At 37.7% G+C, this 144,179-nt stretch overlaps 2 protein-coding genes across 7 annotated transcripts; one reads left to right on the plus strand and one right to left on the minus strand.

Annotated features, from left to right (window-relative positions):
- On the minus strand, positions 2,819-20,078 carry ATG12 (autophagy related 12). The gene is given in 4 exon segments (NM_001190282.1): positions 2,819-2,970; positions 3,896-3,958; positions 10,054-10,190; positions 19,711-20,078. Coding segments are annotated over 4 exon segments (423 nt in total). The 5' UTR covers positions 19,874-20,078; the 3' UTR covers positions 2,819-2,910.
- On the plus strand, positions 19,915-94,324 carry AP3S1 (adaptor related protein complex 3 sigma 1 subunit). 6 transcript variants are annotated; one of them, XM_021084657.1, is made up of 7 exons: positions 20,231-20,430; positions 45,948-46,039; positions 49,603-49,714; positions 67,891-67,962; positions 84,360-84,467; positions 87,768-87,808; positions 93,605-94,324. In XM_021084657.1, the coding sequence occupies exons 1-6, from the start codon at positions 20,362-20,364 to the stop codon at positions 87,801-87,803; spliced, it is 489 nt and encodes a 162-aa protein (XP_020940316.1). In that variant the 5' UTR covers positions 20,231-20,361; the 3' UTR covers positions 87,804-87,808; positions 93,605-94,324. The 6 variants fall into 6 exon arrangements, with proteins under 6 accessions (XP_020940313.1, XP_020940316.1, XP_020940311.1 ...); XM_021084652.1 differs by lacking the exon at positions 87,768-87,808 and adding an exon at positions 91,889-92,033 and having other exon boundaries at positions 20,240-20,430; XM_021084658.1 differs by lacking the exon at positions 93,605-94,324 and adding an exon at positions 92,301-93,595 and having other exon boundaries at positions 20,240-20,430.

Raw genomic sequence — 144,179 nt, forward strand, 5'->3', positions numbered from 1 at the left:
CTTCATAAACTTAACATATAATAAATTACTGATTATATATGTATAAGGAAATGTACTAAGTGTTATATGTGTGGGTACCATATAAAAAAACACCAAAAAAAGTCCTATTTTCAGGGATATTATAATGATGAAAGGGTGCTGAACAAGGCTGTTATTAAGTGCATAACCGCTGTAACAGTGGTAGTCTGCTGTGTTCTTATGAGGGAGAGAGTTATATCTTCTCCTTGAGAGATTCAGGTAAGCTTTAAGGAAGTCAAAATATGCATTAGGAACAGAGGTAGGAGTTGAAGGGGTGGAGGTATAAGTATATTTTCAGCATGAGCATGTAGGAAACATAAAAAAACACAAGGCATAATCAGGGAATAGTGAATAATCCAGTGTGGGTTGAACAATTTTGAAGGAAAAAGATATTTGTAAGCTAAAGCTATTCAACTGGTTTCTGAATACTTTCCTTCCACTATGTGGTCTGTAGCTGAATTCTTTAGTGCCTTACCAAGTATATTATAATCCTTGGAAAATGAAGCAGAAGCTGCACAAGATTTTCATTTTCATACCCCTGAAAACTGCACTTTCCCCCTTTGGGTTACACACAACTAAATTGTCTGACTAATGCTATATAAGCTAAAGGTAGTCTGCACTTCTCTTTGTTTTCTAATCTTATCAGAGTAGATGATATTTAAGGTCCCTTCAGGCTTAAAACTTCTAGAAAATTACAGATTCCAGGAAGTATTCAATTGTATTTTGATTACAGATAAACATTCTTTGCTTGTCTTATAGCCTAAATATGGGGGAACTCATTGTCAAGTCCTTGGCATAGGTAGCTTCAAAGATGAAAGCACAATATTCTAACATTATACACACCCTATATAGCATGGGTCCTATTTGGGCAATTAAGATAAAACATGACATTACTGACACTGAATATAAACATGGAAAACTTAAAATATAACCTGAAGGTTTAGGGTTCCTTCCTCCCCCACTGCTCCAGCTCAATTACAACTAAGACAGTTTAAATCAGACATTTGCAAAAACATTCTGTGAATTGTGTTTTAGGTTCCTGCTACTCAATAACTTAATGGAGGCTCTAGGCTTACAAGTAAATGTTGCAAAGCTGACAGAGAAAAATTATTTCTTTGGGTAAAGATTAAGAAATAATATGAATACGGTTTGAAAGTACAAAGCCCTATATATTCTTAAAGGTTATGAGGGAAAAAAGCAAATATACATATTTAGCTAACCTCAGATTTAATAAATTAATAATTTAGATAAAAAAACAGTTGACACTAATTCAAACTCAAGTAGCTTTGACTGTTGAGGTATGTAAATATGCTATCATTTGAAACTTTAGCAGCAAACATATATATGCATAGGTTAAACACATTTTTGCTATTTGTTAAATATCTATGCATGTAGATAAATATACTCACATCCTTCAATAAACTGTAAACAGAGAACAGATCTTTCCCATACTCAACTTATTTGACCTGAAAATACTTTCCAGATTTCAATATATATACTAATTTCTTACCTAGTTTTACAAAGTTTACACAATTTAACCTGTATTATTTCAGGGCTAAATACTTGCGGTATTAATTTATTAAACAGAGACACAGGTATAAGGGGACTTAGGAATTCATTCTTGGGCAGAAAATGAGAATTGAACAGTGATTTCATCACCTTAAAATGAGTTGCTCCTTAGCACCCCCTAATGATAATGTATGGCAGATCATTAACTCTAAAGTACATTCTGGGACTTAACGGATATAAGTATAGTTCAAAGTCCTTTGACAAAATCATACCATTCTCATTACCTTTGAAAATAAACACTTAGAATTCTTGTACACATTAGATCTTATTTGAACTTTCCACTCAATTTATGGATTTTTTAAAATGTTGCATTACAAATATGATACAGAATGAAAAAAAAGTTAAACCTTACTTAAAGCAATTATTAGTTTAATAGCATCAGTAAAAATGGTACTTTCAATCATGGCATGAAATACACATAAAATCTAGCTACTTTCCAATTATTCCTTGGGCATTTTCAAGTTGAAAAATATATAAAACCGAGAGATGCTACCAAATTTACTCATAGAGTGCTTTTGACACTGCACAAGTAAGAGAGAGAATAACACAGTTATAATCCCTGGGACTCAACAATCATTAAATGAAAGGACTGAAAAGAGCTGGATGACTCATCTGCCCAGAATTTATAAAATTCCTTCTGTTTCCCACTAAAACAAACCTAAACCACATATTTTCTTTAAAGCAGTCTTCCACTGTGTCAGCATATGTACCCTCTTGACTAGGTGTTTGTTAGAAATTAGCAGGAACAGCTATTATCTTCTGGCAAAAATGTAAAACCAAACTGCCTAGCTCTTTCTGCCAGCTAGGTTGCCCTCTGCTGGCCTAAGTAAGGCAATAAAGCCAGCAATGTAGATAGAAAAGTAAATGTGAAAAGGGGTATCCCATACCTCAAATAAAATGAATTTCCCTGAATAAGTCCCCAAAGAAAACTTTAGTAAGTTGACTTTTATAGTGAAGGGAAAAAAAAATCAGCAGGAATACTAATTTTATGAGTAAACAATTTCAGTCATTTTGAGAAGTGGTAATAAAAGCAGCTTTACATAATCTTAGTCTCCTTTTTCAATACCTTGGAGGCAGCTCTGAAGCAATAGCTGTAGTAATGAGTATACTCTAATGTCAACCTTTTATGATGATTTGTGTAGTAACACAAATGACATTTTTGTAGGTTCATCTACTCTGTGGATTTTTAAAAATGTATAAACATGGGTCACAGCAGATACATGCTGAATAGATTACATCTATGTCTCTTGCCATGAGATCAAAACTGTTCAGAGCTGCTTCCTTTGTGTAGATTTAAGTTAGTGAGATCTGTTCCTCTGTAGTTCATCCCCAAGCCTGAGATTTGCAGTAATGCAGGACCAGTTTACCATCACTGCCAAAACACTACGAAAAGAAAAAAGGCAATATATTAAACTCAATTTTTGCTATTCTTAGATGCAAATAAGAAAAAAAAGTTACATGCATCATAAATATCCTCATACATGGACATGTAAGTTATCTATAAGGCTATTTATTTCAACAGATGCAAGCTGGCCACTGTACGCATAACAGTTATCATAAATGTTCAATAAAACTTGTCTCCACCTTAGACACGAATAGGCACACATATTTTAATCTTGTCCCTTCTCTGTATCTGACTATAATATACATACTATTTTCTAGTAGTAGAGTTTTAAGAATGCTGAATAAAGTCATTCTTATACAGTCTCCTTTTCAATTTCATGTAAGGAGATCTGGATTACTGATTACATTAAAAATGTAGAGACTAAATGCAGGTAAGAAAGGAGACCTTACTTTCTGGTCATATTTCACGGTCATCTTCTGTGTTATTCATTCCTTAATTCTTTAATTCCTGTATAATTAGTTGAGATCCAACTACATTCAAGGTGTTAGAGATATAACAGAGAACAAGAAATTAATCTCTTGATAATTAAGAATGGCTTATCATCTCTTAAAATGATGTGAATTAAGGATCATACTCTACACAGATGAGAATGTTTCATTAAGAATATAAAGCAGGAGTTCCTGCCGCGGCTCACTGGTTAACGAATCTGACTGGGGACCATGAGGTTGAGGGTTTGATCCCTGGCCTCACTCAGTGGGTTAAGGATCTGGCATTGCTGAGAGCTGTGGTATAGGTCGAAGACAAGGCTCGGATCCCGAGTTGCTGTGGCTGTGGTATAGGCCGGCAGCTACAGCTCTCATTAGACTCCTAGCCTGGGAACCTCCATATGCTGCAGGTGCAGCCCTAGAAAAAGACCAAAAAAAAAAAAAAAAAAAAAAAGAATATAAAGCAGTAATGTTTTACCTCATAGAGGGTTCCAACTTCCTGGTCTGGAGAGGGGGCAAAGGACTGATTCACATAAATAAACTACAAGAAAGAAAAAATTCATGGTGATTCATTTTTAATGGTATTCAGGTTAATCTGCATTTTTTTTTTTTTGGTTCCCAATCAGCCAGCTATTTCAAATTCTTTGTCTTCAGAATTGAAACTTTCCCTAAACTCCTTCTAATTCTTATAAATTAGTCAACTAACTAGATCTTTACATGAGCATGTCTTCTCCCTGAATGAATAAGATAATTTTTGCTTCAAAATTTTGTAGCTAAGAAACGTTCGCTTTTACAAATAGCTTTTAAAGGTTTATCCAATAAACATTATTAAAAATATTAATTTTCTCACTTACTCATAAAGACATAATTTCTTCTATCAAAATTCTACACACCAGCCCCAAGGCAAAAAATCTAATTAACTGAGATAGACAATGCATTTTTCTTAAGTAAATGACATCTATGGTTTGATTTTTTTTGACCATTTACTAACTTTGAAAACTTTGGAATGTATTAAACTTCAGGCTGAGTATGACCACTGTGAAGTTCCTTGCAGCAAAAGGAAATAGAAAAAATTGAAACCTAATGATCTTATAATCTGGTTCTTAATTTAAAGGGTCATTGTTCAATGTTTCAGTTTAGTACGTTTCTATTAAAACATTTTGAGTACATAAAAAATTCTTAAAGATATTGAAACAAAACATCAGAGTATCAAAGTGGCTTTTGATAGTTTTAAGAAAACAAAACATTAGTTTCCTTCTTAGAATTTGAAATTTCCTTCAAATCGTACTTTCAAGTATTTGTTCCTTTGCTTTGGTTTTCTTCAGGGACGCCTGTTATCTGTGTTTACTGTGGTATCTGTTCATATTCAATATTTGTCACTTTCTCTCAAATTCTTCTTACTTTGCATTTCTCCCCACCCTCCCACCCACCATCCCTGGGCCTAAGCAATCAAACGCTTCAGGTTAAATTTAAAACATTTTTGTAAATTAAAAAGTTTTGTACAATTTTTAAAGATGACTTTCCATTTACAGTTATATTACAAAATAGTGCTTATATTTGCCATGTTGTACAATACACCCTTGAGCCTATTTTATACACAACGGTCTGTACCCTCCCACTCACCTATCCCTATATGCCCCCTCAACACACTGGTAACCACTAGACTGTACCTGTAAGTCTGCTTTTTTGCTACATTCACTAGCCTGTTGTATTTTTTAGATTCCAAAAATAAGTGCTATCAGGCAGTATTTGTCTCTGTTTGACTCATTTCACTTAGCATGATGCCTCCTGAGTCCATCAATGTTGCTACAAGTGGCAAAATTTCCTTCTTTTTTTGTGGCTGAGTAGAATTCCATTGCATGTATATGTATGTGTTCTATTTATCTGCTGAGGGACACTTAGGATGCTTCCATATCTTGGCAGTTATAAATAATGCTATGAACATTAGGGAGCATGTATCTTTTCAAATTAGTGTTTTTGTTTTATTCGGATATATACCCAAGAGTGGAACTGCTGGGTCATATGGTAGTTCTATTTTTAGTTTTTTGAGAAACCTCCATACTGTTTTCCAGAGTGGCTGCACCAATTTACATCTCTACCAATAGTGTACAGGGATTCCCTTTTCTACACATCCTTGTCAGCATTTGTTATTTGTGGGGTTTTTTTTTGTTTGTTTGTTTTTGTTTTTTAGTCTTTTTAGGGCAGCACCACGAGGCATATCAAGGTTCCCAGGTTAGGGGTCAAATCAGAGCTGTAGCTGCTGGCCTATGCCACAGCCATAGCAACGCCAGATCTGAGCTGTGTCTGTGACCTACACCACAGCTCATGGCAACGCTGGATCCATAACCCACTGAGCAAGGCCAGGGATCGAACGTGAATCCGCATGGATACTAGTCAGATTAATTTCCACTAAGCCACGACTGGAACTCCTATTTTTTGATGATAGCCATTCTGACAGGTGTTAAGGCGCTATCTCATTTTGGTTTTGATCTGCATTTCCCTGATGATTAACAACACTGAGCATCTTTTCATGTGCCTGTTGGCCATCTGCATTTCCTCTTGGAAAAATGTCCTTCCAGTTCTTATGCCGATTTTTAAATTAGTTTTTGTATTTCATTGTATGAGCTATTTATATATGGTGGATGTTAATCCCTGCTGGTCATATCATTTGCAAATATATTTTCCCATTCAGTAGGTTTTTTTTTTTTTTTTTTTTTTCATTTTGTGGATAGTTTCCTTTGCTATGCATAAGTTTATATGTTTGATTAGGTCCCACTTGTTTATTTTTGCTTCTATTTCCTTTAGGAGACAGTTCTGAAAAAAAGATTACTGAAATTTACGTCAGAGTGTTCTGCCTATGTTTTCTCTTATGAGTTTTCTAGGATCTGGTCTTATGTTTAGGTTTTCATCCATTTTGAGTTTATTTTTACATATGGTTTAGAGAATGTCCTAATTTCATTTTTTTGCATGTAGCTATCCAGTTTTCCCAGCACTATTATTGAAAAGACTTTTTTTCTAATTATTCTTCCCTCCTTGTTGTAGATTAACTGATCACAGATGTATGGGTTTATTTCTGGACTCTATCCCGTTCCACTGAGTTATGTTAGTTTCTGCACTGGTACCACAGTGTTTTGATGACTATAGCTTTGTAACATAGCCTGAAATCAGGGAGTGTGATGTGATTCTTTCAGCTCTGTTCTTCTTTCTCAAGAAAGAAGACTGTTTTGTTTTTTGGGGTCTTTTCTGTTTCCAAACAAATGTAAAGAGTTTTTGTTCTAGTTCTGTGAAAAATGTCACTGGTAATTTAATAGGGATTGCAATGAATCTGAATGTTGTCTTGGTGGTATGACCATTTTAACAATATAGATAATTCCAATCCAAGATGATGGTAATCTTTCCATCTGTTTGTATCATCTTTCACTGTTATGTAGTTTTTGCAGTACAGGTCTTTTGCTTCCATAGGTAGCCTTATTCCTGGGTTTTTTTTTTTTTTTTTTTTTTCAAAAAAAAGTTCTTTTTTTCTTTCTCTAATTTTCTTCAGGCACTATCTGCTGTTTATTTGCTCTGACATTCCTTCTAGTTTAGTCTCCATTTCTGAAATAACTTTTTATTTATAATGTTTTTTCCTCAGCTCTGCCACTTCATTTGAGTTTATTACTGCTGGTTTGTTGTCTTTTATAATTTTCTTGCTGCTTTTGAAACTTGTTTTGATATAATGTTAGTTATTGAGCTGTCACACAAGCACATTTTTCTGACATGCTTTCATTGTCTTTACAGATGTTGTTTTCTTATATCATTGTGCAGGATTTGACCTTGATACTTCTCTGCTGCTTGCTTTTACATGAAATTAGTTTACTTCAGCTTTTAGAACGAGGTGGGTAAGTGCAGTTTTTCTAGCTCCACAAAGCTCCCTCCTCTTGTTTTTTTTTTTTTTTTTTTTTTTTTGGCATAGTGTCACACAATATGGAGGCCCGCTCTCTGAGTTTTCCAGGTTGTTTGCCTCCATTTTGATCTTGTCCTTCTCTTCCTTTCTCAAGTTTCTGCTCTGCTTAAATGTGTTTCCTTCACTTGTGGAAGTTCCTCCTCGGTGTGGGATCTTGTCTTGGAAGGGAGCCTTACTAAATCTATTTAGAGAGCTCTCAGGGGATAGACTGCTCCAGTCCCTTCAGTTCTCTTTACTGCAGATATAATGTAATCACCGCTATTGGAGAGAATCAAACCCTTTCAAATTTCAGCTACTTTCTGAAATTGGCTCACTGCACTTTCCACTGAATACCTCTTAGCTATTTTCAGATTCTCCCTTTCTCACTGCTGTCAGATGCTGATCCTACTCCTTGCTTCTTTCAGGAAATTTGTAGATAGCCCGCAGATCCATGTGATCCTCAACAACTTGCATCTTAGGTTCATGAGGATACTCTTGTCATCTAAGTTTTGTTATAAGCATAGTGATCATGGGTTTTTGGTCTGGCTATCTAGCTCTGTGTTTTTGTAGGAATCCATGCCTTCTGACAAAACTGCTATCATCCCAGTATCTCCAGCATGACTTTTCCTTTTGACACTTATTTTGTGAAAATAATGTAGGGTACAACTCTATGAAGCCAGAAGATAGGAGTTCTAGTTTAATCTAGAGAAGTGACAAAAAAACTCTACTTTTGTTTATGTTTCCTATTGCTTAAATGAGAAGGGATAATCAAATTCCCTACAAAGTTTAAGTTTATACTATATGAAACTGCAGTTTTTACAGGTTAAAATGATTGATTGATGGCTATTTTACGTGGCTCAACCTAATATATATTGACATCAATCAAGTTCTTTCAGATTACTGAATATAGGCAATACAAAATGTCAACATTCTAACATTAACATAAAACAGCATTGTTTCATCGTTTCTTCAACCTACAAATTTCTACAAGTAATGCATTTATTACTTGGAATTCCTCTGGTTTCATACTTCACTAACTCTTCACACTCTATTCTTAGTAGAGATAACTTCTATTCATTTCTCTTAAGTGTATGTCCTTATTCCAACTTTTCCATTTAGACTGGGATTCTAGGCAAGGTCCTCTACTCTTGAAGTTTTAGCTACTATATGAAAATGGATGACACTATAATCTGGTTTATCTCTGAAATTTAATTAAATTCTATATAGTACTCTGCTAAAATAGATGATTTTCTCACTCTGAGTGATAATAAACAAATATGCTCACCTGCAAAAGTCAAAAATCCCCAACACTTTCCCCTTACAACTTCCTTTGGAGGAATTCCTGGGTCTAGGCTATCCTTCCTTGCCTCAAATATCTCCTAGTGATTAATCTATCTTGCATTTAATTCTATACCTATGACACGACCCACTTGTGAAAGCTACATTGCAGCCAAAATCTTAGATCAGAGTAGCTTCTTTCTCTTCACTGACAAAAATAAATTCCAACACATCCCACCATAATAATTAGTTCATTCATTTTACCAGTTCTCATTCCTGTTTTCACAGGCAACTATATCTCTCCCCAATGCTTATACATAATTTTATTTAAAAAATACTGATTCTTCAATACCTATTCACTCATACAATATATGTGTTAACACTGACCAAGACTGTGATCTGAAGATAAAGGCATTTAATACATTAATATAACATGATAAAACATCAAATACACTTAAGACATTTAAACTTCTGTAGTCAATGCCAAGTTAAAAACAAGTGGCATTTAAAATTTTAATCCTTCCAACTTATCACGAAATGTTTAACATGTACTGTAGTATGAAGTAAGTACAAGTGACTCCTGAACAATGAGGTTGGGGAACCCACCCTCTGTACAGTTAAGAATCAAGGCAGATTAACCAAGTGAGCATCATGTAGTATAGTACTATTGTATGTATCTCTTGAAAAAAATCCATGTATAAGTGGACTGGCACAGTTCTAACTCATGTTGTTCAAGGGTTAACTATATAACTCTTAGTTTTTTCACAACACATGGCAAAGGTATATTGCTTACCTTGAGGAGAATGGAAAGGAAGCAGCATTGATACTAACAAATAAAGAAAACCCTAAAACTTTCAATACCAATATTTGATGATAAATCTTACTGCATGGGCATTTAGTGACTTTTTGAGGAAAACAACCAATACAACAGGTTAAAAAAAAAAATCCGTTCACACTGTAAAAGCAAATCTAAAATTCGTTTCATTTTAGGGTTCCCATAAAATCCTTCAATAAATCACAAAAATTCCCCTAATAAATAAAAGAACATTACTGAAGTAACATGTGACTTCATATGTATTTCTACATACAATAGTTACTCAATGTTGCCTAGGAACTACACTTCCCTCTCTGTAACCATGGGTTCTGCATCCTCCTTGAGATTCACCCAAATGTTATGGAAAATATTTGAGTAAAAATAAATTTCAGAAAGTTCCAAAAAGCAAATCTGTAATTTACATTGTATTAGGTATGCTAAGTGATCAAGACATGATTTAAAGTATATGAGAGGATGTGTACATATTATACGCAAATATGCCATTGTATATAAGGAAGCTGAGCATCTGCAGAGAATGGTCCCAGAATCAATCCCCCTCAGATACCGAGAGACAAATGCACTATTAGTTTTTGTAGGGAAATGATCACCATTGATTTCGTACCAACTGTTCTGAAGCCACGAGTTTAAGAAACTTTTTGATGAAGTCAATGAGTCCTTGGATGGTTCGGGTTCGCTCTACAGCCCATTTCTTTGTTTTCATTATAGGTGTGTCTCCCACAGCCTTTAGTAGGATGTCAACTGTAAAAGAGAAAAAAACAAAAAACAAAAAACAAACAGAAACAGTTGACGCTAGCCAAACAGGAGTTAGGGCATCAACCTCCATGCAGTTGAAAATCCAGCTATAAATTTGCAGTCAGGCCCCTGCACCTGCAGATTCAACCAATAATGGATTGTATAGTATTCTTGTATGAGTTTATTAAAAAAAAAAAAAAATCCACATGTAAGTTCAAACCCATATAGTTCAATGGTCAACTGTACTACAAGTACATTGAAATGTCTAAAAAGAATGCAATATAAAAAACTTCAGAAACTTAAACCTTCACTCAACATTTAGTTTACATCTTTATAATACTGGAGGTGTGGCCAAGATGAACACACGAGATATGAAAAGATTCACTTAGAAGGATCTCACTTTCATTGAAATATTTACTTTCTTTAAAAAAAAAACAAAATAAAACCTGGTAAACCTAAATATCCAACAAAGATTCTTAAAGGGAACAGGTTAAATAAAGGATATTATACTTTATGATAGAATTTATATATTGTAGTAAAGACAAAGAGCACACAAACTTCTTTGGTTCAAGATCCTGGCTCTGCATTTGCTAGGGATATACACATATATCTAGATAAGCTACTTAATCTCTCTGTGCCACAGTTTCTCCATATGTAAACTGAGAATAACAGTACCTACTTCATAAGTTTATTATAAAGATTAAGTGAAACATGTGTTAGATGTTTAGAATAGTGAGAGTTGCCATTTTGGCTCACAGTAACAAACCTGACTAGAATCCATGAGAATGTAGGTTCGATCCCTGGCCCTGCTCAATGGGTTAGGGATCTGGCATTGCTATGAGCTGTGGTGCAGGCAGATGGGGTTTGGACTGGAGTTGCTGTGGCTGTGGTGTAGGTCGGCAATGGTAGCTCCAATTTGGTCCCCTAGCCCGGGAACTTCCATTTGCTGTGAGTGAGCCCCCCCCCCCAAAGTGTTTATAATAGTACCAAATCACAACTCACTTATTAAAGCTTAAGACTTATAAGCTGCCACTAAAGGAATACATTATAAAAGCATACTTAACAGTACAAAAAAGTTATCAAAAGGTACTAAGTATAAAACAGTATATGATCTTAATTTCATCGAAAACATCACGAGCACCTAAGTACGGAATATACACCAAAATGCTTTTTCTCAGTAGGGACATTATAGGTGGTTATAATTTTATTTTACTTGTGTTTTTTGTAACTGCCACATTTTCTACAGTAAAATATAGTAAATAAAGGAAAACAACAAAAATCATTAAGAGAAAAATACAAGAACCAAAGGCCAGAAAGCTTTCAAAGAAATTAAAGGTTTCAATAATTCAAAATACAAAGATGCGAACACAAAGATTATGGTTTTATCTTCTGAAGTTACTTTGCTTAAAAAAGTTAAGTTTTAAACAAAGAATTAGGAAATATAAAGAACCACCAAACAGAATTAAAGAAAAATTGAAATAAAAAACACACTTGGAGTGCCCATGTGGCTCAGGGGGTTAAAAACTCAATGTTGTCTCTATGAGGATGTGAGTGTGCTCCTTGGCATTGTCCAGTGGGTTAAGGCTTCAGTGTTGCCACAAGCTAAGGTGTAGGTCGAAGATGCTGCTCCAGCCTGGTGTTGCCATGGCTATCTCTTAGGCCTCAGCTGGAGCTCTGATTTTACTCCTACTGGGAACTTCCAAATGCTGCAAGTCTGGTTGTTAAAAACAAAAAACAAAAACCCAACCAACCAACCAAAAGACACTAGAAGGAACCAAGAGTAGGCTAAATTCAGCAGAAGAACAGATCAGTGAAATGGAAGACAGAACAGTGGAAATCACTGCTGTCAAACATAAAAAGAAAAAAGAACGAAATGAACCAAGGACAGTTTAAGAGACCTCTGGAATAACACTAAGCACACTTAACATTCACATTACAGGGGTCCCAGAAAGAGAAGAAAGATAGAAAGGGCCTGAGAAGATATCTAAAGAAATAATAGCTGAAAACTTCCCTAACTTGAGTTTGGAAACAGTCACCCAAGTCCAGGAAGTGCAGGGAATTCCATACAGATTAACCCAGAGAGGAATACAAGACAGTATAATCAAAATAACAAAAATGAAAAATAAAGGGAGAATATTAAAAGCAACAAGGGAAAAGCAACAAATAACATGCAAAGGAACTCCCATAAAGCTGCAAACCAGAAGGGAGTGACACAATACACTTAAAGTAATGAGAGAGAAAAACCTATAACCAAGGATACAACAACTGGCAAGGCTCTTATTCAGATCTGATAGAGAACTCAAAATCTTTACAGATAAGCAAAAACTGAAAGATTTTAGCACCACCAAACCAGCTTTGCAACAAAGCTAAAGGAACTTCTCTAATCAGAAAAGGAAGAAAATTACAACATGGTGAAGTTCACTGGTAAAGTTAAACATAGAATAAAAGTAAGAAATTGCCCAAGCACAAAGCAAGTAGATGTTAAAAGAAAAAGTAGTAAAATCATTTCTATCAACAATAAGCAATGAAGGGATACAAAAACAATTAAATGTAAAATACAATTATCAAAAAGTAATCATGAGAGGAGGAGAGTACAAATGGAGGGTACTTAAAATGCATTTGAAATTAAGAGATCAGTAACTTAAAACAAGCATGTATATATAAGCACATACACTGCTATACACAAATCTCATGGTAAATGCCAAATAAAAATCTATAATAGACACATATGCACACATACACACAGAATCCAAACATGCTAAAGATAGTCAGCAAACCGTAAGAGAACAAAAAGGGGGGAAAGACCTACAAAGACAAATCCAAAACAGTTAAAACGGCAATACTGATAATTACCTTAAATGTAAACGGACTAAATGCTCCAACCAAAAGACACAGACTGAATGGATACAAAAATAGGACCTGTAGAGGAGTTCCCGTTGTGGCGCAGTGGTAACGAATCTGACTAGGAACCATGAGGTTGCGGGTTCAGTCCCTGCCCTTGCTCAGTGGGTTAAGGATCTGGCGTTGCTGTGAGCTGTGGTGTAGGTTGCAGACGTGGCTCGGATCCCGCGTTGCTGTGGCTCTGGCGTAGGCCGGTGGCTACAGCTCCGATTTGACCCCTAGCCTGGGAACCTCCATATGCCATGGGAGCATCCCTAGAAATGGCAAAACAAACAAACAAACAAACAAACCTGTATATATGGTGTCCACAAGAGACTCACTTCAGGTCTAAAGACTCAGAATGAAAATGAAAAGAAGGAAAAAGGTATTCCATACAAATGGAAATCAAAAGAAAGTTGGAGTAGCAATATTTAGACAAAATAAACTTTAAAATAAAGACTGCCACAAGAGATAAAGAAGGACACTATATAATGATAAGAAGATAAATCCAAGAAGATGACATGACAGTTACAAATATATATGCATCCAACATTGGAGTACACATACATATGTTCTTAACAGACTAACACATTAATAGTGGGGGACTTTAACATCCCACTTACATCAACGGACAGATCAGGCAGATGGAAAAAAGAACAATCTCAAATAACCTAATCTCCCAGCTCAAGCTACTAGACAAAGAACAAACAAAACCCAAAGTTAGCAGAAGGAAAGAAACCAAAAAGATCAGAGCAGAAATAAATGAAATAGAGACAAATAGAAAAGATCAATGAAACGAAAAGCTAGTTCTTTGAAAAAAATTAACAAAATCAATAAACCCTAAGCTAGACTCATTAAGAAAAAAAAAGAGAGGACTAAAATCAATAAAATCAGAAATGAGAAAAGAGAAGTTACAAATGATACAACAGAAATACAAAGGATCCTAAGAGCAACTATACGCCAATAAATTGGACAACCTGGACAAATTCTTAGGCGCATTCTCCCAAATCCAAACCAGAAAGAAACAGAAAATAAGAACAGACCAATTACCATTCTGAAGAAATTAGTAATTTTAAAAACTCCAACAAGCAAAAGTCCAGGACTAGATGGTTTCATTGGTGAATTTTATCAGAGAAGAGATAACTATCCTTATGAAACTATTCCAAAAAACTGCAGAGGAAGGAACACTTTCGAACTCATTCTATGAGTATCTTGACCCAGATACCAAAACCAAAGATTATCACAAAAAAAGAAAATTACAGGCCAGTATCATTGATGAACATAGATGCAAAAATACTCAATAAAATACTAGCAAACAAACTCCAACAATATATTAAAAGGCTCACAGGCCACAATTGAGTGGGATTTATCCCAGGGATGCAAGGATTTTCCAATATCTGCAATCAATGTATACACCACATTAACAAACTGAAGAATAAAAAAAAATCTGATTACCTCAACAGATGCAAAAAAAAAAAAAAAGCTTTTGATAAATTCAACATCTACTTATGATAAAAACTCTACAGAAAGTGGGCAGGAGTTCTCATCATGGCTCAGAGGGTTAAGAACCCAACACGGTATCCATGAGGATGTGGGGTTGATCCCTCATCTTGCTCAGTGGGTTAAGGATCTGGCATTGCCAAAAGCTGTGGCACAGGTCCCAGATGTGGCCTGGATCTGGTGTTGCTGTGCTTGTGGCCTAGCCCTCAGGTGAAACTCCAGTTCAACCCCTAGGTTAGGCATGTCTATATGCCACAGATGCAGCCGAAAAGAAAAAAAAAGAAAAGGGAAGAAGAGAAAAGAGGGCATAAAAGTAATACAGTCAACATAATAAAGGCCAAATATGACAAACCCAGTTAACATCATACTCAACAGTGAAAAGCTAAAAGTATTCTTCCTAAGATCAGGAACAAGACAAGGATGCCCATTTTCACTACTTTTACTCAACATAGTTTTGGAAGTCCTAGACACAGCAATGAGAGGAAAAAAAAGTAATAAAAGGAATCTAAATTGGAAAAGTAATAAAAGGAATCTAAATTGGAAAAGAAGTCTGTCATTGTTTGCAGATGACATGACGCTATACAGAGAAAATCCTAAAGATACTACCAGAACACCCCTAGAGCTCATCAATGGATTGAGAAAAGTTGCTGGATACAAAATATACAGAAAGCTGTTGCATTCTGACACACTAACAACAAAATATCAGAAAGTGTAATTTAGGAAACAATCCCATACCACTGCATGAAGAAGAATAAAATGCCTAGGAACAAACATACCTAAGGAGGAAAAGACCTGTACTCCAAAAACTGTAAGACACTGAAAGATGACACAAACGGAAAAATACACCATGATCTCAGATTGGAATAATCTATAATGTTAAAATGACCATACTACCAAGACAATCTTCAGATTCATTGCAATCCCTATTAAATTACCAGTAACAGGAGTTCCCTTTGTGGCTCAGCGGTTAACAAACCCAACTAGGACCCATGAGGATGTGGGTTCAATTCCTGGCCTTGCTCAGTGGGTTAAGGATCCGGTGTTGCCATGAGCTGTAGTGTAGGTTGCAGATGTGGTTTGGATCCTGTGTTGCTGTGCTGTGGTTGTGGCGTAGGCAGGCAGCTGTAGCTCTGATTGGACCCCTAGCCTGGGAACTTCCATATGCCTCAGGTGTGGCCCCCCCCCCCCCCAAAAATCACCAGTGATATTTTTCACAGAACTAGATCAAAATCTTTTTTACATTTGTATGGAAACAAAAGACCCCCAACAGCCAAAACACTCCTGGGACAGAAGAACAGCTGGAGGAATCACGCTCTCTCATTTCAGACTATACTACAAAGCTACAGTAATCAAAAATGGTATGGTACCAGCACAAAAACAAACACATAGATCAATGGAATAGGATAGAGTCCAAAAATAAACTTACACATCTATGGTCAATTAATCTATAACAAAGGAGGGAAGAATATACATTGGAGAAAAGACATTATTTTCAATAAACAGTGCTGGGAAAACTGGACAGCTACATGCTAAAGAATAAAATTACAACATTCTCTAACATCATACATAAAAATAAACTCAAAATGGATTAAAGATCTAAACATAAGACCAGATACTATAAAAACTCCTAGAGGAAAACACAGTCAGGACACTCTTTGACACAAACTGCAGCAGTATTTTTTCAGACCCATTGCCTAGAATAATGGAAATAAAAGCAAAAATAAACATGTGGGACCAAATTAAACTTAATAGCTTTTGCACAGCAAAGGAAATCAAACACAAAACAAAAAGAAAACCTATGGGAGTTCCCATTGTGGCTCAGCAGGTTAAAACATCAATATCATGTCCATGAGGATGCATGTGGGTTTGATCTCTGGCCTTGTTCAGTGGGTTAAGAATCTGGCGCTGCCACAAGCTGCAGTGTAGGTTGCAGATATGGCTCAGATCCACAGCGGCTGTGGCATAAGCCAGCAGCCACAGTTCTGATTCAAATCCTAGCCTGGGAACTTTCATATGCTGCTTGATGCAGCTGTAAAAACTTAAAAAAAAAAAAAAAAAAAAAGGACAATCTATGGAGTGGGAGAAAATATCTGCAAATGATGCTAATTACAAGAGGTTAATTTCCAAAATATAGAAACAGCTCAATTAAAAAAAAAATCTGATCAAAAAGAGGCAGAAGACCTAAATAGACATTTCTCCAAAGAAGACTGACAGAGGGCCAACAGGCACATGGAAAGATGATCAATATCACTAATTATGAGAGAAACGCCAGTCAAAACTACAATGAAGTATCACCTCAAATCTATCAGAATGACCATCATTAAAAAAAAAAAAAATCTACAAATAGGAAATCCTGTAGAAAGTATAGAGAAAAAGGAACCCTCTTACATTGTTGGTGGGAATATAAATTAGTGCAGCCATTATAGACAACAGTAGCATGGTTCTTTAAAAAACTAAAAACTGAGTTACTATATGATCCAGCAATCTCACTTCTGGGACAAAACTTTAATTTGAAGATACCTGCACCCCAATGTACTAGCAGCAGTGTTTACAATAGCTGAGGCATGGAAGCAACCTAAATGTCCACTGACAGATGAATGGATAAAGAAAATGTGGAGTGTGTGTATACACACACCACACACACACACACGTACACACACACTATACACACACATATATATTGGACAATTACTCAGCCATAAAAATGAATAAAATAATGACATCTAGCAACATGGATGGATCTGGAGATTATTCTATGAAGTGAACTAATACAAAGACAAACATATATTATTCAATGTGGAATTTTAAAAAAAGATACAATTAAACTTATTTACAAAACAACAGAACCACAAAGAAAACAAACTTACGGTCACTAAAGGAGACAGTGGGGAGGGGGAAGATAATTAGGAATTTGGGATTAACATATATACACTTCCAGTAAAGAACATGGGGAACTAAGTACCTTATAATACCTACAAAGAAAAAGAATCTGAAAAAGAATGTCTATCTATCTAAAACTGAAGCACTTTGTTGTATACTTGAAACACAATTCTGTAAATTAAATAATTAAAAAAAAAGATATCCACAATTAAAAGAAACACTGAAAGCAAAAGTGTTCTGCTGCCCTCTAAAGTCAATTCTATTCTATTACATCCTTCCTGTCCCATTCTTTGGTATTAAAAAATCAGGAACCAATGAGGTTACTGAGATCAATTTATTCAAGTTTACCCCTGGAATGAAGCACCTACAACACATAACATATAGTTATCTTCCTACTAAAGTTTATCTTCCTTCTTCCACTGAGTAATTCTACCCACAGTTACCTAAGGAAAAGAGAATAACTGGTAGAAAACTAAAGGGATTTTGGTTAATTCGCCTTCCATACCTTCCCCTCCCTGCTCCCTCAGTTCAGTGGGGCTATCAATTGTCAGCTGCAACTGGGCATTCCAAGAAACTTAAGCTGAAAATAATGAGGTGTACTACTGAAGCAAAGGGGGAGAGTTAAGATGTTTAGAGAATGAAAAATATTTATTATAACTCTATTTTTTAACTTCTAAAGGTTACTTATTGGTGTATCTCAACTGTAGCTACACATCAGACCCAAATGGGGGAACATTTACAAGAACACAGATGTCTACATCAATTAAATCAGAATCTTCTGGAGGTAGCACCTTGACACCGATATGTTCAAAAGCTCCCCCTGGTGATCCTAATGTGCCATCACAACCAGCAAACTTCCTCACCTTCACTAATCTGAAAATTAAACCAAAGGTAGAACATATGAAATATTTAAGGTTTCATCAGAAAAGGTCCTCAAAAAACGACAATAATTTCAGGGTAGAAATTCAACAACTACAAATAAGTTTTATATCACAGAGCCTAAATGCTCCCAGGAACTAGAAAATGAAAATTTGATTTTTAATTGATGGCTAAAAAACATAAATTGTGCAGACTTAAGGAAACATTATACATAACTCCAGGCCATATCTGGGAGGTGGGTCATTACTTTTAGCCACTGTTTTACACAAAAGCCTTCACGGTCAAGTACATAGTAAGCTGTTGACTAAGACTGCTAGATACTAAGACAAACCCTTTGAAAGTCTGTTCCTGCTTATAGTAAACTGATAGGAAAAAGGGGTAACCACAATCTATAAAATTAAGGGGATTCATTTAAAGAAAGATTCTAGCAGTTAGCCACATAACTAATCATAGGTTTCTATTTCTCTACTGGTGCATCATGTGGAAATAACTGAACAGATTTCCACCAAATGTAGAGGCAGTGTGATTTAAAAAGGGGACCGTGCTAGGAGAGACAATTATCCTCCCTAGCAGCAGAAAGTGAGGTTGGATGAAAGGGCATGGGATCACTAAGCACAACGTAGGATACCTACACTTTAATAAGACTCTGGTCTGAGAAAGCCTGTCTCATGGCCAGGGTCAACCTCTTTCAACAGGGGATGTTGATTTCCTGCTTTTCTCAGCAACTCTACAGAGTGTCCCATTTAGGAATTTCTGTATTTTACAATGGTGAACTAATTCTCAAGAAATAAAGGCTGAAGACAGCTAGTTCAAGCAATGAAATGATTCATTTACAAGCGTTCCAAAAAGGTGTTTTGCTTTGTTCTGTTTATTTAAAAGAGTGATGCCTATGCCTTTAATTCTCTCTTAGCATTCTTCATACTGGGTAAATCTCCCGTTTTTGGTCCAATTCACACTAACTGATTAAAACACAGCAACCTAATCGGAAGGTGTGGATTTTAATTGATTTACCACTGACCATCCCTATCACCTAAAATCATTACTCAAATTATTAGGTTCCTCATTAAGCATCTGGAACTACTGAGGTCCCAATGAGCGCCCACCTTCCGATAGCTCACGGTCTGCCCGATTCAAAGGAAGATGCGAGCACAGCATACTAAATGCTGTGGCACTCATGTGCGTCCAGAGATAGCTTCCTGAAAGGCACTCAAGGCAAACGTCTTAAAAGCCGAAAAGTATACTTCCTCTCTCCTGCTCAAAAACCTCGTCTTGAGCCGGCCCTGGTCTGGAACCCGCCCTCCTCTAATTTTCATTAGCTGCCATCCCTACTTGAACTGTAAGGAAGGCTTAAGCTTCTCTGCCCAAAGTGAAACTTCTCGAAAATTACTTTTTTTCTTGGTGTCACCGGCAGGTTCTTCTGTTCCGGGGGAAACTGAAGCGGAAGAAGGGGGTTCCGGAGTGGCAGTTTCTGGGGAGACCTCCGTAGGTCCATCGCCCTCAGCAGCAGTTGCGGGCGGGAGCTGCAGCGCAGACTCCGGCTCCTCTGCCATCTTGCACCGAGAGAGGTGAGGGCGGAAGTGGTCGCTCCGCGCGCGTCGTGGGCGGGCTTTGAGCTGGTGAGAGTCGCTAGGAAGGCGCCGGAGTAGGCGGGTATCCAACCTACTACGAAAGTCAGTATTGCAGCCTGGTCCCCTATGTCCAACCTGCTGCAGTCTTCTGACCGTTGATAACGCAACTGCTTCCCCCAAGACAACAAATCTCCGGAAATGTTCGGTGAGCAACGGCCCCACGAGCTGCCGAATGCGCAAGCGCCGCTTTGCTAGGCGCTCCGGCCTGAAGCTGTTTCCGCTTCCCTCCGCGCTGGCCCCGCCCAGGCCCCGCCCCACCCAAGCCCCGCCCCGCAGCCTGGAGGCGCGCGCGCGCGCGCGCGTGCGGGAGGGGGCGGGTGGGGAAGGATCGCCAGAGAGATCCGAGGCGAGCCTCGCGCGCCCGCCCCCGCCCTGGCCCCCAGCTCCCACCCGGTGGGCCCGGCTCAGCCATGATCAAGGCGATCCTCATCTTTAATAACCACGGGAAGCCGCGGCTCTCCAAGTTCTACCAGCCCTACGTGAGTACCCTGCCGCCGCCAACCCGGGCGAGGGGGAGTCGTTGGCTGCCGGCTGCGCCCTCAGGGCGACCCCCTCAGGCGCGCCGCGGCCCTGCTCGCGCCCTGGCCGTCTCGCGCTCGCGGCTGTCAGCCTCCGGGTGGGTGTGAGCGAGGTGCCCACTTCCCGCCGCGCTCCCTTCCTCCGACGTGGCTCTGTCCAGGCGGCTCCTCCGCCCGTCTGTGGGCTGGGTGGTTTCCTGGCTGAATGGGCGAGGCTCTGGAGACTTCCCGGTGCTGGGCCGAAGCCGGTCTGGCATCCGCAGCCCACCTGCGCCGCGAGCCCACCCGGCGCTCTCGCCTTTCCGCTGCCCGCGGCTTGTGTTAGCCGCCCAGGGAGACCGAGCGGGGCCGGTTGCCTCGCAGCCCCACCTCCCTGAGTTCCAGCCTTTCCTGGTGGACTTCTTTCTCTTTTCCTGTGGGCTCATGGGCTACTGCTTTTCGCCGTAATCCTCTCGTCGCGCAGGAACTTTGGCTTCCTGCGTTGGAGACCTGCACGCTCTGTATAGTCTCTCCTGTTAGGCTGCCATACGTGATACACTGCCCACTGTGGCTTTCAGGTGTCTCCTTTTAAAGGAAAAAGATAAGTGAGGACTTAACGTTTTCCTGTGGCTGTTCCCCTTGGTGGCTACAATTTATTTACTCTTGGAATAACTGGCGACCATTGTATTTGACCGATTAGAACTGTGATTCTATATCTCAAAGTTAGAATTTCAGCGGCTGGTTTGGCATTTGTCTACGTAAGGGAATTTTCCCTAATTTATAGCTTTTCTGCTACTTACGAGAAGTAGTAATATTAAACTCTTTTAAACGGGTACATACTGTTGAAAAATGCAGAAGGTTTCAAGGTGATGACGATAAGTTATCATTGGTTGAGGGAGGGTCATAGACAGGTGTGCGTATCTGAGGGCAAAATCCACCACGAGGTAAAACATGAAATTGGACTCTGTGGTAGGAATAATGTAGAGATATACCTATGTGTGGTGTTGGGGCATTTTGCTTAGAGCCAAAAATAAACTTTCAGTTAAATATTGAAATTGTGCCAAGGCTAACACTTTTATGCAGATAAATCCCAGATGGAAATCATTCCTGCCATTAAAAATTGAATGTGAAAATGTCACTTTGCCTAAAAACGATAATGCAGTCTGTGGAGGTGTTAGTTGAAGTGAGAAATCTTGAGCTCATTCCTCATTTCCTTAAGTAGTTTGCTTTTGCTGGCAATAAAGAATATTTTCCACTACTCTTGTTTGGTTTTAATTTAAACAATAAACATAATTTAAACAATAAAGCTCTAAAAAGTCCATATCATTCTTTAATCCAGGATACAATTCTAGTTGATTCTTGAGTGGAAAAAAATCCCCTTGAGTTTACATTGTTACCCGTTTGCTTAAAATATAGTACTAGCCTTTACTGAAGGAATCTTTTCTTTTAGCCATTTTGCCTCTGCCATCCATTTGCAGTGTAGAAGTGGTATGTTCCAGTAGTGAAGCAAGAAAATGTGTTTTTTTATATTTCTGCTTAATAATTAAGCAACATTCAAGGTAATAGGTTTCATGGCTATGCCATAATATCAATATAACTACTCCTGTTAGCATAGAATTTAACTTAACCACATGCAGAGAAATGTATTGAATTTGGAAATCCGGAAACACATCTTTCTCTTGGAACAGAAATATATTTTACCTTTACTCAGTAGGTAGCAGTGAAGGTTAATATGGGAAGAGACAATTCTTGCAGCAGTGGCAGCTCTGGTGTCATTTTTAGCCATTGCTAAATGAGAGTGTTACTGGGGGCAGAGAGCTGAGATGTAAAAAGGGGAATCTAGTGGTCACTAGATGTGTGGAAATGGGGATGCCAGGAACTGTAATTAGTCTTTTATAAATTGAGTTTTGCCAAGTTTATTTTTGTCATTCAGGAGTAATTTAAGATTATATATTTGCTTCCTCTGCTAGAGCATAACCTGTTTGAGGTCAGAAATTTTTTTCATTCCTTTATTCTATGAGTTAGTTTGCCAACAAATATTGATTTCAGGCCTACCATGTGTAGGCAGTATTTTAAAATTTGGAGATGAACAAATGGATAACTTGTGTTCTTTCAGCAGGGGGATAGGCAAAGCTAATAAGCAGAATATATGCCATGCCACATAATAATCAGTGCTGTGGGAAAAATTAAGCCAGAAAGGGTGATAGGGAATGCAAGAGTGACAACTTAAAATAGGATAATTAGGTAAGTTTTCACTGAGAAGGTGACTCTTGAGCAGAGACCTGAAGGACGTGGGAAAGGTTGCTTCCAAGTATCTGGTGGAAAATCATTCCAGGTAGAGGAAGCAGCAGATGCAAAGGCCCTGAGGAGGAAATGCCTGTTTGAAGAACCTGTACTATTGGAAGAACACCAAAAAGACTGGCATGGCAAGAACAGAATATGTAAGGAAAGGATAGTTGGAAATGAGGTGTGTATATATAAGGCATCAGAGTTTATTCTTCTCTCACTTGCCTGGGATGTCCTTCCCTTCCATTACCAAAAGACTAGATTCCAGGCTTAACTCAAACATCACTTAAGCATCCTCTGAAGCCTTTTATCTTGCATAAAAACTTCTCCTGGTTCTTAGGATTTTATTTTTTGTCTATATTATGGTATAATATTCTGTTTCATAGCCCATAATTCCTTGGGATATCCTTTAGATTCCTTAAAGGAAGGTATCAGGTTTGAGATATATTTGTGTTACTCCTTACAATCAACATTGAACCTCATATATAGAGAACTCCATAAGTCTTTGCTGAATGCATTTATCAGTAGCTTGAGATGGAGCTGGATTAGAAATGACTTCCTAAGATTCTTTCCAAGTCTTAAAATTTAGTTCTTTATTAACTAGAAGTTTTAAGAATCCATGTCTTTAGGAAAAAAGTAATGATGAGATAGCTATTAATGCAACTGTTTCTGTTTAAGTTGAAAGAAGTCTCGGAGTTCCCGTCCTGGCTCAGTGGTAACCAACTCAAGATCCATGAGGATGCAGGTTTGATCCCTGGCCTCATCAGTGGGTTAAGGATCCGGCATTGCCGCGAGCTGTGGTATTGGTTGCAGACAAGGCTTAGCTCCCTTGTGGCTGTAACTGTGGCTGTGGCATAGGCCAGCGGCTACAGCTCTGATTTGACCCCTAGCCTGAGAACTTTCATATGCCGGCAGGTGGAGCCCTAAAAAAAGCAAAGGGGAAGGAAAGAAGAAAGAGAAGTCTTTAAGAAGTGTGTATCTAGTAACATTGACAGTTTTGAGTTTGATTTATTAAGGGATATCTAGGGGTGTGGCTTTGGTACCAGTTCTATACTCTGATAGGATTCGAAGTTTTCAGTCCAGCAGTAATGATTTAACATGGAGGAGTTTGAAAACTGTATAACCATTTGCCAACCAGGTTCCTTAGTTTTACATTTCTCATTTATCCTCCCTCATTATAAAACAGTTTATATGTTCATCTTTATCCTTTAATTGTGCAGATATCCAGCCCCTGCTATAATAGGTTTTTAGATTTGATTTTGCTTCCAACTTGCTGTTATGAGTGGGACATAAGAAGTCATACCAGTTTTTCTAAACTGAAGTTTTTAGTTCATTCTGCTAGAGTCAGACATTAAGATTTCAAGGATGCATCCAGTTTTGTTTTTGCCTTCTATATCCTTGAGCTGTGACTGCAGAAGTTTAAATTTTTTGGGGGGGTTGTTCTTTAATTGATATTTAGTCACAGTGACTTGGCAACAATAAACTTTAGTCTTTTTAAATATTTGCCTAGCAATATTTGTTTATTGCTATGAACGACTAAAGAGATTTTTTTTTCTTTTTACAGCCACACTTGTGGCATATGAAAGTTACCCAGGCTACGGTTTGAATGGGACCTGCAGCTGCAGGCCTATGCCACTGCCATAGCCACAGCAGATCTGAGCCACATTTGTGACCTAAGCTGCAGCTTGTGGCAGTGACAGATCCTTAACTCACCGAGTGAGGCCAGGGATTGAACATGCGTCCTCACAGAGATAGTGTTAGGTTCTTAACTTGCTGAGCCTCAACAGGGGAACTCCTAATGAGATTTATATTTCATAAACCAGATATATTTTTACATAGCCATCAAGCAAGTTAAAAAAAACCCCCTTGGTTTCTGATTCCCGTGTTATTAATGCACCACAGCATATCCTTTGGTGAATTACTTTTAATAAAATAAAAATGTTTTTCTTTTGTATGAATTGTCTTAGTTGTTTCTATAGATAAATAAAAAGTTTTGTATGTATAAGCATGTGCACACACACCAGTTACAATAGAAAAGATTTCAGACTGTTACATACATGAATTATCTCTATATTCTTATAAACTGTATCTGATTATTAAGTTGTTTGTCAACCAAATGCAAGCCCCAGAAGGAACTCTCAGATTGCTCTTTACTTTTTTTTTTTAATTTGCATAAAAAAGATAAAATGTAAGTATGGATAACCTTTTTTTTTTTTTTTTTTTCCTTTTAAAAAAAATCCTCGGAGTTCCTATTGTGGCGCAGTGGTACATGAATCCAACTAGGAACAATGAGGTTGCAGGTTTGATCCCTGGCCTTGCTCAGTGAGTTAAGGATCTGGCATTGCTATGAGCTGTGGTATAGGTTGCAGATGCGGCTCGAATCCTGCGTGGCTGTTGCTCTAGCATAGGCTGGCGGCTATAGCTCCGATTAGACCCCTAGCCTGGGAACCTCCATACGCCGCGAGAGTGGCCCAGGAAATGGCAAAAAGACCAAAAAAAAAAAAAAAAAAAAAAAAAATCCTCAAGAAAGGTGCATCCCTGTTTACTGATGTCTTTTTTAGTGGCTATTAAGACTATGTGGCAGATGGGCTAGTTAAAACTTATATTTATGATCGAGATGTAGGCATCAGTGGATCTAAGTGTTAATTAAGGTATTAACACATAGTATTTGAGCTGTTTTGTTAATAAGATAATTCAGAATGATTTCCTTCCATATGAGATAGGATGCTTTTGGTTACATAAATTGGGTTTTATATAACCTGACTCAAATTTGCTTAAAAAGAACTTTGTTAGGATACATAATAGGAAGTGAAGACTAGTAGACAAACTCTGAAATCATTTGATTCAGCAAATCAGTGACTTAAACATAGCTCCAGTTTCTTTCTCCTTCTGTGTCTAGCTCTTAACAAAGTTGATGTCTAACGGCTGCTTTCCTCCTTGAGAAAGTTATAATCAATAAAATCCACAAGGAGTGTGATCTCTTCCTGTAATCCTAGAATATATCTTTCCCTTCATTCTGGTTAGTTCTGCCCAAGACCAATAACAGCTTATACTAGTTGAGATCCACACTTATAGCTGAGGATGAGGGTGGAAACATGAAGAAAATTGGTATTCTGTTGGAAAGGTGGAAGAGAGGAGTGGATGAGAGGAGTGGCACACAAGTATCTGTTATTCCCTCTTCATGGGCTCATGTTATTTCTTTTGAGTAGATATTTTTTCTTCTATGTAATTTTATTTTGTTTTTTTTGGCTGTGCCCACAGCATGCAGAAGTTCCCAGGTCAAGGATTGAACCCGTACCACAGTAGCCACTTGAGCCACTGCAGTGACAATACCAGATCTTTTACCCAATGCACCACAAGAGAATTCCCTGTGTAATTTTATTTATTTATTTATTTATTTTGCTTTTTAGGGCCACACCCGTGGCATATGGAGGTTCCCAGATTAGGGGTCTAATTGGAGCTGCAACTGCCAGCCTACACCACAACCTCAGCAATGTGGATCCAAGCCGCATCTGTGACCTGCACCACAGCTCATGGCAATGCTGGATCCTTAACCCACTGAGCGAGGCCAGGGACTGAACCCGCAACCTTAGAGCTCCTAGTCAGATTTCGTTTCCGCTGTGCCACAACGGGAACTCCTCTCTGTGTAATTTTAGATTGCTTCTAAGGATGTGACTATCAGGAATTGTTCTTGCTAATATGTGGTTCTGAACATGTGCCACAGAAGATCTTAGCTCAGGGTATTCTTTATATCAATGGTTCACTGAAAAACTCAGATTCTTATGGCACAGTTTTTATACATAGTATGCTTGAAGATTTGCTTTTAAAAAATTAAGATTAATAAGCCTGTTAAAATTGAATTGAAAAGAAATAAAATGTTCAAAGTCACAGTGATTTTTGGTTTTGGGGAAAAGGTTATAAATAAGACAATGATATAGGTCATTCCTTTGCCTTTGAAAACAGAAAAAAGCCTTTCATAGGGTGGCTGTAATATGTTTCTTTAGTAAAATTGATTGTTAAATTATTCTTTGTTTTTAATTTTAAAATAAGTTTCTTTATTGTGATTACATGGAAAATATTTAAACACAAGGTTCACTAAAGTCATCTTTGTTTCACCACCCACAGATGACTATTAATGTTTTATGTATTTCTTTTTTATTTTTCCTTAAGTTTTTGTTCTTCCAGAATGTCTCAATGAAGAGTATATACCTTTTAGATGTTAATAATACCAAGAATGCATTGAAGCTGTTGGTGGATTTATCAAACATTTGTGGCTTTAAGATAACTACATACGTTAATATCTGGCTGTTCTATTGTTAGATGTTTAAAAATACCATAATGTATGTTGATTGCACTCTAACAATATGCATATATCTTTTCTTTGCATATGTTTCCCCCCACACACCCCTAGTACAGAACTGAACTTATGTGAATAACCTGAATGTTATCAAGGTCCTTCTCATTTTTGACCTTGAAGTGAAATCTTTGCTAATTTTTGCTATAACGTCTGAGAATTCATTCTTTAGCACTTGGAGTTCTCTTTGTACTTTTTGGGTTATGTATCACTCCTGCTGCTAAGCCAAGGTGATTCTGAGTTGTAAACCGCCTAGAGGAGCCAGTCCTCTTCCAGCTGTTATATAAAACTCTCACATCGGGATAAATTACACATGTTCTTTCCTTACCCATTCGGCCTTGTCATCCTTCTCCTATCAAATCCTTTGAACTGCAATACAGATAAACAGCTTTCTTTATGGAAGGATCAGGCAATTCTCAAGAATATTGTGCTGTAGAAAGAGTAAAGACTAATATTCTAGCTACTAAGTTCTTAAGACTCCAAGGGGAGGTATATCTAGACTTAGTCCTTAGTTCTCTGCTAATAACCAAAAAGGAGTGGCCTCTTTGGATACTACCTGACCTGTTCATTGCACTTTCCTTTTTTCTTTCCCTGCCCACATTCCTTGAACAGATATTTTTTTGTTGTTTGTATGCCTCTGTTGTAAGCACTAGTAATATTGTAATGAGTAAGACTGATGTCCTTCTTGCTGCTATGAGTTAACATTCCAGTGATAGGAAGTAGGCAATAAACAAATTATGTAAAGTTGTGATTAATCTGTGGAGAAAAATGAAACAGTGTAGGGGGATAAAGAATGATAAGGGAAAAGCTAACTTAAATAAGATCATCAAGGAAAGCCTCTTTCAAGGCCTGGCATTTGAGAAGAGAACTGAATGAGGTGAGGCAGTGTTGGAGAACAGCTGAGGAAAGAATGTTTTGGGCAGAAAAAGATTCAGGATCCTTCAGATGGATCTGGAACTTGTGTTGAGGAATAGCAAGAAGGAAAGCGGAGTGATCACAGGAAAGAGTGGCAAGAGATGAAGTCAGGGAGAAAGGGACAGATCATGACTATATGCCAAGTCATACAGTCTCTTCAAATCTTTCAGTCTGATGACATCCTTAACATGCTGTCCACAAGAAGTGCTATTTCTCCCTGAATCCCGCTTGTATCTTGTACAGTTCACCAATGCCGCTGGCCTCTGCAGGGGAGGCAGTGTTGCTCTTCTCGGCTCAATTATTTCCGTCTCTTTCTGGTTTGGAGAGGTCGGATTCCTGTCCTAGTGAATGAAGGTAAGAGTGAGTCCTCAATTCTGTGCATCCTGAATATTAATGAGACCAGTGATATTGGTCCCAAAGCTGGTTTCATTTCCTAAGTAATCTGTGAACTAATACAGTTCAAAATGAGCAAAGTTTATGTGAAGCCCACTAGACCACCTCTATTTTTGTGCCAAAAAGCATCTACATCTTTCTGGTCTTGCCTGGAGCCTTGTAATTCAAGAATCACTAGCAGTCAGTCATTGTTCCCTTTGTTACCAAAAAGGAAAGAGTGCTTTATCAGTGTGTCAGACCCATTGAATTGTTTTGATTACTGTGCACTATTTTATTAAAGAGAAGATTGCTAGTTCATCCCACCACACATATATTTTGCTGTTTTCTCTCATTGATATATCTTATGGTGATTTTTATAAGATAATTGTTTTATGGTCATAAAATATATGTATCATGAAATTTACCATTGTAAGTATATAGCTCTGTGGCATTAAGTAAATTCATAGTGTTGTGTAACCATCACTATCATCCATCCTCAGAACGTTTTTTAGTCTTCCCCAGTTGAAACTTTGTATACAGTTAAACACCTAACTCTGACTCTCCCCTTCTTCCAGCCACTGGCAGTCACCATTCTACCTCATGCCTGTGAATTTGGCTGCTCTACGAATCTCACAAAAGAGGAATTGTACAATGTTTGTCCTTTTATGACTAGCTTATTTCACTTAGCATAATGTCTTCAAAGGTTCACCCATGTTGTAGCATGTGTCAAAATTTCCTTCCTTTTCAAGGGTGAATAATATTCCATTGCATGTAAGTGCCACTTATTGTTTATCCATGTTTATCCAAGTGTTAATGGACCCTTGGGTTGCTTCCCCTTTTTGGTGACTGTAATGCTGCTATGGACATAGGTTACTTTTCCCTGCTGACCAGTAATGTTGAGCATCTTTTCATTTGTTTACTAACCATTTGTGTATCTTCTTTGCAGAAATGTCTTTTTACGTCCTTTTCCCATTTTATAACCTGGCTATGTTTGTGGTGGTTGTTGCTGTTGAATTGTAGGAGTGATTTATACATTTATCAATCCCTTATCAGATATATGACTTGCAAATATTTTCTTCCAATCTTTGGGTTGCTTTTTCACCCAAGGAGTGGCATCCGCTTTCAAAGGATGGTATCCTTTGATAAATGAAATTTTTAAATTTTTGGTGAGATCCAGCTTATCTTTTTTTTTCTCCTGTGCTTTTGGTGTCCAGAAAATAATTTCACAATGACTACCTGATAATTTGTTGTTTAGTGTATCATAATTTATTTAACTAGTTTTTTGCTGCTGACTTTTATTTTGAATAGTTTTTCTTTTTTTTTTTTTTTTTTTTTTTTTTTTTTTTTTTTTGTCTTTTTAGGGCCACTTCCTCAGCATACGGAGGTTCCCAGACTAGGGGTCGAATCAGAGCTGTAGCTGCTGGCCTGTGCACAGCCACAGCAACTCGGGATCTGAGATGCATCTGCAACCTACACCACAGCTCACGGCAATGCCGGATCCTTAACCCACTAAGTGAGGCCAGGGATCAAACCTGTGGCCTCATGGATGCTGGTTGTTTCTGCTGAGCCCTGATGGGAACTCCATGAATAGTTTTTTTCTTTTTTGATGAAAATTGAATAAGACAATCATATAAAACCTGGCATTTAGTAAGGATTCAGTAATTGTTACCTAAATTGATAATAACAATTATTTTTATTCTTACTACTTTTTGCTACTTCCTACCCTTAGTTGGAAAATTATATAGCCAAGGGACTGTAAAACATTCAAGAGATTTTTTTCTCAGATACTCTTTCTGTTTCCTCAAAATGAATTGTCTCTTTGTAGGCCTTGTTTTGGAATGAACTTTCTTATTACAAGATACAAGGTACCACAAGATTCTTCCAGAGAAGAGTGTCACTGGGAGAAGTTTTAAGGAGATAATTAGCTATAAAACTTGCCCTGGCTTTTTTTTTTTTTTTTTTTTTTTTGAAGAATAACCCATCCTTTAAAAAAAATCTCTAAGAGATAATTCACAATTTACATACTTAATATAAAATTCACCCATTGAAAGTGTACAATTCAGTGATGTTTTCATGGTTGTGCAACTATCACCATACTCTTTATGTTTCGAACATTTTCATCAAACCAAATGAAACAGTCACTCCTCAGTCTCCACTTTACCCTACCAGCCCCTGGCAACCACTAATCAATTTTCTGTGTCTTTAGATTTGCCTATTTAGACATTTCTTGTAAGTGAAATTATGAATTGTATAGTCTTTTGTGACTGGCTTCTTTTCACTCAGCATGATGCTTTTAAGATTCACCCATGTTTTGGAGTTCCCTGGTGGTGCAGCTTGAGTTTCTGCTGTGGCACAGGTTTGATCCTTGGCCCCTAGAACTTCTGTATGTCATGGGTGTGGGCCAAAAAATAAATAAATAAATAAATAAATAAATAAAGAAGATTCACCCATGTTGTAGCATGTATCTATTGCATTCTTTTTTATGGCCAAATAACATTTCATTTTATACCTGAAATTATATACATATATCATTCTTGTTTATCCTTTTATCAATTGATGGATGTTTAAATTGTTTCTACTTTTTGGCTACTATGAACATTTTTGGCTACAGTGAACATTTGTGTACAAATTTTTCTGTGGACACGTTTTCAGATCTAGGAGTGGAATTGCTAGGTCGTATGGTAACTATGTTAATTGTTTAAAGAACTGCCACACATTGCTGAACAGTAGAAATTGACAGAATGTTTTAAATCACCTATATAGAAAAAATAAAAATTTTACAAAAAAAAAAAACCTGCGGAACTGTTTTCCAGATTGTCTGTTCCATCTTCCATTCCCATCAGCAATGTATGAAGGTTCTAATTTCTCCTTATTCTTGTTATTTTATTATATACCTTCCTGATTTTAGTCATCCTGGCTGATGTCAGATGGTATCTCATTGTGATTTTGACCTGTATTTTCCTAATAACAATCATAGTGAGTATCTTTTCATGTGCTTTTTGGCTATTTGTCTGTCTTTGGAGAAAAGTCTATTCAAATACTCTGCCCATTTTTGAGTTGGGTTATATGTCTTTTTGTTATTGAGTTTGTAAGATTTCTGTATACACTCAGATATGAGCCCCTTACAGATATGCAGTTTGTAAATATTTCTTACTGTTCTGTTGTTTTTACCTTCCTATTATACCATTTGCAGCACAAAGCTTTTTAAATTTTTTTTTTTTTTTTTTTGGGCCACATCCATGGCATGTGGGGGTTCCCAGGCTAGCGGCTGAATCAAAGTTGTAGCTGCTAGCCTGTGCCACAGCCACAGCAACGTGGGATCTGAGCCTTGTCTGCAACCTGCACCACAGCTCAGAGCTACGCCGGGTCCTAACCCACTGAGCAAGGCCGGGGATTGAACCTGCGTCCTCATAGATGCTAGTCAGATTCATTTCCACTGAGCCATGATGGGAACTCCCAAAGGTTTATAATTTTAATGTTCTCCAATTTATCTTTTTTTTCTTTGCTTGTGTTTTTGATGTCATATCTAAGAAAGCTTTGTCTAATCCAAGGTCATACAGAGTAGTACCTGTATTCCTTCCAAGAGTTTTTTAGTTTCCTTTCACTTAAGTCTGTCATCCATTTTGAGTTAGTTTTATGTATGGTGAGAGATAGGAATTAATGTCATTTTTTTTTGCATGTGGCTATTCAGTTTTTCTTATACCGTTTGTGGAAAAGACTATTCTTTTCCTATTGAATTAAGTGTCTTACTTCAACTGTCCTCCCCAGTTTTACTTTGTTTTTGGGTTCTCAGACCTTTCAGTTTTCACCACAGTGCATTCTCTCTCTTTAAATATTTCAAACTCAGTCTGTCACCTTCTCAGCTGTTTAGTTAAATAATAGGGCTTTTTTTTTTTTTTTTTTTTTTTTTTTTTTGCCACTGAAAGTGGGAAACATCTTAGTATGGTAGATGTTAGTTTTAAAGTATTAATAATAAAATGTAATTGTAATGTATACATGTAAGGATAACTTGGTCCCCTTGCTGTACAGTGGGAAAAAAAAAGTATTAATAATAGCTGACATTTATTGAGAACTTTCTTGTGCTAAGAAGTTTTAATACATTTTTTATACATTGTGAGGAAAAACACATTTTATGCATAGAATTCAAAGAAATTTATCTGAGCAAGTTTATTTCTGTTGCAGGTGCCCTATTCCCTCCTTGTTTGAATTCAAGGGTAGCCCCATCCTGACTGCTTCTGTATATATTTCAAGCTAAAGTGAAGCCTGCTTACCAGGTCTCTAGCCAGCCTTCCTACTTCCTTCTTGGGAGAGATCTGGCAGAAAAACACACTAACTGCATTTTCTTTGGTGAGACCTTTTCTTTTTCATGATTCCTAAATGTCGGAGTGCTTTGAGGCTTAGTTTTCAAAATTCTATTCCTTTTAGGAAAAAGACGTCTTCTTTCCTTTTTCAATTTAATCCAAAATGAAGTAATTATTATTCCTCATATATACTCTTTACTTCCTTGATTCCATGCTTTGGCCAGACTCTTCCTTTTGCCCCCAGTATCATGCAACTTCACATTTTCTCTTCTCTGCATTCATGAATTCTACTTATTCTTTAAGGCTCTGCCTAGGTATCTGTCACTTTTTTTGAAGATAATCTTGCTGCTGAAAAATCATGTGTTCGCCTTGACTTCCTTTTTTTTTTTTTTTTTTTTTTTTTGGCTGCACTCATGGCATGCAGAAGTTCCAGGATCAAACCCAGGCCACAGCAGTGACCTGAGCTACAACAGTTGATAATGCTGAATCCTTAACCCAGTGAGCCACCAGGGAACTTCCCCCCTTAACTTCTTGTAATTTGTCATTTATACTGTTCTTACATCAGGGTTGCCTTCTTTCGTTATAAAGACATTGATTTCTTTTCTGAATTATGAAAAAAAGTCAAGATATAGAACACAAAATAAAAATGTTAAATGGTTATATTCATTTTATTTCTTGCTTTAAGCTGTTTGAGAGAAGAATGTGTTTCTCTTTTATCTAGGTGTAATTCTTGGTATTCTAACATTCAGTGGAGTGAATTAATGCATTTTCAGAAAAAAATTCTTTGTGGGAGGGAGGAAAGAGGGTAACGACATAATTACTGTTTTATTAGAGAGCATTTTGGGTTTTAAAGTTGCCTTTTATGATATATGCATAGGAATAAGAAAGGAACACAGGAAAAGATGCAGTTTTATTAGTGGGATGCTGAATTTTTAAAATTTAGTTTTCAGTATGCACTAAGAAATATTTAAAGTACTAAATGTTGCTGCCTTTATGTAGCTCTGGTTTTCCTTAGATTGTTGTAATCTAGGAGTTGTGACCAATTGGAATGTTTGTATCTCTTTTTGATATCAGTTATGAAACTGTAGCATTAGGAAATCTGATCAGCCTGTAGCAAGCCCCAGGCTTCTTTATGAAAGCTGTTAAATTAAATTGCTTTTTAAAGAAAAGGAAATTGTCTTATGTCAGCAGAGACTCAATTTGTTTAATCTTAACTTAGACTTTCGTTTTTTTGAATAAAATTTCGAGGCATTCTTTCTAGTATTGATTTTCTTAGCTAAGTATCGATTGGCATTTTAAGAAAGATGATTCAAAGTAGCAGTGTTGAAGTTCATATGAGAAATACTTTTCACTGTTAAAATAGTGAAACATAATTAAGGTTTATCATATTTAACCTGTTACTTGTTTATAAACAATAATGTAATGCAAAAAGATAACTTGCCTTAAAAGAAATTCCTCTAAGACCTTTACACTATCAGAATTCTAGAGATGATGACAAGGCCTAGAGATAGATATTGTAAAGTAAGTCAGTATTAACCCATGCTTATTATGTGCCAGGTATTGTTTTGAAGAGCTTAATGTATTATTAACTGAATCCTCACAACAACTCTAAGGTAGATATTGTTATTTCTTTCTTGCTACAAATGAGGGAAACTCAGGCACAGAGAGGTTAAGTAACTTACTGAGAGTCACAACAGACCATATTCAGGAATAAACCCATATAGTCTGGTTGCAAATTTCATACTTTGCTCTCTTCTTTATTTTTAGTTTGCTAATCAAAGTTATATATAAGCATAAAGAATATAATGGTTCTATAAGGTTTATTATGAAAAATAGCATGCCTTTATTACCCCCTTTCCCTAAGTACTTTTAGCTGACAACTGACTGTTTATGTACGTCTCTAACATGCTTGTTTTATTGCCTGTTTTTTTATTTGTAGGCATTATCTATTGATTATCTATTCACTGCTGCTGAAAATGATTATTTAGCTCTTTTTCCACCTTCCCACCCAACACATGTATCTTTCCAGTCCCCTTGTAGTAGTTATTTCATAATTTTCATTAGGTCAGTATTTGGTGTTTACATTGTATTTACATTTTGGCGTTTATATATGCAAACACCAGCCTCAACTGAACCATATTGTAAACTGCTTAGTTTTTCTTTTCCTGATCATTTTCCTTGATGATAAAATCACCTTTTCCTTTGATCTTTTTTTTTTTTTTTATTATCACTAATTCATGTCTTTGTCAGTTGTTTCAGTCATATAAGTCTTCTATCAGTTTCATATTCCTAAAGAAATCCCTTCTGGGGTTGACTTTGACTAGGGCCACTCTGGAGCTGTTTTATGGCAGTCATACTAGGATCTTTGTTATCTTAGATAATCCTTTTGCCCGTTCTGTGTTGGATCTCCTATTTTTGATTTCTTAGTTTATTACTTACTGTGATGGAGGATATCCTCCAGTAACATCTTGAGCAAAGTCACGGGAGGTAGATTTTTTCATACCTTGCATGTCTGAAAAGAGTCTTTGTGGAGTTCTGTTGTGGCTAAGTGTTAATGAACCCAGCTAGTATCCATGAGCATGTGGGTTCAGTCCCTGGGCCTTGCTCAGTGGGTTAAGGATCTGGCATTGCTGTGAGCTGTGGTATAGGTCACAAAAAGAGTCTTCTTCACATTGCCTATAAAAATCTTGGTTGAAAATAACTTTTCCTTAGAACTTTGATGACATTTCTCTATTATCAGTTTCCAGTATTGTTATCAAAAAGCTTGAAGTAATTCTCTTCTTTGTGTACCTATTTCTATTGTTCAGAAAGTGTGTAAACTCCTGTTGGCAATTTCTCAAGTTTCAAGGGCCCTTGCTAAGAGTCTGTTTTGAAGGGCCCTTTAATTCTAGAAATTCTTGGCCTTTCTCCTTGAAAAATTTATCAGTTTTCTCTGTCCTCCCTTTGAATATCCTTTTATTCAGTATTCCTTTGGAGTATGTTCTGCTTTTATTATCTATTTCTATCTTTTTGCCCTTTGGCTTTTTTTTTTTTTTTTTTTAAAGATTTTCTCACTTTATTTTCCAGTCTTTTCCTTAGACCTTAAATTGTCTCTTCATATTTTTAGTTTACATGAAGTCTTTTTAAAAAGTTTCTGAATGTTACAATTTTATGGAATGCAGTTCTTGTTTCCTAGTTGAATTTTCTTCCCTCTCTGGTACTAATGATATATGTTTGAATTTTTTTTCTCCTTACTTGGTTTATTTCTTCTGAATTGCTTTTCCCTCATTTTTATACTAGTTTTTATGTTAGAGCTCTGCTATGTTAGAGCTCTACTAATCTTTGGTCAATTTCTCCTGTGTAAAGGTAGGATACCAAAAGCTATTTGGAAGCTCTGAATCCATGCCTAGAGGTTATCTATATGAGATGGTCAGGCCAGGCAGTTTAGGTGTTGTTAACAGTTTGATTGCTATAATAACAATCCCCCAGTCTTAGTGCCTTAACATAGTAAAAGTTTATTTCCCATTCACTTAAATTCTAGTATTGGTGTTCCTAATTGGCTAGAACCTTCTATGTGGACATTTATTTGTGATTCTTGAGATGGAATCAGAGGATCTCCTGAATCTAGTGGAAGATTGTGCAGGAATTTTTACGGGTGAGATGTGGATGGTATATTTTTAACCACTGGCTCACCTGGGAGGAAAGAGCTCTGATTCGTACTATTTGCTTCATTGGTTGTAAGTGCTCCTGTTATGACCAATTTCAGGCTTCTGACATGTCACTGAAAGCAGAATTGGGAAGAGATAGGCACAATTGGCTCTTAGTTGTGCCAGCTCTGTTTTACTACTGCGATTCCCACCACATTACACTGACCAGAACTGAGTTGTAGGGCACCCCCTAAATTCAAGGAAGAATGGAAAATAGTGTTGAATTGTGTGCTTGGGAAGTAGATTTTGATGAATAAATAACTGTTTTTGCTATAGTTGGTAACCCCAGTGTCATTACCTTTAGATCTAAAAGGTAGGGTTCCCAGAGAAGTTTGCTCCAGGCTCCAGGATGAAGGCCTGGCTGTAGGAATTCTGGGAACTGACTGAAGAGAAGAACTAGGGATTTCAGCATATGGCTTGTCATATTTTCTTAACCTTCCTGTTTTCAATATGGCTTTTTATCCACTTTTATTGCTGCGCTAACAAATGACCAGAAACTTAGTGACTTAGAAACAATACAAATTTACAGGCATACTCTGCTTTATTACACTTATCAGATACTGCCTTTTTTTACCAATTGAAGGTTTGTAGTAACTCTACCTTGAGCAAGTCTATTGGTGCCATTTTGTTCAACAGCATTAGCTCACTCATGCCTCTGTTTTCATATTTTGGTAATTCTCGAAATATTTCCAAATTTTTCATTATTATTTTCTTTCTTATAGTGATTTGTGATAGTTATAATTGATGTTACTCTTGTGATTGTTTTTGAGGTGCCATGGACCACACACACACACACACACACACACACACACACACACACACAAGACAGTGAACCAGTTGTGTGTGTTCTGTTTGGCCCACTGACCAGCCAGTCGGTTATGTCTCTCCTACTCTTTACGGGCCTCCCTATTTCTTGATACACAACAGTATTGTTACTTCTAAGTTGTTTAAGTGAAAAGAAGAGTCACTTATCTCTCACTTTAAATCAAAAGCTAGAAATGATGAAGGTTAATGAGGAAAGCATATTGAAAGCTGAGATAAGCTGAAAGCTTGGCTTTTTGTACGAAACAGTTAGCCAAGCTGTGAATGCAAAGAAAATGTTCTTGAAGGAAGTTGAATGTGCTATTGCAGTGAGCACACAAATGGAGGGAAGCAAAACAGCTTTGTTGCTGATGTGGAGGAAATTTAAGTGGTCTAAATAGAAGGTCAAACCAGCTACAACATTTCCTTAAGCCAAAGCCTAATTCAGAGCAAGGCCCTAACTCTTTAACTCTGTGAAGGCCAGCAGAGGTGAGGACTCTGCAAAAGAAAAGTTTGAAGTTAACAGAGGTTGATTCATGAGGTTTAAGGGAAGAAGCCATCTTAATAACATAAAAATGCAAGGTGAAGCAGTAAGTGCTGATGTAGAAATGTATTGAGTAATCCGGAAGATCTGGCTAAGGTAATGAATGAAGGTGACTATGCTGAACAACAAATTTTCAGTGTAGATATAACAAACTTCTCCTGAAAGAAGATGCCATCTAGGACATTTAGTAGGTGAAGAGAAGAAGCTAATGTCTGGCTTCAACAATTCAAAGAATAGGCTTTTTTTAGAGGCTAATGCAGCTGGTGACTTTCAGTTGAAGCCAATGCTCATTTACCATTCCAAAAATCTTAAAGCCCTTAAGAATGATGCTAATATTATACTAAAATTGTGCTATTGTGCTTGTACTCTATAAATGGAACAATAAAGCCAGACGACAGTGCATATATTTATAACCTGGTTTACTGAATTTTTTAGGCCCACTGTTTTTTTTTTTTTTTTTTTAATTTTATTTTCCCACTGTACAGCAAGGGGGTCAGGTTATCCTTACATGTATACATTGCAATTACAGTTTTTCCCCCACCATTTCTTCTGTTGCAACATGAGTATCTAGACATAGTTCTCAATGCTATTCAGCGGGATCTCCTTGTAAATCTATTCTAGGTTGTGACTGATAAGCCCAAGCTCCCGATCCCTCCCACTTCCTCCCCCTCCCATCAGGCAACCACAAGTCTCTTCTCCAAGTCCATGATTTTCTTTTCTGAGGAGATGTTCCTTTGTGCTGGATATTAGATTCCAGTTATAAGTGATATCATATGGTATTTGTCTTTGTCTTTCTGGCTCATTTCACTCAGGATGAGATTCTCTAGTTCCATCCATGTTGCTGCAAATGGCATTATGTCATCCTTTTTTATGGCTGAGTAGTATTCCATTGTGTATATATACCACCTCTTCCGAATCCAATCCTCTGTCGATGGACATTTGGATTGTTTCCATGTCCTGGCCATTGTGAATAGTGCTGCAGTGAACATGCGGGTGCACGTGTCTCTTTTAAGTAGAGCTTTGTCCGGATAGATGCCCAAGAGTGGGATTACAGGGTCATATGGAAGGTCTATGTATAGATTTCTAAGGTATCTCCAAACTGTTCTCCATAGTGGCTGCACCAGTTGACATTCCCACCAACAGTGCAGGAGGGTTCCCTTTTCTCCACAGCCCCTCCAGCACTTGTTATTTGTGGATTTATTAATGATGGCCATTCTGACTGGTGTGAGGTGGTATCTCATGGTAGTTTTGATTTGCATTTCTCTTATAATCAGCGATGTTGAGCATTTTTTCATGTGTTTGTTGGCCATCTGTATATCTTCTTTGGAGAAATGTCTATTCAGGTCTTTTGCCCATTTTTCCATTGATTGATTGGTTTTTTTGCTGTTGAGTTGTATAAGTTGCTTATATATTCTAGAGATTAAGCCCTTGTCAGTTGCATCATTTGAAACTATTTTCTCCCATTCCGTAAGTTGTCTTTTTGTTTTCTTTTGGGTTTCCTTTGCTGTGCAAAAGCTTTTCAGTTTGATGAGGTCCCATGGGTTTATTTTTGCTCTAATTTCTATTGCTTTGGGAGACTGCCCTGAGAAAATATTCATGATGTTGATGTCAGAGAGTGTTTTGCCTATGTTTTCTTCCAGGAGTTTGATGGTGTCCTGTCGTATATTTAAGTCTTTCAGCCATTTGGAGTTTATTTTTGTGCATGGTGTGAGGGTGTGTTCTAGTTTCATTGCTTTGCATACAGCTGTCCAGGTTTCCCAGCAATGCTTGCTGAATAGACTTTCCTTTTCCCATTTTATGCTCTTGCCTCCCTTGTCAAAGATTAATTGACCATAGGTGTCAGGGTTAATTTCCGGATTCTCTATTCTGTTCCATTGGTCTGTCTGTCTGTTTTGGTACCAGTACCACACTGTTTTGATGACTGTGGCTTTGTAGTATTTCTTGAAGTCTGGGAGAGTTATGCCTCCTGCTTGGTTTTTGTTTCTCAGGATTGCTTTGGTGATTCTTGGTCTTTTGTTGTTCCATATAAATGTTTGGATTGTTTGTTCTAGTTCTGTGAAAAATGTCATGGGTAATTTGATAGGGATTGCATTGAATCTGTAGATTGCTTTGGGTAGGATGGCCATTTTCACAATATTGATTTTTCCAATCCATGAACATGGAATATCTTTCCATTTCTTTACATCTTCTTTGATTTCTTTGATTAAGGTTTTATAGTTCTCGGCATATAGGTCCTTTACCTCTTTGGTCAGGTGTATTCCGAGGTATTTGATTTTGTGTGGTACAATTTTAAAAGGTATCGTATTTTTGTATTCCTTTTCTAATGTTTCATTGCTGGTATACAGAAATGCAACTGACTTCTGAATGTTAATCTTATATCCTGCCACTTTGCTGAATTTATTAATCAGTTCAAGGAGTTTTGGGGTTGAGTCCTTAGGGTTTTCTAGGTATAGAATCATGTCATCTGCATACAGGGACAGTTTGATCTCTTCTCTTCCTATATGGATGCCTTTGATTTCTTTTGTTTGTCTAATTGCTGTGGCTAAGACTTCCAAAACGATGTTGAAGAGCAGTGGTGAGAGTGGGCATCCCTGTCTTGTTCCAGATTTGAGTGAGAAGGCTTTCAGTTTTTCCCCATTGAGGATTATATTTGCTGTGGGTTTATCATAAATGTAGGCCCACTGTTAAGAGCTACTGCTGAAAGGAAAGGATTTCTTTCAAAATATTATTGCTCATTGACAATGCAACTAGTCACCCAAGAGCTGTGACAGAGATGTACAGTGAGAGTCATGTAATTTCCATGCTTGCTAACAATGTATCCATTCTGCAGCCCACAGATCAAGGAGTCATTTCGACTTTTAAGTCGTATTCTTTAAGAAGTACATTTTGTAAAGCTATAGCTGTCATAGATAGTGATTCCTCTGATGGTTCTGAGCAAAGTCAATTGAAAACATTTTAGGAAGGATTCACTGTTCTAGATGTCATTAAGAACATTTATGATTCATGGGAAGAGGTTATAATATCAGTATTCACAGGAGATGGAAGAAGTTGATCCTAACATTTGTGAATGACTTGGGGGAGAGGGATTCAAGATTTCAGTGAAGGAAGTAACTGAATTTGTGGTAGCAGTAGCAAGAGAACCATAAGTGGGAATAGAGTCTGAGGATGTGACTGAATTGCTGCAATCTCATGGTAAAACTTCAGTGAATGAGAAGTTGCTGTTTAAGGATGAACAAAGAAGTAGTTTCTTGAGATGTAACCTACTCCTGGTGAAGATGCTATGAAGATGGTTGTCATGACAACAAAGGATTTAGAATAATACATAAACTTAATTGCTAAAGCAGTTGCAAGGTTTGAGAGGACTGACTTGAATTTTGAAATAAGTTCTGTGGCTGAAATGCTATCAAGCAGCATTACGTGCTACAGAGAAATCATTTATAAAAGGAAGAGTCCATCGATGTGGCAAACTTCATCATTGTCTTATTCCAAGAAATTATCACAAAAACTTCAACCTTCAGCAGCCACCACCCTGATCAGTCAGAAGCCATTGAAGCGATACCTTCCACTAGTAAAAAGATTTTGACTCACAGAAGGCTCAGATGATGGTTAGCATTTTTTAGCAATAAAGTGTTTCTCAGTTAAGGTATGTCCATTTTTTTAGATATAATGCTGTTGCACACTTAGTAGACTACTGTATAGTGTAAACATAATTCATATACTCACTGGGAAGCCAGAAATTTCTTGTGACTCCCATTATTATGATATTTCCTTTATTGCGGTCTGCAATCAAACCTTCAATATTTCCAAGGTATGCCTTTATATACACCACATTTTCTTTTCTTTTTTTATTTTGTGGCCGCACCAGCATGTGGAAGTTCCCGGGCCAGGGATTGAATCCAAGGTACAGCTGTGATCACTGCTGCAGCTGTGGCAACACAGGATCCTTTAAACCACTGCACCAGGCGGAATCCAACCCATACCTCCGCAGCAACCCAAGCCACTGTGGGAGGATTCTTAACGCACTGCACCACAGCTTCACATTTTATTTTCCTTATCCATTCATCATCCACCAGTGGACACTTAAGTTGTTCCCATATATTGACTATTGTAAATAATGCCCTAATGAACATGGAGTGCTTGTATCTTGTCAAGTTAGTGTTTGCATTTTCTTCAGATAAAAACCTGAAAGTGGGAGTTCCCCAGAGGCCCAGTGGGTTAAGAATCTGACATTATCTCTCTTGTGGCACAGGTCATGGTTGTGGTGTGGGTTCATTCCCTGGCCTGGGAACTTGCACATGCTGTGGGTATGGCCAAAAGAAAAAACAAAAACAAAAACAAAAAAACACCTGAAAGTGGAATTGCTGGATCATGTGGTAGTTCTATTTTTAATTTTTTGAGGAACCTCCATACTGGTTTTCAAAAGCAGCTGCAGCAATTTACCTTCACTCCAAAGAATTCCCTTTCTTTGTTTCCTCACCAATGCTTGTAATTTTTTAGCATTTTTGATAATAACCATTATAACCAGTGTAAAATGATACTTGATTGTGGTTTTAATTTGCCTGACCCTGATGATTAGTGATATTGAGCACCTTTCCATGTATCTTTTGGTCATTTGTATGTCTTCTCTGGAAAAATGTTTATTTAGTTCTTTTGCCCTAGTTTTTTTTTTTTTTTTTTTTTTTTTTCTCTTTTAAGGTGCCACCCAGACCTTATGAAAGTTCCCAGGTTAGGGGTTAAGTCAGAGCTGCAGCTGCAGGCCTGCGCCATAGCCATAGCAACACCTGATCTGAGCTGCATCTGGAACCTATGCTGCAGCTTGCAGCGATGCCAGATCCTTAACCCACTGAGTGAGGCCAGGGATGGAATCCACATCCTCATGGACACTATGTCGGATTCTTAACCTGATAAGCCATAATGGGAACTCCTGCCCCAATTTTTTAAATTGGATTGTTTGGGGTTTGTTTCCTTTCCTCCCTCTCTCCCTTCCTTTCTTTACTGTGAAGTTATATGAATTTTTTATGTTTTGGATAATAACCACTTATCAGATATATGATTTGCAAACATTTTCTTCCATTCAGTAGGTTACCTGTTTATTTTATTCATAGTTTTCTTTGCAGAAATTTTTTATTTGAGGTATTCCAGGTTTTATATTTTGTCAAGTCATTTTTTTCTATTGGGATGTTTATCTTTTTCTTACTGGCATATAAGTGTTCTTTATGTATACTGGATACTCTTCCTTTGTTAGTTTTTATGTATTGCAGATATGTTCTTCATGTATATAGCTCTCTTAATTCTTTTTCTGGTGTCATTTATTAGAAGTTCTTACTTTCAATGTGATAAAATTTGCCAGCCTTTTTCTTTATGATTACCCTTATTTGTGTCTTGTTTAAAAGTCCAGTATTCTTACAATGTCATGAAGATGTTCTCCTGTATTATGTTTTTAAATTTTTGTAGCTTCACCATTGACATTCATTTCTAGTCGATCTGGGGTTGATTTTTGAGTATGAGAGCTAGAAGTTCATTGTATTAGAAAAAAACCCAAAAATTTTTATCCTAGCACTATTTCTGGAAATGCCCTTTATTCCCGCCAATTTGCAATGATTATTCTGTTTTAAATTAAAATTCTGTACTTATGTGTGAGTGTGTTACTGGTTCCATCAGTGTTTCCCTATTTCTCTACCAATATATTATCTTAATTACTATGGCTTTATATTAATCCTTATCTGGTGAGCAAGTCCTCTTATATTCTACTTGAGAGTGTCTTTTTATTCTAGTCCTCTGATCTAATATGTAAGTTTTAGAATCATAATGAGGTTTTCAAGTTTCTCCCCCATAACCTCCTTGGGATTTTTATTAGAATTACCTTATGTCTTTGGAACATTTTGGGGAGATTGAGCATCTCTATAATACTGAATCATTCAACCTATAAACATTGTACATTTTCCCATTTACTTAGGTCTTTTTAAATTTTTTCAGTAAACTTTTACATTTTCTCTTCCATTTTTTTTCATTTATTCCTATGCACTGCATGATTTTTGATGGTATTGTAAATGGTATCCTTTTAAAATTACATTTCATAACTCATACTTGCAGAAGTTTATAATTACAATAGAATTTTATGTAATGTCTGTGTTCTTATTAAAACTTTTTATTAATTATACTATCTGAGTAAATTATGTTAAATTTTCTATTTGGAAAATTTTTTCATCTGTGAATGACAGTTTTGTTTCTTCCTTTGATAACTAATTCTATGAAATTTGTTGAACATTTCCATGATTTTCTTCAGCTTTATTTTTATCACCTATGTGTCTGTCATTACATAATATTTAGTTCTGCATGTTTTTTTAATTTTATACTAATAGAATGATTACCTATCATTCTTATACTTGATTTTCTCCCCTGCTATAGCCTGAATTGTATACCCTCCAAATCCATATGTTGAATCCCCTAACCCTCTATTTGATGGTATTTGGCATTGGGACTTTGGAAGGTAATTTGATTTAGATGAGATCATGAAGGTAGGGCCCTTGTGATGTGGTTAGTGATCTTATAAGAAAAGATACCAGAGAGCCTGTTCTTGCTTCTGTCATTGGACATTGGACAATGAGAAGATGGTTGTTTTCAAGCCAAGAGAGAGTAGTCACCAGCAACCAACTATGTTGATACCTCTGTCTTAAACTTCTTGTCTCCGAAATTGTGAGAAAATACATTTCTTTTAGTTAAGCCATTAGTCTCTGGTATTTTTTACAGCAAATTGAGTTAAGGTGGTAACTCCTTTTTTCCACATTAAATTTTTTTTTTTCTTTTAGGGCCATACCTGTGACATATGGAAGCTCCTAGGCTAGGGATCAAATCGGAGCTCTAGCTGCCTACCTACACCACAGCCACAGCAACGCCAGATCCAAGGCTCATCTGCGACCTGTACCAGAGCTCATGGCAACACTGGATCCTTAACGCACTGATCAAGACCAGGGATCGAACCCGCATCCTCATGGATACTAGTCTGGCTCCTAACCTGCTGAGCTACAGCGGGAACTCATCCATATTTATATTTTTGAGAATCATTCATATTGATGGGTGTAATTTACATATGGGTAAATTAATAATTTTCACTTCTTGTATGATTCCATTTAATGATTTTACCATAATTGTGGTTTTTTGGACATTTGGGTTATTTTCAGCTCTTTTTTGTTGTTACGGTGCCTTTATGAACATTTGTCTTTGTGTTTGTTGGTGTACAGATTAGGAGTTTTATATATATATGTATATAGAGAGATTTGCCTACGTATATAGACTTGCCTATATATATAAATATATATGCTAATTTTCTATTGTTTTTGACTTTCAAAAATAGTGGTTTCATATGGTGTAGCATTGTACCAGGGAGTGGAAGTGCTAGATTTTAAAACTTTTTGCTCAAGTGATTATACCACTTACCTTCCCACTGGTAGGATGAGAATTTCCTTGTTTCCATATCTTTGTCAACATTTGATACTGTCAGAAGTTTACATTTTCATTAATACACATGTGGAGTTACCTCATTCTTTAATTTGTATTTCACTTCATTGATAGTATAAGGTTTAGCATCTTATCATTTGTTATAGACCATCGTGTTTTCTTTCCTGTGAAATTCTTGTTCACAATTTTGCCCAGTTTTCTATTGCAAAGTTTGAGAAGCTGACTCTTTTTATTGGGATATGAATTGTTTGGTAAGTTTAACAAATATTTATTGAGTCAATTCTTGGTTTTAGAATGTGCTTATATAAAGATGAGTAAGATGGATAGACTCAATCTGCATTTAGTTAAAATTACAAAATTGGAAGCTTGAAACTTCTGTACTTTCTTCCATTAAAGTATAGATTACCTGCATTAAATGTTTATAACTTTATCTCCCTATTTCATTTTACTCATTTGTAAAACGATGGGCTTTGGATAGTTAATATCTAGTGTCCCTTTTTATAGTATCTATAATTAATTTGTCATTTTTTTATTGGATTTTGAAGGTAAGAAATAAGTTTTGTAGTGGTAAGCTATAAAGTGCTAATTTTTTATTTCATTTTTGCTATTTGTTTTTAATAAAAAAAATTAGGCTTTGTTTCTGTTAAGATATGATAGGTTAGTTCTTCAGGGACCTCTCTCTTAGATGAATTTCACAGATGTTAAGTTTTATTTTTAAAATTGTTAAAATGCTGTTAAACCTAGAACTTTGATCCTAACATAGATGAATTATTCTTTCTCAGAGTGAAGATACACAACAGCAAATCATCAGGGAGACATTCCATTTGGTGTCTAAGAGGGATGAGAATGTTTGTAATTTCCTAGAAGGAGGATTGTAAGTAAACCATTTCCTGGACATTTCTAATCTTTGCCTATATGTTTAAAATATATACTGTTTGTTTGGTTTATTATAAAATCCTAAATTGATTAATTGGATCAGGTGAATTAAATGCCACTTATATTAAAGTCTAACTTAACTAATTTTTTGAAAATATGCAATCTTTTTTGCTCAAAAGTTTATAAATGCATTTCATATAAAGGTAATATATTCATATGGCAGAAATTCAAACATTACAGGGAAGTACAAAATATAAACTGAATCTTCCCCTCCAACTTCAGTTCTTCTTCCAGTTTTTTGGGTGTCTTTCTAGAAGATTAATTTTGCATTAACGTATAAAAGTATAACCTTAAAGTATTTTACTTACAGGATCACCATGTATGGTGGTTTTCGTGTTGCTTATTTGCACTTATATTTTGAAAAACTTTGCACATAAACACATCTAGAGCAGTCTTATTCTTTTTAATGACTGTGAAGTATTCCTTAGGGTGAATGGACCCGTTTGTAAAAGTTTATAGAGCATCCTTATTTTATTGTTATAAACAATTCTGAAAGTCTGCTTTTTAAATGTATGTGTTTATATAGATAAATTTGAATTCAGCTAATAGACTTTTCTGTTTTTAAAATGAATAACAATTGCTAATAATTAGTTCCAACTATTGTATTGTAATTCTTCAAATTTGTTTATTAATTAAAATACTGTTAAATTAATGGGTTTCATGAAAACAGTTTGTTCTCAAAGAGTTTCAAAAATGTTCCCTCCCCCCTTTTTTTTTTTGATTTTAGGGCTGCACTTGTGGCATATGGAGGTTCCCAGGTTAGGGGTCTAATCAGAGCTACAGCTGCTGGCGTACACCACAGCCACAGCAACGCCAGATCCGAGCTGCGTCTGCGACTTATACCACAGCTCACAGCATTGCCAGATCTTTAACCCACTGAGCGAGGCCAGGGATTGGACCTGCAACCTCATGGATCCTAGTCGGATTCGTTTCTGCTGCTCCTCGATAGGAACTCCCTCCCATTTTTATATGTTTAATTTCTTAACAAGATTATTTCCTTATTGACAGTTTAAAAACTAAACTTTAGTTGAACCTCATTTTGAATAATCACAGATTAGTCAGAGAAGTCCACACTTTTCTGTATTTTTAAAGTGTAAAAAGCATATTATGAAAAATAGTTTGGATAAGGGAGAATCCATTCTTACCTGATCATAAATTACTTTTTATCATGTATAAAGTTTAATTATATTTCTTAAAGGTTGCACTTAAACTTGCAAATACACACCTAATAGTTTTTGCTATTAACTCAAGGCCTCTAATTTAATGGGTGAGAGAAGTGTACCTGCTTTCTGTTTTTATATTTTAATTATGCTTTACTTACTCCTCTTAAACTTCTGTAGTTTAGTTGTGTTTGCCAATGCCATCATTTCCCTTCATCTCAGCCTCTTAATCTTCTAATCTCACAGGAAATGTATCACCCGGCACAGTGCACTGCATGTGGTAGACATGCAGGAGCTTGCTTGATCAAACCAGGGCACTGTTTGAACTGGAAGTTATGACTTGAATTTGTGATTATTTTTTTCTAGCCTCATAAAAGAAGAAAGCAAATATTGCATCAGAGATGAAGCTACATATCTGGTTTAGTCCTGGTTTTGTTCCTAACAAATTCTTTGTATCTCAGTTTTCTCCTCTTATGTTAAATAAGATATTTGGACTAAGAGGATTTCTTAAACTGTGGTTTTTATATCATGTATTGCATTCTATACACAAATTTGAATCAGTGTTGTACTATAGTATGAAGATGAAATTATAATAAAGCATGTACTTATATTAATATCATTGTTTTCTTTTAATAACTTTAATTGCCATTTTGAAACTTACAGTTTTCAAAAGTTTGCTCTCCTTTTGAAGCACAACCAAACAAAAATTAAGGTCATCACCAAATTGAAGATTCAGGATTAAGCAAAGCCTGCTGTTTGTGCTTTTTGTCCCTTTCAAGGAACAGTTGCAATGATAGTTTATAAATACAACTCGGAGAATCTTTAAAGTGCATACCTATTTTTAAATTGCCTATCTTTTCTAGCTAAGTAGGGGTTTTTAATTCTTGCCAAAGATCATTTTCACTTTTGCTATTAGAGGATATAATATATCCAAGTAACAAATATATGGCTATTTTCCTCTGTCTTGTTTGAATGTTCAGTTATCTTTGATTGCATTTAGCCTTCATTTTTTTTTTTTTTTTTTTTTTTTTGTCTTTTTAGGGCCCCACCCATAGCATATAGAAGTTCCCAGGCTGAGGTCAAATTGGAGCTACAGCTGCCGGCCACAGCCACAGCAACGCCAGATCCTTAACCCACTAAGAGAGGCCAGGGATGGTAACTGCATCTGCATCCTCATGGATATTAGTTGGGTTCCTTCCTGCTGAGCCATCATGGGAACTCCCATTTGTTTGTTTGTTGTTTATATTATGTGTGTATTAAAGGGTCTTTTGAGAAGGTAAACTAATTGCTGTAAACTTAACTAGGGATAGCTAAGCTATTTTTAGAAAAATAGAATATGTTTGGAATGGTTCCTAAATTATTAATTTTAAAACACTGAAATTCCAGTCAATATAAGTAAAAATATTTGGTGAATGAATTGAGTATCTTTTAGCTCAGTTTTCTTGCATTTATATTCCAAAACAAAATCTATTTTTGGAAATGATATTGATGATAAACCTTTCCAAAACTTAAGAAGAAATGTAATTTTTTTTCCTAGTTGATAGTCAGTCTTAAGCGGTGTAACTCGTGACCTTTGGAGTTAAATACATGCTTACAAATGCCCTATGATCTCATTTTTGCCCTATTCTCTTATCTGATCGCTTACTAATCTGTCATTGATCACAAGCCTTCTTTTTTTTCTTGAGTATATATGTTTCATTCTTTATGAAATGGCCTTTTTATTAGTTATTACCTTTCCTCGAAATGTTGTTCTCTAAATTTTTTCGTGACAGGTTCCTTATCATTAAAGCTCAGCCTGAATGTCAACTCTTTCAATACTCAATTGGAAGTACCAAATCCATCAATGTGGCATCATCTTATTTTGATTCTCTATACTTAGCCCCTTCCGCTCTGATCATTTTTCCTTGTTTGTTTATTGCTCCTTACCCACTCTCAGTGCATCAGCAGGGATTCCCGTCACGGCACAGTGGAAACGAATCTGACTAGCACCCAAGAGGATGTGGGTTCGATCCCTGACTTTGCTTAGTGGTCAGGGATCTGACTTTGCTGTAAGCTGTGGTGTAGGTCACAGATGTGGCTCGGATCCTGCGTTGCTATGGCTGTGGCGTAGGCTGGCAGCTATAGCTCCGATTCGCCCCCTAGCTTGGGATCTTCCATATGCTGTGGCATCTTTTAACTTGACTTCTCTGAAGAAAACAACCATCTGGTTCACTTGAATGCTATGTCATTAAATGTTACCTTTCATTTTTTAGAGGGTTTTAAATAAATGGTAATTTTGCTTTAGCTAATGATATGTTTTTCATTTTATTCGTATAACATTACATTTTTTTTTGTCATTTAGATTAATTGGAGGATCTGACAACAAACTGATTTATAGACATTATGCAACATTGTATTTTGTCTTCTGTGTGGATTCTTCAGAAAGTGAACTTGGCATTTTAGATCTAATTCAAGTAAGTTAACACTTGTGTCTTATTGTTTTAAACAACAATTTTGGCATTTGTATTTTTTAAAACTTCTTTGTTCTAAATTTTCTAAAATGATGTTTTTTGGATAATAAAAGTGTTCCATAGTACGTATTGGCTAGGTAAAGAGGGATAAGCAATGTAGAATCTTTGGGCTTAATCTGGTTAAGCTAGTTTCCAAATGCCCCTTTTTCCTCTTCATGAAGGTCATCACAGGATGCCCAACACTCATGGTTTTTTTTTTTTTTTTTTTTTTTTTACTGTATGTATCCAGATGTAACCCCCAAACCCACCCATTTTTATTTCCTGAAAATCTTTCATAATGTCTCTGAAACTCGTCAGCAAATTCCTCCTTATCTTCAACTTCTTCTATTAATATTACCTTTACATTTTTGTGCTATTTACATCTGGCTTCTCTGATGACATTATCTGCCATCTTCTCAAGTACTGGCAGTTTTCTCTCCTGCTTTCTTCATAGCATTAAACCTAGAGGGTGTTCTTGTTGCTTCTTACTGCTTTTTCCATTCCCTTTTCTTTTCTAAAACATCTTCAGACTTTATCTCATGTTATTAAACTATACCACCATCTACCCATCCAGTTGCAGTAGTCTCTCATTCCCACCCCTCATTCATTGGAGATTTTGTCAAAAACTTTCAATGATGAGAAGTTATGCTTTGCTTACAGGCAAACATGTTAACTAGCCTGGTTTCATGGATGCTGGCAGAAGATGGAAGATTTCTGGGACAGAAAAAAAGACTTCATTGCTAACAGCAAAGGCAGTAGCCAAAGGGACAGCATTTGCTAAACTGGTTATTCAAGTCCCATTTCCTTAAGTGTGACTTGATAAGGTACAAGTAGGGCCTGCATACATAGTGAATTGAATTATAAGAGAGAAACCCCAAGCTTAGGGAACTAGAATCTTTTCTAATGGACACTAAGCATGTTTACCCTTGTCCTGGAGGAAAAGAGTATCTTCCAAGAGTGTAGGTAAACCTGACTTTTGCTTTAGAAGGAGACATTATCTTTTCCAAAGCAATTGGCTATATAAACTTGCTTGAAAAGGTAATCCCGATAAAGGCACTCAATACCTCTGTTCATAAGATGTGCAGGAATGGAAGACCCATGGAGAATGGTCTCCTAACAGATTTTGGTTCTTATTTCAGTGACATTCATTCTGGTACCATTTGTGTTAACAATTCTTGATTATTTCAACATTCAGGTGGTAATTCATTCAATACACTGGTATCTTCAAAACCGTGATTCCTCTTCTCCAATGGATTTTGCCTATTACCTCACTTCTCTACTCATTTCTAGATAGTCTTTATTCAAACTACAATCCCTATATTACCTTAATTTCAGTTTCTGCTCTCTGCTGCCATCTCTTATGCTTTCATATCACAGTTTCTGTTATTCTAACAGTTCTTTGAGCCTATTGGGACCTTCAGGCTTTTTTTTTTTTTTTTGAGGACAAAAAATTTATTGAAAGTTTTCTAGCTATAGTTATACATTTTTAGTTGTTCAATCCATTCATTAATAAATAAATGGCAACTTTAGAAAAACAGACATGTTTATGTCCAAAATCCTATATTCCTGTTTTCCTTATATCTTTTCAGTGTCTCTTTGGGACCTTCATTCTTTTAAGTCTGTCATTTTTCACTGTCCCTGATCCTTCTAATGTCTTATTTTTCTTGCCCAGCTTAAATTCCATGGTCAGTCATGATGATCACAGGCTTGTATATACTCAGCTCTTTGTCTGTACCCACATGTTTGAACATACTCAGAGAAAAAAAGGATAACCATACATGGCTTGCCTCACTTTAAAGTCATGATCCCTAACCTCAGTGAGTCCTTAATGGACCCAGTAATCATACTATATTTCCCTAGTTATTTTATTCTCCCACACTCCTGGACAACTGCTGATCCATTTTCCTCCGTCCTCAAACCTGTAGCACTTACAGCACATAGCTTTCTGATATAGTAGACATTCAGAAGCAGTCAGAAGGGAACTTCTACAGACTGCATCTGTGTCCTTGTAATCTACTGTCTTCTATAAGAGATGAACTTTGTGCCTAGCTAAGACCAACTCACCCACTTATATGCTAGTTTCCTCCTTCTCATTGCTCTAGCATTTCTCCACTTCTGTATCATTTTTTCCCTCTTCTAGATCATTCCCACTAGCCTATAATATGTTCTTCCATCGCAAAAAAAAAAAAAAAAAAAAATCTTGTCTCTATTTCTTTTCCAGCCACTCTCTCATTTTTTTCCTTCCCTTTTTAGCAAAACCCTTTTAAAAAGTTGTCTGAATGCATTATCTTACATTTTTCTTCTCCCATTCTTTGTTGAACCTACTCCACTCAGGTTTTTCAACTCTACTGTTGCTGAATCTAGAGGTTCTCATCAGTCTTCTTTTATTTGATTAAGATTGTTTATTATTCTCCTTCCTCTTCATCAAGTATCTTCTTCACGTGGCTTCTTGGACACCTTACTTGCCTGGTTTGCATCCTACCCCTTTAGTTGCTTCATTTAGTTTCTTGGTCTCTGTTATGTCTTCTTCTTTGGCAAATCCTGTTGATCATACAGAATCTACTTAATAGTCACTGCACTGCCTCCATGTTAGTCCATGTTGCTGTTAGTTTTGCCTGGATTATTTCAGTAGTTTTCTGACTGGTCTTCCTACTTGCACTGTGTTTTGTCTTTTGTCTTTTTTCTCAGTAAAACAGCCAGAGTGATACTATTGAAATGTGTTACATTTTATACCTTTGCATTCTGAATGCATCCGTGTAAAAGCCAACTTCCTTATAAATGACCCATGAGGCCTCATGTGGTCTGACACTCCTCCCCATACCCTACGACCTAAGAATTTAAGCTGTCTTACTTCATTTTCTACCCCTTTCCCCTTTGTTCCACCCACACTGGCCTCCTTCGTCCTCAGATATAGCAGGCATGTTTTTACCTGGAGCCTTTATAATTGCTCATCTTTCTACCTAAATTATTTGCCCGTCATTGATTACGTTGATGTCATTGCTGATCTTAATGGTTATGATAGCATAGTTATTATATCTCAGAAGGGAGTTATATGGGGAGTTGTCAAAAAACATAGATCCCACACCATATCCATGTATTTGTGGAAAGTGGAAACTGTGTCTTGTGTTTTGTAGTTTTTTAGCAGTTACTCTTTGAAATGTTGGTAATTTATCTTGATATTAGATACAGAAAAAATAATTTCAGGAAAATTGTGTCATTTTCCCATTTCTAATGTAGGCTTAAGCTGTTTTTACAGGAAAATACTATTGATTTACCACATGTTGATCTATCATTTCACAAAAAAAGAAACTTTCTGTAATTTACCTTAAAGGGATGAATTCTCTCACTACCTGAACGTGTTGGAAATTCTGTAGTTGCTGTTTTCCCCTGTGGTTATCACAGATCATTAAATATTTAAGACAGAGTGCTAAATAGGCGTGAGTCAGTGACTTTAAAAACATTGGTTGAGTGAACAGAGATGGAAGGGAGTAGCTTATTGTTTCTGCTTCTGTTTTGTGAAATAGCTATTCAGAGCTTATTTAAAACCAATCTTCTTGCTTTGTCCATCCTGTAGTTTTGAGAAAAGCAAGTATAATGTAAGTAAAAGTGAAATATTATAAATCAAGAGAGTTTAGATCAAAACCTTGGTTTTGTATTTTCTTTAGAGAATGGATGAAGGAAATTTCATAAACATCAACAGGTAATGACTGAACATGTTTCATTTCTATTTTTAAATATTAAAAATGACACAATTCAAATGTTCATTGGAAACATAAATTTTTATGAAAAGATTTCCTGTTTCTAAGGTATGCATGCATTGTCCCAGATTTGACTTTTTATCGTGTACAAAATCTGAGAGGAGGCATTGTTAGTAAATTCCATGTGGGATTTATACCAGTATGCCACCAAGTTGAATAGTCAGCTTCTGTTTTCTTTTGTTTCTTTTAATTCTTTATTAGTTGGAAAAAAGGTGATTTTTTTTTCTGATGTATGCTATTATAGTGTGATTTTAACTGTAATGTAAGTCAATTTCAGAGTTGATAGCCTTTTTTGAAGTCCCTTCTGTTACAGCATATCTTCTTTGAGAGTGTTAAAATATTTACAGAATGAGAATAGAAGTACATTAAATATTAATGTTGACTGAGTTATTTATAAGCAGTCATATTGACCTCAATTAATTTAGTATATGCCATGCTGATACTGGAGGCATAAAATTTAGTTCACTAGATAATTCCAAATTTTGTAGTAGTTTTCTGTATCACATGTAGCAGTTATATCAGCATCAGCCTTGTTTGGTTATAGCTAGTAAAAAATTGAGAACTAACAGCTGAACTTTTTAGGTTTAGAAAGTTGTGTTTTGACCATGGTGTTAGAATATGTATAATAGCATTTGTCATTACTGTAGTACTGAGTGTTAGACTAGCTTTTGTGAAGTTTTATTTGTGGCCACTAATGATAATTTAGTATGATGTTGAACAAGTCATTTCATCTCTATAGACCTTGAATTTTTTCACCTGTTAACTGCCTATTTCATATTCTGCCTATAGACTTCATGAGTTGTTAGAAATAGCAGTGAATTAAAACAAGCTACTTGGTTAAAATCGTTTGGGCCCTTCTTTGTACTGGCTATATAATTTTGGGCAAGTTACTTAGTATCTTTTATCCTAATTTTTCTCATCTGTAAAATAGGGGTGCTAATAATAAAACCAATTCATAGAGTAGATGAAAGTATTGAAAAAAGATAGTGTATGTGAAGCCTGTCACTAAATGACTGACATGTAGTAGTTAGTGGTTTTTAGCTAACATTATCGTTAAAGTATTGCAGTAGCACACAAACTTAATTGGTTAAAGAAGTCCTTTTCTTTTTCTTTTTAATATTTACACGAATTTGTGAATATTTTTATCCTATATGTTCTTTGATGCCTTAAGAGGAATTCTGCATTGTAGATAGAATTATATCATAAGAATAGGCTTAACTGGGTAAACTTAGAAGCCAAGGATACTTAAGTGAAGATCCCCTGATCTTCCACTATCATATAGGCCAGTGGAGGACTCACCCCTCCCACCCCACATCATTGTTCTCTTTTATTGTAAGGGTAGGCTTCATTGAAAGCATCCTTGTCAGGGAGTTGCCATCGTGACTCAGCAGTAGTGAACCTGACTAGTATCCATGAGGACGCAGATACTAGCCTTGCTCAGTAGGTTAAGAATCCAGTGTTAGCATGAGCTGTGCTGTAGAGCAGAGACCTGGCTCGGATCCCCTGTTGTTGTGGCTGTGGTATAGGCCAGCAGCTGCAGCTCTGATTCAACCCCTATCCTGGGAACTTCCCTATGCCGTGGATTCAATCCCAGTCCACAGGTGCAGCCCTAAAAAGCAAAAGAGAGAGAGAAAGAAAGAAAAGCGTCCTTGTCAGTGAGGTGGAATATGCATTACTTAAGCCTTTAGCTGCTCACCTTTAGGTGCCACCTGTTTTAAAAAATTATCTGGGGAGGAGTTCCCATTGTGGCTCAGCAGTTAACTATCAGACTAGTATCCATGAGGATGTAGGTTCAATCCCTGGCCTTGCTCAGTGGGTCAAGGAACCAGTGTTGCCATGAGCTGTGATGTAGGTCACAGACTTGGCTCGGATCCTGCGATGCTGTGACTGTGGTGTAGACCAGCAGCTACAGTTCCGATTCAACCTCTAGCCTGGGAACTTCCATATGCCACGGGTGCAGCCCTAAAAAGCAAAAAAGCAAAAAAAAAAAAAAAAAAAAAAATGTCTGGGGAAACTGGCCAACCAAGTCTTGTGGGAAGTTACAGCTCTCCTGTTGGGGAATTAGATGGTATGTATAAACGCCTGGTCCTGTGGAGAGATGAGTGAGTTCTGGTGCAGTTCCTTATGCTGACAAAAGAGGGAACTCTGGCCCCATTGGCTTGTTTTCCAGGTTCATTTTAGGAAAATTCTGCTTGCTACATCATACTGTGTTACCAGAGGATTAAAATTTTCTTTTTTTTCCTTCTTTGTTTTTAATGGCTGCACCTGTGGACTGGGATTGACTGTGAGTTGCAGCTGTGACCTATGCGCAGCTGCTGCAGTGGCTGCATCCTTTAACCCACTGTGTGGGGCAGAAGATCAAACACCCACCTCCACAGAGAGACCCGAGCTGCTGCAGTCAGATACTTAACCCACTGCAACACAGCAGGAACTCCATAATTTTATTTCTAATAAGATTTGTTTCTTATATATATGTGGGAAACCAAAAAATAGTGCTGTGAGCCATTTGAATCAGACACTGGTAGAGCCATTCGGCATTCCTAAAATCCTTTTCCTATCTTATTTTCATTGTTGAAAGGTCTGACTTACAATGATTGGAAATATAATAATTCACTTTTCAGTTATTTACATTGCTGCTGCTTCACGATAAATGCAGGTATCAAATTTGATGATACTTAACATTCTAGTTTTCATGTTTTGTTAACATCTCAGCAGTCCTCTTGGGAGGCTATCAGATTGGTATTTAGAGTTCAATTTTATGGGTTTAATAGTGGCTTAGTCATCTAAAGTTCTGCAACTTTGAGCAAATTAGTTAGTCTTATTCATCTCCAGTTTTCTTGTCTGTATGTACTGATACTGAACCTTCCTTGTCAGCACTGTTTTAAGAATTGGGGCTAATCTACATAAAGCAGTCAGCAAGGGCCTAAAATAAAGCAGTGGACACGTTATTACTTACTTTTTAGTGGTGAGGGCAGTATTTTGGAACTCAAGTACTTAAGTCAGAATTTTGAAGCTGGAAGTAACTTAAATTTTTTTCCCTTTAAAAGTCGGTTTGAAAGAGAAAAACTCAGCTTGTGTTGGTATCTTTCTTTACGTGTAGAATAGTAGGCTTCATGGAGGGATTGGATATAAAGGAAAAGAGTGCCCTTTGAGATTGGTTTTTCATTTTTTTTCTTTAAAAATTTAAAACTTTTCATGTTGAAATTATTTCAGTCTTCAAAAGAGTGGCAAATATAATACAAAGAGTTTTTCTATACTGTATCCTTATCCAGATTCCTGCATTTAACATCTTCTGTAATCTCAAGTACATGATTAAAATAAGGAAATTTAGCAGTGGTGCAACGAATTAAGGGTCCAGGATTGTCAACGAGTTAAGGCTCTGTTTGCTGCTATGGTGCAGGTTCATACCTGGCCTGGAAACTTACGCAGACTGTAGGTGTGGCAAATAAGTAAATAAATAAAAATAAATTCAGGAAATTTATGTTGATGCAATACTAGTATCTAATGAGCACATCTTATTCATAGTTTGCCAGTTGTCCCATAATGTAATTTTTCTTGTTCAGAGTTCAGTTCAGGTCACACATTGCATGAGTTTTCTTGTCTTCTAAGTCTCCTTTACTCAGTAATAGTTCTTCATCTTGCCTTCATTCATTTCATGATGTTCCTACCTTGGTCTTTGAAGTGTAGTAGCCAGTTACGTTGTAGAATATTCCTCAGTTTGGATTTGTTTAATGTTTCTTACTGATTAAATTCAGGAATACCATAAGTGATGTTACGTCCTTCTCAATGCATTACATCAGGAGATACATGATGTCGTTTTCTCCCATTATTTCATGTTTATTCTCATCCCTTGGTTAATGAAGTGTCTGCCAGGTTTACTTACATGAGCTTCCATTTTCCCTTTCTGCTTAGAAATGTCTTATGGGGAATACTTGAGAGAGTATATAAATATTTTTTTTCTAACCATAATTTGGTCATTAGTTTTAGCGTCTTTTGATATGATTCCTGCCTAGAAGAATTATTATGGTGTTTGCCAAATGGTGGTTTTTCCATCATGATTTCTGTATTTATTAGTTGATATTCTCTAAGGAAAATCTAAGATTTTTATTCATTTTAATTTATTTTATTTCTTTTTTCTTTTTTGCTTTTTAGGCCACATCTGTGGCATAGGGAGGTTCCAAGTCTAGGGGTTGAATCAGAGTATAGCTGCTGGCCTACATTACAGCCACAGCAACACAGGATCGAGCTGTGTTTGCAGCCTACACCACAGCAACGCTGGACCCTTAATCCACTGAGTGAGAACAGGGATCAAATCCATATCCTCATGGATTCTAGTCAGGTTCATTACCACTGAGGAATGGTGGGACCTCCCTCATTTTATTTTATTTTAAGTCAGTGTTCAAAATAACACTTGTATGGCATTTTGAACAGAGAAGATTTTTCAAGGCCAAATATCATTTTAAAAATCAACTTTTGCTTGGAATTTTAAATGGCGTTCCAGCAATTGGTATCAATATGAGTTTTTTTAAAAGTCTTCTCAGAGTAGCTTTTGTACACTGAAAAATAATTCACAGGCTATTTTTATTTTAAAAGTTAATATTTGATATATTACCTTACAAATTTAAAACCCTACTTCTACCTTAGACTTTTAAATTCAACATGCAAATCATAATGTCACTTTATTTATTTATTTTGCTTTTTAGGGCCACACCCGAGTCATATGGAGGTTCCCAGGCTAGTCGAATGAGAGCTGTAGGCTTTGGCCTACGCCACAGCCACAGCAGTGCCAGATCCGAGCCACCTCTGCAACCTACACCACAGCCCACGGCAATGCCAGATCCTTAACCCACTCAGAGAGGCCAGGGATTGAGCCTGCAACCTCAGGGTTCCTAGTCGGATTTGTTTCCGCTGTGCCATGATGGGAACTCCCATAGCAAGTCACTTTAATGAGTAGGCTTCAATGTAATTAAATTTCCTATAGTATAAGCAGTCTTTGCACGATACTGTGTTAATGTGGGAGACAGAAAAAATTTTATTTGAGTATAGTTGACTTACAGAAAAATTTTGCTTTATGTAGTTCCCATCGTGTCACAGTGGAAACAAATCCGACTAGGAACCATGAGGTTGTGGGTTTGATTCCTGATCTCGCTCAGTGGGTTAAGGATCCAGCGTTGCCGTGAACTGTGGTGTAGGTCAGAGATGTGGCTAGGATCTGACGTTGCTGTGGCTGTGGTGTAGGCTGGCAGCTGTAGCTCTGATCGGACCCCTCGCCTGCAAACCTCCATGTGCCACAAGTGTGGCCCTAAAAAGAAAAAAACATTTGCTTTATATTTTTCTGTATTTTCCAAATTTTTTAAATCACTTCTTACTGCATTAAAAATAAAGGATTATTTTTGTTGGAGGGAGTATGCCTAGTGAATAAGGATGTAGCTCTGCAGTGAGACTTTCTGGATTTTAATCAGGACTCTTCTTACCTAACTGTGCTAAGAATTAAGTTTTTGCTTTAAATTACAGATGGTTGATAAAAAGTATCTGCCTGTGGGATTACTGTGAAGGATTAAATACAATAATCTATTTAAAGAACTTGGACAATAGCAATGTCATTATAAGTTGTACTCAGTAAATGCTAACTAATATCATTAGCCTTTAATTTTTTTAATTTTTAAAAATTTTTTTAAAATATAGAAATATATCACACAAAAAGAATCACTGATGTGAACTCTTAAGGAATCATTATCACATGAATATAGAACACAGTCCTTCATCGACTTAATTTTTTCATATTGAAGTCAGGAGTTTAATATGTCTTACGTAACAGGTACATGGTGTATATACACAATAGATGTCTGTATTTTACTGGTAGAATAATTGTCATCATTGTCATCAGTCGTCATTGGCACGTTAGTACCCAGGTCAGGTATCGTGGAAATCCAGTCCAGAATCCGGTCATATGCTGAATCAAGTGCTCTCTACACACCTTAAACATGCAATAGTTCATATTGGAGAGTATATCTCAGCTACATTCATAGCTGTTTAAAGGTATTGGTCTGATTTTAAGTTTAGTTTGTCCTCCCTAGCTCTGTTGGTACATACATTTTAGTGGTATTTTGATTTTTTAGTTGAGCTAGAATATCTTGCAGCTGACTAAAAAAATTTTTTTAGATCTCTTGGCATATGCTTAAATTTATGCCTCCTTTTCTTGGGCTTAAGGTTTTTCCTGTCTTATAACATGTCAGTTTAGTAGGGTTTTTTTTTGTCTTTTTTTTAGGGCCACACTTGCGATATATTGAAGTTCCCAGGCTAGGGGTTGAATCAGAGCAGCAGCTGCCAGCCTACGCCACAACCACAGCAATGCAGGATCCGAGCCACATCCACAACCTACACCACAGCTTGCAGCAATGTGGGATCCTTAACCCACTGAGTGAGGCCAGGGATCAAACACATATCCTCATGGATTCTAGTCAGGTTCTTAACTGCTGAGCCACAACAGGAACTCCCTTCCAGTTTAACATTTATGTGTTTTATTTGATATTTTAGATTAGGAACAGGAGGATCAATTCCTTCTGAAATTTAACGGAAGTCTCCATACCCAGAATATATTTTTTTTAACTCAGAAACTCTAAATGAGGGCCTGCCAAAGAAGTGGTATTGCTTGAGAATATTTTATATCTCCATCTGCCTATATTATTATAAATACTAGCTAATATCTATTGAGTACTTTTTTTTTGGTGAGATGCTATTCTAAACCCTTTATGTTTATTCATTTAATCACTAAAACAACTCTGTGGCATAGACAACATTATTATGACCAAATACGGCTTAGTGTTAAATAACTTGTCCTAGATTTCATAGAGGCTAAGCTGGAATTTTAATAGAGTACTAAGTATTTTTAAGTGCTAAGCCGCTTTGTACATGATTCTTGTTACCCTTTGTGGCCCAAGCATGTAGATTTGTAAATAAAGATAAAGGATGAACCTAGTGGATATTATGCTAAGTGAAATAAACCACTCAAAAAATGACAAATGCTATATGATTTCACTCATATGAAGTATATAAAGTAGTCAAAAATCATAGAAACGAAAAGTAGAAAGGTGGTTGCCAAGGTCTGGGCAAAGTGGGAAAGAGAAATTAATGTTTAATGGCATGGTTTCAGTTTTACAAGAGGAAAAAGTTCTAGAAATCTGTTGCTCAGCAGTGTACCTAACACTATTGAACTGTGTACATATAAATAGTTAAGATGGTTAATTTAATGTTAGTATTTACAACCACAATTAAAAATAAAGTTAAAAAATTAAAAAAAAGATAACAGGAGCACAAGGACGTTCTGTTTATAGAGGGCCGCAGGGAAAGGAGACTATATGGATATGGCATTTTTCTAAATATCTCTCTCTTTTTTTTTTCTTTTGCTTTTTAGGGCCATACCTGCAGCATATGGCAGTTCCCAGGATAGGGGTGGAATCGGAGCTACAGCTGCGGGCCACAGCCACAGCCAAAGCCACAACGGCACCAGATGTGAGCCATGTCTACAACCTACACTACAGCTCATGGCAATGCCGGATCTTAACCCATTGAGTGAGCCCAGGGATTGAGCCCACAACCTCATGGTTCCTAGTTGGATTTATCTCTGCTGCACCACAACAGGAACTCCTGAATATCTCTTTTATAGTTATTCTTGGGAAACATGTGATTATTAAAGTGAAGGAAAACTTGAAATATGATTCTTAGTAAATTAAAAATATTTTTTCTCCCACCACCATTTGAATTCCCAAAACCAGAGATTAAGGAGTAGCTACTTAGTAGATAACTTTATATGGAAATTGACTTTAAATTTTTATCATGTAAAAATCAAACACATGAGAGTGCCATTTATTTACCATGTCACTTGTAGTTTTTTGCTCTTTTTATTTTTCTCTTTGTGAAATAGAGTGCAGCAGCAACTTTATTATTTTTTGGTTGTTCTGGCTAGATCTCCCAAGGCCCATTATTTTTTTCTTGATTTCTTTACTTCAGTTTGTGGATTATTAGTTTTGTATTGGCCTTGTCCATGTAACAGATCAGCAGTGTATATCTTCCATGGGGCTCTAGGTTCTAATTACGTTAAGTAATTCTTGCTAACTCAGAAGAAAATAAATAGAGTGTTTTTTGAAGAGGGTTTTTAATTTTCCAACCAAAGTTAGCATTTGAATGTCTTAAATCTTAAGAATTCACCTAAGTTAAGGACATGTAGTTATAATGACATTTTGCTGTGGGGCACCTTTTTAAAAAGTATTTACATTTTTCATAGGTAGTATTGTTCTGGTTTAAATATTGAAAACTCTTTTTTCTTTCTAAGTTAGTAAGCAAATCCCAAAGCCTTGGCAACCTCTGTGTGTAGTTATCTTTCCTTTATATCAGTGTTTATTAGCCTAATTAGAAGTTTCTATTTGTTTTAATTTTATAATAATAGTATGTTTTGAATAGCCAGATAATCAGTACTTGATTCTGTTTAGTAGGTGTGTTTTGGACACTGTGTTGAGCGTTTAATTTAAATTATTTAAATCTTGAAGATAATTCAGGAAAGGAGATAGTTGTATAACTCTTTTATAGTTCTTATCTTTGGGGGAGTTAAGTGATGCTTCGGTTCGAATAGCTAGATAGTAGCTAAGTAGGAATTTGAAGCCCGTCTTTCAGGTATCCTTACCCCTTTGCCATACTGCCTCTATAGAGAGCTTATATTTTTGCACACCGTAGTTTACCAATGGCACATTCACTGCTACCAGTATATTTGTCCAGTATAGTCTGTGCATTCATTGGGTTCCACTGATCCTTCATAAGTAATACATAAGTGAAGGGAGCCATTTAGACAGCCTTTTCACCAAGGTTGTGGTCTTTTGATGTTTAAAAAAGAACGTCTACAGTTTATGGGTAATCAAACCAGTGGATTTGGGAAAAGCAAACATGAAAAAATCAAGGCATACTGGAAACTTTATTCTGATTAATAAGTTTAATAATGCTTTTAAATTAAGAAAGACCACCCCATACCACATATAAAAATTAATTCCAGAAAGATTTGGTCCAAACATGAAAAATAAAACAGTGACGTTTTTATTTTGTTCTGGAAGAATATCTTCCTCACCTTGCTAGAGGCAAAAATTTCTTAAGTTGGACACAAAAAAAGATTAACTATAAAGGGAAAAAATCTGATAAGTTGGACTATATTGAAATCAAAACATATGTTCTTCCAAGTACATTATTGGGAGAATGAAAAAAGATTAACTATAAAGGGAAAAAATCTGATAAGTTGAACTATATTGAAATCAAAACATGTTCTTCCAAGTCAAAGAATGGGAGAAGATACCTGTAACATGTGTATATGACATGACTGTATCTAGACTATGTAAAGAATTTTTAGACAGCAGTAAGAGAAAGATATGAGCAGAGTCTTGAACAGACATCACAAAAAAGGGGTATTTAAATGGCCGATAAATATGAAGTGGTGGTCAGTCTCCTTAGGCATCAGGGAAATACAAATGAATATTACAGTGACATAACTGCCATACACACACACTAATGGCTAAAATTAAAAGATTGACAACAGAGTGCTGGTAAGGATGTGGCACTGTGGGAACTCTTAATGTACCACTATTTGGAGTGTAAATTTTTCTAATTGCTTCAAAAATCTGTTGAAAATTGCTTTGAAAAATCTCTATGACCCAGTGCCTCTACTCTAGGTATACACTCAGTAGATATGTATATGTATGTTCACTAAAAGCCTTGTATGAGAGGAGTTCCCACCATGGCTCAGCGGTAGTGGACCCAAGTAGTATCTCTTAGGACACAGGTTCAATCCCTGGCCTCTCTCAGTGGGTTAAGGATCCAGCATTGCCATGAGCTGTGGTATAGGTCTCAGATGCGGCCCAGATCCTGCATTGCCCTGGCTGTGGCATAGGCCAGCAGCTACAACTCCCAATTCCACCCCTAGCCTGAGAACTTCGATATGCCGCAGGTGCTGCCCTAAAAAGATGAATAAATAAATAAAAAAGACTTGTATAAGAGTGTCCTTAAGGGATTCCCATTGTGGCTCAGTGAGTTAAGGACTGGACATAGTCAACGTGAGGATGTGGGTTTGGTCCTGGCCTTACTCAGTTAAGGATATGGCATTGCCACAAGCTGCAGCATAGGTTACAGATGTGGCTCGGAGCCAGTGTTGCCATGGCTGTGGTCTAGGCCTGCAGGTGCAGCTCCATTTTTTTTTTTTATTGTATTTTTGTGTATTTAGGGGCTCATCTGTAGCATATGGAGGTTCCCAGGCTAGGGGTCGAATTGGAGCTGTAGCTGATGGCCTACGCCACAGCCACAGCAATGCCGGATCCTTAACCCACTGAGCCAGGCCAGGGATCCGACCCTCGTCCTCAAGGATACTAGTGGGGTTTGTTAACCACTGAACCACGATGGGAACTCCTGCAACTCCAGTTTGATCCCTAGCCTGGGAACTTCCATATGCCACAAATGCAGCAGTTTAAAAAAAAATATTGTTCTTAGCAGCACTAATTGTAATGGCTCTGTATTAGAAACAACCTGGATTTCTGTTGACAGTGAAATGGGTAAATACATTGTAGTATATTCCTGTGATGACATACTGTATAACAAGACTGAACGAACTATTGTATTATGTAATAAAATAGATGAATCACAAAAACAACAACAAATGAAAGAAACCACTCAAAATGTTACATACTGTATGATTCCATTTAAACATACTGTTGTTCCTTGGGTTCTGCAGGAGGATTGGTTCTGGGACCCACTGACCAGAATCCATGGATGCACAAGTCCCTTACTGTTGGCCTCCTATGTCTGTGGGATCCACATCCATGGATTCAGCCAACCATGGGTAGTGTAGTACTATATTTACTGAAAAAAATTAGCTTATAAGTGAACCCATGTGGTTCAAGACTGTGTTGTTCAGGTGTCAACTAAAGTTCAGAAAGTTCTAAAGTTCAGAAATAAAGGCAGAATGTATTTTTAATGTTAGAAAGCAGGGTAGTTTTTACCTTTGATGATAGCTGACTGATGGAATATGAAGGAGCTTCTACAATACTGGTAATATTCTAAAATATTAAGGGTTGGTTACAGAGATATGTTTACTTTGTGAAAATTCATCTGGCTGAACATTGTTATGATTTGTATACTTTTTTATCGTTGAGATATAGTTGGCTTATAACATTACATTAGTTTCTGGTGTACAACATAGTGATTCACAATTTTTATGGATTATACTCCAATATGTTCTTGTAGCTCATTTATTTGATATGTAGTAGTTTATACCTCTCAGTCCCCCACCTCTATCTTGCCTCCTCCTTCCTTGTCCCTTCCCAGTAGTAACCACTAGTTTGTTCTTTGTATCTGTGAGTCTGTTTCTGTTTTGTTGTATATTCCATAGTTTTATTTTTAGATTTCACATATTAATGATAACATGGAGTATTTATCTTTCTCTTTGACTTATTTCACTAAGTATAATACCCCGCAAATTCATCCAAGTTGTTGCAAATGGCAAGATTTCATTCTTTTTCATGGCTGAATAGTATTCCTCTGTGTGTGTGTGTGTGTGTGTGTGTGTGTGTGTGTGTGTGTGTGTGTGTGTTATAGATTACTTTCAGACTTGGAATAGAAGTAGGAGCTATGTTTTATGTTTGCATATCTTGACAGTTGTAAATAATGCTTCTATGAACATTGGGGTGCATATATCTTTTCAAATCAGTGTTTTTGTTTCTGTCAGCTGTATAACCATGGAAATGCTGGGTTATGTGGAACTTTTACTTTTAGTTCTTGGGGGAACCTCAATACTGTGTACCATAGTGGCTACACCAATTTACATTCCTACCAACAGTGTTGTGTGTTTTTGTGTATGTATAGTGAACCTAAGTAAAAATTTACCAATGGAAAGAACTTAAGTGGCTTTATTTCCTGTGACTTTTTTTTTTTTTTTTTTGGTCTTTTTGTCTTTTCCAGGGCCGCACCCTCGACATATGGAGGTTCCCAGGCTAGGGGTCTAATTGAAGCTGTAGCCACCAGCCTACGCCACAACCACAGCAACTCAGGATCTGAGCTGAGTCTGTGACCTACACCACAGCTCATGGCAACGCCAGATCCTTAACCCGCTGAGCAAGGCCAGGGATCAAACCCGCAACCTCATGGTTCCTAGTCGGATTTGTTAACCGCTGAGCCATGATGGGAACTTCGTATTTCCCGTGACGTATTTAAATGTGAGTTTATAAATGTATTCAGACTTTTTCCAAGTTACAGATACTGTTCCAAAAATATTTTCATCTTTCTCATTGGAAAAGTTTTTTCTTTTTCACTTCCATTCTTACTTTCCTCAAGAAGTTATTATTCATATTGTTTACTCTGTGTTCAAGCTGCATCATCGAATTATATTCTTATAATAAGAATCTGTTCTAACAAGAAGAAAAGTAAATCTGAATTAGATATAAAATTATGCCATGGACCATGTCACCAAGGCCTTGGGAAGAAATAGATAAAGTTAGGAGTTGGATAGTACTCAACAATATTTATTTTCTACCTACCACACAGTTGACATGAACTAGGAACCCTCTTGAGGCTGCCCTGTTTATGCCTTCTCATAAATGAAATTTTGTATAAAACTGTATATTCTTCATTATTACTGATCTCTTTATTTTTCCTAGTGATTTTAGTCTAAGTCAAAGGTCAACCAGTTAAAGCCTGCAGTTCAAGTCCAGCCTGCTACCTGTTTTTGTAAATGAAGTTTTATTGGAACAGAGCCATGCTCATTTGTTTATCCATTGCCTGTAGTTGCTTTTGTGCTATACTGTATGGCCCACAAAGCCTAAAATCTTTATTCTCTGGCCCTTTTCAGAGAAAGTTCGCCAACCCCTGGTCTAAAACAATGTTGATCATGATTAGATAGTTAAATATCTACGTTGTCTCACCTGTCTTATTCACCTCCATTGATTCCAGGAAGGAGCCTTAGGGTGTGGATCTGTGTAAATTGGCCTCAGAGTGGAGTAATTATAGCTGGCAGCCTACTGTTTAGATTTTACTGTGTCCCACAGGATCATAGAATAGTGACAGCTATCCAAAGTGGAATTTAAGAGATTAATTTTTGAAAGTTTGTGTCAGAGGTCTCCAAGATGGTCTCACTGATTTGCTAGGATTTATAGAACTCAGAAGTGGCGATGCTTATGATTAAGGTTTATTGCACTGAAAGAATACAGAGTAAAGTCATCAAAGGCACATGAGGGGAAGTATGGAAGAAACTAATCGCAAGCTTCCAGGTGTTGTCCCTTTCTGCTAGAGTCACATAGGTGTGCGTAATTCCTCCAGAAGTATTATGTGATGATGACATGTGCAAAGTGTTCCGAGCTAGGAGAGTTTATCCTTGCCTCGGTGTCCAGGATTTTTATTGGAGGTCAGCCACAAAGGTATGTGACACTTCACCTCCGTGATTGACCTTGGTTACTTAAACTCCAGAACTTCAGAGAAGAAACCTGTTTATCATAAGTCACATTGTTAGCATAAATTGTTCCTATTGGTGCAGTGTGGCCCAAGGCCACAGGCATACAAAACACTCTTATCAGATAGAACTTTCCAAGGACCAAGAGCTCAGTTACCAGGAACTAGCCAAAGGCCATTTTGGGGGATGTGTAGATTTTGAGAAACCCATCTTTACTGAGTTAACCCTTTCCCACACAAGGTCATACAAGGTATTTGAATCAGAATTGGAATCCAGGTAAGTCTTATTCCAAAGTCTGTGTTCTTTTCATAAGTTTAATTTTTAGTGATAGTTATACTGATTTGCTTATTAAAAATTACTGGCTACATTAGATGGGGTTGAGACTTGGACTGTTTGCCCATCTATCTTGATAAATACTTAGGATAAGCTTTCTTTTTTCTCATATGAAGATGGGAGCCTGATTTGAGTATTTTTCAGAACTTTTGTAAGTAATGGTGCCAAGAATTTCCAGTTCTTAGTAATTTTCAGAGAAGTTTATTTTGTTTATTGTATTTCATTTATTAATGTAGTTAGTAGTTTAGATGAAGAATAGTCTATTCCTTTTGCACTTAATTCAATTTTTAATTTAAAAAAGAGAAATGTGCTGATATTCAGTGGGTTAAGAATCTGCCTGTAGTGGTATGGGTCACTGTGGAGGCATGGGTTTGATCCCCAGCCCAATGCAGTGGGTTAAAGGATCCACATTGCTGCAGCTGCAGCTCGGATTCAGTCTCTGGCCCAGGAACTTCCACATGCCACAGGTGTGTCCAGAAAAAAAAAAAAAAAAAGAATTGTCTGCCTTGTAGATATTAGATTTAAATGAACTTTTCCCATTTTCAAAAACTTTTAACCTTTTTTTTTCTTTTTCTCAGGTATTTGTGGAAACATTAGACAAGTGTTTTGAAAATGTCTGTGAACTGGATTTAATTTTCCATGTAGATAAGGTACAGTTTCTATGTTATATTTTCTGAGCTTTTTGTTTTAGAAAAATGTTAGTTTGTATTTGTCAAAGTAAAAATGTGAATAACACAGTGAATAACACAGTTTTTATTCCTTTATTCAGTTCATAAGTTTTATTTACTATGAGCCAGGTATTGTACTTAGTGAAGAAGTTTCAGACCTTGGCCTAGAGGAATTTCACATCTAGAGGAGGAAACAGTGGTATTAACAAGTATGTTCAGAATGTTAATGCAGCATCACTCTCTGCCAGGGAGAGTGGGAATGGAGAAAATTAAATTTAAACTGGATTTTTAAAGGGTTAGTGATATTTATAGGCAGAAAAGGAGAGTATGTTCTTCTGGCAGAGATATAAAATACAGCCTTCTTTGAGAAGGGCACCAGGATTTGATATTGATCAGTAGGCTTGCTTATTTATTTATTTATTTATTATCTGTCTTTTTAGGGCCACACCTGCTGCATATGGAAGTTCCCAGGCTAGGGGTTGGATAGGAGCTGTAGCTGCCCGCCTACGCCACAGACACAGCAATGCCAGATCCAAGCCATGTCTGCAACCTACCCCACAGCTCATGGCAATGCTGGATCCTTATCCCACTGAGCAAGGCCAGAGCTTGAACCCGAGTCCTCATGGATACTAGTCAGGTTCATTACTGCTGAGCTGCAATGGTTAACTCTCAGGAGGTCTAATTGTAAAGTATCTTTAGTGCCATGGATTTGGGGCTTTATTCTGAAGCAGTTTAATTTTAGAAAACAAATTTTTATTGGCATTACCGTTACTTTGTTCATTTTTTAGAAGGAAAGATAATTTTCTTCTGTGTTAAGAATGTTGAATTGGTGGGTGGGAGATAAAACACAAGGAAATCAGAAGTCTATGGCCGTAGTCCAAAAAGAAATGAACTAAGGCAGTGAAGTAGGGATGAAAGAAAGTAGAGATGACAGGACTTTGAAGGCTTATCTAAAAGGAGGCGAGAAAAGGAAAGAATGACTGAGACCTCTAGCCAGTATAGGAAATACACTATATATAGATTTTTTTCTCTATTATATTTGTAAAATGTAACAGATTGTTCTGAATGGTTAAGCCACTGAATAAAATAGTATGAAAATAATCTGAAAATTTTAGCAAAAAGTGATTTTTTTTTAAAGAAATCAGCTTTTTTGAGTTAGAATTTATACACATTAAAATTCAGGAGCTTTTAGCATACATTTTACTAGGTTTGGTAAATGCACGTAGTTACATAACCACTACCACAATCAAAATATAGTGCAAGGATATAGCCAATCCTTTAGATTGTATTTCTCATTTACCAAGTGACTTAATTTCATCTATTGACTCATTTTGGATAGAGAACTTAAACCTGGTTTTTGATGGTTTGTTTTTTTGTATTTCTAGGGCTGGACCTATGGCATATGGAGGTTCCCAGGCTAGGGTTCAAATCGGAGCCATAACTACTGGCCTACACCACAGCTACAGCAATGCTGGATCCAGGCCATGTCCACGACCTATACTACAGCTTTTGGTAGTGCCAGATCCTTAACCCACTGAATGAGGCCAGGGATTAAACCTGCATCCTCATGAATACTAGTTAGGTTCTTAATCTGCTGAGCCACAAGGGAAACCCCAAAGGTGGTGTTTTTGAGAGAATTTTTTTTAGTTTTCTACTGCTTTTCTCAGTTATTATCCATCTTCTGTTATCACACTAACAGAGACTCCTGTTATTTTTAGGTAATAGTGTTCAGAGTATTTATAAGTTTCTTTTGGTACATGGTTAAACTTTAAAGTTCTATTTTTAGAATAACTGCTCAAAAGATCATTAGCTTATATGATACTTCTAGCAATTTTATGAAAAAGTTGAGGATTCTGTTGTAAGATGTTGCAGGTAAATTTATCACCTTTGTACTAAACAATAAAAATTTTCTGTAACAGGCAAATTAAGTTCCATACATACAAAACTTACGTACATGACACACAGTGTTTTTTTTGTTTGTTTGTTTTATGGCCTCAACTAGGTCATATGTAAGTTCCTGGGTCAGAGATTGAATCCAAGCCATAGCTGGGTCAATGCCAGATATTTTAACCCACTGAGCTGGGCTGGGAATTGAGTCCACACCTCCATGAGCCACTGCAGTCAGGTTCTTAACCCACTGTGCCACAGTGGGAGCTCCAGTACACAATGTTTTTAAAACTTCTGTTTTACATTAATATACATTCATTTTAGAAAAATTAGAAAATGCAGATAAGAGGAAAGTAAATAGAAGCCATCTCAATTTCTGAGACTGCCTAGTATTAAAAGATAAACTGAGGTACATTAAAATTTTTAAAAGTTTATTTGAGCAAAAATTGATTTAAATTGGGAAGCACCAAACTGGAAGTGGTTAAGAGCAGTCTACCAACAGGAGCAGGGGAAAGAAAGCCTTTTATAGAAAAGAGGCAGAAGCAGAGCAAGGAAATTATCTGATTGGCTTTTGCTTAAGCAGGTGCTTTATTTGGGAAAGCCAAATTGGCTGTTTGTGATTGATTGTTCTTAGGTTTTGCTTTCTTAACCTTGAGGCATTTCAGGCATAGGTTTTACTTGGCTGATGTAGACTGCTGATGTATTAGAGCCACCTCACTCTAATGGCCTCCTTGTTTAATTAACATGAGTGTTAACTTTTTAGAGTATGTCTATTTCTAAAATGTTTTTGCACAAATGAGTACAGAAACAACTATGTCTTTTAAAAAAAGCAAAAATAAGATCATATATGTAGTGTGTGTATAGCCTGTTCATTTCACACTGTATCACTATTTTAGAACCTGCCAAAATTAGCTGTGTCTCTTCTTTCTGGCCTAAGCTCTTGTTTTAATTTTTTTCCAGTGCAGTGAAAGAAAATCTTCAGTGTAACAGGAGTTAGAGACCAGTCAAATAGACATTTCCTGCCCCTACATCTCTACCTAAAACAATACAAGTCTTGTTTTCAGCCCTTCTATGAAAGTAGGCTTGTTTTCAGCTTCAAGCGGCCCTGGACCACCCAGCAGTCAGGGATCTCCTAACTAGCTCAGCTCATTTTCTCTTGGGGGCAAATATAGAGAGTTTTGTACACAATCCTTTGAGTGCTGTTAGATAACACTTGGATAGAGGAAGGAAGGGGGGACGTTGTTAAGAATACCCTTTTGTTATCAGTCAGGATGGGCTAGTTTGTGCTGCAGTAACTCATATCAAAGTATTTCTAATTCAGGCAGCATGTTTATCATGTCCCACATGCCATCCCTCTGGGATCCATGGTGACAAAGCTGCAAGTATCTGGGAAATCACTGATTTTTATGTCAGAGAGGGAAGCGTTTTTGTGGTGCTTCTCAAAGTATTGCATGTAATAGTTTTGCCAAATGTTTTTCCACTGAAAACATTCATCACTAACTTTCTAGCTTTCCAATATAATGGATTCCATGTGGCTTTCTGCCCAACCCCTAAGTATATTTTCTTTTATTGTGATTGTAGTGAATTTCTCATAACAAACCTTTAAGTCCTAATTTCTGTATCCATCGCATAGGCTGATATTTGTAGTCGCCCTAATGTAGTGGATAGCAACTTCTACCCAAAATTGGTTTGGATGTAGAGACTGAAGATACCATGTATACACCAAGAGGATCTGATGTGAAAAGATGTATCACTCACATAATAAGCTTTTTGGGGGAGAGCAAGGAATGTGCACTATCTTAGGGTTTCATGTGGTGGGAAGGTGGGGCTGGGGTGAGGGTTTCCACATGCAGGCCAGGTCTTCCATAGTTTGAACTTCTCACCATCGCAAAGGAGAACCTGGACTTTATTGTCAACCTGCCTGGACGTGGGCAGAGAGGAAGGGAGAGTAATGGGGCTTAAAATCTCAGCAGTCAGACATCAGAAGTGGAGTCAGACTCTGTTACAGCTAAGTCATTCTGTGGTAATCACTTAAAATACAAGTAACTTGGTTTATTTCTAACTTCTACCACATGGCCATTGTGGGTTTACTGCTGGCAAGGTCTGCTTATTTGCTCAACTGTGTTGCCTGCCCCTTTCCTCAGCACTGTGGCCTTAGTTGGGCATCCCCAACTTGTTACTACCACTGCAACACAGTATCAAATCCCAGGGCAAAGATGAGAAAGCTGAAGATTTATGAAGAGCTTGATTTGGAGGATGTATGACACTGACAGCTATGAATGTGCTCTCTTCACTCCTCCCTTCAGCCTCCAATCACACAAATGATCAGAGCAAGGGAGATCTGATTGGAGGTCTCAGTATCTATCCTATCCCCCAGGCTAGGAGAATGAAGAATTAAGGGCAGAGTGGTTTCCTCTAGCCCAGTGCTTCTTAAGGGCCTTGACAGCCTGTCCTTAAACCACAGGGCACGGAATGAGTGACTCCTTTTCCTTTCACCAACTGAAGAAGTCTAACCATTAAGTGTATCTCAGCAATGAGACCTAAGTACCAGTGAGCCAAAGAAGAAAAAGAATATCATGTCAACAAGAGAGGTGAGGAGCAGGCCAAACAATCAGAACATATGCTCCATGAAAAAAACTTCTGGAGAAGTTTAATGAAAACTTGAAGTTTTAAAATGGTAATAAGTACTTAAGAAGATCCAATTTGAAGAGGTCTTCCTGGGAATTAAAAAGTGTTTTCAAACTGTAGAGTTTAAAAAAAACAGAATAGTCACAGTTGAGGTTTGCATTACATATAGAAGGTAAATGCAGGAAATAATCTCAAAGCATATAATTGAAAGATTAAGAGAAAAAAAGGAAAAGATAAGAGAATTTGAAATATTTAACATGCATTTTTAAAAGGCTTTTATTCAACTGGGGGAAAGGAGAATAGGGAATACTCAGAGCATTTAAGTAGGAAAACAAACCATCTCAGTGATTAAAAAAAAAAGATTTGATATTTTATTAATAATAATAAAGTCATATTTGTTTGATTAAAAGAGCAAGGAAAGATAGTTTTCATTAATAAAAATTATAAGCAATAGAATCTCTCATTTAAAAGAAGGGGAAATGATATAAAAAAATTTGATCGGAGTTCCCGTCGTGGCGCAGTGGTTAACGAATCCGACTAGGAACCATGAGGTTGCGGGTTCGGTCCCTGCCCTTGCTCAGTGGGTTAACGATCCGGCGTTGCCGTGAGCTGTGGTGTAGGTTGCAGACGTGGCTCGGATCCCGCGTTGCTGTGGCTCTGGCGTAGGCCAGTGGCTACAGCTCCGATTCGACCCCTAGCCTGGGAACCTCCATATGCCGCGGGAGCGGCCCAAGAAATAGCAACAATAACAACAACAACAACAACAACAACAAAAGACAAAAGACAAAAAAAAAAAAAAAAAATTTGATCAAACCAGCCAACTTAGGGGAGGAATAGGAAATAATTTAAAATAGATGTATTATTCAGTACACTAAGCGTGAATTGAGTGAAACATTCCATTAAAAGACAGATGATGGGTTTAAAATGATATAGTGTATATAGGAAAGACAGAATAAATTCTAGAATATTTCCTTCTATACACCAGCTTTCATAGCATTTCTTTCCCTAGTACCCACTCAAAATGATCATTGAATTTCTTTTAGTGCCCTGTGACATATGAATTTTAACATAATTAATTCGTTTTTGTTTTAATCCACTGCAGATATCATTCTTTTTGATGATCACATTGCCCTGTCTTTGGCCATTGGGAACCACTTCAGGTTGTCTTCTCAGTTCTTTTGACATGACCCCTCTCCCCCTCATGGACTTTGATAGCATCTTTGTTCTGATAAAACTAGATGTTCCAGATTCATTTTGTTTATTTCCTGCTCTAAACATGTTATCAGTCATTCCATCTAGGAGCCCTGATTCCTTTTAGTGGAAATGATACAGGTATTGACTATGCTGAGAATTTTCCAGAATTAATGGAAGAAGCCAGTCCACAGATAAAGAATCACAAACAGAATAAATAAAAAGAAATCCACATATAGACTAATGACAGTAAAGTTGAATAGCAGAGAAAGAGCTCTTAAAATCATCCAGAAGTAAAAGACATATTATTTTTATAAGAGCAATGATCAGATTTGGGAATTGATTTCTCAAGACAATACAGAAGCTAGAAGACAATATGCTGAAAGAAAGTAACAGCGAAACTGTAATTCTAAAATTAGCAAAAATATTTGTTAAGACTGTGGGTGAAATAAACACATTGTTAGAGAAATAATGAGAGAATTTGCAACCAATGAGCTTTTGGACTACCCTCTTAAGAGGGTAGTTTACACAGAAAAAAATCTGAGATATGAGAAGGAGTGAATTGAAGAGGGAAGAAGAGCAAAGATAGAAGTAAATCTGTGAGTGAGGATAAAAGAACATTGACTGTTAAAGTACTTATGAAATTAAAATTAAGAAAACATGCATAGCATTAAAATACAAGTCAATAATAACACATAAGTCAGGAATATTCATTCTAAGGTTTACTTTATTTTATTTTATTTTTTTTTTTTTTTGTCTTTTTGCCATTTTTGGGCCGTTCTCGAGGCATATGGAGGTTCCCGGGCTAGGGGTTGAATTGGAGCCATAGCTGCCAGCCTACACCAGAGCCACAGCAATGCGGGATCCGAGCCATGTCTGCGACCTACACCACAGCTCACGGCAACACCAGATCCTTAACCCACTGAGTGAGGCCAGGGATTGAACCCGCAACCTCATGGTTCCTAGTGGGATTCCTTAACCACTGAGCCACGATGGGAACTCCGTTCTAAGGTTTTTTAATGAGCATCTGTGATTCTTATGATAAGCAGTCTTTAAAAAAGGATTCTATATAATCAGCCCAAAATATGGAATAGCAAGTAGACAGCTTTCTAGTTCTTCAGTCAAACTTGAATAATTTGATTTTCATTGAGACATTCGCATTCACTGTGAGTATAAAATGCATTGTGTGGAGTTCCCATTGTGGCTAAGCGGTAATGTACTCAACTAGTATCCATGAGGATGTGGGTCTGATTCCTGGCCTCGCTCAGTGGGTTAAGGGTCTGGCATTGCCATGAGCTATGGTGTAGGTTGCAGATGAGTCTTGGATCCCACATTGCTCTGGCTGTGGCATAGGCCGGCAATTGCAGCTCTGATTCGCGACCCCTAGCCTGGAAACTTCCATATGCCACACCTGTGGCCTTAAGACACAAAGGCGGAAAAAAAAGCTCTGTGTACCAAAGTAGAATTACTCTTACCTATTACTGTAAGTTATTGTATCTCTGTTGCTTTCCACTGGTCAACAATTAATGAATGTCTTCATTATTATTAGCATATTGTAGTATGGTAAAGTATGTTTATACTTATCCTTTCCATTTTGTCTTAAAAAATTTTATCAGCATTTTAATGGGGTGATAAAATATCCTTTTTAAAAATTTTTTTTTTTTTTTTTTCCTTTTTAGGGCCGCGCTCATGGCATATGGAGGTTCCAGGCTACGGGTTGAATTGGAGCTGTAGTTGCTGGCCTACACCACAGCCACAGCAGTGTGGGATCTGATCTGCATCTGTGACCTGCACCACAGCTCCCGGCAACGCCGGATCCTTAACCCACTGAGTAAGGCCAGGGATTGAACCTACATCCTCATGGATGTAGTCAGATTTGTTAACCACTGAGCCACGATGGGACCTCCAAAATACACTCTTAATTCCTTTTAAGATTATTTTTGAAATTGTCATACTTTAGAATGTTTTTCATAGTAGAATATTAAATAAGATAGGAGTTCCATTGTGGTTTAATGGGTTATTGTCTCTGTGAGAATGCAGGTTCAATCCCTGGCCTTGCTCATTGGGTTAAGGGTCCAGCTTTGCCACAGGCAGTGATGTGGCTCAGACCCAGCCATTGCTGGGGCTGTGGCATAGGCCCTAGCTGCAGCTCTGATTTGAACCCTGGCCTGGGAACCTACATATGCAACAGTTGCACTGTAAAAAGGAAAAAAAAACAAACCGGTAGTTTGTTTGGGGGTTGCAGCAGATCCTGCACAACTGAATCAGTCTCAACGTAATATTAACTAGATAACTGTAGAATTGATTATGTCCTTAGCAAACACTTTCTTCAGGCTAATGACATTATCAAGTGAACATTTTGATTTATATAACACTTTGATATTTCAGCTATTCAGTTGGAGAATTATTATACAAGAGTTTAATGTATTTTTAAATTTAAGTTCTGTGAGGGTATATTTCTGAGGCTAATCTTTTTTTTTTTTAATGTTGCTAATGAATCCAGTAAAACCCAAAGACATTTGTTTTCTTATTTAATTTTTTTCATTAAAACTTTTGTTTATAAATACCTCTGGAGCTAAAGCATGGCAAGAAAATATGCCTGTCTTATTGATTCTAAAATGCTGATTTTCTTTCACATTTTAGCATATTTGAGATCAGGATTCATTTACAATTCTATAGCTTGTCATAATTTAATTGCCAGGATTTTTCCTTTTCAGTGGTATGTAAAGTGATGATTTTTTTAATCCTCAATTGTAGCTTAGATTTGAAGAAATACTAAAATGTGAAGTGAAATTTATTGAGACCATTTAGATTTATAAATATAGATATGAATAGATTATTATAGGTACAATGTTTAAATTTTTATTGGTAAATATATATAAAACATTTTATTATCAAATTAGTAACAGTATGACCCACGAAAGTATGTAAATAGAAATTTTCTAACATTTTATATAATGTATAATTTCATCATAATTGGGTATTCTATCTTAATAAAAAATCATATCTTCTAGTATTGTAATTTTTAGAGTAGCCTTATAGCTCTGCTTTGCCTCCCCTGACTTTAAAAACTCCTGTTAAAGAGTTCTAACAGTGGTGCAGTGTTGCTGCAGCTGTGGCATGAGTTGCAGCTGGGGCTTGGATTCAATCCTTGGCCTGGGGAACTTCCATATTCTGCAGATGAGGCCAAACACATTTTACAAAATATTGATTGAGTGCTTAATACTTTTCAGGGTTGTGTAAAGAACATATATAAATATTTAATAAATATGGTTTCCTGGTAGGAATAGTGAAACTGTTAAGTACAGAAAAACGCCATATTATTTTAACTTTTGAACTTTTGAGATGGTTGCGATAAATGATTTTGAAGAAAAAATATATTTAATATTTATTAGAGTCCCACAATGTGCATTTTAATATTTTATAAATAATAATATAGAGACCACTTAATCTTATATGTTAAAGTAGTTGTTTTGTTTGTTTTTTTCTTTCAGGGCCACAACTGCAGCATATGGAAGTTCCCAGGCTCAGAGTCGAATTGGAGCTGCAGGTGCCGGCCTGTGCCGTAGCCTCAGCAACACCAGATCTGAGCTGTGTTTTTGACCTACACCACAGCTCATGGCAATGCTGGATCCTTAACCCACTGAGCGAGGCCAGAGATTGAACCTGCATCCTCATGGATACTAGTCGAACTCTTTACCACTGAGCCACAATGGGAACTTACTATATTAAAATAGTTTTAAGCAAAATCTTAGCTTCTGCATTGACACATAAAAAGACTTCTTATTGTTTAAAATACATGTAAAAAGTGGCATGCCTGTCTTTTCTTATTACCAGCAAATATTCAACATCTTTGGGCTACTTCTTTTTTTGTTTGTTTTCCTTTTTCTTTTTTTTTTTTTATAGCCACACCTGGTGGCATATGGAAGTTCCCAGGCTAGAGGTCGAATTGAGCTGCAGGTACAGGCCTGTGCCACAGCCACAGCAACATTGGATCCCTAACCCACTTAGGCCAGGGATTGAACCTGAATCCTAGCAGAGACTATGTTGGGCACTTAACCCACTGAGTCACAGTGGGAACTCCTGAGCTACCTCTTAATAACTTAAATATGTATATGGCCATTGCCTTTAGTATTGTTCCTCTGAATGGTCTCTGTTTTAGTTTTAGCAAGCCTTTTATTTACTTTTTTTAAAGCATTATGTGCTCATTTTAAAAGTTTTTCAAAACAAATAAACCAAAAAAACCCCCATAAAATGAACTCTAAATCTCCATTTCCCCCCAGTCCTCCAGTCTCATTCTTCCTGTTTTTTTTAGAAATTTTATTTATTTATTTGTTTGTTTATTTTTGTCTTTTGTCTTTTTGGGGACACACCCATGGCATATGGAGGTTCCCAGGCTAGGGGTCGAATCAAAGCTGTTGCCGCCGGCCTCTTCCAGAGCCACAGAAATGCCAGATCCCAGCCACGTCTGCGACCTACAACATAGCCCATGGCAACACCAGATCCTTAACCCACCGAGTGAGTCCAGAGATTGAACCTGCAACCGCATGCTTCCTAGTCAGAATCGTTTCTGCTGTGCCACGATGGGAACCCTCCAGTCTCATTCTTTAGGTAACCACTATCTAACTAAAAAATATTTACAGCACATTGTGCACCTATTGGAATGGCCAAAATCCTGAACACTGAAACAACAAACGCTGGTTAGGGTGAGAAACAGTAGGAATTCTCATTCATTTCTGATAGGAATGAAACGTGGTATATTCACTTTGGAAGACAGTTGGCATTTTCTTAAAAAACTAAATATACTCTTTACCTAGAATCCAGCAGTCATGCACCTTGATGTTCACCCAAAAGAGTTGAAAACTTAATGTCCATACAAATTCCTGCACATGGATGTTTATAGCAGCTCTTTGCACAGTTGTCAAAACTCGAAAACAACTAGGATGTCCTTCAGTAGTTAACTGGATAAATACATTGTGTTATATCCAGTCAGTGGAATTTTATTCAGTGCTAAAAATAAGTGAACTCTCAAGCTATGAAAAGACATTGAGGAACCTTGAATTGCATGTTACGAAGTGCAATCAGAAAAGGCTGTGTACTCGAATTCCCTTGTGGTGCAGAGGGTTTAAGGATCTGCTATTGTTACTGCAGCAGCTTGGGCCACTGCTGTGGTGAGTTCAGTCCCCAGCCCCAGAACTTCCACATGCCATGTGCACAGCCAAGAAAAAGAAGAGAAAATGCTGTGTGCTTTATGATTCCAACTATATGACATTCTGAACTATACAGACACTGAAAAGATTAGTGGTTGCCAGGGTTGGGGAGGGAGAGGGTAGACAAATAAATGGAGCATTGATATTTAGGGTACCTTGTGTGATACTGTAATGATAGATATTTATCATATTTGTCAAAACTCATAGAATGTGCAGTTCCAAAAGAGAACCCTGAGATAGACTATGACTTTGGGTGATTATGTTGTGTCAGTATAAGTTCATTAGTTGTAAAAAATTTACCTCTCTGGATAGGCTGTGTGTATGGGAAAGTCTGTGTACTCTGTACTTTCCTCTTAATTTTGTTGTGAACCTAAAACTTCTCTTAAAGAAATTTTTTTGAAGTATTCGTTTGACTTTCCAGAGTTTTTTGGGTATAACCAAGTATGTGTATGTGTATAATTTTTATTTTTGGTATACCTCAGTAGGACTATGGTATAGATATTGTTCTGTCCCAGCCATTTTTCCTTTAATAACCTACCTATATTTCTAAGTAATCTGTAGATTTCTCTCATTTTAGGTGTATAGTAATTAATACTTTTTTTTTACTTTTTTAAATTGTTATTTCCTCAATACAATTTTTTTCCTAGTGTACAGCATAGTGACCCAGTTACACATATGTGTATACATTCTTTTTTCTCACATAATCATGCTCCATCATAAGTGACTAGACATAGTTCTCGGTGCTACACAGCAGGATCTCATTGCTAATCCATTCCAATAGCAATAGTTTGCACCTATTAATCCCAAGCTCCCAGTCCATCCCACTCCCTCCCCCTCCCCCTCGGCAACCACAAGTCTATTCTCCATGTCCATGATTTTCTTTTCTGTAGAAAGGTTCATTTGTGCTGTATGTTAGATTCTAGATATGTGATATCATATGGTATTTGCCTTTCTCTTTTTGACTTACTTCCCTTAGTATGAGAGTCTCTAGTTCCATCCATGTTGCTGCAAATGGCATTATTTTTTTATGGCTGAGTAGTATTCCATTGTGTATATATACCACATCTTCCTAATCCAATCATCTGTCGATGGACATTTGGGTTGTTTCCATATCTTGGCTGTTGTGAATAGTGCTGCAATGAACATGCGGGTGCATATGCCTTTTTTAAGGAAAGTTTTGTCCAGGTATATGCCCAAGAGTGGGGTTGCTGGGTCATATGGTAGTTCTATTTTTATTTTTCTAAAGTATCTCTGTACTGTTCTCCATAGTAGTTGTACATTCCCACCAACAGTGTAGGACGGTTCCCTTTTCTCCACACTCCCTCCAGCATTTGTTATTTGTGGACTTATTAATGATAGCTATTCTTTTTTTTTTTTTTGTCTTTTTGTTGTTGTTGTTGTTGCTATTTCTTGGGCTGCTCCTGCGGCATATGGAGGTTCCCAGGCTAGGGGTTGAATCGGAGCTGTAGCCACCGGCCTACACCAGAGCCACAGCAACGCGGGATCCGAGCCGCGTCTGCAACCTACACCACAGCTCACGGCAACGCCGGATTGTTAACCCACTGAGCAAGGGCAGGGACCGAACCCGCAACCTCATGGTTCCTAGTCGGATTCGTTAACCACTGCGCCACGACGGGAACTCCTGACTGGTGTGAGGTGGTATCTCATGATAGTTTTGATTTGCATTTCTGTAATAATCAGGGATGTTGAGCATTTTTTCATGTGCTTGTTGGCCATCTGTATATCTTCCTTGGAGAAATGTCTGTTCAGTTCTTTTGCCCATTTTTTTCAGTTGGGTTGCTGGCTTTTTTGTTGTTGAGTTGTATAAGTTGCTTGTATGTTCTAGAGATTAAGCCCTTGTCAGTTGCATCATTTGACACTATTTTCTCCCATTCTGTAAGTTGTCTTTTTGTTTTCTTTTTGGTTTCCTTTGCTGTGTAAAAGCTTGTCAGTTTGGTTAGGTCCCATTGGTTTATTTTTGCTTTTATTTCTGTTGCTTTGGGAGACTGACCTGAGAAAATTTTGTAAGGTTGATTCACCGTTTTAATTTTGTATTTTTCTTTGCTCTTACGAGCAGTTTCATTGATGATTAGTGTACATATATGTGGCTCTAGGATCTTTTATTAATTAATTCATATGCTCATTTTCTCTTGCCTCTAACTTTCAAGTCATTTTCTTGTAGAACTGTGGGAATAATATATACATATGATCTTACTTGTGTATGTTATATATATGCATATATCAAGTATATGCATAACAAGATTTCTGGAATGGTGTGTAAGATATAATTAATTGTGATTATCTTTGGATAGAAGGACCTAATCATAGAAGCAGAGAGTAGTAGAGACTTCTTATATTTAAGTTTTCTTTATGGCTTATATTGTGATTTTAAAAAATAAAAATGAATTTTAGAAGTTATGGTCTATGTCCAGAAGAAGTTATGTCCTTGAGTAGATAGGGCATATACCTATGTATATATTTTTTAAGGCAAAAATACATTGTTAATGTGGTATTTGCCACTTTTTAAGCACTTAAATGCCTACAAAAATTCATAAAAAGAGTGAAATCTCATTGAACTCTTATTTAGGTGAACATCAAAGCAGTTTAGTAGATGAGTTGTATTATAAGCATATTTTTAACCATTTATTTCCAAAAAAATCTGTTTTAAGTAAAATTTATAAAACAAAATATTGGAGTATGTCAACCATATGAGTTGGCTAAGCTAAAAGCAGAGCTTTTATCATCTTCTTTCTTGTATTAAGTCTGCCAGAAATTTTCTCAATTCTTTTGTCTTTTTAGGGCTGTGGCATATGAAAGTTCCTAGGCTAGGGGTCCAGTCAGAGCTGTAGCTGCTGGCCTGGGCCACAGCCATGGCAGTATCAGATCCGAGCCATGTCTGCAACCTACACTACAGGTCACGGCAATGCTGAATCCTTAACCCACTGAGTGGGGCCAGGGATTGTAGTCCTCGTGAATACCGGGTGGGTTCGTTACTGCTGAGCCACAGCGGAAACTCCATTTATTTTTTTTCATTTCTTGAACATGAATTTTTCTGTCATTGGACGTGTTCATCTTCTAAATTTCCCTTCCTCGTGAGACATACCTTGTTTTGGACACCATGACCTAGATAATATTGGAGTAGCCTCCCAATTAATAATTCTTATTCCCATCCTGCTTATCTCTTTGAATTTCTATGTAATGTATTATAGTACCTCATTGAGAATACAGTCTTTAGGCATTTATTAAGGATTTAGCTCACAGGCCCTTCATTTGTATTTTCTGTCTTTTGGATCTGAATTTGCTTTCATAGGAATTATTTTTACTTTAAGCACAAATTTGCATCCTAGTCCTTAGCTCTTAAATTGACATACGACATTCTTAGAATTTCCTGTGTACGACTCAGATTTGTAGGCTGCTCATATGTTGATGGCTCTACACTTGGTAGCTGTTTCAGTAATACTGAAATCTGTGGTGTCCTGCAATCTAGTGCTTGTGTTCTGGGATGTTTTGAAAGGCAGTAGTGCCATGTACTTAGGGGTGAACCCTCAAGAAAACCTGGGCAAAGTGGGGGTGGTGGAGTTGCTACACTTCTATCGGCACATGAGAATTTGTTTTAAAAAGAATAGAGGACTTTCAACTGCTGAAACAGATATATTAATGAATCTCTGTCCCCTGGACATAGCCTTTCTTTCTGAACACTTTTCTTTCCTGCATGTTGTACCTATTAGCTATTATAAAGTAATTTTATTTTATCATCTAGTTGCCTTGTTGACCTTTCATTGAATTTTTGTAGATTAAGACTCTCAATTTCATTAATTATTGTTAGTAGAAGAAAGCAAAATATTAGACTTGGATCACTCAGATTTAGGTTTGAGTCATTGATTTGCCATGTTAGCCAATGTGTCTTGAGTAAGCTGGTTTATTCTCTCAGCTGTAACAAAGGTTAATGTAAGAATTAATTTAAATACCATCAGGGGAGAAGGACCAGAGGAGGGTTGAATTGGGAGTTTGGGACTAGCAGATGCAAACGTTATGGATAAACCACAAGGTCCTACTATATAGCACAGAGAGTATACTCAATATCGTGTAATAAACAGAAATGGGAAAGAATATGGAAATGAATATATATGGTATATATGTCTAAACTGAATCATTTTTCTGTACAGTTGAAATTAGCACAACATTGTAAATCAACTATACTTTAATAAAAATTTTTTTAATTAGATACTATAAGTCTAGCATCAAAATGGAGTTTTAATAAATGGTATCTAATAACACAAAGGATAATAGTAGAAGTGATGATATTTGGTGCTAGTTTTTCAATCAGTTGTGGCTTCTGGTTTTGTTTGCTCAGGGAAAGTAATTTCTATAATTCTTCAAAATTGGTACATGAGGTGTCCATCTTTCCAAAATGAAACATTAGTAAATAATGATAGGATGTTTCTAAAATCATAAATACATTTAAATGAAATCTTAAAAAGGAATGAAAATCAAATAGTATAATATATATTTAATCAAAAGAATTTTTGTTTAAAAAACCTGTTAGATACTGTGCTATGTACTTTACATGAATTTATTTAATTCCTGTGATAACTCTATGATGTATCTATAATGAGGTACCCATACTGTTTCTTTCTGTCTCTGGTTTACAGATAAGGTGACATAGAGGTCAAGTAGCTGTTGAAGGGCATGCAACTAATAAGTGGTAGAGTCAATATTTCTACCTATCTAATTTCACAGTCTTCATTTTTAATGCCACCACGTTGTTTTTTAAAAATTATAGCACAGTGTACTATTCTTTGACACTCAATTCAGCTATGAATTGATGATTTTTGACCAGTAAATACCTTATGACAAAACTCGTGGTTATAGGTTTTCTCCCTAGTGGAAAATGTTATTTTTAGTCATTATAAAATATTTTTGATGATTGAAAAATCTGAGTAATTAGACACATAGAGAGGGCTTATTAAAAGCATTATTAAAGTACCTTTAATAAAAAGACAATTTTACTTCATTTTAAATCTGGGTCTTGTAGTAATGCCATATAGCTTTGTTAAGTATCTTAGACATAAAGTAACTTAATAGTTATTGACTAAGAATCTGTATAAAAGGCCAGATAGGTAATTTTTTAAGCATTAAACTTGATACTACGATAATGGTAGCTAATGTTTATTGATTATTTACTTTGTTTTTGGCACTTCTGTGGTGGTTTACCTCACTTAATCCTTTCAACAATCTGTGAAGGAGGTTCTGTTATGCCTGTTTTACATTTCATTAAACTAGAAGCTAAATAAGTTTGTATAATTGCCCAAGGCTTCACAGTAGTGACAAATGTGTATTATGAATGCTCACTCCAAATTATTTTTATTTTACAGCTCATAAAATAGACGCAACTGAATATGAAATAAAAATTACTGGAATCTTGAAACGTTCTTATAATGAGTTTTCTTTATTTCCCTTTAGGTTCACAATATTCTTGCAGAAATGGTGATGGGAGGAATGGTATTGGAGACCAACATGAATGAGATTGTTACACAAATTGATGCGCAAAATAAACTGGAGAAATCTGAGGTAAGAATGGAAAGTGCTCTAGTTACTGAAGGTGGTAAGCATGATCATAAATTATGCATGATTTGTAGCTTTCACTGTTTGTCCTCAGTATCACTCTTTAGGTATAGCTGGTATGCTTATTCAGTTTTAAAAAGAAATGGAATATACACATTTTAGTATGTTAAATGTTCTGTGACCACTATCCACCAAATAATTTTGCTTATTCTTTTAGCCACAGTCAAATTGGGTAATAAATTAAATTCCAGTTCTTATTGCTTAAAAAAATTGTTTATTTGAATAATGCAATCAATGTTTGATATTAAACCTTAGTCAATAATTATCAAGGAAGTCTTAGAACTGGTTTTAAAAATATATAAGTTTAGTGTTATAAAACTCTTTCTGAAAAAGGAAAAAAGAAATGGAATTCTCCTGAGGAAGTAATGTTATGATAGGTACTTAGTAAGCTCCTGAGTGCATATTGAGAAAAGAAATTCAGTGTTTTAATCTTTTAATTCTGAATCCTTCCCAAAGGTCACTGACAAGTTAGCCAAATCATGTTTAAAAAAAAAAATTTATATATATATATATACATATATATATATGTACATACACACATATACACACACACACACACATATATAGTGATATATGTATTCATGGCTTCTAGAGGAGAAAGATTTGGTTATACATGGCTCACTAAGTGCTGTTAGATTGATTGAACGAGGACCAACTAGCACTTTTCACTGTGTAAAACTTCACTTTACAATTTTGTGACTCTTTTGTCACTTACTAGGCTGAATATCAGTAACAGGTGCTGTAGCTGAGCCACTGAGGTTTACATTAATGTGGTTGTTTCCTGTTACTGCAGAAGAAATTTAGATAGATGAATAGTCTTGCTGTCTCACTCAATGCTATTCTTGTTTGAGGATACTCTTACCTTTGGTATTATAGTTATGACTAAGATTAGAAAAACTAATTTTATTTATAATTATTATTCCAGTATTTGGTTGATTTAAAGTAAATACTATTATATAAACAGCAAAGTATTAAAAATATGCCAGCGTTAATTTACAACAGGTGAGTTTTGAAGAATTTATCTTGTTGGCACTTTTAAAGGATCAGTTTAACAAAATGCTGTGCTCATTAGAATTGAATGAAATGCAGGATGGTGGATAAATCTGAAAACTGAGGGTTAGAAACAATGGAAACTTTATACAGAAAACATTCTCCAATATTCTGTTTTAAATTAAAATAGTCCTAGAGTTCCCTTGTGACTCAGCAGGTTCAGGAATCATCATTATCACTGCAGCAGCTCCGGTCACTGCTGTGGCATGGGTTTGATCCCTGGCCTGGAAACTTCTTCATGCCATGGGCATGGGCAAAAACAAAAACAAAAAAATAAGAGAGTCCTGCATTTCTCCTTCTCTCAATTTATCATCCCTCTTGTAATGAGGAAGAACTTGGTATTAGGACTTTTTAAGTAACTGTGTATATTTTGCATGTTCTACAACCAATTTTTAAAATACTGGTTTTTGAAAAGGGAAAACGAACTAGCTCAATAGAGAACATTTTGTTTTAAGACAAGGAAAAGGGCTCAGAATATTATTTGATAGAGTTGGTTTGCAATATATTGTTCCGTATAGTAAAATATTTACCATAAATGCCATTATAACTTTTAAAGTCTTAAAATGATAACTTGAAGTTTATATAATCTATTAAACCTTACTTTACAAAACTGTTTGGATATAGATTTTAAATGGCAAGAGACAGTGATACAATCTGTTAATAATTAGTCTAAAATGAGTGGCTATCTGGGTAATCTGTGAATTCTGTATAACCATATGTAAAAATACATCAACTTCTTGTCTGGAATTTTCACATTTCCAGGTATTTAACTCCCTTTCATTGGTGGTGCCCTTTCCCCCTCTGTTTTTCTCTTCAGTTTGTTGTATATAACAGTGACAGAAGTCATGAAGGACCTATAATAGTTGCATAATGGATATTTGAATTTTGGTTGTCCCATAAAACTTTATAAATGAGGCAGTTTTTCTTAACTATAAACAGTAAAATACGGAATTTACGTTTTCAGTGGAACCAGTTATAAGCATACGTTAACTTGAAAATTACTATCACAGAAATAATGCAATTTAAAATAGTTTTGAATATTGGTGAATATGTGTATTTTTCATCTATTGATTATATTTTAACATGTATAGTCAATCATTATCTGCTACCAAATTAATTTTTCTATTTTTCTTTCATAAAGAAGTATGTTTTGAATCTGATGGGGTAAACATAACATTATGTTTATCAAGTGTTTCTCTATATGTGATGTCTGCTAATATTTTACTTATAAAATAGGATTTTGAGTCAGAATGAAGCCATTTACTTCCGGTCATACTTTGAGAAATTGTGTTGAAAATAATGTTGACTTTGTGTAATTTTTCAGTAATTTTCATATATTTTAAGTATGTTTGGGAAGTTAGCCGCTTTTATTCCAGACACATTGAAATGTCAAAAGTTTTTGTATGAGTTCCATTTCCATGTTACTTAAACTGGTTATCTACCAATCTATGACTAGAGAATAATCCAGAATTATTTGAGAGCAAGCTATAGGCTTTTATTAATCTTACTTTTGCTAAATGTTAGTTAAAATGTATTATGTAAGCAAATACTTACCAAGAAAATCATAATTAAAATGAAGAATGCCATGATTGCTGAAAGGTGTGTTTATCATATTTTTAAAGTTAATTTAAGTAATATTTAGAATATCATTTGTCTTTAAAAAGCTTAAATATAACTCAGATACAGCTTTTAAAATATAACATGGATCTATCAAAGTGCCTTTGCCAGAAATCAAAAATTTTATTATTTTATCTTAAAAGTACTGTATTTCCAGTAACTATCAAAAATGAGCCAATTTAATTCCCAAAACCTAGAAAGGTGGAAGCAAAGATTATTCTGATCTTTAAAGAAAGGAGAAGCCAAGATATGCTCTGAATGTTTTCATCTGTCCTGCTTTGATAGACAAATGGTTTACTGTAACTTTGGGATCTTGGGAAAGGAGAATTTAAGCTGGGAGGTTGGTGGGCTTTGGAGAAATTGTAAGAGGCACTCAGGAACCTGTGTAGGAGTAAAAGGACTCCCTGGGGGTGGAGGTAGAGGGGTGGGGTTGGGGAGACTTGTTAGCTTTTATGTATTTCATGTGATTTTTCAAGATGAATAAATGGGTCTGAATTTAGTCACTACTTTTTAAAAGTCAGTCCTCTTTTTTCCGAACATCCTGATCTTTCTAGCTCTTTCCATTCTTCTCTCTTACAGACCTTTATCTTTCAATCTCCCAGACAGGACAGGTAGACAAGGTATTGCTGACTTTGAGAAACATGTACTTTAACAAAGGGAAAGCAAAATGATGTCAAAGGCAATTAATTATTTAGGCCAGACTCAAAAATTCTTTGTGTTAATGAACCCATATAGTCCCTGTAGCCTATTTTCCATTCTAGTTTCTCCTTGTAGTTTATTCATCTTTTATTGGACTTAGTGTATTTTACTAGTATATCATTGATGTCATGTTTGTTCTGTTTTGTCTGCCTGCGTTGTAAAGGAAAGTTTAAATTTTTTTGTTCTTTTTTTTTTTAACATTGTCATTTAACTGACAAATTACATTTGTAGAAATGACAATTTACTTTGTATAAAAATTAGAGTTTATTTTGAACATCATGTGGCAGAACTAGTCTTAATTTAATCTCTCACAAGTATTCCCCCTCCCCTTCCTAAATTAGGATTCTAACTTAAAATTGCCTGCTGGGTTTCCAGAAGCTGGAACTTAAAAACCAAAAGCTGAACCTTCAGAGATTTGCATGCAAAGTGGAGGCAGTAAAGACTTAGAATAGTGACTGTTAAATAGTACCCCCCCCCAAGCCTTTCCCTTCCAAAGTCTTAACAGAATTGCTTTTACAATTTTGACTAACAGATGCATATGAAAAGTGGTCCAAAAAAAGTAAGATGAGAAATCTTCTAAAATTGAACTAAATACTCTAAAACATGGAATTAAATATATTGATCAAAATAAAATGGTATTTCCACTGTAGCAATTTTCTTACATCCAAACATGTCATAATAAGACTCAATAAAATATTGTAAACCTTGAAAAGTTTTGCAAAACGTATTGGCAAAAATTGGAAATATTTTTAACAGACTCCTAAGCACATAAATTTTCTCTAGTATTTCCTGGCATTTTCACACCATAAATTAACTGTGTGAATTACTTTTTAGATATTTCCATGTAGATGGTGATGAACAACTTTTTTGTACAAAGCCATTTCAGAAAAAATGAAAATATGTATATACTTCCATTTGAAAATTTGAAAATGGCAATAATTTATTGAGTCCCATGCAGGGAAAAAAAAATATACACTATACAAGTTAGACTAACCACTGAGGTTTGGCATTGCTTTTAGACACTAAGTTATTGCTTTCTGGATGTGTTCAAGAAGCAGCAGCATACAGGTGGCTTTGCACTTTCTTATCCTGAGATTGTGGGCTATGTATCATGAAGCTGGGGATACCACTTTTGGTCCCTAGATCTGTATATTCGTATTACTTTGTTCTTGGAAGAGAAAACACGTAATGGTCTCTTTTACGCCATTGATTCCAGTTACTGCCAATTTCTATGTTCCAGTCTTTAATTTATGTTAAATTGTGGTTTTCTAGCAAAGAGCCATCAACTACTTATGTCTTTTAACTTCCATCACTAGAATTAGTAATTTGCTTTTTAAAAAAAATCAAGAATCTGTTTTCAAAGAATAGAGAACAAGAACAGTAGCCCTAAGATACAGATGTTAGAAAGCCAGTTTGTGAGTTGGATCCACCTCTCTCCCTTGATAATGCAGTTATTCTGTTCTTCAAAATTATGGTGAGGACCCCAAGGTCACTTGTAATGGTCAAAACTAGTTATATTAAATCCATAAATGTCACCAGTCCACTGTATTTATTTTACACAGGTAAATCCTGTGCTAGAAATTATAACTTACGGTTACATAAAATGACTAGTATTGAAAGGTTTAAAATTTTTTAATATTCTCATTTTGATAAAAATTTTCATAAAAATTGTAAGTTCTTGCTCACAAGAGGACTGTCATCAGCATTTTTAATCTGTTTATAATTGCAATATTAAAGCACTGCCTTTAAAATAGAGCAAACTTGTTCCCAATTTAAAAGTTATTCTGCCTTAAATTGAGAAATTAAAATATCGATATTTTCTGTTTTGTTCAAAACGTACTTTCAAAATCTGCCATTATTTTGTTAATGATTTTGAGTCTGAAACCATTTATTACACTGTTTTTTAATGTTGATGTTCTTTCACTTTGCTGTTAGGTCAAAATTGTGAATGTACATATAGCAACTTCTAGCAGGAAGGATGGGTAAAGGTTTTTAGTATGTACACATTATTCCAACTACCATCTTATTATGCTATATTTCAAGCTTGAAAAATATTTTAAGATGGTAGGATGGTATTTTATGTGTTAGATGAAATAACTATCTAGGTTCTTTCCTTTTCCCTTCGAGAAAGCTAATTGCTTATTGCATGAGGAAAAGGGAGCCTTTCAGATTCTTTGAAATATAATTTAGTAATGCTGCTTTTTCAGTTTTGCTTGCACATATTTTGTTTATTTTTGGGTCTGGCAATTTAAAAACAAAATAAAAAACAAATCATATCCATCCATTACTATCTTTGTGATTCAAGTGCTTGAAATTTCCAAGAGTATGTCTGTATAAGTCTTCTATCTGTTTGGCCTCATTTTGGTATACTTGCAGACTTCATTTTGTTTTCTTTCTCTTAATTCTGTTAATTTATTTAATCTCATGGGAGAGAAAACATGACCATCCTTTTATATGCTGTACTTCATTCTTCATCTGATTCATACTCTTAACTGCTTTGGATTCATGTATTTGTTTTTGTTAGTGGAGTTGCTGCAGTTTACCTGCCATGGTGGTGCTCGAGTATTAACTACATAGATGGAAACAAGTTATTTCTCCAGTAGGGTTTCATTCTTTTTATTTCTGCTTTATGTCAACTGTGTGATCTTAAATCTGTTAAGAACTGTATTGTACTGTCAGAAGTATCTTATTTTCACATTTTACATGTACATACCTACTAGTAACAAGTCAGGTAAACTTATGTAAATTTTAGTGTTCAAAAAATTGTGTTAGTAATAATTATATTATTGTTTTGAGTATATCTTACTGAAAAAAACTAAGATGAAAATTACTTTATACCTTTGTGTTGGCAAACTTATTTCCTAAAGGCGAATTACCTCTTTTATGTTTTATTCTTCAATAAAAATGTTTCAGACTTCACTTTCATGGAAGTCTGAAAATGAAATGTGTTTTTAGCCATTCTGCTGTTAACTACCTGAGTACCATAGAGTCTTTTTTTTTTAAGCTGTAAGTTTTTGTATATAAACATTGACAGCTCATGTAAGCATCTACTCGCTGATCAACAATACTTCTTATATTTTACTTTAGGTTTTATATTTTATAGAATCTGATTTCTTAAAATATTGGTTTAATTAAAACTTAGAGTATACATTGCATTTTTAATTTTCTGTCATTTAAATTCATGACATACTATACAAAAGTATTGAACATGCTTGAGAAATAATTTGATTCTCTTAATTCATTTGCGTGTTCTGAATAGTTACCATCCTTTGCATGTCTATGGCTTGCTGCTTATGTTTAGAGGAATTGTAGTTTTTTGTATTTAGAAACTTCTTTTGGTCTTAACATAATAAGAATTTGGCACATATATGCTGTTTAAATCAATTGCTCTATTGACTTTATGTATTCTCATTAGCAGCCAACAGTCAACACCATCTATGGTCACAAAGAAATGACTTAATCTAACAAAATTTAACAGGATGCATTTTTATTCTTTAGCTTAGCTCATGGTACCAGGGTATTACGGAAAAGAAGCCTTCTTGACAATGACATTTAATAGTTAAAAAAAACCAGCATATTTTTACTATTTATAAATGTAAACCATAGATCCAGTAAAACAGCCAAATGGGCACACACACACACACACACATATACACCTGTCTTTTCTCTCTCTTTTTCTCAATAATAAAATCCTCTAATAATTCATGCCTTTTAAAATATTTATAGTCCTATATGTTATGAATACTTTTCTATAGCCTACTCATTCTTAGCACCCTGTATAGAAATTCCAAAGTAAAAATAATGCAAATTGATTTTTTTTTAATTAGAAAAATTACAAAATCCTTCTACCTAGAAAAATGACACTGGTTCCAGGTTGTATATAAAATAATTTTCATTCCCTTGACAAACAACATGCTTCCTGAAAAGGAAGAGCCTACAGGATGGTAAAGCTCTTCACAATAGATTCTTCTCTGACTCTAAACCATTCTAAATTTTGGTAGGTAAACACTGAATTTGAAAGGATCAAGTTAAAGACCCTTTTGAATATGATTCTTGCTACCCTAAATAATACTCATCTGTATCTCCAACATCTTTTGGGGGGCAGTTGGAGAGAAGTGGGGTATAACAAAAACTACATTGCTGCAGGTAGGTATAAATGTAGAGGTCAATCAGAATTTTAATCACACATCAGAATTGACTAACCTCCATTAAAGTAAAAAAATTGAATTCTCCAGCCCTATTCGGTCTTTAATTGGGTATGGAGTTTTTCATCCATATCACCCTTATCATTGCTTGTGTAGACCATATCTATTATTAATACTATTTTACTGATTTTTCTATTATTTCCAAGTCTAACTTGATAATTCATGGCTTTTGTTTCATTGCTTAACAATGTTTGTATCCTTTATTCAGCAAATAGTTTACACTGGCCTATTTTGTATCAGTCAAGATTTTTCTCAGGTAACAGCTTTATTATTATTATTTCTTAATTAGCAAAGAGGTAGGATTACATAAGAGGGAAAAAACCAAAATACAGAGAGGGAGTTTAAAACTAATCTTTCTGATTACATGGCCACTGTCTCATATATGTCATCTAAGCAAAGTGGAAGATTTGTTTTTGTTACTTAATTGCTTTTTGTGCAAGATGTTGTATGGCACTGAATTCAGATGTGTTTGTTGGCTTTATTATATAACCTGAATAAAAATTGACAAAATCTAATTGGTATATAAATTCAGCCTTAAAAATATGAAGACTGATGTAGTTATTTGAGAAGTGATATATATGCATTTTCTTTTTTTTAAGCCTATTTTCTCTCAAAATTATTTCACAAATTATAAATTTTCCTAATATGAAAGCCAAATATTGTGCACTAATGGTGGTGGAAATTTTAAAGCTTATTTATTTATATATACTACCTTTTAAATTTATGCTGTTCTTTAAATTTGTATATTGTAAACTGAACATATGTTGAATCTACCTTATATGACGAAGTATTTTTAGTCATTATATTTTTACCAGTGCATTTAAGGATTGGATTGATCCACTTCTTCCAGTTTCATTTTTAGCCAGAACTGTTATCTTTGGATTGAGGCTTCACTTTAAAAGCCTGATTTTTTTTTTTTTTTGACGTTCTAGAACTTTTCTAGAAAAGTTTAGAAGAGCCTCTACAATTTTAAAAAATAGCTCTAAATAAACTTTATTGTATTGAAATGTTTTAAGGGGTTAGCCCTAAGAAACTGAACAAACTATTTATTACTTTCAGTTTTTATTTCACAGCATATATTGATAATAAATAACAGTTTAAAAGCAAAATAACCCCAAATCTATCACAGTTATTGCAAGAGATGTTTAATAAGGAAACTAATGTAAAATACACTTCATGCTTTTAACTCAGTTAAATCAGGATATAGGTGAAGATCTAGCTTTGTCATTTGAATAACATTTGTGATGTCTCTGTAGTGCAAGTTAATCTGTATTTAAATCTTGACATTGTTATCATTGCATGTATTCACTGTATTTTTTACTGTGTCAACTGTTTTCTCTTATAGATTAGTATTTCAGAGTAACCATTCCATACCAATTCAAACTACCATCTGGTCTCTAAGCTTGTTATATGAAAATCTTTTATCATTGTCCTCCATTTTTAGTGTTTTTTTTTGATGAGCTACACCTGAGTTGTACATTTTCTTTTTCTTTTATTTGCTTCTGTATACAGGCTGGCTTAGCAGGAGCTCCAGCCCGTGCTGTATCAGCTGTAAAGAATATGAATCTTCCTGAGATCCCAAGAAATATTAACATTGGTGACATCAGTATAAAAGTGCCAAACCTGCCCTCTTTTAAATAAAAAATTTAAAAGGCCACTCCCAGGTAAAATCCAGGGGGAAGAGTCATCTAAGTTTACCATGCAGTTGTTTACCAAAAATAGAGGAGGAGAGTCTTAACTTTTGCTCTTGGATTTAAGTCAAGGTACTGTATAGAAGTTATGTAAAATCTGTATCGAAGTTCAACATTGCTTTTCTTGCTCAGTGATTTTGAAGAAATTGAGTAGTTCCAAGTGTGATTTTTTCTTTCTTTTCTAAACTGCATTCCTATGGCCACCTAAGGCATGCCTCTATGTATTGGCTACTACAGTATTCCGAAAAGTGTTTTGAGACATCTCTTTAAATTATGTACAACCCAAAATGTTGGTGTTTTGTATGGATCACAAGTGCAGCGTTCCTTAATTCCTTCTGTTATCTGTCACAATTGTTATTTAAAGAACCAAGTATGTATTGCATGAAAACATTATAACCTTTTCCTCTTAGTTTAAATAAACTCCAAGGTAACTGGACTTCTAAAGCACCTTTCTGTTTGCCTGATATCTACTTTAGCAATAATTTTTTTTATGACCCTCTGACTCAACAAAGTAAATAAAAGTATATTTTATCACTGTTCAGCAGCTGTTAATGTTCATTTATTTAATTTATGCCTATATTTTTAATATTCAGAAACATTAAATTATTCTGAAACTCATTTCACAGTCGAGAGTCCCAGATCTCTTAGTTGTGTGTGATGAGATTTGGAGTGGGAAATGACAAATCTTTTTCTAAAATCTATATTGAGAAATTGCAAAATCTGTTTTATACACGTAGGTTTAAGTCTTGTATCTCATCTCTTCTTGCTGTGATGATGAAAAATAATTTCATAGGAAATACTTAGTTGCTTATGAACACAAAACCCTTTGGGTCCCCACTTGATTGTTTCATCCCAGAGTCAAAGCTAAACTGTTTTCTTAAGTCCTGATATTCTCGTATTCTGATTTCTCATAATTTGCCCACAGTTTCTTTTTTTTTTTTTTTTTTTTTTTTTGTCTTTTTTTCTAGAGCCTCTCCTGCAGCATATGGACGTTCCCAGGCTAGGGGTCGAATCGGAGCTGTAGCCAAAGGCCTACACCACAGCCACAGCAACGTGGGATCCGAGCCGCGTCTGCAATCTACACCACAGCCACAGCAACGCCAGATCCTTAACCCACTGAGCAGGGCCAGGGATCGAACCCACAACCTCATGGTTCCTAGTCGGATTCGCTGACCACTGAGCCCACGACAGGAACTCCGCCCACAGTTTCTTATTTGGGCTTATCTTGTGATCCATAAGTGGGGTTCCTCTTCTAGTTAGACTGAGATTTCCCTCACAGTTCTTTCTAGTCCTCTCTCCCCAAATGTTCTTTTTGAAATATCTCCTTAGATTGTGACATCAACTAATTTTACTCTTAAGTTGTGGGATGTAAGAAAAGTCACATTTTTTTTCTAAATAAAATTAATCTGACTCTAAGCCCCACCCTGTTGAGGCAACAGAAAATTCATTCTGTGATTATTGGGCTTTCCATCAGTTCAGAGATGTATAAAAGTCCTAGAGAATATTATGCAAAGCAAAACATGCAGGGAAGTCCCTGGTCTTCAGTCATTTCTCTGATAAGCCAGATGAACAAGTCCCCATCCTCATGGAACTATATACAGTACCTCACAGAGTGCCTGCCTCTTTTCTCTTAATTTTTTTTTGGAGGAAATTATGGAAAGATTGTTTTAATTTGGTTAGAATGTGCTGAAATGAGGAAAACTCTGGGCTAGATCAGACTTTAACCTCAAGAAATAGTCAAAGGAATTTCATCTCTTCTTATATCCTATTAAGAAATCCTAGTAAGAAAAAGAACCACATTCATATGTAAATGACAGAAATAGGTCGTAGAAAACTAAACATCAATGACAAATAAATATATAGAGATGCTCAGTCTCGCTAGTAACCAGTAGTACTAGTAGCAGTAGAATGCAAGTTTAAAGGAAATTAGGTTTTATTTTCATCTATCATATTAGCAAAAATTAGAAGGGGTGACAACATCCAGTGCTGGAGAAGATACGAGGAATGAGAACTGTCATATGTTGCTTATGAGAATGTAATTTACTATTAAAAAAAATTAAAAATACACCTGTAAAACATACGCTGTGACTCACTTTGGAGACTCTATAGTCTCTTATCATTCCTGGATCACTTTATATATGAAGGTGTTTATTTTATCAAATTAAAAAAAATAATAATAAACTGGAGAGGTCTTAAATGCTCACCATTAGGTAAATGGTTGAATAAATTGTGGTAGCTACCACACTAGATGTAATAGCAAAAACTAAAATGACCTAAATGTCCATTAGAAGGAGATTGATAGAAAAGCTGGATTAAGTCCACATTACTGAGTCCTATGAAGCTATCAAAATGAGAAATGTCTCTTTATATTGCTACAAATTAACAGAATATACTGTTAAGTAAAAAGTCAAGAGGGAAAAAAGTATATATATGGTATATGTATTATTCAGGGTTCTCTAGAACCAGCAGGGTCTGTGTATGTGTGTGTGCATGTGTGTGTGTGTGATGTGAGATTAATGTTTAAATCAGTAAACTGAGTAAAGCGGATCGCCCTCCCTAATGTGGGTGGGCCTCACCCAATCAGTTGAAGGCTTGACTAGCGTAATAAGGCTGATCCTCATCTGTGTAAGAGAGAAATGCCTTCTGCCTGACTACCTTCAAATTGGGACATCAGTTTTTTCCTGCCTTTAGACTCGAACTGAAACAGGATCTTCCTGGGTCCCAAGGCTGCTAACCTTCAGACCAGAAATACACTATCAGCTCTCCTGGTTCTCGGGCGTTCAGATTCTTAAGCTCTCTGGGTCTCAGGCCTGTGAACTCACCTTGCAGACCTTGGAACTTACTAGCTTCTCTAATTGTGTGGGTCAATTCCTTATAGTAAATCTCTTTAAATAAAATAAAATCATGGTGTTAGTGATTGCTTTGCATAAGAGATTTATTATAAAATTCGGAGTCAGAAGGCAAGAAAAAAAATGATATCCTAGCTTGAAGGCAGTTCAGCAGGAGCAATTTCTCTCTTGGATGAGGGTCAGGCCTTCTAGTTCAGGCCTTCAACTAATTAGATGAGGCCCACTCACATTATAGAGAACCATCTGCTTTACTCAGTGTATTTATTTAAATGTTAATCTCAACCAGAAACACTCACAGAAACACCCAGAAGATTTCACCAAATGTTTGGGCATCCCATGGCCCAGTCAAGCTGACACATAAAATTAACATTGCAGTATGCTACCAGTTACCTAAGAAAAAGGAAGAATGAGTGGTGTGTGTGTATATATGTGTGTGTGTATGTTGTTTGTATGTTTAAATAAACCATATATATATATATATGCACAAACATAATATATAATGTGCATGTATAAATATATATGGTATATATAGTGAGAAGGAGGAAACAGGTCAGAAGTGTAGTCTTAGAAGCTCAACTTCTTGAAATATACTTTGTTTTGAAACCATGTAAATATTTTATGTAATAATCACAAATTTTTTAAAGTAACCCTTAAAAATTAAAAGCAGAGTGAATAAATTGATTTATGCAGTGAGTGGGTGGCATAATCACCCAAAGGGAAACTGTTTCACATGACTTTAAAAACTCTTAATTATACACCAGTAAAGACAAAAAGACCTGCCCTGCCCCTCCCCACCCCCAGTTATTTTCTGTAGTTCTGGTGTTGGTGATGTTTTAAGACTCTGAGGCTGTGTGTGGCCTGTGGGCTAAAGCAAAGCAGAAGGTGCCTCAGGGGTTGTGGTGGAGGCTCTGACATGCTTCCTTCAGGATGGAGGTGCTCATTCCCTCAGCTGCTGGCAGTGCTGGTGCTTGAGAGCACTCAGCCAAGTTGCTCCCTGAGAACTGCCACCAGCTGAAGGGACCTACTTCACCTGAAGCCATGCCTCCTCTCCAAAGACATCCCATATCCAAGATATAAAAGCCCTGTCCCTTTGGCTAAGGCAGGACAACTTGGAAAGGCTGTCTCAGCTCCAGTGCTACCCATGGAATCAGCTAAAGCCTTTGTCGTGAGTGCATTTCAGTAACACTTCTCTCTGCCCATCCTACTTCCTTTAGACTTCAGGCTTTAATCTCAAAGGCGTATCACAGCATTTGGCTTGCATCTGAATCTGTATCTAACTTGGTCTGTTTTTTTAGGGAAACCCATCGAAGACATTTATAGCCAAGAGTGGTCTGAGGAAGCAGATTCTAAAATGAGCTTTTGGAGCTGAATCATCTACTGGCAGACCGGCAACAGAAAACCCTATTACTGGTGGCAGGTGGAGCGTGGTTCACCACAAGCATGCCATAGCAATGTAATTGTTGAGACTTTCACAGGTGATAAACTGAGAATGCCTTGGTAGACATTGAGGTAGAATGCCTCAGCATAAAGAGCATGCTGCTTATAGGGACACCGGCATTGTTTCAAAGCTTGGTAGTGACTGTCTTCTGAAGGCCAGGGCTGATGGTAGAAAATGCTACTACAGAGCTGGGTGCCCTGATAAAATGAGGATGATAAGATAGTGAAATAATAGATGCCAGGTTGTGGCATTTAACCAGCAGGAGCAAAGTGGGTTAATTAGCTTAATGAACTGCTGGGTCAGAGTGGCAGCCAAAGGTCCTCATCTGCAGAGAGCTATCTATAGAGAAGGTTAATGGAACATGGCTTCAATACGTACAAGACGGATGGTCAGCCAGTAAGGGCATTGTCCAATCTATAGACAATCAAATAATAAATGGATGATCAGGAGATTAACTCTTGCTACAGATTCTGGTCCTGAGCCAGTTCTCAGACCCAGAACTCATTGATTGATAAAGATAACGTCTCCAGGAGGAAGGACCCTACACACCATGGCAAGTTCATATATTAACGATTTCCTCACTAATTTCTTCAAAGGGACTTACTTGGATAACTATTCACTGGGAAATGGAAAATACACAACCTTTTGAGGATTATTGGGCACAGTTTCCAGGTTGACACTGATAACTAGGAACCAAACATCATCATGTTCCATTGCCCCCATTACAGTGGAGCAGATGGGAGGTAGGTAATAAATTTAGTCCTGGCCCAAGTGTGGTTCATAGTGAGACTACCAGGTCTATAAATCCACCTATTGGTCATTTTCCCCATCCCTGAATGTAATTTGCATGGACAGGTGTCTGCAGGATAAAAGCTACTACAGAAAGGTTGACTTAAGTGGAAGCTTTGAAATTGTCCCCACACTCACAGCCAAGATATGTAAATAACAATATTGCATCTTGGGGAGAAGAGAGATATTAGTGCCACACTTAAAGACCTAAAAGATTTAAGAAGAGTGGATTCCATCACATACTCAATTAACTGACTAGTCTTCCCTAGAGGTGGATCCTGAAGGATGACAGTGGACTTCAGCAAACTTGAAGAAGTTGTAGCTCTAATTGTAGCTGTTGTACCAGATATGGTATCTTTCTTAGGGAAGATTAATGAGGCCTAAGTTAGCTGATATATGGCCAATGATCTGGTAAATGACTTCTTTTCCATCCTTGTTAGGTGGGAGGACCAGAAAACTCGTGATATGGGTATACAACAGTGTACTATGGATGTTAACTCACCTGCCCTCAGTGCATAATATAGTGAGAAAAGATCGGGATTATCTGAATATAATGTCACATTGGTCCACATATTTATGACATTATGTTACTTGAACTGAATGAACAAGGAGTTGTAAGCACATCGAAGGCCTTGGTAAGATAACATGCTCTCCAGGGTAAGATGAGCCCTGTGAAGTTTAAGGGACCTACCACATCAGTGAAGTTTGTAGGGATCTGATGATCTAGGATATGCCAAGGTAACCCTTTCAAAGTTAAAAAAAAAAAAAAAAAAAGTATTTCACAGCTTCCCCACTCAGGAGCAAACACAGTGTTTGGTAGGACTCTTCAGATTCTGAAGACAGCATACTTGATACTGGGAACCCTATTCCAGCCCATTTATAGAAATAGCTTCTAGCTTTGAGTGAGGCCTGGAACAGGAAAGGAAACTGCCAACAGGTCCAGCCTTGCGGTGCAAGTAATCCTTCCTCTTGGACCATAATCCTGACAGACCCAATGATATTAGAGCTGTCAGTGATGGCAAAAGATGCCATGTGCTATCTGTGACATCCCCCAGCTGGACAATTATAACATAAACCTCTTATTCACCTGCAATCAGACAGTGCCATCTGGAGTGGAAAATTATACATCATTTGAAAAATATCCCTGGTTAAGACAAGCATCTGATCATAGAAGTGACCATACATCCAGAACTGAGCTGGGAATCCATCAAACTCACAAAATCATAAAGTTAAGCAGACCCAGCAACAGTCTGTGGTAAGATGCAAGCAAGACATGGGACAGAATAGGGCAGAGTGTACAAATAAGCTGCACAAGTCCTGGCCCCGGTTTCATTTTCCACTGTTGACCAGTGCATCTCCTTTAGTTCCAGGAAAAGAGGGCTACACATGAGCCCAGCAGCATGAGTTCCTACTCATCTAGGCTCTTCAGATACTGCTTGTGCCAGGTGTTCTATCTACCAGTAACAGAGCCTTTGCTGAGTCCTTGATACAGCACCTTCCCTTGGAGAAGTGAAGCAGCCATGTGGTAACAAGTAACTTCCACTTTAGAAAGAGGGGTGAATTAATCTTGATAGAACTGACTCATATTCTGGGTATGGGCTTCCCTTTCCTGACTGCATGACCTCAGCCAACATTGCTATCGAAGGACTTTCAAAGAATTTGATCAACCTACATAGGAGCCCACCTAGCCTCACAAAGGACCAAGGAATCAATCTTAGGGCAAAGGAGGTGCTGCCGTGAATGCAGAACCATGAGATCAACTGATCTTGTTCTTTGCTGCCCAACTCAAGCTGCTGCACTGATAGGGCAATATAATGGTCTTTTAAAAGGGTACATCTGAGGCACCAGCTTGGGACTAAACCCTGCAAAGATGGGGCAACATTCTCCAGGATGTAATATATGCGCTTAATCCATAACCATTATATGGTGCTCTTTCCCCAACAGGTGGAGTGCAAGAGTCAAGCATCAAGGGGTAGAAGTAGGAGTCGCTGGACTTAAACCAGTCCCAGTGACCCACCAGGGGAATTTGTGCTTCCTGGCCTTACAACTCTAGGATCTGTGGTGTAGGGGTCTTGGATCCCAGAAATGTTTCCTCTAGGATGCAACAAGGGTTGTATTCACCTTTAATCTACAGCAGCCCCTCCATCCATTTCAGGATCCTCATATCAAAAGACCTTGTTGGCAAAGAAAAGAGTCCCCATCCTCCATTCCTCCACAACTCATTGACATCTGATCCAAAAAAAAATGTCTTTCAGAGCACCAAAAATAATAGCCATCATGACTTCTCTAGCAAAAATCACAGCTATTTTGGAGAAGGGTTTCATTAGGACTCTGTTGCTGGAGTTGCAGCTGCTGACTTAACACAGGTCACTCAGTGTAACTCCAAAACTGGACGTTTATATATATATATATAGTGTATGGTTGTGGAGAGGGAGAGAGAGAGCTTCACACTGAAGAGGAACCAACTATTGCAGGTAAAGAATAGATGAGGTTACCTCCGAGGCTATCTTACCACCCATGTAAGATCACAGAAATTGGAAAATATAATTTCTATGTCAGAATTACCTTCTGAAATAGGGTTGCTTGTTAAGAGTTCATAGGGAGTGATGTCAGCATCACAGTGATGGAAGATGTTCCTCTTGTCTTTCCTCCCCTTTTAAACTATTAATTAGGAGTTCCTGTCGTGGCGCAGTGGTTAACGAATCCGACTAGGAACCATGAGGTTGCGGGTTCGGTCCCTGCCCTTGCTCAGTGGGTTAACAATCCGGCGTTGCCGTGAGCTGTGGTGTAGGTTGCAGACGCGGCTCGGATCCCGCGTTGCTGTGGCTCTGGCGTAGGCCGGTGGCTACAGCTCCGATTCAACCCCTAGCCTGGGAACCTCCATATGCCACGGGAGCGGCCCAAGAAATAGCAACAACAACAACAACAACAAAAAGACAAAAGACAAAAAAAAAAAAAAAGGCATTAAGGAGGTTCCTGTTCCTGCTTCAGAACTTCAGCAGGAAGTCTACCCCCAAAGTTTTGGGATTATCCCACTTGAAAATCATTTCCCACCTACACTTCCCCCACCTCCCAACTTTCTGTGGAGGATCTTTATGAGTGCTTCATAGTTCAGAGTTGAGAGAGCAGGTCCAGCAATCCCAGTGCTCTTAGAAAAATGGACCAGGGACACATCACAAACCAGAGCTGTAGCGCCACCTTCTGGAAAACAAGAGATTTCCAGCAGTCGGCTGGGTGAGTTATAAGAAAAGATGTAAAATCTTAACAATTTTGTTACAAGAGGGAACAAGGAGAGTAGAGCAGGTCCACCTATTCAGAAACTGAGGAAAGCCCAGAAGTGGCAGCACCAATGATCACTGCCCCATCTGAAGGTAACCAATAAAGGTTTAAGGAGGTGTTTGCTACTTAAGATGGGGTTCGGGGGAAAAGCAATGCAAAAGTATAAGGAACGTGAAAATCCAATAGACTGCATCACCCCTAAAATAAATAATTAACCAACAACTGAGCTCAAAGCTACAGCAAAGTGTGATCTAGCTGATAAAGAGTTCAAAATGGATGTTTTGAAGAAATCTGGTGAAATATAAGAAAACTTAGACAATTTAGTGATACTGATGGGAAAATACACAACAAACAAAAATGAACTCTTGCCCAAGGAGATAGAAATCATAAAAAATAACCAAGCAGAAGTTCTGGAGCAGGAGAATGAATGAGAAGAAGATTACAATAGAGAGCATCTACAGTAGAGCAGAATAGATGGAAAACAGAATTAGCGACTTAGATCTAGGAATTTAGAAACAATATAGAAGTGAACAAAGACAATAAAGAGCAAAGAAGTTCTGAATAATCTATGGAACTCCAAAGGACAAATATTAGAATAGTCTTTGTTCCAGAAGGATAAGAGAAGGAGAAGGAAATAGAGAGTTTATTTAAAGAACTCCCAAACCCGGGAAAAAACTTGAACATCCAGGTTCACAAAGCTAGTAGATCAGTCATTTAGAAATGTAAGCATAAACAGAAGGAAAAAGAAACAAGGGAAATACAGAACAATCAGAAAGCAATTGATAGAATAGCAATAGAAAGTATTTTACTTATCAATAATTACTCTAAATGTAAATGGATTGAATTCACCAACAAAAGGCGCAGAGTGGGGTGAATGGATGAAAACACAGTGCCTAATTTTATGCTGCCTACAAGAGAGTCACTTCAGTTCCAAGGATACACTTAGGCTCAAAATGAAGGGATGGAAGAAGATATTCCATGTAAGTATAAACCAAAAAACGTGGGGTAGCCATAATTGTATCAGACAAAATAGACTTTAAGCCAAAAACAGTAGCAAGAGACAAGGTCACTGTATAGTGATAAAGTGTCAATACACCTAGAAGATATAGCAATCATAAATACATACACATCCAACATTGGAGCACCTTATTATGTTAAACAAATACTAAAAAGTCTGAAGGGATAAACAAACATAATAGTCGAGAATGTAGATACCCTGCTTTCAGCAATGGATAGATCGTCCACACAGGAAATCAACATGGAAACATTGGAACTGAACCATATTTTAAACCAAATGGATTTAACAGACATGTATAGAGTATTCCATCCAATAGCAGCAGAATACACATTCTGACAAGTGCACACAGAATATGTTCCAGATAAGTCATATGATAGGACAAAAAACAAGTTTTAGCAAATTTAAGAAGACTGAAATCATACCAGCTGTCTTTTCCAACCATAATGGTTGAAACTAGAAATCAATAACAAGAGGAAAGCTGGAAAATCTACAAATAAATGGAAACTATCTTCTGAACAAGCAGTGGATCAAAGAAGAAATCAAAAGAGAAATTAAAATATCGAAACAAATGGAAATGGAAACACAACACACCAAAACCTTTGGAATGCTACAAAAGCGATTTTGAAGTTCTGAGAGGGAAATTTATAGCAATGAATGCACACGTTAAGAAATTAGAAGACCTTAAATAAAGAATCTAACTTTACATCTCAAAGAACTAGAAAAAGAAAAACAAATTAAGCTTAAAGAATGCAAGGTAAAAATCACATGATTATCTCAGTAAATGTAGAGATAGCACTTGACAAAACATCCTTTTATGATAAACAACCTCAACATATTGGGTTAAGAAGGAACTACATAATCAAGACCATATACTATATTATACACCCATAGGTAACATTATAATACTATACTCAATGGAGAAAAATTGAAGGGTTTTCCTAAGATCAGGAATAAGACAAGTAAGCCTCTCAGCTCTCTTGTTCAGTATGTTACTGGAATTCATAGCTAGAGTAATTAAGCAAGAAAAAGAAATAAAGTTATCCAAATTGGAAAGGAAGAAGTAAAACTTATTATGTGCAGACGATATGATTTTATGTATAGAAAATCCTAGAGACCCAGTCATAATACTGTTGGAACTAATCAACAAGTTCATTTAAGTTGTAAGATTAACATACAGAATTCAGGTTCATCTGTACGCTAACAATCAAAACATCTGAAAAAGAAATGAAAACTATCCTTTTCACAGTATCTTCAAAAACAATAAAATACCTAGGAGTTAATGTAATCAAAGGAAGTGAAAGGTCTGTAGAATGAAAGCTACAAGACTCTTTGGAAGGAAATTGAAGAAGACAAAAATAAATGGAAGGTTGTGGGTTCGAGGAATTAAAATTGTTAAAACGTCTATACTATACAAAGTTATCTATATTCTGACTGGTTATTTTTCACCATTGCTAGAATATACTGCACTATAATTTATGATGTCACTAATTAGCATCTTTGCATTTCAGCTTGAAGAACTTCTTTCAGCATTTCCTGCAAGGCAGGTCAACGGGCGATGAACTCCCTCAGTTTTTGTTTGTTTGGGAAAGCCTTTATTTCTCCTTCATATCTGAAGGATAAATGCCAGATAAAGTATTCTTGGCTGGCATTTTTATCTTTGAGCACTTTGAATATGTATTTCACTCTTCTGGCCCATACTATTTCTGCTGAGAAATTTGCTGATAGCCTGGTAAGAGTTCCTTTGTAGGTTACTCCACACCCACCCTCCCCAGCTGCCGTTAAGATTCTTTATCATTGATTCTTGACAATTTCATTATAACATGTCTTGGGAAGTTCTTTTTGAATTGAGATAATAATGTGTTCTTTTAGCTTTCTGGACTTGTATGTCCATTTTCTTCCCCAGGGTTTGTAAGTTCTTAGCTATTATTTCTCTAATTATACTCTCTGTTCCCTCCTCCACTCTTCTCCTTCTGATAGACCAGTTATTCTTTTATTTATTTGTTTCCTCGTAAATGATATTTCTCATAGGGTTTTATTTTTGCTTCTTAAAAATCTTAGTTTGTCTTAAATCTGAGTCATTTTTACATTCTTATCCTCCAGGTTGCTAATTCCTCTTTGATCTTCCTGCCCTACTTCCTGAGTTCTCTAATATAGTCTTCATCAGATTCACTGACTTTTTTCAGCTCCAGAATTTGTCTGGTTCTTTTTTTGGCCACTCCCATGGCATGAAGAAGTTCCTGGGCCAGGGATTGAATCTGCACCACAGCAGGGACCTGAGTCACTATAGTGACAATGCCAGATCCTTAACCCACTATATCACAATGGAAATCCTGTTTTTTTTTAAATTTCAGTCTCTTTGCTAAATAACTCCTTCTATTTATTAATTTTGTTCCTGAGTTCATTTAATTGCCTTTCTGAGTTTTCTTGTAGCTAATTGAATCTCTTCATAACAGTGCTTTTGAATACTTTATCAATTAGATTGCAGTCTTCTGTGCCCTTGGGTTCAGTGACTAGAGAATTATTTTCTTTTTGTTATACAATATTACCATGATTTTTCATTGTGTTTGATGAAGTGTGCCTGTGTAGTTTCATTTGAAGTAGCACATCCCTTTCTTGTTCACTTTGTTCAGTTAAACCAATTGGTAATTAGAAATTTTGTTTTCCACACGGTGGCGCTGTAGGTCAAACCTTTGGCTCTCCTTACCTGAACTAGCTCTGGAGCTGCACCTAAGAGTCACCCAAATTAAAAACAAAAACAAAACAAAACAAACAAACAACAGCAAAAACTGTCAAAGAAAAAGCTAGTGGCAGAGTAGGGGGAAGTGTGGGCTGGCACTGGGGGCTTTGTGGATGCCCATTGCCCAGTAGGAAGATCCTCTAGTGAGGCTACTGCTGCTGAAATCCTGAAGCAGATAGCGGGGCACTTTTTCTTTTAATGACCTTTGTTATACTTGTCTGCCTCATATGCTTTCCTTTCCTCTCTTCAAGTCAGAGTTTCTTCCTCAGAAATTACATGCTGCTGGTAAGAAACTGGTCCATCCTGCTGCAGCTTGTGCAGCCTAGAGGTCAGTCATTCACTCCTTTTGCTTTCCACCTCCACTATGAGGGGAGTCACCACTGTCACTGCTGAGGAAAGCCTGGGGAATGTGGTGTCACCCTGCGGAAGGAGAGCTGACTTTTTGAGGTTCTCCTTCTTCTCTGCCTCTCACCTCATCTCTCTACTGCTCCAATGACAATCCTGATTCTCCTGTCATGCTTTTTGGACTTCCACAAATTCATTAACTCCCTTGCTTGTCTCCCTTGTTTTTCACTCTCCAGTTTTGCCTCTCCTTCCCCAGCACCCATTCTCCTCCACCACCATGTTCTATTGTAATGCGAAGAGGCACTTTTGTTTGGTTATAAATAACAGGAGAGAGAAAAAAGGAACAACTCATGCCACCATGATGCTGACATCAACCCCTGCCGTACCCAAGCCATCTATAGATTCAATGCATTCCCTATTAAAATTCCAGTGACATTTTCCACAGAAATACAGGAAAAAGAAAAACAGTCCTAAAAGGTGAATAGGATCACAGAAGACCCCACATAGCTAAACCAATCCTCAGAAAGAACAAAGCCAGAGGCACCACACATTCAGATTCCAAACTACATTACAAAGCTATAGTAAGTAAAATAGTATGTAACTGGCATAAAAATAGACACAGAGATCAATGGAACAGAATAGAGAATCCAGAATTAAACCCCTAAATATACAGTCAACTAATATTTGACAGAGGAACCAAGAAAACCCAGTGGGTAAAGGAGAATCTCTTCAACAAATGGTGCTGGGAAAATTGGATAACCAGAAAAATGAAACTGGACCCCTATCTTCCACCACTCACAAAAATTAACTCAAAATGGATCCAAGACTTAAACATAAGCCCTGATACCATAAAACTCCCAGAATAAAACACATGGAAGAAGCTCCTTAACATTAGCCTTGGTGATGATTTGGGGGAGTATGACACCAAAAGCACAAATAACAAAGGTAAAAATCAACAACCCACTCAAATGGTAAAAATCAAAAGGGAAACATCAATCAACAGACTTAAAAGCTTCTACACAGCAAAAAAAAAAAAAAAAAAAAAAAAAAAAAAAGAATCAATAAAATGAAAAGGCAACATACAGGATGAGAAAAAAATATTAGAAAACCGTATATCAGAAGAGGGTTACAACTAAATAACAACAATAGCAACAAAAAAAAAACCTGATTAAAAATAGGCAGAAGAACTAAATAGACACTTTCCAAAGAAGCTGTCCAGATAGCCAACAGGTACATGAAAAAATGATCAACATCACTAATCCAAGGAAAATGCAAAAGCACAGTGAGGAGATATTTGCACTCTCATGTTTGTTACAGTGTTAATCACAATAGCCAAGATATAGAAACAACCTAAGTACCGTGGAAGCATGAAAGAATAATTAAGTTGTGGTACACAAACATGTATTCTTTAGCTGGGAGAAGAAGGAAATCCTGTCATTTGTAGCAGCATCGATCTTGAGGGCATTATGCTGAGTGTGATAAGTCAGGCAAAGAAAGACAAATGCTAGGTATGATATCACCTGTGTATGGAATCTAAAAAAAGCTGAATTCATAAAAGCAGAGAATAAAATGGTGGTTACCAGATGCTGAAGGATTGGGGAATAGAGAGATGTCCTTCAAAGGTACAAATTTGCAACTAGTAGGTAAATAAGTCCTGGAGATCTAATGTACAGGATTGTGGTTTAGATAACAATATTGTATTATAAACCTCACGTTGCTAATAGACTAGATTATAATTACTCCCAGCACAAGAAAGAAATCCTAAGTATGTGATGTGATAGAGGAGCTGGCTTCGGTGACAATCACATAAATATATCAAATCAACTTTTTGTACACCTTAAGCTTTCACAGTTATATATTATGTTATATGTTAAATATATTTCAATTTAAAAAAGAATTGATAGGACTGGAAAAAGGAGAAGGAAACTCATTGACCTCGCCTATTTTACCCATCCGTACCTTAGCAATTCCCCTCACTTTGAGCTCATTATAAAATAAACCTTTGGCAGCGTTAAAAAGAATCCCCTGCACTGCAGATACCATGATGATTAATTGCATGGCCTCTAGAGTCAAATCACCTGCTTTTTAATTCTCAGTCCCTCTTAAGCCTCAGTTTTCTCATGTGTAAGTGGAATACCAATGGTCCTTACCTCACAGAATTGCTGGAGTGACTGCATGAACAATTCCGTGTAATGTGCCCAGCATAGTGCCAAACATAAGGCTGGCATTGAATGAAATGATTGCTTAAAATTTTTTTTATGTGTTTTTGCGCCGGGGGGAAATACATGCAAATTCAGAAGGAGCCTGTCTGGCTAGTAGGGAATATTTTTCACTCTCAAGGGCTTGTTCTGTTTGAAACATTGCCCTTCTGGGACTTTTTCTTTCAGACACCTTCCTCAACTATTCAAGGTCCTGAATTTGGGGCTGCTAAGACCCCTCGTCACCCTTATACCAACCTCCCCTAGGGTTGGGAAAGTTCTGCACATTGCAACACGGAAAGTAAGATCAGAGTATATTCCGCAGTAAAACTATCTTAATTTCAGATGGCAGGAACTCTAATTATTATGTTCAAAACCCTCTTTGTAATGCATCTTCCACTTTCTGGAGTTTATTTTTATAGGTGCTTTCATGTTTCTTTGGAACTAGAAGAGACAATAACACTCAAATTATAGAACCATTCATTCTAAAATTAACAACACATGATATTTTTTTCCCTAAAGACCACCCCAAATTTGAAGACTAAAATAGATTTTCACAATAAATAAAATAAATAAATAAAATATTTTCACAATAAATAAAATAGATTATTTCCACCCTTTAAACTAAGTGCCACCACTCCCTCTGTGTGTGTCACTCCTGACCTCTACCCCAATAAGCTGGCCCTGTGAATGTGGCCTGGGCCTCCCTTAGAAAGTTGTCCCCTATCGGCATTAATTAAATGTCATTTCCTAAACATATGGTGTATTTTAAACCATTTACTTGTAGAAAGAACAGACGTAGTTGTTAACTGTATTTTCTACCCTTAAGCTGCTGCCTAGCACCCTACCATGGAACATACAGAATGAAGGGCACTGTAAAATTATTTTTAAAGTGAAAAAAACTCCTAAACAACCTTATAATGTGGAAGTCATTATCTTTTCAGTCTCCAGTGGGCCAATGGTACTTGTGTCCCATTCAGAAGATTTTCAAATGTACTTTAAATATGACTGCAGCAAAATCTGATAAAGCATTAGATTTTAGCTGACCAGAGGAACTGATTTGTGGTTGGGGAAGTGAAACAATTTGCAGGTGAGATGGTTTCACTCCCTGAGAGGCACACTCTGGAATAAGCCACTATGTGCCAAGATCTCATGCATGGTTCACCCAGTGCTACTTTCCATTCATTAATAAACTCTTTAAAATGCAGCTGTCACTTACCACAAGCTGCTGTGGTCTGACTTCATCCCCCTAAAATTCATAGGTTGAAATCTAGCCCCCAAGGTGATGTTATTAGGAGGTGGGGCCTTTAAGAGGCAATTAGGTCATGAGGGTGCAGCCTTCAAGGGTGGGATTAGTGTCTTTATAAAAGAGGCTCCAGAGGGCTTTCTCTCTTCCTTCAGTGTGGAAGGCCACAACCGGGAGTCAGTGACTTGGAAGAGGCCCCTCACTCGTCTGTACTGTCATCTTGATTCGGACTCCTAGCCTGCAGAACAGTGAGAAATACATTTCTCGTGTTTATAAGCTATCCAGTTTGTGGTGTTTGTTACAGCAGCCCAAATAGACTAAAACACAAAAGTAAATCCCAAGAGTTTGTGACTGTTTTGTGCCAGGTAGGAAAAGCATAATTTTAGGCCATAGGACATAGTAAGGGCAGATAAACCTAGAAAGGACCTCAAAAGAGACTAACACAGCCAGGTGGGACACAGCTAAGAGAAGATGCAGCTGGAGCTTGGCTTCTCATTCTCAGCATTACTGGTGTGTGGAGTTGGATAATTCACTGTTGTGGGGCTGTCCTGTGCCGTGTAAAATGATGAGCAGAACCATCCCTGACTTCTAGCCACCTGATGCCAGCAGTGGCCTTCCTCCCAGTTCTAATAGCAGAAATGTCTCCAGACATTGCCCAATGACCCATGGCAGCAAAATCACCCTCAGCTGAGAACCACTGAAATAGAGAATTCATAGTTCCAGAGAAAAACTTTATATGTTGTCTGTACTTTGATTAGGCCCCTGATGGCAGTGGCACCCACTATGAGCCACTAAGAAGCATTTGTCATATGCTGTCAGGAGGTTGGCATTTAAAGCCCATCTCAACTGGGTTCTAGTCTACCCTTCCTGGGTGATCATCTCTTCCCTAAACACCAGTGTTTTACAAGATACTCACTAGGAGATTATAAAATCTATTTAATGGATTCAAATCAGCATTAAAAAAAAAAAGAGAGACTGGAATAGACTAAAATAGTATAGAAAATAGCAGGGTGGCACATTGTGGAACAAACGCTTATTTGCAGAACTTTGGATTCTGTATTTATGAATAGCTTGCTCATATTGGATATTAATGTAAAATGTATGTCTTACATTTGGCATGCAAAAGAGTTTGAGAATTCCTGCCTTATTTTAACACATCCCCTGGACATAGCACTTCTCTCCCAATGTGTGCAGTGTATTAGTCTCTTATTGATGCTGTAGCAAATTCCTACAACTTGGCAGCTTAAAACATACAAGTTTATTCTCTTACACTTTGGGAAGTCAGAAGTCTAAAATCAGTTTCACGGTACTAAAATCAAAGTGTTGGAATCCCCTGGTTGCACAGCAAGTTAAGGAATCAGCATTGTCACTGCAGTGGCTTGGGTCACTGCCGTGATATGGGTTCGATCCCTGGCCCAGGAACTTCCAAATGCCACAGGAGCGGGGCCTCCCCCCCTCCCATTAAAACATTGACAGGGTAAGGACCTCAGTCCTATAGCTGCAGGAAACTGCCTTCTGCCAGTGGTGAGCTTCGAAGAGGGTTGTGAGTCTCAGATGAGATAGCAGCCCAGACTGAAGTGTGGATTGCAGCCTGGTGGGACCCCCAACAGAGGACTCATAAGAGCTGTTCATGGATTCCAGATCCTGGGAAACTGTGAGTTAATAGACTAATGTTGTTTTAACTCCCTAAGACTGCACTAATTACATAGCAATAGCAAATGGGTAGAGGCATTCAAGGGATTCACTAGATCAAAAAAAATGTAAACTATGCTGATGTGGTACATGAATATGGATGTTAAAACCACGTGATTCTGTGCGATAACATGGAGGAATCTCCAGTGCATGTTTGCTAAGTGAGATAAGCCAGACCCCAAAGGCTGCATCCTGTATGACATTTAGAAGAAGACAAAACTATAGAGATGATGCATAGGTCAGTGGTTAACAAAGGCTAGGGAGAGGGCAGAGATTGACTCTAAAGGGAAACAGGAGGTAACTTGGGGGCTGAGTGAATTGTTCTGTGTCATGATGGTGGTGACAAATACACATCTCTATACACTGGTGAAAAGCCATGGAACTTCGCATCACAGACTCTGACTTTTACTGTCTACAAATTTCAACATAAATTTAGAAACTAAGGAAAGGACCAATTCCTTACTTTAAGCTGCTTGCCCTGGGAAGAGTTTGCCCAGCTGGACATTAGGAGAGGCTGAAGAAAACATTGTCCCAGGATTGGAGCCACTAGCATGGGGCTTAGCCTGGAAGTCATAGAGGAGGTTTCTCTCCTTGTCCCCTGAGCCACTTTATCCCATTCATGGAGTCAGGGTCCATCTCTAATGTGTAGGGCCTGGTGAAGGTACTGAATTTCAAAGACAGGCAGAATTGTTAAGCAAATTGAGTTATGTAGAAGAAGAGAAAAAATTTAGTTTTCCATGCTTGCAATATTTACAAAATGTATGGTAAGGGGTTAGAACTGGAGACATTAGTATGAACTTATTTTTATCAAAATAAAGAGACAGACAGATGCATATAGACATACGTATGGATGTGTGCATATACACTGGTTAGTATACACACAAATATTTCTTTCCTTTGCCAGCTGAGAGGATCTAGAAGAAGTACAAAGGAAAGAAGTGCTGTAACCTAGTGGCAATGAGCATACCTGGCGCCCAGATCTTGGATTCTAAATATCATTCTTCAATAAAGGGGAACAGGACTCATTGGGGAAAAGGCTGATTCTAGGGCTGGGACAGGGAGTATTTAAGATGTACTGTACCTGGTGCCAGAAAGTAATGAAATGCTCAAAAAACAAGACAATGGGGGGAGTTCCCATTGTGGTGCAGCAGAAACAAATCCGATTAGTATCCATGAGGATGCAGATTTGATCCCTGGCCTTGCTCATTGGGTTAAGGATCTGGTGTTGCCGTGGGCTGTGGTGTAGGTCACAGACAAGCAGCTGTAGCTCCAATTTGACCCCTAGTCTGGGAACTTACATGTGCCACAACTATGGCCTTAAAAAAACAAACAAAAACAATGGGTGTATGTCAAAGAGCCTGGAGAGCAACCTGAAAGAGCTCTCAATGGCCAAATCAGAAATATATTGAGCATCAAACTAAGTAACATGGCAGTGGATTAGAAATCAAAATATAAATATCTTTGAATCCACACTGACACAAATAAGTGAATAGGTAGATAAATAAGAATAAACAAATCTCCTGTCCCAAAGAACTTCAAATATCTTAAGTAAGTACTATATCCTGAAGTCAATAGAGTCTAACTCTGTCCCTTAGGGATGGGTGCCTATGGTGACTTCCATCCAAAGCGTGCAGTATGGATGGAGGACAAGAGTGCAAGAACCTGCCACACTGTCTCAGTGTACACTCAAGCTAAATGAGTCATGTGGAAAGCCTGTACCCTGGGCATGTGGTGGCCAGAATTGTGCCTGACCTTTGCCCAACTACCCTAAACCCTAAATCCTGAGAAAAACATTGGACAAACCCAGACTGAGGGTCAGACTATTAAAATATCCTGAACCACGTTCTTCAGAACTCTGAAGTACATCAAAAACAAGAAAAATCTGAGAAACTCTCACAGTCTGGAGGAGCCTAAGGAGAAGTGGTGATTTAATGTAATATGGTATCCCGGATGAGATCCTGGGGCAGAAAAAGGACATGAAGGAAAATCTAAGGAAATTTGAATTAAGTATGGACTTTAGTTAATAATAACATATTGGTTCACTTGTTTTGACAAATAGTTTTGAGGCATATTTGGGGGCCTAAGGCCGGCTGCCCGAAATATGCCTCAATGGCATACTGATAACTTTGAACTAGTTATTTGGAAAACAGCCGGTGGAAAAAAAACCTTTTTTAACAACATGGCTCTGACCCTCCTTTTCCTGTGGAAATCAGGAAATAAATCTCTCCTGTGAAATTATCCTTCCTGTATCATGAGGAGGTAAAGCACCCTAATCACTAGTTAGGGAATTCAAGGCTGAGAAAGCTGTCTAAACAAACTGTGCTGCCTCTTCATTAGTCTGCTACCCAAGCACAAGCCCCATTGTTTAGTTAAATCTTCAGAAATAGTTGTTTGTCTAAAGATGTTATAGAAACAGCTTGCTTTGGTCACTTGGGGGTTCCATTCCTGTGAGAACTCCATGCATACAGATTAAATTGTTTTGTTTTTTTTTTTCCTCTCTCTCATTTATCTGTCTTGTGTCAGTGTAATTGCTAGATCAACCAAAAGAACTTAAGAGTGGTGGTGGAGGAGATTTCCCCTTCTGACAGTATCATACTAATGTGGGATATTAATAGTGAGGACAACTGGACTCTGTTATAAGGGAACCTCTGTGCAACCCTTGCTGCTTTTCTAAATTTGAAAATATTTAAAAACACACCTTAACAATTCAGAAGCATGTACAGTACGACTTTCTTCTTTCCTTCCTTCCTTCTTTCTTTCCATCCATCCATTTATCTCTGTCCTTCCATCAGTTCTCTCTGTACATGTACGTAGAGAAGGGCCTGTAATGCTGTTTGCCACATTTTTTTCCCCTACAAGGTTTGGATCCCTTTAAAAAAAAAAATTGAGGTATAGGTGACTTACAGTGTTAGTTTCAGGTGTATAGCAAAGTGATTCAGATGTAATATATATATTACAGCAAGTATGTATATATATTATACATATGTATGTATATATAATATATATATATATACACACACACACATACATATATTCTTTTTCAGATTCTTTTCCATTATGGGTTATTGCAAGATATTGAATATACTTCTCTGTGCTATAAGTAGGTCCTTGTTACTTATCTATGTTATATATAGTAGTGTATATATATTATTCCCAAACTCCTTCTTTACCCCTCCCCCCTCTCCCCTTTGGTACTATAAGATTGTTTTCCATGTCTGTGAATCTGTTTCTGTTTTGGAAATAAGTTCATTTGTATAATTTTTTTAAATTCCACTAATAAGTGGTATGATATGATTATTTATCTTTCTCTTTCCGACTTATTTCACTTGGTATGTTAATCTCTGGATCCACCCATGTTGCTACAAATGGCACTATTTCATTCTTTTTTACGGGTAGTATTCCATTTATGCATCTTATTTATCCATTTATCTGTAAATAGAAACTTAGATTGCGTCCATGTCTTGGCTATTGTAAATGGTGCTCCTCTGAATCTTTTCAAATTAGAGTTTTCATCTTTTCTGGGTATATGCCCAGGAGTGGAATTGCTGGACCATACAGTAACTCTGTTTTTAGTTTTTAAAGGAATTTCCATACTGTTCTCCATCGTAGCTGCATCAATTTACATCCACACCAACAGCGTAGGAGGGTTCCTTTTCTCCACACCCTTTCTAGCATTTATTATTAACAGACTTTTTGACAATGGCCACTCTGACCAATGTATCACATTTTTAAAAACTGAAGTACATGGAGTTCCCGTCGTGGCGCAGTGGTTAATGAATTAGACCAGGAACCATGAGGTTGCGGGTTTGATCCCTGGCCTTGCTCAGTGGGTTAAGGATCTGGTGTTGTGGTGAGCTGTGGTGTGGGTTGCAGATGTGGCTCGGATCCCGTGTTGCTGTGGCTCTGTCATAGGCCAGTGGCTACAGCTTCAATTCAACCCCTAGCTTGGGAACCTCCATATGCCACGGGAGCGGCTCAAGAAAAGGCAAATAAATAAAATAAATAAAAAAATAAAAACTGAAGTACGGTTGACTTAAAATATATTGGTTTGACCTAAAATATTACATTTTTATAGATCATACTCCATGTAAAAAGTTACTATAAAATATTGGTTACATTACCTGTGCTGTACCTAACATCCTTATAACATCTATTTTTTTGTCTTTTTTGACTGCCCCACAGTATATGGAGCCAGGGATCAGATCCCAGTTGCAGCTGTGACATAAGCCACAGCTACAGCAATGCTGGATCCTTAATAGCACTCCCAGGATCCTGCCGATCCCCTTGGGCCTCAGCCGAAACTCGGTAACATCTATTTTATAGGTAGTAATTTGTACCTATTAATCCCTCTCATCATCTTGCCTCTCTCCCACCCCACTTCCCTGGGACAACCACTATTCTGTGAGTTTATTTCTGTTTTTTTGTTTTTTGTTTTTTGTTTTTTTTTTGGTCTTTCGTCCTTTTAGGGCCACACCCACGGCAAATGGAAGTTCCCAGGCTAGGGGATGAATTGGAGCTGTAGCTGCCGGCCTACATGACAGCTCACGGCAACACTGGATCCTTAACCCACTGAGTGAGGCCAGGAATTGAACCCCAACCTCATGGTTCCTAGCTGGATTCGTTTCTGCTGCGCTACAACAGGAACTCCATGTTTCTGTTTTTTTGCACTTGTTCATTTATTTTTTAGCTTCCCCATATAAGTGAAAACACAGTATCTTTCTCTCTCTGATGTATTTCACTAAGCATAATACCTTCCAGGCCCATCCACATTGTTGCAAATGGCAAATTTCCATTCTTTTTTATGGCTGAATAATAATCCATTTTTCACCATATATATAAATATATGTGTGTGTATACATACATACATATGTGTATATATATATATATATATATACACACACACACATACGATACATATACTACCTCCTCTTTATCCATTCATCAGTTGATGGACCCTTAGGTTGCTTCCGTAGCATACCTCTTATAAGTAATGTTGCTCTGAACATGGGGATGCATATACCTTTTTCTGAATTAGTGTTTACATTTTCTCTAGATAAATACTCAGGAGTAGAATTGCTAGATATTATGGTAGTTCTACTTTCAAATTTTGAGGAACTGTCATAATGTATTCCACAGTGGCTGCACCAATTTATACGCTAACCAACAGTGCACAAGGGTTTGTCCACTACATTTTAAGGATTACTGTATCTGACTAGTGGTGATTTTCTGAACTGCTTGAATTATTTTTAATGATTGTATTATCTCTATCAAGTTATTAAAGTCACTATTTTTTTTCCCTTTTTTAAAAAATTATTTTCCATCATGGCCTATCCAGGATATAGTTCCCTGTGCTATAAAGTAGGACCTCATTGTCCATCCATTCTAAATGTAATAGTTTGCCTCTACCAACCCCAAACTCCCTGTCCATCCCATGTCCTCCTACCACCCCCCGGCAACTACAAGTCTGTTCTCCATGTTGGCAAGTCTGTTTCTGCTTTGCCAAGAGGTTCATCTGTGCCACATCTCAGATTCTACTATAAGTGATATTACATGGCATCCATCCCTCTCCTTCTGACTTACTGCATTTAGTATGAGAATATATATTTGCATCCATGTTGCTGCAAATGGCATTATTTCATTCTTCTTTATGGCTGAGTAGTATTCCATTGTGAATAAGTACTACATCTTCTTAATCCTTTCATCTGTCAGTGGACATTTAGATTGTTTTTGTGTCTTGGCTACTGAGAATAGTACTTCTAGAAACATACAGATGTATGTATCTTTTTGAATTGTGGTTTTGTCTGGATATATACCCAGGAATGGGATTGCTGGATCATATGGTAGTTCTATATTTAGTTTTCTGAGGCACCCTATACTCTTTTCCATAGTGGTTTTACCAATTTACACTTCCACAAGGTCAATATGTTTTTTAAATGAAGGAGTTGGAGAGGGAAGTGCCAATCAAGAACTCGGTAATATTCGTGGGAGTTCCCATTATGGCAAAGCAGAAACAATCTGACTAAGAACCACGAGGTTGCAGGTTTGCTTCCTGGCCTTGCTCAGTGGGTTAAGGATCCAGCATTGCTGTGAGCTGTGGTGTAGGTGGCAGACGCAGCTCGGGTCTGGTGGCAGCTGTAGCTCCTATTAGACTCCTAGCCAGGGAACCTCCATGTGCCTGGGGTGCGGCTCTGGGGAAAAAAAAAAAAAAAAAAACCAACTTGATAATATTCTAGTTATGATAAGGCCAAGCATACTGTTTCATTTTATAAAGATGAATAGGCTGTTTGGCCCAAGAGAGAGCTTGACGATTTACCGTAATCCATCAGTACATTTAAATGGTTTTTTTTCCCCCTGTGGAAACTTCCACTCAATAAATAACCTTAATTTTGTGATTTTGTTGTTAAGATACATGACTTTTACTGTCAGCCACTACAGAGGGGAGGAATGCTCAATTGTTTTCACTTCAACCCAGCAGAGCTAATTTTTTTGAAGCCAAGAAGTAAAACATATCTAAAAGCTGGCAATATGTTTAATCCGTAGTAGAGCTCTGCCTAATAGGAGAGGTAGGGCTGGCGTAATAGAAATAATTATTTCAGGTGAATATAATCACAGTAGGGAGTTGGTTGTGGAATCAATAAATGAAGACATTTTTTCAAAAAAAGATTTCCCCCCGCATCCCTCAAAGCAGCAAAGGGCACCAAATCTCGATATTTGGAAGTAAGTTCTAAAACATTATAATTTTAGCACTGGAAGAAACATTCGACAAAAAGAAAAATACTCAAAATCACTGAGTCCAGTCCCCTCATGCTGCAGATGAGGAAAAGGGGATATGCATACTCAGTTTTTTTGTTTTGTTTTTTTGTTTTTGTGTCTTTCTGTCTTTTTAGGGCTGCATCGGCGGCTTATGAGGTTCCCAGGCTAGGGGTCTAATTGGAGCTGTTGCCACCGGCCTACACCAGACTCAAGATGCATCTGCGACCTCCACCACAGCTCATGGCCATGCCGGATCCTTAACCCCCTGAGTGAGGCCAGGGATCGAACCCGTAACCTCATGGTTCCTAGTCAGATTGGTTTCTGCTGCGCCAAGACGGGAATGCCCCCATCCTCAGTTTTAAGGAAACCTAATAAACCCAATTCTGCTTACAAAACAAATAACTCAGGAGGTGATATTAATTTTATAAAAATGATCCGATGCAGTATTCCTCTAAATGTGCTCCCCATATGCTCTTAAAGTATGATTCAAGTTACAGCAATATCATTTACACACAGCCTTTAGGAATTTAGCAGACCACATTCCTGGAATGTCTTCTGTGTGCCAAGCTCTGTGCTAGGTGCCCTAAGCATTGTAGAAATAGACCTCAGCTCCACTGTAAAGTAACAGAAGATGTTGAAAACATTTACCCTGAAAGCTGACACTCCTCAGTAAACATACAAAACAGACTGAGTTTTCAGCAATCATCAGAGTCCAGCGACAGCAACAACAACTGGGGTCTGAATCTCACTTCCATTGCCTGGAGTCCTCATCTTCCTCCCAGATTTCTCTGCTTTTCTGTACACCAGGCCGAGAGCCCACAAACATCTGGCTAAAACTAGTCAAGTGTTCACATACGTGGATTTCCAAGGGAAAAAACCAACTCAAACAGAAATGAACGAGAAAGGAGAAAATATTAAAATTCTTCTAAATGTTTTACTCTTCCACTGGCCTGCATTTTGAGTTTCTTTTTTTTTTTTTGTCCTAGTGCTTTAATTCCCCCAGATTACTGAAACTGATACAGTCTGGATATAAACATGACTCTACTGTTTGTCTTCTCAGGAGTATGTTAAGGTTTTACTAGCAAAGTGTTAAAGCCTCCCTAAGTGCCAGTCAACTCTCTTCTGACAGCCCTGCCCTGGAGCAGGTATTTGTCTATAGACAGTCACAGGCTGACAGAGTTCTTGAAGAATTTGTAACCAGCAGACCAACTCTAGGACTAGGACTGAAATGAAAAGGAAACCTCATTTAATCCTTTGTGTATGGCATCAACACAGCTGTGTGCAGGTCAGTGGTATCATTCATGAAGTGTTGATAACTGGGACAGAGATGATAAAAGTCACATGTTACTTATACCACGCCAGTGGCACCCCTGAGGCAGTTAGGGTAATGGAAAGATCCAGACAGATCCAACAGGAGTTTGACGGAGATTCAATTCAAGTGTTTATAAATAAAACACCTCGACACACTTCAGAATCTGTAGGGGCAGCCATTTTTCTTTTTGAGTGTTTGTCCACGTTTAACATTTGAAGTAGCCTTGGAAAAAATCAGGCTAGAAGAGAAACAAAACCCAATATCAAAAACAACTTATGAAAGGGAAGAAAAGTCAAAGTGAATTTTGATTTCTAAAGACGCTGTGTTTCTGGCCAGAGGAAATAACACACATTTTGCCCTTTGGCTTCATGGAATCCAGACTGGCCCCAGAGACAGAGGGAACAGATGTGGGAGCTTCCTCCTGGGTTGTGTGGCCAGACTTAGAGCCTTTGGAATCCCCAGCTGTAATTCTCTGAGAGGTGGGAGCTGGCCACGTCCTTCGATGGTGCGTGTTGTCATTCAGAGGTGGGGTGTGGAGCCTCGGCTCTGCTCCTGGTGTAAACAGGACAGAAAAGGGCGGTGTGTTCCTGCCAGGCCTATGTCCTAGTATGTCCCTTAGTAAATTCTGCCACTTCTGGGAAGACTTTCAATTTGGCCTCGCCCATTCCCTCCCTCTTCCTGTCAGTCAGACCTGCTTTCCTCGCCCCGCAGAGAAACCCCCCTTGGCTTTTTCTAGAAAAGTTGATGTACAGCTCTTATTTGTGTGTCTGGCCCACATCCACATGCCCTAAGTGGTTTAGAAATCTTGGTAAGTTTGAGGGGAAGTTAATGAAACACCAACGAACCACCCTAACATTTCACAACCAGGCTGGACTCACAGAATGCCAATGTAAAATGAATTAAAATGTCAAGAATGAGACTTAAAAAACAACCAACTGTGAGAACATTGACATCACATGTGGAAAGCATAGCGGTCTGTTTGACTTCTTTTAGAAGAAGCCTACAATCAAAGAGATGCTCATAGCTACTAGCACACTGGAGCAGGGAGAGAAGCAGCAGGAGAGGGGAACTGTCAGCTTGAGCGTTTCATCGCCATTCATCTCAAGAAGAGCTCTCGGGGAGTTCCTGTTGTGGTGCAGTGGAAACGAATCTGACTGGTATCCATGAGGATGTGGGTTAGATCCCTAGCCTCGCTGGGGATCTGGCATTGTCATGAGCTATGGCGGAGGTCACAGACATGGCTTGGATCCTGTGTTGCTGTGACTGTGGCCTAGGCCGGCAGCTGTAGCTCCAATTCAACACATGAGCAGGTTCCTAGCCTGCTCAAAAAAAAAAAAAAAAAAAAAAAAAAAAAAGGAAAAAAAAGGAGAGCTCTCAGATAGGAATCTCAATGTAGTTATCTGAGCTGATTCTTATAATAATAATAATGATTTATATAAGTCCTGTTGCACTTAGGTTTCAATTGCTTTGAGACTGTAAGTTATAGGAGATCAGAGACTGAATCTTAGACTTCTGTTTTCTCTGTCAATGCCTAGGTCACCCTAGCAATTCATTGCAGGTGTTCAATACAGAATGGAGCATTGAATTACTCACACCGCTAAAATAGCCCTAAATAAGATTCTTCTTCTCCAGTCCCCTATTAAAGCAGGTGCTAACTCTCCTGAAAAGGTAGTCCTCTTTCCTCTTATATGTCCCTGGAAGTGAGAGACAGCACCCCACGGTGCATTTGGGCCTGATAATCAGTTTGCATGCAGGGGTGGGGTGAAGCTGATGGTGCAAATACTGACATGCCTCTATACTGTTGGAAACTAGGCACGGCTGCAAGCCTCCAAATGTTTCTATCTGCCACCCAGGCCCCACCCCTGGGACTCCCAGACCTCTTCATCATCTGTATCATCTGAATCAGTTGGCTAGAACTGCTATAACAAAATGCCACAAGCTGGATGGCTTATACACACAAATTTATTGTCTTATGGTTCTGGAGGCTAGGATTCTAAACCTGACATCAAGGTGTTGGCAGGCTTATGCTCTCTTTGAAGGTGCTCAGGGCAGGATCTGTTCCAGCCCTTTCCTCCAGCTCCTGGGAATTTTCTGATAGTCTTGCTTGGCTCATAGACATGCTGCTCTGATGTCTGCCTTCATGTCACTTGGTGTCCCCCTGTGTGAGGGTCTGTGTTCAGATGTCCCCATTTCATAAGCACACTGGTCATATTGGAGTAGGTGTCTACTCCAGGGTAATCTCATTTTAACTAAATATATCTATAATGACCTGATTTCTAAATAAGGTCACATTCTGAGGTACTGAGGATTAGGACTTAAAGATATGAATTGGGGGAAGGACACAATTCAACCCATAACATAATTTATCAACTAAAAGTCAACTCCTGGTACAAGAGGAGAATACTAGGACTCACTCTAGTCCCTCATCGATTCTGATTTGTCCATCCATGTGATGTAGTTCTGGGTAAATACTTCAATATTTCCTTGCTCCCAAGTTCATTCAGTGTTGATATATTGCTTGGCTTACCAAGAGGTGTTTATAATAGTTTTGTTCCACCTTTGGGTAATACTGGGAAAGCTACAGATCAGTGTAGGAGTAGTTCTAAGCCAGCTGCATGCTTAGAATTCCATGTTTCTATTTTACCAGCTGGTGAAGCAGAGGTACCAGTGGATCTGCCTAACCCCCCTCCCCAGGGTCTAAGGAAAACCAGAGCTTTGGAAGCTAACAGCAGCATGCTGGAGGAGATTCTTACAGGCTAGAGACTTTTGACATCCAGCCATGGGAAGGGGTCTCTGAGTTCTTGGTCTGTTGGGATAAGCCAGGGTGGCACATCTTAAATGGTAGAAGGGAGGCCTGCAGGAAGTGAAGAACTGTGCAGAGCAGCGAGACATTGGTAACCCTCTCAGCCTCTGGCAAACTAAGGATCTCGAACCGAGAGCTATTTATTGAGTTCCCATTTCCTTCCATGCAAAGTCAGGGTCTACCAACCAGTATAAAATTCCTCTATAGGAGTTCCCATCATGCTGTAGCAGAAATGAATCTAGGAAATGAATCCGACTAGGAACCATGAGGTTGTGGGTTCGATCCCTGGCCTTGCTCAGTGGGTTAAGGATCTGGCATTGGCCTGAGCTGCGGTGTAGGTTGGCAGCTACAGCTCTGATTAGACCTCTAGCCTGGGAACCTCCATATGCCACAGCTGGGGCCCTAAAATGACAAAAAAGATGAAAAAATAAATAAAACTCCTCCATAGAATTTTCTATTCCATTTATCCAATTTATCAAGAATTGTTCTGCCATGGCTGTATTTCCAACTGACTATCACAGAGTGTGGCCCAAATCATTTTGACATCTTCCTTCCCATCTGCCGGAAATAATAACAGGTCTGATATTTGAGTATCACCTTGCAACTGTAAGATTCCCTTGAGTGGGTATCTGCTGTAAGGGTCCCTCAAGTGGATATCGGCTGCGTGTGCGTGTGTGTGTATGTGTAGGACAAGACATCATCTGTGTGGCAGGAGGGTGCAGGGCATGAGGAAGGAGTGCTCGGGACGGTTTCAGCAAGGACCTTCAGCAGTCCTCTAGACCAGGAGCTTTCCATTGTTTCCTTTCCAAGTTTAACAAGAGCAGCTCCTTTTAAAAAAAAAAAAATCTGTTTTGAATAAAGAACGTTATGCTTCACAACCAGCAAGCTTAGAAAATTTCTCATACAGGTTAATACCCTCCTTCTCAGAGATGGGATTTCTGTGGTGCTAAGAGGTTTGGGCCTCCCTGGGGCACTTGAAGCATCTCTCCTTGGGAAGCGAGGGAGTGGATTCAAGTGGCCTCTTTCTTAGCCCAGTGCCCACGCTTGCATACCACACTGGCTCCTACTCCAGCCGCTGTCATTTAATTCAAAGGAGCTAGTCTTCCCCTTGTCTTTATTCCACCTGTTCAGAAGACCTTCAAAAAAAGGTCCTTGTCCACAGAATCCTGCAAAGCCTGTGGCCGCAGAAGGAGAGGACAGGGGGAGCCCAGAGAGAAGAGACATCCAAGTTCAAACATCTGGACAGCTGTCTCAGACCTCTGCCTTCATGCATTGAAGGTACATTTTCATTTTTGACAAGCTCCCCTGATCACTTATTTCCTTGGAGCCTCATGCTGAATTCTCAGGTGAATCTTCTGTTTCTGTCGTGTTGGAGGACTGGGGGAGTTGATCACAGAGCTTGAGGCTTATGTAGTGTCAGGCTGGTCTCATGAGTCCTCCCTTGGTTCCCAGCTCATGCTTGGAGTATGGGCTCCTCACCTCCAGCTGAGGGTAGCAGCAGGTTCTGACCAACGTTCAGGTGTTCAGGTGCCTCAAAGGCCATGTTACCTAGAGGTGGTCTGGAATGTTGTGGGAGTGTAACAACTTTAGACACCGAGGCCCATCTCTCTTGTCCAACAATGGGACCCTAGCCCTATTCCAAGGATCGCTACCCCAGAACCACCTCCTTCAGATGGAACGAAGTTCAGCATCTTATAGTTGAAGAGGGGAAAAAAATACTTAATTTCTAGCACGTGATTCAGCTAGATTATTGTACATTTAGGTGCAAATCAACTGCCAAACTATGAGTGACACTTGAAAATAAGCCCTGTTGCCCTAAGGTTCCCTTTAGTGTATCACACTGGTCTGGTAATAATCTGTTTGGAATCATAAACTGTACTGCTTGGGGTAATAGACTTCAGTTTTCCTTTGGCCCCATTCCACCTTGGCCCCAAGGAATTCCTCATAAAGGCACATCTGAAAGTGCTCTTATATATGTGTCCAAGGCCAGACGTTTGACTGAACAATGGGAGCAATGTTTCTGTATTGGACACCAGATACCAGATGAAGCTTCAGGACCTGGAAGTGTTTCTGTCTTCTTGATCTGAGTTTCCTACTTTAAGAGACTACAAGCACACTTAATAGTTCCAGCTGTCCTGAGATGGGGAAGAAGATGACATATAAGTTCTTCTCTGATTTTTTTTTTTTTTGGTCATAGTAAAGGGCAGAATATTGGGGAAAATTTGCATGCATTAAAGCTTAAGAATCTAGATTTTCCCTTTGATAGGTGGGTCAGTGGGTTGGGGTGGGGAATTTCCACATAGCAACAATCTCGAAGTCCTGGACCAGACGTATCCTTTGCACATGACAGGCTGTTTTGCTGCTTGAGAATTTTTGAGACTGAGGTATTTTGTTCCAACCTAAGAAGCAAGTCATCTGAGCCTGGGTTCTTCCAAGAGTGGAGCCTGAGATAGATGCTTATGTGCTTTATTATCAGGTGCAATCCAGGGAAAGGAGTTGGGGAAAAGACTGAGACAGTGAGGTAGAAGATCCAACGTGACAGTGTAGCACCGGCTCCACAACAGGTGCCAGATACAACTGATTGCTCAGTCTCATAGGACTGAAGAGAAGGGCAGAGGAATTTATATTTTGCCTCCTCTTGGTTAATGAGTCATCAAATAAGACTTAAGTGCCCACCTCCTAAACTCTCCCCTCATTCTGGATTGTACAGATGTGGGCACTGTGTGGTTCCAGGCCTCATCAACATTGAGGACACTGAAGCCCAAGCCAAGAGGATAGAGTTGCAAGAGGCAAAGCCTGTCAAGTTGTTGGAGGCTCCAGGTAGCTGGTCATTGCAGTGGAGGCTGGAAGGGAGTAAGTGACTTCTGACTCCATTCTCTTCCCAGGCCCAAGGCTGAGAGTGGGATTTGACTTTAAGTCTAAGTGGCTTTGGCTTCTCCACTCCTTGTCCCATTTACATCATTTTGTCTTCCCATCCCTTTCCCCAGTTTGGAGTAACCCATCAGTGTGCTAGAGGAAACCTATCATGCATTTAAAAATTTTTTTTAAATTATAGTTGATTTACAATGTTGTACCAATTTCTTCTGTACAGCAAAGTGACATAGTCATACATATATATGTACAGTATATATATTATATATATATATTATTTTCCATCATGGTCAGACTATTGCCTATAGTTCCCTGTGCTATGCAATAGGACCTTGTTGTTTACCCATTCTAAATGTAATAGTTTGCATGGTCTCATACTTTTAAAACACTTTTTAAATTAAAGTACAGTTGATTTGCAATGTGTTAATTTCTGCTATAATAACAAAGTGATATATATATATATAAAATTTTTTCTCATGTTATCTTCCATCATATTCTATCACAAAAGATTGAGTATAATTCCCTGTGCTATACAGTAGGACCCCATTGTTTATCCATTCTAAATGTAGTAGTTTGCATCTATCTACTAACCCCAGACTCCCCATCCATCCCATTCCCTTCCCCCCTTCTTGGGAACCACAAGTCTGTTCTCCACATCTGTGAGTCTGTTTCTGTTTTACAGATACGTTCATTTCTGCTATATTTTAGATTCCACATATAAGTGATATCATATGGTATTTGTTTTTCCTTTTTTGACTTACTTAGTAGGAGAATCTCTAGTTGCATCCATGTTGCTGTAAATTGCATTATGCATTTTTTATTGTTACTTCCACCGGTAGTCCTTTAGCATAGAACTTTTTTTTTTTTTTTTTTTTTTTTTTTAATGACCACACCCATGGCATATGGAAGTTCCTGGCCAGGATTTTTTTTTTAATGACCACACCCATGGCATATGGAAGTTCCTGGGCCAGAGATTAAATCTGGGCCACAACTGTAGCAATGCTGGATCCTTTAACCAACTGTGCTGGGCCTGAAATCTAACCCCTACCTCTTCAGTGACCCAATCCCAAATGGGATTCTTTACTCACTGCACCACAGATGGAACTCCTTTTTTTTTTTTTTTTGGCCTCCCTGCACCATACGAAGTTCCTGGGCAAGGGATCAAATCCAAGCTGCCGCAATTGTGACCTACATGGCAGTTGCAGCAACACTGGATCCTTAATCCATTGTGCCTGGCTGGTGATCGAACCTAGCATGCAGCATTCCAGAGACAATGCTGATCCCACTGCAGCATAGCAGGAGCTCTTCCTTTAGCTTAGAATCATGCAATTCTATTTTTTTCTGGGAGACTATGCATCTGGTTGGATTTCATACAGTGCTAAGTCTTTATTCTATATTATCTACAATTATTGATAGAAAATATTTTACATTTCAACAATTTTAAGGACTATTTACTCTTTTTTTCAAGCTAATGTAATTTTATTTCAGTTTTGTGATGTCTTTTGCAACTGAGAGAGTCCTTGGTCCTTTCTAAATCAAGATTAAAAATAAATACATAATAAGGCACTTCAAGTTCTAGGTCTCATCAAGAGACTGTTTAAGCTGATGTTAACCATTAGCTTTCTAGACTTTTTTACCTGGATCCCAGGCTAAGAATCTGCCATGGGCCAGCAGAAGTGAAAACCTTTTATTCTATGACATTTGAACAAATATAAGCCTCCAAGCTCAGCTACAGATTATCAGTTTTATATAAGATAATCATCTAAGTCCTAGTTCTGTTTCTAGCCATGAATTCCCTCAAGGCTCCTGGTGTGTTCTTCTGGCTGCTACTGTCCCTGCTGACTTCACAATAGAACATCAGGCCTTCAAGGACACTGTGTGTCCCCTGGATTCCTCAAGGGACCCATCCATGGCTTCCTGGTCAGTTGCTGTCCTGTTCTCTCATTCCACCCCACCCCCCTTTTCCAGATGTTCATGTCTTAATTCTTGCCAGATCCTTGCTACTATTGCTCTTTGGGGCCCTTTCAGAATACAAAGTGGGCATGTTTACAATTTAAACCTTATGAGTTTGAATTTTCAAGTTGTGAACTTAAACGTTTTGGTGATCACTCTTGTCCAAATGCAGTTTCCTGCCCTCATGGGAAAAAAAAAGTCTCCAAAGACATGTGGACATGTAGTAACTATTGCAAAAGAACATATTGTTGGTGACTTAAGTGTAAAGGAACCAGAAACACATGGGTTACATTTCCTTTTAAATGAGCATGGTCTTCAGAATGAAGGCAGTGAATGAATTATTTGGTAATACCCAGTTTAGAGGTGGTCAGTATTCAACCATTGAACAGTAAGGGAGAGCACCAGGCCTGCTTTCAGGACTCTCCATCCCCGAGTGGTGGGAGCTTCTGTACCTGGTTCTCTTGAGGCCAGTCCCCAGCTGTGGACCCGTCATGATGTACAACTACCAGCATGGCAGACCACCACTGTCCAAAGACATTATTGAGTGGCGGATATTAAACATTTGAAGCCACAGTAGCATATGTGTTACCAGCCCGGTCTTTGTAAACAGAAATCCTACCTCAGTGACTGCAGGCACATCCCTTTGCTTTTCTGGGCCTGTTTCCTCATCTATGTGAATATTAAATAAGACAATGTACATGAAGTGCCACTTCAGACCTGAAACATTCATGACTGTGCAGATTTGATTCCTCAGTAGAGAGAAAATTAAGTTTTTGTCAGTTTTACACTGGAATGAATGACCATGACCTTTCTTGTATCAGGCCCAGTTTGACACAGGTGTGCATTTTCAAGTTTGACACAATGTGTAGAGATTGGTCAATGATCTGATTAAAAGAAACATCTTCAGGAATTTCTGCTGGGGTACAGTGGGTTAAGAATCTGACTGCAGCCACTTGGGTCTCTGTGGAGGCAAGGGTTCAACCCCTGGCCTGGTGCAGTGGGTTAAAGGAACTGGTGTTGCTGCAGCTGTGGTGTAGGTCATGGCTGCAGCTCAGATTCAGTTCCTGTACCAGGAACTTCCATATGCCATGGGTGTGGTCATAAAAATAAATTAAGTAAATAAATAACACCTTCAGATCATCAGGTAGGGCCTACTGCTTTTCTCTTTAGGTATCATTGATTATTGATTTTCCTTGGATTTTTGCTACAAAAAAATAAAAAAATTTAAAAAGGCAAAACCAGAAAAAAAGAGGGAAGAAATGCCATAAAGAGGATGAAATCATCCACAGTGTGTGATATTGTTTCACAGGTACAAACATCTTAGAACCAACCAGAAGAATCCTATGGAGGATGCAAAATCACACAAAGGCGACCACAATATTTGTGCGGATCATGGGGGCGGGCATAGGCTGTGACCTAACTTTGTATTTCAAACATTTGTTAGATTAGTGAAAGTGAAAGTATTTGACATTTGAAATTACAATAAGAATTATTGAGCAGCCCTTAAGTACAGGATAGTGAGCTAGCTGGGGTGGGAAATGCAGACATTGTGATGAGTCAGCCAGGACCTGTGGGAAACAGACAGAATTCAAGGCAGTACTGTAATGACAGCAACACTGCATTATTAATAGCCTGCCATCTTGTACAGAATTGGCAGCCTTTTGAATCTGGTCTGATGCATTCCTCTGTCACTCTAAAACAAGCCCAGGTCTCCAGGAAGAGGGACTTTAGGTGGCCCAAGAACATTTTCACATCCTTTGTTTCTTGGTCACTTTCATAACCTGCATGACTCTCTCTCAGTCACTGTGGGTTCAACATACATATCAGGTGATGCAGTATTTTTTTCTGCCAGCCAACTGGGTTCCTTCTTTGTTCCTTTGTCATTATGCTAGAGTTTCCTGCCGACCCAATTAGTTTGCCTTAGATCTTAGATTCATTCCCCAACCTAATTTATCATTATACTAAATTGCCACATCCCGTTGATGTTTTTAAAAGAGTTTTATGAGATGAAATTTACATATTGTATGATTTGTCCACTGAATGGTACAGTGGTTTTTTTTTTTTTTTTTTAGATTTGTACTTCTATGCAATCAAAACTAGAGTCAATTTTAGAACACTTTTAGCACTTCAAAAAGAAGGTCTGTTCTGTTTAGCTGTCACCTCTTTACTCCCCCATTCCTGTCCCAAACCCTGGCCGTAAGCAACTACTACTCTATTTTGTGTCTCTAAAGATTTGCCTACTCTGGGCTTTCATATAAATAAATTATGCAGCATGGTTTTTGTGACTGGTTTCTTTCACTTAAGCTAATGTTTTCAAGTTTCATCTGTGTTGTAGCATATACAGTACCTCATTCCTTTTTATGGCCAGATAATGTTCCATTGGCTGGATATACCACATTTTGATTATCCGTTCTTAAGTCGATGGGCATTTCAATTGTATCCATTCTTTGGTTGTCAGGAATAATGACATTCTAGACACTCGTGTATATCTGTCTCTGTGGACATATGTTTTAATTTTACTTAGGCATATATTGAGGAGTAGAATTGCTCAATCATATAGTAACTGAGATTAAGCGTTTGAGAAAGGACCAGACTGTTCTCTAAAGTAGTTGTACTATTTTTCATGACCCCCAGCCACATAATGAGGGTTCCATTTTCTTTACATTCTTTCCAACTCTGGTTACGGTCTGATATTTTGATTCCAGCTATCCTATTGATTTTTGAAGAATTCTTTTTCACTGAAAAAAGGCACCGTCTTTCTTACTTAAACCTTTTGGTCCTATCGCGATGTCACCACCCTAGTCTAGCATTTCGTCATCTCATGCAGAATTCTGGAGGCTAAACTGCTTTCTTTTCTCCCCTTTCCAAATTACTCTACCCAACACTACCCAACCTATTACTGTAGGTTTCAGTATGTGAAACCTACAGTAATCTGTGTTTAATCTTCCTCAGATCCCTTCAGTGGCCTCTAAGTTCCTATCACACCAATGCTGAACTCTTGTTGGCTTTGCAGATCTCCCTGGAAAATTCAGCCCTCCCTCATCAGAGTCTTCTCTCTCCCTGACCACATTTTTAGGCAGATTTCACCCTCCTACCAGTAGTGATGTTGCTGCTCAGTTTTACCTCCTTAGCCTTAGACTTTTCACTATCAATATTCCCTTGTCTCTTCCCCTTGCCTGAAATATACCACAGCTTCTAAGAAGACTTCTCTGACTCTTTACCCCTCCTTTCCCTATCCAAGAGGTGGCTGTGACTAATCCTGTGTCCAGAAGGTAGGCCAATCTTGTATTTTCTCCCCGGAATGTAAATCTGAGCCAAGTGATAACAGGATTGAGAAACAGTGACAGTGTCTCCTACCAACACTCTTCCTTCATTCCTATTAGTAGATCCCTGATTCAGCCTGGAATTCCTGTTCCTTCAAGAACTCTTTTTCTTGAGTCTCTAAGCTATCCCCCTGAATTATCAATCCATTCCTTTTCATTTGATTATTTGCCTGTATTAGTCAAAGCCACACTTTAGTGGTTAAACCTGATGATCCTAACAGATACGTTGAGCACAATAATACTAGCAAGTTTCTTCTGCACTTGCTCTGGACCAGGCACTGTGCAAGTCTCTTAACTTAGATGATTTCAGTTACTCGTCATGATCAACCTCTGAAGCATTTTGTCTCCTTTTTAGGCATGAGGAAATTCTATCTTTGAGAAGGCAAGAAAACCATCCCAGGTGATGAGCCAATTAACAGAGGAGCCAGGTTGATGCTTGGTTCTCAGTATGTGCCCTTAGCCATTACACTTTAGGCCTCTCATGGCAACTGTCTGTCATCCACTGAGTACCATGTATATTTCTACCTTCTTTGGTTTGAGGGTAGTTCCTATTTCTCTGATGCCACTTGATCCCATTTTATCTTGCATTATAATTATTTGTGTATAATGACTGGTGTATAATTATTTCCTTAGCCCAGAACCTAGTATACATAAGAGATAACAAAATATTATTAAATATTTACATAAGGGATAACAAAATATTAAATATTTCTGAGTGAATAAATATATAGATGCAGCTAAAGATCAAATGATCAAGTGAAATTTCTAATTCTAATGAAAGAAAGAAACCATTTTAGCAAAGCAAGTAGAGGAAACGTACCCTGGCAAGGATGGTGACAAGTACCCTTTTCCCCTATTCCTAATTTCTTCTTTAAAAAGCTTGTCATGTTGGAGTTCCCGTCATGGCTCAGTGGAAACGAATCTGACTAGGAACCATGAGGTTGCAGGTTTGATCCCTGGCCTTGCTCAGTGGGTTAAAGATCTGGCGTTGCTGTGAGCTGTGGTGTAGGTTGCAGACAAAGCTTGGATCCTGAGTTGCTGTGGTTGTGGCATAGGCTGGCAACAACAGCTCCAATTGGACCCCTACCTAGCCTGTTACATCCTGGGAGGGATTGGTGGAAAATCATTTTCCCAAGTAGCAGTTATTGGTAAGGCTAAGAACAGAGGGAGGGGAGCAGCCAGGTTGGGGCAGCCTGATACCAGGCTGGCTGGCTGATCCTGGGATTAAGCAGGAAGGCACAGACCAGCACTAATGATATCAGTAATAACATCGTCATGTTCCCACAAGATGCCTGAGTTGTCTCAGTGAGACCGTTTTTTGAAACTTCTACAGAAAAAGTACAAATTCTGACTTTTCCTTTTAAATATCACCAGCTGCTACCAGACTGTCTGGGCTTCAGTGGTTTAAGACTATTGTTCCCCTTGTAAAGGCCATGGAACGCAACATTTGTATGTTTCTTGCCCCTTTGTTCATACAGAATACTGTAAGCTGTCCCTATCAGGTGGCCCATGAGATAGAAAACCAATTAGATCCCTGTAGATATGGGCAAGTGGAACTGATACTATAACTCAAGGCAGGAGAAAGGCAAAGTCAGACCATGCAAATGGGTAACTTCAAGGAAAGATGAGATTAGTGCAAGAAGATCAGTATGGAGAATGAAAAAATTGAAAATACCGAGCAATCTCCATTTCAAAATGCGAATATATTCTACACACCTGCAAAAATTTTTCTTCGTTTCATTGAAATATTCTTTCCCAATATTGATGAATAAGCATGCTAAACTAGGAAATATCATGAACTTAAGGGCACACGCTCCCAGCATGTGGAAGATCCCAGGCCAGGGATCGAACCTGTGCCACAGCAGCAACCTGAACTGCTGCAGTGACAATGCCACATCCTTAACCCACTGAGCCACAAGGGAACTCCCAGTCAGCTGTGTTCTTGAGCAAATCACTGAAGTTCACCAAGCCTCAGTCTCCATGTTTCTGCAATGGAGATAAAAGAACTGCCTGAAGGCCGATTATAAAGGGTAAATGAGATGCATGTATATAAAGTACTTGCTACAGTGAGCAGTACATAGTGGTGACTAAACTTATGATAAGCAGTGTGTTTGCTCTTCCACCACTAATGTGCCAGTGTGATCACCAGGCTTCTTCTTCATGACCAATGGAGTGAGCAAGACATATTTACTATGTCTGATGCAAAGAGCAATGGCATAGGAAGTTATAAGTTTAGGTAGAGAGGCTTCTATGACAAAAGATTTTTTTTTTTGGGAAAAGACAACATATTTCTCTAATGTAAAGTGTTCATGGGAAAGCAGAAGTATCTGAACATCTTTTTTGTAAGATTGGATGCACCCACCCTTTTCAAACAGAATTGCAGACTAAGTACATTAAGTAAAGTGGAGGCTTCCCAGTTTATGACCTCAGTACTTTTATACCAATTTAAATTTTTGCCAATTCCAGCCTACCTGGACAATCAGAAAAGTAAACCAGAGTCCCAGAAAGAAAAAAAATGTTGGAAGCAATGGTGAATTTATATTACGTTTTTTCTTTGTTTGTTTGTTTTGCTTTTTATGACTGCACCTGTGGCATATGGAAGTTCCCAGATGAATTGGAGCTGCAGTTGCTGGACTACACCACAGTCACAGCAACGCCAGATCCAGGCCAAGTCTGTGAACTACACCAGCAGCTTATGGCAACACTGTAACCTTAACCCACTGAGCAAGGCCAGGGACAGAACCCACATCCTCATGGATACTTGTCGGGTTCTCTACTGCTGAGCCATAACAGGAACTTCCTGAATTTATATAATATTGAAACTAAAAGGGGCAGGATAAAATGAACCATACTATCTAAACATGCTTTAATAACCTGCAGTGTAAATCAATGATCAGCCTTATAATATGACTTATAACGCTATTAAGATAATAGTTGGGAAACTGGTTACATAGTCATAGCCAAAAATCATAGGAAATCATAGACCCTGATTTTACCAGATTTGATTTGGATTTGAACGTTTAAATTATGTGAAAAAATTTCTTTTTCCCCAGCCCTCTAGTTTTTGGAGATTATTCTTGGCCTTACTCATAACATTTTTTTTTTTTTTGTCTCTTTAGGGCCACACCCATGACATATGGAAGTTCCCAGGCTAAGGGTCAAATCGGAGCTGCTGGCCTATGCCACAGCCATAGCAACACCAGATCTGAGCTGCATCTGCGAACTACACCACAGCTTATGGCAACACCAGATCCTAACCCCAACTGGGAGAGGCCAGGGATCGAACCCAGGTCCTCATGGGTGCTAGTCAGATTCGTTTCCCCTGAGCCACAACAGGAACTCCGCTCATAATATTCTTGAAGCTGATTCTTTGCTCGTGGTTGTAAATTCCTTGGACATAGAGTGCAGCAGAGAAGAAAAAGCAGAACTGTTTAAAATTGTTCATCAAATTTGCAACTTTTTTCTTTAAACGATAACTTGTAATTTATTGGGTGTTGCCAGAGAACAAGCTGCTTTGCTCAAATAAATTTTGTAGGCGAGAACCAAGAAAGCTTTTTTTAAAAAAAACTCTCAACTTTTCCTGTGAGGAAATCTTGTATTTTCAGCTTTCTTAAGCAGAGTGGACAGAATATAGCCAAACCGTTTTTGACTTGGACATAGATGACTCAGGGTAATTATTTGGAGTATCTGGAAGGTAGAAAAGTGATACATTAAAAAGCACAGAGTCAGGAGATCTGGTTATAACAAATTAACACTATTACTTGAACAAATCACTTAATATGGGCCTTGATTTTTCTCACATGTAAATTAGGGGTTAGTTTCTAAATTTCTCCAAGAACTGGAATCCTTTACTTCTAAAGTCAGTTATGGGATTATGCTTAGCAGCTGGATGCAGTAGCTAAAATCATGTCCTTATCTGCCTTGACTCTTGAACACATTTAACACAACTGATCACTCTCTTTTCCTGAAAAGACTTCATTACTTGGGTTCTAAGAGTCTACACTCACCTTGTTTTCCCCTTCACTGGCATCCTCTCTTCTGTGTCCTTTTTTGAATCTTCCTTATCTTACCAAAGTTGAGCTATTGGAGTGGACAATCTCCTCTCTGTTCATACATCTTTCCTAGATTATTTCACCCAATTATATGGCCAAAGCCATAAAAAAAAACCCAGCTATTGATAACTCTCAGATTTATATAACTCTCATGTCTCCCCTAAATTCCAGACAGCCTACTCATTATCTTTATTTGAGTATCTAACAGGCATATCAAAATAAATAATTTAAATAGGACTATTGATTTTCCTCCAATGCCTAATTCTTGCCAAGAATTCTGGATGTTAGCAAATGGTATTTCCATTTCTCCTGTTTCTCAGATCAAAGCTTTGGAGTCAGTCCTCGCTCTTCTCTTTCACTCATATGCCACATGTCCTCCGTTAGCAGATCCTTTTGACTCTACTTTCAAAATACAACTGTAATCTAACCACTTCTCAACACTTTCAGTTGATACTATCCTTGTCCAAGGTACCATCATATGTTACCTTGAGGTAGTCTTCTAATTGGTCTCTATCAGCAGCAGGGCGATCCTTTGAAAACAGAAAGGATGATACCTTCCCCTGCTTATAGCCTTCCTGTCATGAAGAGAAGAAATTCCCAAGTCCTTACCTTGCCCTGAATGACCCGGCCCTGGTAGTCCTCTGTTCCATCTTCTCTTGCTTCTTATACCCTTCCAGTCACATTCCTTGCTATTTCTCAAGCTCAGTGATCATACTCTTGCTTTGGGCTCCTTACTACACCTGCCTGGAATGCTGTCCTCAGAAATCTTTGTCTGGTTTGCTGTGTCACTTGTTCAAGTGTCACTTCTTTAGAACATCTTCTCTAGCGGTTCTGTCTAAAATGGTAGCTGCCCTGTTTCCTTCACCCTCTTCCTTTATTGACTTCCTCCTTCTTTAAGACATTTATTTCTACCCAATACATGGATTTTTAAATTTACTTACTGTCTATTTTCCATGACTAGAACGTCATCTTGCGGGAAGTGCCTTTGGCTGTTCTGTTCACTGCTATGTCCTTAGCAGCTACAACAATCCCTGACATTCAGTAGGAGCTCAGTTAAGTATTTGCCAGATGAATTAGGAAAGTGTTGGGCTGTTTGCATCGACCTTAACTTCTTCCAGAATGTTTGAACACACACTGTTTTATAGCTCTGTAATCTTACTTTTCAGGGTGCTAGCTTCTCAAACCACTCCCACCATTTTATAATCTGCTGCTCCTCATGAACTATGGTTATAAGCTACCAAAAATTCCAGGGTTTCCATGGGAAGCTAGATAAATAAACCTATTAGGACAGTGAGATTCATTTTATGAATGATGCTGCATTAACAGGTCCTGTCTATGGCAGTGTTGAAAAAACGGGACCCAGGAACTCCTGTATGCTGTGGGCATGGTCAAAAATAAAATTGAAAAAAAAGCAGGATCACTAAATGGGAGCCCGAGGCTTGGAGATCTCGTTATTCCCCCTCTACCAACCAGCTGTGAGATGGGGAAAATCATATGGTTTTCCTTCCCCTCCTCTGTCTCCACGTCCTGAAGATATCTCCATATGGCTGCTCGTGAGCGACACCTATTTCTATCCCAACTGGGAAGATAATTTTTCTTGCATTTGGATTTTGAATTGAGTAAAAGATGTGTTTGCTTGAAGTGATGTACAGTAGTTGATTGGAATTCAAGGATCTCATATTCCTTCATTAACTTTTAAAAAGATTTATTAGGGTGTTCCCGTTGTGGCTCCCAGTGGTAACAAACCTGACTAGTATCCATGAGGATGCAGTTCAATCTCTGACCTTGCTCAGTGGGTTAAAGATCTGGTGTTGCCGTGAGCTGTGGTGTAGGCCAGCAGCTGTAACTCCAATTCGACTCCTAGCCTGGGAACTTCCATATGCTGCAAGTGCAGCCCTTAAAAAAAAAAAAAAAAAAGTCAGAAAAAAAAAAAGATTTATTAGGCATATACTGTGCCAAGCAATAAAACAGTAATTGTAGATAAAGTGGTAAGACAGTCCTTATCTTTGCCTCTGTGAAGTAAACAGTCCAGTAAACGGACTGTTTTAGCAGTCACATGGCAGGAGACCAGTTAAGAGGTTTGTGCAATTCTCCAAGTCAGGGATGATGTTAGCCTGGCCTGGAAGGGTATAGATGCACCGAGGGAGAAAATAAGAGAGCATTTTTTGGAGGTGAAACGGATAAAACTTGGCAATCGACTGGATGTCAGGAGTGGAGAAGAAGGGGAAATGTGGGTAACTTCCCAAATGTGGTGATTGATTGGGTGTGAGAAATAAGGAAGAGGGAGGAAGCATGGCTAACTCCTAATTCTCTGGCTTGAGCAACTGAGGGGTGGGAGTGGTGATGTCATTTCCCAAGACGGGAAACACTGGAAAAGGAGCAGATGTGGGGGCGAGAGGTTGGGAGAAAGAATGAGTCCAGTTCAGCCTGAGGGGCCTGGGAGACCGTTTGTGGAGATGGCAAGGAGCAGATGGGTACACGGGTCAGGACTACAGGCACTGGACAGAAATGTAGGGTTCGTCAGCAGATGTGGGCTGTTCATCTATGGGACAGGCTGACATCATTCTGGGAGAAAGCACAGGGTCAGAAGAGAATAGGACACAAGAGCAAGCCTTGAGGATCTCCTCTACTTCATATTCGGGTAGAAGAGAAGGTTGTGCAAAGGTTATCTGAAAAGATGGGTGAGAGAGGACAAGAGCGAGAAGAGCTGGGTCCCAGAGGTCAAATGGAAGAGAGAGGCCACTGACGACTCTTCAGAGAGGCCCCGTGAGGTCAGGAGTTTAGGTTCAGTGCTATGGATACAACAGTGACCAGGGAGTGAGCAGGTTCAGGAAATAATGAGTTTGAAATTTCCACTGGGGTGGTTTGAAGAGTGAGTAAGAGGTGAGAAAACAGAGACAGTGTATAATGTTTTAAAGATACTCTGCTCTAAGGTAGAGGAGATGGAATCATAAATGGAGAGGTGCAGGAAACCAAGGGAATAGCTCTCTTTTTATTTATTTTTTATTTATTTATTTTTTTTCTGTTTTCAGGTATCTTCTTTTTTTTTTTTTTATTTTCCCACTGTACAGCAAGGGGGTCAGGTTATCCTTACATGTATACATTGCAATTACAGTTTTTTCCCCACCCTTTCTTCTGTTGCAACATGAGTATCTAGACATAGTTCTCAATGCTATTCAGCAGGATCTCCTTGTAAATCTATTCTAGGTTGTGTCTGATAAGCCCAAGCTCCCGATCCCTCCCACTCCCTCCCCCTCCCATCAGGCAGCCACAAGTCTCATCTCCAAGTCCATGATTTTCTTTTCTGAGGAGATGTTCATTTGTGCTGGATATTAGATTCCAGTTATAAGTGATATCATATGGTATTTGTCTTTGTCTTTCTGGCTCATTTCACTCAGTATGAGAGTCTCTAGTTCCATCCATGTTGCTGCAAATGGCATTATGTCATCCTTTTTTATGGCTGAGTAGTATTCCATTGTGTATATATACCACCTATTCCGAATCCAATCCTCTGTCGATGGACATTTGGGTTGTTTCCATGTCCTGGCTATTGTGAATAGTGCTGCAATGAACATGCGGGTGCATGTGTCTCTTTTAAGTAGAGCTTTGTCCGGATAGATGCCCAAGAGTGGGATTGCGGGGTCATATGGAAGTTCTATGTATAGATTTCTAAGGTATCTCCAAACTGTTCTCCATAGTGGCTGTACCAGTTTACATTCCCACCAGCAGTGCAGGAGGGTTCCCTTTTCTCCACAGCCCCTCCAGCACTTGTTATTTGTGGATTTATTAATGATGGCCATTCTGCCTGGTGTGAGGTGGTATCTCATGGTAGTTTTGATTTGCATTTCTCTTATAATCAGCGATGTTGAGCATTTTTTCATGTGTTTGTTGGCCATCTGTATATCTTCTTTGGAGAAATGTCTATTCAGGTCTTTTGCCCATTTTTCCATTGATTGATTGGGTTTTTTGCTGTTGGGTTGTATAAGTTGTTTATATATTCTAGAGATTAAGCCCTTGTCAGTTGCATCATTTGAAACTATTTTCTCCCATTCTGTAAGTTGTCTTTTTGTTTTCTTTTGAGTTTCCTTTGCTGTGCAAAGCTTTTCAGTTTGATGAGGTCCCATGGGTTTATTTTTGCTCTAATTTCTATTGCTTTGGGAGACTGACCTGAGAAGATATTCATGATGTTGATGTCAGAGAGTGTTTTGCCTATGTTCTCTTCTAGGAGTTTGATGGTGTCCTGTCGTATATTTAAGTCTTTCAGCCATTTGGAGTTTATTTTGGTGCATGGTGTGAGGGTGTGTTCTAGTTTCATTGCTTTGCATGTAGCTGTCCAGGTTTCCCAGCAATGCTTGCTGAATAGACTTTCCTTTTCCCATTTTATGTTCTTGCCTCCCTTGTCAAAGATTAATTGACCATAGGTGTCAGGGTTTATTTCCGGATTCTCTATTCTGTTCCATTGGTCTGTCTGTCTGTTTTGATACCAGTACCACACTGTTTTGATGACTGTGGCTTTGTAGTATTTCTTGAAGTCTGGGAGAGTTATGCCTCCTGCTTGGTTTTTGTTTCTCAGGATTGCTTTGGCGATTCTGGGTCTTTTGTGGTTCCATATAAATGTTTGGATTGTTTGTTCTAGTTCTGTGAACAATGTCATGGGTAATTTGATAGGGATTGCATTGAATCTGTAGATTGCTTTGGGTAGGATGGCCATTTTCACAATATTGATTTTTCCAATCCAGGAACATGGAATATCTTTCCATTTCTTTAGATCTTCTTTGATTTCTTTGATTAAAGTTTTATAGTTCTCGGCATATAGGTCCTTTACCTCTTTGGTCAGGTGTATTCCGAGGTATTTGATTTTGTGAGGCACAATTTTAAAAGGTATCCTATTTTTGTATTCCTTTTCTAATGTTTCATTGCTGGTATACAGAAATGCAACTGACTTCTGAATGTTAATCTTATATCCTGCCACTTTGCTGAATTTATTAATCAGTTCAAGGAGTTTTGGGGTTGAGTCCTTAGGGACTCAAGGAGAAATCACAACAGATACAGCAGAAATACAAAAAACCATAAGAGAATATTATGAACAACTGTATGGCAACAAGTTTGACCATCTGGAAGAAATGGACAATTTTCTAGAATCTTACAGCCTGCCAAAACTGAATCAAGCAGAAACAGACCAACTGAACAGACCGATCACTAGAAATGAAATTGAAGAGGTCATAAAAACACTCCCTACAAATAAAAGTCCAGGACCAGATGGCTTCACAGGTGAATTCTATCAAACATATAAAGAGGAATTGGTGCCCATCCTCCTTAAACTCTTTCAAAAGGTTGAAGAAGAAGGAATACTCCCAAAGACATTCTATGAGGCCACCATCACCCTCATTCCAAAACCAGACAGAGATACCACCAAAAAAGAAAACTATCGGCCAATATCATTGATGAATATAGATGCAAAAATTCTCAACAAAATCTTAGCCAACCGAATCCAACAACATACCAAAAAAATTATACACCATGACCAGGTTGGGTTCATCCCAGGTTCACAAGGATGGTTCAACATACGCAAATCAATCAGCATCATACACCACATTAACAAAAAAAAGGTCAAAAATCATATGATCATCTCAATAGACACAGAAAAAGCATTTGACAAAGTCCAACATCCATTCATGATCAAGACCCTCGCCAAAGTGGGTATAGAGGGAACATTCCTGAATATAATCAAAGCCATTTATGATAAACCCACAGCAAATATAATCCTCAATGGGGAAAAACTGAAAGCCTTCTCACTCAAATCTGGAACAAGACAGGGATGCCCTCTCTCACCACTGCTCTTCAACATAGTTTTGGAAGTCTTAGCCACAGCAATTAGACAAACAAAAGAAATAAAAGGCATCCATATAGGAAGAGAAGAGATCAAACTGTCACTGTATGCAGATGATATGATACTATACCTAGAAAGCTCTCTTTTTAAATCGTGCATGTTTATTTATTTATTTATTTTTATCTTTTTTTAGGGCCACATCTGCAGCACATGGAGGTTCCCAGGCTAGGGGTCTAGTCAGAGCTGTAGCTGCCAGCCTATGCCACAGCCACAGCAACGCCGGAGGTCCTTAACCCGCGGAGTGAGGCCATGGATCAAACCTGCAACCTCATGGTTTCTAATCGGGTTTGTTAACCACTGAGCCACGACGGGAACTCCAGTTTGCGCATGTTTAAATGGGAAGAAAAATGGTAGAGAAGGCAAAGTGAGAGTCAGAGCGAGAGGGGACAAGAATGAGATTAGTAGAATTCCAAGAAGATAGGGGAGAATAAGATTCATAGCATAAGTGGATGAACCGAGGTTAGATCAGAAGCACATGTTATCTGCTAAGTCAAGAAGGAGGAGGAAAAGATAGGCGAGGATGCAGATAAGTTGGATTACAGAAAAGTGAGGTGGTTCCCAGCTGATCACTTCTGTCTTCACTGTAAGGTAGGAAGCAATGGGGAGGAAAAGGGTTAAAGTGAGGAGAATGGAGAATGTGTGAAAATAGTAGTGGTAGATGATACAAAGCAAGACAGAGAAAAATGGTAGGACTGAGGACCCAAAAGAGGCTGGTCACCATGAATTTATAATGTTACCAACCTGCCTGGTCATGTTACCCTCTCCTGTTTTGTTTAATTGTAAAAGTTAAGTGGAGAGAAGTATGAAGAAGCAAATACAAATCTGCCATCACATGTTGGTATGTTTCCCCCACTGCCCATCCTCCCTGAGCTCCCACTGCATACTCCTTGTACCACGGGGGCACGTCCACAAAGCATCATGAATCCCCAGCCCTAGTTGTCTCTGTGGCTGGAGGCCAGGGAAAGAGGCCTTCCTGGGAAGAGGTAAGGCTGTAAGGCTGTTGTCATTTTGAAACATGAGGAAGAACCAACTAAGCTGGATTAAAAGAGCTGATATTACTGAGGATGGAGAGAGAGAAATCCGGTCCTGGTGATGTTGTTTGTACCTTGGACCTAGAAATGCCTGGAGTGATATCCTGCCCTTTCCTGTTCCAGAAGCCAGTAAGTTTCCTTTTTTGCTTCAGTGAGTTTAGATTGAGGTTTTGTTTTTTCTTTTGGGGGCAGCACCTGTGGCATATGGAAGTTTCCAGGCTAGGAGCTGAATTAGAGCTGCAGCTGCTGGCCTATACCACAGCCACAACAACGTGGAATCTGAGCTGCATCTGCAGCCTACACTGCAGTTTGTGGCAACATTGGACCCTTGACCCACTGAGTGAGGCCAGGGCTTAAACCCGCATCTTCATGGACACTATGTCAGGTTTTTATCTGCTGAGCTGCAATGGGAACTGGTAGATTGAGTTTTCAAAAGGGATTTTCCTTAATGCAAGGTTTTAATTTTAATTTTTAAATTTCAATTTTTTGTTGTTTTTTATTTTATTTTTTTAGATACAAACCTGAGGCATGTGGAAGTTCTCAGGCTAGGGGTCAAACTGGAGCTGTAGCTGCCAGCCTACACCGCAGCCACAGCAATGCAGGAAACGAGCCTCGTCTATGACCCACACCACAGCTCATGGCAATGCCAGATTCTTAACTCACTGAACAAGGCCAGGGATGGAATCCTGGTCCTCATGAATACTTGTCCAGTTTGTTACTGCTGATCCACACTGGGAACTCCAAGGTTTTAATTTTTTAAAAGGAGCCCCTATACTCAGTCATCTCCTTTTTGGAGATGTCTTTGCTGTCCATCTGAGTGCTAAGCCTCATAGGGATGCAGATCAGAGGAATGTTATGCAGCCACTAGAATGGTTGATAAAAATTACTTCAGAATGACAGAAAGTGAAAAAAGGGGAGCAGTATTTTATACATATAAATTGTATAAAAAAGTAGTTTTAAAAAATGTAGTTATAGTGCTATTTTTTATAAAAGATGATAGAGTGATTGTTTGGGATTATGAAACTATAGTTTATTTCCCCACTCCCATCTTTTGCTATTTTATACATTTTTCTTAATGAGCATGAGTCACTTGTATGGATTTGCATATTTAACCTCTTTTGAAATTAATTTATATTTTTTACCAAAATCATGTATACATTTTTTTTAACATCAAACAGTGCTGAAAAACGATTAATAAAAAAGAGCAATCACCTATCACACACCTCTCCACCTCTCCCTGAACCTTTTTTAACCTTTCTTTCTTGGCTATACTTCTGGGTTTCTAAATACTATGTATGCATAGACAGCTATTTTTTGAAAAAAATTTATTGGAGTATAGTTGACTTACAATGTTGTATTTCAGGTGTACAGCAAAGTGAATCAGTTATATATATATATATATATATCCACCCCTCCCCACACACACCCCCACATATACGTATATCCATTCCTTTCAGATTCTTGCCCCATTTGATCACTACAGAGGATTGAGGATTCCCTGTGTTATATAGTAGGTCCTTGTTAGTTATCTATGTTAGATATAGTAGTGTGTATATGTCAATCCCAGCCTCCCAATTTATTCCTTCCTTCAAGACTTCCCCTTTGGTAACCATAGGTTTGGTTTCAGAATCTTTGAGTATGTTTCTGCATTGTGAATAAGTTCTTTTTACATCATTTCATTAGATTCCACATATTAGTGATCTCATGATTTTATGTTGCTCCAAATGGCATTATTTTGTTCGTTTTTATGGCTTAGTAATATTCCATTCTACGTATGTACCACATCTTCTTTATCCAGTCTTCTGCTGATGGACATTTAGGTTGCTTCCATGTCTTTGGCTGTTGTAAATAATGCTGCAATGAACAATGGGGTACATATATCTTTTCAAATTATGGTTTTCTCTGAATATGCCCAGAAGTGGGATTGCTAGATCATATAGTAGTTCTGTTTTTAGTTTTTTAAGGAACTTCCACATGGTTCTCCATAATGGTTGCACCAATTTATATTCCCACGAACAGTGTTGGAGGGTTCCCTTTTTCTCCACAGCCTCTCTAACATTTATTGTTTGTAGACTTTTTGATGATGGTTGTCTGACTGATGTGAGTTAATACCTCACTGTAGTTTTGATTTGCACTTCTCTAATAATTGTGATATTGAGCATCTTTTCATGTGCCTATTGGTCATCTGTCTATCTTCTTTGAAGAAATGTCTATTTAGATCTTCTGACCATCTTTTGATTGGATTGTTTTTTTATTTTGTTGTTATGGAGCTGCAGGTGTTATTTCTATATTTTGGAGATCAATCCCTTGTCAGTCACTTGGTTTGCAAAGATTTTTCTCCTATTATTTGGGTTCATATATAGCTATTTTTGTCTGTCAGTTTTAGAAAGGATCTTGTGACATCCTTTTATGTTGAATTAGGGACTAAGCTATCTCCACAGAACCACCTTTCAATTGCTTTATTCCTATCCTCCTAATACAGTCATGCCACAGTTTAATTGGCATTGGCAGTGATTGATATGCACATTATTCACTACTAAGGCAATAGTATAGCCATGAATATATTTCTAAGATAATTTTTTGCTTCTTCTTGGAGTTAATAATAGCCTGTTTTATGTTTGTTTATATCCATTTATTTCCATGCATCCATTAATTTTCTTAAAAGGATCATCCAATGATCAGCCAAACTTGTGGTGAAAAATGTTTGTCAAAAAATAAAACACCTCAGACAATCCTACCATCACTCTTAGACCTCACCTCAGCCTAGAGATAACTCAGCCTTCCACCCTCTTGGACAGGTTTCTCTCTAGATCTGCC

The sequence above is a fragment of the Sus scrofa genome, chromosome 2 (genome assembly GCF_000003025.6).
Source record: "Sus scrofa isolate TJ Tabasco breed Duroc chromosome 2, Sscrofa11.1, whole genome shotgun sequence".
Classification (NCBI taxonomy): domain Eukaryota; kingdom Metazoa; phylum Chordata; class Mammalia; order Artiodactyla; family Suidae; genus Sus; species Sus scrofa.

What these genes read in the sequence shown, in the direction of transcription:
- AP3S1 (XM_021084652.1), top strand. Translation starts at nt 20,362, where the DNA reads ATGATCAAGGCGATCCTCATCTTTAATAACCACGGGAAGCCGCGGCTC. An exon ending in GCATTTTAGATCTAATTCAA is followed by an intron (nt 49,715 to 67,890) that starts GTAAGTTAACAC and finishes TCTTTTTCTCAG; the next exon opens with GTATTTGTGGAAACATTAGA. An exon ending in ATAAACTGGAGAAATCTGAG is followed by an intron (nt 84,468 to 91,888) that starts GTAAGAATGGAA and finishes AAATTTTGGTAG; the next exon opens with GTAAACACTGAATTTGAAAG.